At 41.9% G+C, this 144,179-nt stretch overlaps 3 protein-coding genes across 11 annotated transcripts in view; 1 reads left to right on the plus strand and 2 right to left on the minus strand.

The window, feature by feature from the left end:
* Positions 1 to 6,380: 6,380 nt before the first annotated feature.
* KNDC1 (kinase non-catalytic C-lobe domain containing 1) lies at positions 6,381 to 86,337 on the minus strand. 8 transcript variants are annotated; one of them, XM_079978397.1, is made up of 30 exons: positions 85,181 to 86,337; positions 82,715 to 82,913; positions 77,918 to 77,976; positions 56,514 to 56,660; positions 54,296 to 54,413; positions 52,697 to 53,667; positions 48,660 to 48,774; positions 47,760 to 47,831; positions 47,607 to 47,668; positions 44,727 to 44,885; positions 44,307 to 44,384; positions 42,339 to 42,420; positions 42,012 to 42,174; positions 39,270 to 40,168; positions 37,785 to 37,929; positions 36,073 to 36,158; positions 31,733 to 32,073; positions 20,442 to 20,535; positions 20,248 to 20,345; positions 19,157 to 19,380; positions 17,603 to 17,716; positions 17,062 to 17,209; positions 16,644 to 16,835; positions 15,551 to 15,760; positions 14,964 to 15,046; positions 13,817 to 13,967; positions 8,825 to 8,947; positions 8,626 to 8,685; positions 7,116 to 7,273; positions 6,381 to 6,859 (listed from the first exon to the last, which is right to left on the minus strand). In XM_079978397.1, exons 1-30 carry the CDS (start codon positions 85,271 to 85,273, stop codon positions 6,628 to 6,630), a joined length of 5,676 nt encoding a protein of 1,891 aa, XP_079834523.1. In that variant the 5' UTR covers positions 85,274 to 86,337; the 3' UTR covers positions 6,381 to 6,627. The 8 variants fall into 8 exon arrangements, 7 of the variants coding, with proteins under 7 accessions (XP_079834523.1, XP_079834522.1, XP_079834524.1 ...); XM_079978396.1 differs by having other exon boundaries at positions 31,733 to 32,091; XM_079978398.1 differs by lacking the exon at positions 7,116 to 7,273 and having other exon boundaries at positions 31,733 to 32,091.
* On the plus strand, positions 24,668 to 31,033 carry LOC307217318 (uncharacterized protein). Its single transcript, XM_079978380.1, has 2 exons — positions 24,668 to 25,874; positions 28,254 to 31,033. Exons 1-2 carry the CDS (start codon positions 25,139 to 25,141, stop codon positions 29,261 to 29,263), a joined length of 1,746 nt encoding a protein of 581 aa, XP_079834506.1. The 5' UTR covers positions 24,668 to 25,138; the 3' UTR covers positions 29,264 to 31,033.
* A 40,241-nt stretch (positions 86,338 to 126,578) lies between the features above and the next one.
* The window catches only part of ADGRA1 (adhesion G protein-coupled receptor A1), a 336,089-nt gene continuing 318,488 nt past the window's right edge, over positions 126,579 to 144,179 (minus strand). For both annotated transcript variants that reach the window (XM_079978410.1, XM_079978411.1), the window contains 2 exons: positions 133,907 to 134,008; positions 126,579 to 130,527 (listed from right to left, as the gene is read on the minus strand). In XM_079978410.1, coding sequence (XP_079834536.1) covers positions 129,306 to 130,527; positions 133,907 to 134,008 — 1,324 coding nt within the window. In that variant the 3' untranslated portion in view covers positions 126,579 to 129,305. The remainder of the gene's footprint in view (positions 130,528 to 133,906; positions 134,009 to 144,179) is intronic.

The following is a 144,179-nucleotide window of genomic DNA, read 5'->3' on the forward strand; positions in this document are numbered from 1 at the left end:
GAGATGAGCGCCGCAACCCCAGAGTCGGTCACGACTGGACCTAATGGTCAGGGGTCCTTTTACCTTTACCTTTTAGTACCTCTAGTGGGGGACATGTCATGCTCCTTCTCTGGCAGTTTGTCCACCTTTGGTTCCCACCCTGAACTCTGCTCTCACCTGTGGCCCCTAGAAGCTGTGAGCATGCGACAGCGGCCACAACTCAGGAATGGCTTTGACTGGCCAGCTAAACCAGATGAGGGTATCCAATAGGTCAGTGAGTTAGGGACTTCCCCTGCAAGTTCTGGTGGATTGAGCAGATGAGACCAAGAGTGGATCCGGTGGTGGTTTCTGCACATGCTGTAGGGGGGAGTGAGAGGCAGGTGGAGTTCGTTAACCTGGGAAGGTAGCCCATATAGGAGAAGGAAAACTGATCCTAAACCTCCACTGTCTTTCAGGATATCTTCAGGAAAAGAAAAGGGTAAGGAAGCCAGGATTTATGTTGGGCTGTGTGTGTGGCAGCTGCCGCCCCCACCTTGGCTACGCCCATGGTAAGGAGTGAACCCAACACAAATCCGGAGTGGAGTCCTTATGCTGGCTGGCCAGGTGGGGCTCACTGGCTCTGGGAGGAGGGGTGTGATTCCTCAGCTGGAGTAGGCTTGGGGCAGCTGAGGGTCACCTGCCTCATCAAGCCCAGATGCTGCAAAAGAGAAGCAGAGCTGAGGTGTCTGTTCAATAGCTCATGTTGATGGACTTTGGCTTGGATGCTCCTGGATCTCTAGGGGACGATGCTTCAGTATCCTGTATCCTGACTGCTAGACTTCAGACTTGGCTACTTGGATTGACCCTGGACTGCATTTCCTGACCTTTGGACTTTGCTTGTGTGACTTGACCCTAGGACTTTGGACTTGACATCCTGACTTGCTGCCAGGTAGGCCAGGGGTTCAGGACACCATTTATGTTTTTAAAATGAAGCAGAAACTTCAATAGGAATAACACAAAAGCAACAAAGATAATACAAACTAGTCATTTATTTTCATGTGGTATCATAAAAAGCAAAAATACTTGGCTTTAAAACCCTTGTTACTTTACATATTGGCTGTTTCATATAGAAATAAATTATAAGCAATGTAAAAAAAAAAGTGCATGTTAAATACCTGATTGGGGAAAAAACAGATTTCAGTATAAGGAACCTCAAAGGAATTTCAAATATTATATAGTCACACAAACCCAATAAAATAGGATATTATGGCTTGTTGTCTGAAAATAAGAGTATTTTAAAGCAAAGAATTTATTTTACACTGCAGTTAATTTAATGAGAACTTGAGCTTGATGAACTGCTTATGAATGAGTAGCATTTTTTAATTTTTAGCAATGATGGCATTAACTCTTTCAGATGCAATTTTCTGCTGCAAAAGATATATACAGGCAGAAAAAAGTAATTAACTTTATTGAAATGCAACAGGAAAATAGCTAATGAGAAAGTATAATGAATATTTTAAGATACTTATTTTGTCACAACTTTTCATTTTGTTTCAATACAAAAACTGTCTAAAACCATAGTGTCAGGATTACTGTATTAAAATAGAGGGAGAATATGCACACTCAAAATTAGTGCAATAAAACTGGTAACACACAAGAAATGCAAGGCGGTTTCAAAGTTATACACAAATAGCTCAGTAATCAAGGAAAAGTATTGAGAGAATATAAAGAAAGCAAGACCAACTGGAATGAAACACCACATGAAATCAGTGTTTGTTAATTGTGTGCAGGTTTTGCTCTCAACGGGTCAGGAAGGAGAAGAGGCTAAGCTCAGGATTGCCATTTCCAGAATAATATGGCTCTGGAGGGTCTTTGCAGTAGCTGCTCTTCTGAATCTGGATTTCCACAGATGCCCTTTTTAGCATAGGAAGGGAAGCCTTGCTAGGCCTTCATTGGACTAGACTAGGGATGTGGAACCCTTAGCCCTCCAGATGTTGCTGGACTACAACTCCCATCACCCTTTATCATAGGCCATGCTGGCTGGGGATGATGGGAGTTGAGAGTCTAACATCTGGATGGCAACAAATTAGCTATCCATTATTTAGACTCATAACCTAGGGAAGGTTAGGCAAGTTTAGGCCTTTGTGGGCATAATCCACTTTCAGGGCTGCCTAAGTGGGTGGACAAACCTAGACAGCATCTTAAAAAGCAGAGACATCACCTTGCCAACGAAGGTCCGTATAGTAAAAGCTATGGTTTTCCCAGTAGTGATGTATGGAAGTGAGAGCTGGACCATAAAGAAGGCTGATCGCCAAAGAATTGATGCTTTTGAATTATGGTGCTGGAGGAGACTCTTGAGAGTCCCATGGACTGCAAGAAGATCAAACCTATCCATTCTTAAGGAAATCAGCCCTGAGTGCTCACTGGAAGGACAGATCCTGGAGCTGAGGCGCCAATACTTTGGCCACCTAATGAGAAGAGAAGACTCCCTGGAAAAGACCCTGATGTTGGGAAAGATGGAGGGCACAAGGAGAAGGGGACGACAGAGGACGAAATGGTTGGATAGTGTTCTCGAAGCTACCAGCATGAGTTTGACCAAACTGAGGGAGGCAGTGGAAGACAGAAGTGCCTGGCATGCTCTGGTCCATGGTGTCACAAAGAGTCGGACATGACTAAACAACAACAACAAGTGGGTGGGTATCTTACTACCCTTGTATACATACTGGGGGTAGCTTTATTTATTTAAACTAATTACCAAAGTTTTGTCTGATTATTAGACTTGGTAAGGCTAAATCTCAGCTTCTTCACTGGGAGGCTACTGAAAGATAGAAGCTTCCCTACAGTTCTACCTTGTTAACTCTTCAGAGGAAACAGTAAACTACAACTGTTCTTACTAAGGCCCTTGAAGGAAAGAGAGAGGGGTTGATCGAAATGCAAGATTTAATGCCTGTAGACTCAATGTGGTTTTCAGCAAGCCAATCTCATTCTATACCATACAGTACCAATCAACCTTCTTTACAGCAATGAAGTGTTCTGAGCATTGTAAAGTCACTTCACAGCAAAACATGTGCTGGGCTTTAAAAGCATCACAACTGATGCCTTCTCATTCTTGCCTGATGCAATGTAGGCACTGTAGTATGTTGACTGCTAAGGACACAGGGCTATCCAGTTATCACTGGCACCCAGAACTAGGGCGAGATATGCAAGAGCTTCAAAAGAATCGAGGAGTCCAGGCACAAAGTGGGGGGTAGTTATACATGCACAGCTGGCTACTGCAGTGACAAAGTGAGAGGCAGTTGGCAGCAAAGTCCATTTCAAGGCACTTAGCTGCTCTGGCATTAAGATGGATGGGTTCATGGATACAGAGACTGGAATATAGATAGGAAAGAAGATTGCAAAATTGATTGGCTTAGCTTCTCCCAGGTCTCCTGCTATGCAGGTCTCGGGTTACACCTAGGATTGTATAGAAAAACAATGGCTGGTTCCAATTCTGAAAACAAAGTCCAGCAGTTACCAGGACCTATCTGCCTCCTTAAGCACAAAAGACAAGTTACTTATTATAAGAAACAAAGTAAAGAGAAACACAATAGTTTTCTATTAGCAAAGTTAGAGGGAAATTTTAGGTGGTGTTCAAGGTGTGTGTGTGTGTGGGGGGGACAACTGACGTTCATTTGGGTAGCATTACCTAATGGCTTGAAGGCTAAGGTCTTCCCTGTGTTTGAAGGTTGAGGATGAGCCCCACAGTGAGCACCCACAGACCTCAAAAATCTGAGAGGAAAACCATCAGACTGTCTCTTTTGGTACAGACCAAGCCAACCTTTAGGATCTTCTGATAATGCCCTGCTGGTCATTCAGTAACCAGAAATTGGGTATGCTGTTGTGGGGATGTTTTTGATGGTGTCTCTCTCAAAGTGGGCCCATTGTTTCATCTCATCTTCTAGAATATACTGGATTACGGTTGGCAATGTAATATGATTCTATGTTGGGGATTCCCCATCCTCCTTCTGAGGAGGGGAGGTGCAGGTATTTGGGGCTTATTCTTAGCTTTTAGTGTGAGAAAATAAAAGAGTATTTTTTTCTGCCACTTCTGGAGTTGGGTTGGGGAATTCAGATTTGGGAGGGTTTGGAATAAATAGGTTAGTTTTGGGAGGGTAATCATTTTGATCATGGCTATCTTGTCTGAGGGTGAAGTTGGTGCTGTTCTATTTCCTCAAGTCTCTGTTGATTTGTAGCCATAAGGGCTTATTATTGTGGAGATATAGTTTGTTGAGGTTTCTGGTTATTTTAACCCCTAGGTACCTGAATTTGGTGTGGCAGAGTTTTATCTTTGTGATGTTGAAGCATATAGCCTCAGATTTTGCAAAGTTTATTTGTAGTTTACTTGTAGGCCCAACACCTTTGCGAATGTGTTGAGTTCTTTAGTTAGGGTGGTTGCTGTGTTTATGGGGTCTGGTGTTGTGACCATCAGGTTGTCTGCAAACAGCCCTTGTTTGTAGGTTTTTCCTTTTATTTCCACACCCTTGATATCTGGGGCTAAGAGTCGGATAGCTAGGGGTTCCAGGGCCAAGATGAAAAGAAAGGGAGACAGTGGGCATCCTTGCTTTGTGCCTCTTTGGATTGCTGTGGTATTGGAGTCCATATTGTTAATTCTGCATTTTGCAGTTAAGGTTGGCATAGTCAGCCCTGTTAGGAATCTTCCAATTTCCTGTTCAGATGGGTTGCAGGAGGTGTATAGGTTGGCATAAAATTCAGCAAATTCTGAAGTTATTTCTTTGGTGGAGGATGTTATATTACCGTCTTTTTTTAGTGATTCAGTGTATTCTTGTTTTGAGTGATTTTTTTCCTGCATCTGTTTGCTAATAGTCTGGAGTTCTTCCCTCCATATTCATAAAAGCATTGTTTAGAGTATAGGATGTTAATCATTGTTTTATTGATTTCTAGAGAGTCAGTTTCTCTTCTTTTTTGTTCTATGAGTTTAAGGAGTTTTTTGGCTCCCGATTGATTGTAGTGTGATGAGATTGTAGTCGTAATGTCCTGTTCTAGTTTACTAATTTTTGAGGAGGTTTGTTTTTTAAGGCATGCCCTGTCCTTTTATGCAGGCTCCTCCGATGACTGCTTTCATTGTGTTCCCGGGGGGTTGCAATGTTGCCCACATTGTTGTCCTTAAAGTAGTTTTGGAGAGTTTTCAAGCGACTCTCTCTAGCTAGTTCATGGGTAGGCAACCTAAGGCCTGGGGGCCATATCCAGCCCAATCGCTTTCTAAATCTGGTCCGCAGATGGTCCTGGAATCAGCGTGTTTTTACACGAGTAGAATGTGCCCTTTTATTTAAAATGCATCTCTGGGTTATATGTGGGGCATAGGAATTCATTCAAAAAAATAGTCCGGCCCCCCACATGGTCTGAGGGATGGTGGACTGGCTCCCGCTGAAAAAGGTTGCTGACTCCTAAAGTTGGTTTGTGGTTAGGATGGGGCTGAAGAACCATGATGGGGTAGTTTGTGCTTCCTCTCCTACTTTTGAAGGTAGCTTCTACTGGGGAGTGGTCTGTGATTTTAATGTTACCAATGTTTGTTGTTTCTACCAGGGGGAATCAGGCCTTGTGTGAGCAGAATGCTGTCCAGTCTGGACACTGAGTTGGAGCTTTCTTGAGGTTCTGAAATCCTGGCCTGCCTTGCTCGACTATGCCCCAAGTGAAGACGTCAAAGAGGGTAAGCAAAGTCAATCAATTGCCTTCATGCCTGTTGACTAGGAAACATCCCTGTTGATGAAGTAACCAGACTAACGATCCATATTTTGCCATGTTGTGAAATTTATGTTATTGCAGTGCAGTGTAGCAAAAATAAATAGGTGTTGGTCTGGTTGGCTTGTTAACAGGGATGTGTCCCTCCCCCCAAAAAAATTCCATTCAGACCAAGGGATGGGCCTGCAAAAACATAATTTCACCCCCTTTTGTAAGGTCCTTTGAAAGGTCACCAAAGGGGAGGCTCATGTAATGGCTTGAATGAGCTTTTAGCAGGAAGGATCAAAATGCCTTTTTGGCACAGCATTCATTTCAAGTGAAATCTTGAATAAAATTACCTCTTCAATAGGCTCTGAAAGTAGAATGGGGCCAGTTCAAAGAACAGTGGTGGATAATGAGTTCATTGTTTGGAAAGGGAATAGTTGAGGAAATTACAAGCCTTACTGAAATGTAGAGATGTATACTGGCCTTCCTTTTCCACATTTAGCACCTCTTATTCTATGATAGAAATAACTCATACTGCAAGAGATCAGTTTGTTTTTCCTAAAGGAAAAGCAAAAGCAAATCTCAACCAAAAATTAATATATCTCCTGCCAAGATAATAAATACTCAAACTTGATATAAATATAGCACTCATATTCTCCAATAAACTCCACTGTTCAGACAAAATTAAAACAAAACAATAAGGACTTAATATTTAATTTCCTCACATGACACACAGCTTTGACAAATTCGTATGATGACAACTTGCTATTTGACAAGTGAACAACACAGTAGGAATCTTGCCCCTTTTGCTTAGTGTTCGGATTTTTCAAACTGAAACATTCATAAATAGAGCTCAGTCACTGCTGAGATGATACATTTATGGACCAATTACTACAAAAAGTAAATTATTTAAACCTTAAAAAATTGAGGATGAAATATAAGCAGTTATTGAAACATTGCCTTCATCCTATGCAGTGTGTCCTGGATTTTCCGAGACTGCTTTTCAGCTGGTATCTGGTAAAAGTTGACATAGTTGTCTGCTGCTAAGGCAGAGATGTCTGCATCACTAAAAGATGCTATTCTGTGTCTTAAGAAAGATTGCAGCCGGTGATCTGGAGCGAACAAGTAGTGGTTTTCTTGCAGTGCATGAACCTGGCTCACAACTTTCGCAATGTTTCTTAAAACAAAAACAAATTAAAGAAATGAGTTAGTTTCCCAGCTGATAAAGGACAAAAAAGACTAATGTGTATATAATAAATATTTTTAATTTTTTTTTGGTAGACGCACACAAGGCATTATACAATGAAATCAAACCAAGTCAACTCTTTTTACCTTTATACCTATAGAGAGAAGCCAAAATACTGAATGTATTTTTAAGGTTTCCATTGCTCTATATTGGTTTGTGAAGAATTCTGTGGCATAAGTAAGATTACCTAAGTTTAGTCCATTTATATGTCCCATTTCTCATCGTAAATCCTCCAGTTTCAAGCTGTTGAACATGCATTGCCAGAACATGGGCTGATGGAATTGTTGGTGAAGTCTTAAATCTCTCTCCTTCCATTAAACACAAGCTGTCACTTTTTAAAAACACCTGGTATAATTTGTATAGATACATATGCAGACACATTAGTACATGGCATAAAAGATCAATCTGATGGGGGCTTTAGGGCACTGTACAGAACATGCTTAGTGCAACAATAGTGTTTTAGGAAAAAGAACAGGGATTAGAGAAGGAAATAATGCAGACGAGTACGTGAAGCTTAACTTGAGTAAGAGATTGGCGTGACACAGCCTGGAAATTTATTTTAATGCTAGACCTCAGCCTGCAAAGCTTTATCTCCAGTCAGGTGAACCTGTACAGGGCAATGTAACATCTTAAACAATTGAAGTGGCCGCATATCTCTTTTACTGGAACTGAGGGTCCTCTGGAATGTATTTCAGAAACTGCAGTCAGGCCAAAAGAATTACTAGATTTTCAACGTGAAGCACTTCTGGATTTAGGAAGCCTGAGTCCAGGGAGCAAAGTTAGTGGTAAGACAACTCCTTCTGTTTACAAGTTAAAGATTATTATCAGCAAAACCCTATGCATGTCTAGTCAGAAATAATCCCAATTAGTTTCAGTAGGACATAGCTCCAGATGTGTGTATTAGATAACATACACCTGATGGACTGATTGACTTTCTCAGTTATACTGACTCTAGTAAGATAAAAGCTATTCAGAAACAAAGGTAGGGATTCCTTTCCTGAATGATTTTCCAATTCCTCCACCAATCACTATCCAGAATTTGTGAATGTTCTTTATAGCAAGGAATTTGAATATGAGTTATCTTGAGGGACAGGTAAAACCAATCAGCGGGTGCAAAGAACAAAAAGCATTGTTGTTCAGAAGATAAGAGGCTCTAGCACTGGCTAGGGAAATCTGGTTTAAATCCCCCCATAATCATGAAGGCTCACTGTTTGAGAAAGTCTCCCCTAGGATCACAAGATTGTAGAGGGGACAATAGAGGAAACCTGAGCTTCTTGGGAGTAATATTGGGACAAGTGTAAAATGTAAAATAAATAAATATTGTGCTAAACATAATGTGTTAGATCCACGTTAAGTTTGTTGGATTCAAGACCCATTAAAAACAGTATGAACAATAAATGTAGAGTAGACTAAGTTAAGTCTCACTGATTTCAATGGAACTTAATTTCAACCAACCAATTCTGGATCCAACCTATTTGGCACAAACCAAAATGAGAGGTGTGCAAGTTCCATTGCTTTAAGCTTTCTACAGATTCCTCAAATTTCCCTAGAAAAGAAAAAAAAAGTGTGTGCATTTTCTTACTAAAACTGGATTTGCTGGGAAGCAGAGAAGTGGTAGGGGAAGAAAAAAAGAATAACTTGAAGGTGGCTCCTGTACCTATCCACTATTCACATAAGAGATTATATTTTTGCAGTACCTCAACAGCCTTTAGTTCTTCCATTATTTCAGACACTTTAGAAGACAAGCATTTCCAAACCTTAGTGGAAAAAGTAAATTAAGCAAAGTGTTAGTCCTCTGAAGCTTGGACTTTGAGCTGCAATTCAACATACTGCCTGTCCAAAATATATTATAAAACTACAATATCTGGATGAATTGCAAAGTGAATGCTTACTCACCGGTAATTGTCTCACAATGAGGTTTTCCAGTCCTTTTAGGATTTGCATTGCGGTAGCAAAATTTCTTTGCTCATAGCAACATTTTGCAATGAAGAGTAATTTTGATAGCAAGTTCACCTGCATCTGGAATAAAAATAATAATACATGTTTTATAGAACGTGCTGATATTCAGTGTCAATGTGTGTGTGAGACATATGCTTGGAAACCCTCGCATTGAGGCACCAGTGAACCTATTACTGTGCATATTGTTAGGCAATGAGAGAAGGCAGGGCTGTTCTAAGCAGGAAAATGAAAACAGCTAACTGCAGAACAACCCAATGCGTGGAAATGCATTATCTACCATCTATAAGCTGGCAAAAAAGGTTGACTTTTAGAGCAGACTATATAAAATAATATAGTTATCAAATATTGCTTTACATGTTGGAAACAGGTATCATGGAACACTTATTTCATGACATCTTTATTCTGTAAAACCCTGTATTGATCACATTTCTTACTCAACAACAGGAAAAGTGGCTGTTCTCTAATTGCTTGTTTTCTGGTTGCCAGTCAACAACTATGTGCATTTCTGAAGAATGCTATAGATAGAAACATGGAAAGCTATTAAGAGAATAGCTAACAAATTTTTCTGCTGTGCATGTTGAAAAAAGAATCTAACTTATTCTTTGATTGAGGTTGGTGCTATCAAAATGATAGGAACAAGAATTCTCAAACTGACAAAATGAATCAACATATGAAATAGGAAGACAGGGTATATGGACCCCATGCCACTCTCGTGTAGTATAAAGTTAAAACAGTCCAGCAAAGCAACCTGGCACTGGTAATATATTTTAATAATAGAAATATCTGGGATTTGGATCTCTTGAATTGGCAAATTGGACTCAGCTAATGAAACTATGGCACAAACACATCTGGGCTGCATTGGCTGAAGAACTGAGACAATACATGAATGTGCTACATAGTATGTTTTCTTTCATTAGGTTTTAAGTGTTGCTTTCCATTGGTTCCTCTCATTTTCAATGTCATGCAACACAAAGCACCATACATGTGTCCTATTTACTTTTATATCAGTCCATCATCTTGAGAGGCCTCATTTAAAAAAAGAGGGGGCGGGAGTGGGGGAAATGTGTTTTTTTGTTATTTATTTATTTTTGAAAAAAGGTGGATAATGTGATAGATTAAAGCATTTCCAAATTTCTACAGAATATCAACAAGAAAGAAATTATTAAAATTATCAGCCTTCTTGAAGTTAAACCCCTGGAATATTGCAAACAAAACAAAAACCAATATTTTTCAGCAAACATGTCAACAATGCAAACTTTTTATGGTTTCCTTTTAAACCTGCTAAAAATATATAAATGAATCGAGCCTATCACAACAGCACCCAATTTATAAAAATAGCATGCATCAGTGGCATATAAATTGCATTTCTATTATTTTATATGTTAGGAAACTCATCAGTTCATCAATTATCCTACTGTATATGTTTCCTCCCTAAAGTATTGAAATTGGATAAGAAAGCTTATTATGTTCCAAGTAAATCCTGACATTAAAAAACAATGTATCATCTGTGCACATGAAGGAAAAAGGCAGTGAAGTGCATTGGTTTATACATCATACTAGGATTTCCCTTTGGGATATAAATGGGGCAGATAAATGCACAAATCAAACTCCTTCCAGTGCCCTTCCTTCTGCATGCAGCTGCTGGGAGTCTGGCGCTGCAAGACCTCTGTAGGCAATTGACAACCAGGACATTGTTTATTCACCAGTGGCTGTAGAATTATGGAGAGCAGCTGGTTTCCAGGAGATCCCTGCAACCAGCAGAGTCACAAATTACAACACTGCCAATGAAAAGGCCATGCTGATTTGCTGGAACTAAAGCCAAAGAAAGAACTGGAGCTTGCAAGACTGTGGCCATAAGAGATTTCCACATTGGCAAGAACAAAATGGGTGACTGAGTGATGAGGAGAGGATCCTCATCTTGTTAGAGCATGCACTGAACCTAGGGGCAGAGATATGGGTCTTTCTCCATAACTTTATTTATGGGACTTTTATCCAACCTTTACACTCTAGGGGCACTCAACACAGCACAAGAAAAGCATTTCCACCTCTCTCTCTCTCTCTCTCTCTGTCTCTCTCTCTCTCTCTCCCTCCCCCTCTAAATTGCAACCTAAAACAATAGTTCTGAATAATACTCTTTAAGAGTTCCATAGACTTGGTCATGTTATGCCTCATTTATTTCTGGAGTACTAAAAGATTGCACCCATTGTCAATGGACTATGTGCAGAGACGAACAAAGGAAAAGCATTCATCTCCATTTCTGCCAAATTCAACTTGCTGCCACACATGTACAAATAGATGACAGATATTTCATCACACTGCGAGAAACGGTGACGTTTTATTGGCAAATTACTTTTTAAAAGGAAAGTCAGTATGAATGGTAAAGCCAACAGATGCAATTATGGCAAATTGCAGTCTCCTATTGAACCAGAAGGGGATTGTTGAAAGGCAAGCGGCTTAGCAGTTTTATCTACTGATCTGCTCCTGGTCCCAGATATTTTTTTGAACATTAATAGAAATATATGTCAACTGTACACTTCTGCCAACACTTGCAGAACATAACATTCCAATAAAGCAAATTTAATGAAAGGTGGAATCATGCCCTGAATCATAAAAATGAGAGATGGGTTCATGCAACCATGTAGCTGTGGCTATCTTAAATACTGCAAACCTGACCAAATTAGTGTGAAATAACATTTTATAAACTTTAACTTTAGATAGAGATCTTTTCATCTCAAGCATGGGAAAAAGCCCCTTGATGGCAAGAACATATTTATAACGCAAGATTAAAGGTGAATTCTAATACCCACTTCAGAAAGTCATAGGAGCATACTTGCAACTCTAACTACTACTTCTATTTTTTTTCAGAAGTTTGTGTTTTGCTTAGCAAAATATCCTCTCTCCTCTCTGTGTGTGCAGCAGCAGCAGCTGTACTGCAAGTGGAGCTGAGTTGCTCTGCCAGCTTTCCAACACCATATATCACTGCCCTCGCCAAGAGGAAGAGGGGAAGGTGCCTGAAGCCCAGCACAGTGTGCTGGCACAAACCACACCACACTGAGGTCCCTGCGTCTTGCCCCTCCTGGTATTTGGTTGTGACTCATGAGGAAAACAGAAGAGCAATACAGCCCAAACAGCTGCTACCGCGTGTGTTTAAGAATATAAACAGGAAATCTTGGCATTCATGAAACAGAAGGCTAATTAAACAAATTTTTACTACATGCCTAGCTCATGGCAGGCCTTTGCAAGGATGCAAATGAATAAACCTAATCTCTAACAGCTATGAATTTCTAAAGCCTATATAGCTAATCCATCCCTTTAAAAAACCCCTAAAAACAAAGATGCCTATAATAAATACTACATTGTTAGATGCATTTCAGTCCTGTGCAACATTTCTCAAGGATATCTCTGAACTGTTATAGGAAGAGGTGCCGCATTCTGCCAGAACATACTGAATGTATTCATTCATTTCTTAGGCCGCATCTGCACCATACATTTAAAGCACACAGGGTGGTATTCAATGCTAGTGCTACTCAGAGCAAATCTACTGATATTAAGGACTAACTCGGGTTCATTAATGCCACTGACTCCACTCTTGTGTAGAACTTATTTGAAATGTTTTGACTTCCATCAAGGAATCTCAGGAACTGCGATGGTTAAGGGTGCTGGGCAAGCAACAGTTCCCAGGATTTTTGGGGGAAAGCCATGGGTTTTAAAGTAGTATAAATGTGTGCATTAAAATATATGTTACAGGTGTGACCTTGGTTTTCCACAAGATTGTGCACAATGCAGATCGCATCATATCAAATGAACAATATTATTAAAGATAATCAAAATGTAATATAAACAGATACAAATATCAACATAATGTCAATAAATCAATGGCAGTATACATAAATCTCAACATTGCTAAAAGCAACCACACAAAACAATGATTTAAAGGAACTGTATACTCTAACCCAGCAGTTTAACCAGGAGAAAGAATAAAGAATATATTTTGTTATGTAAACAGAAGCCTTGGGATTGTTAGGGACAGCAACAGAAATTTCACTCTCTCTCCCTGCCACAGTACGGTAAAAAAACCGAAAACCCTTCTATCAGGAGCTAATGTTTGCATTTCAAGTGAAGCCTCTTCCTTTGAATGTTAAACCTCTTGCAGCCACTATGGCTACTTCATCCTACTGGCTGAGAACCTTATTCAGATTGTAAAGGTAAAGGTAAAAGACCCCTGACAGTTGTCCAGTCATGAAAGACTCTGGGGTTGTGGCGCTCATCTCTCTTTACTGGCCGAGGGAGCCGACATTTGTCCACAGATAGTTTTTCCGGGTCATGTGGCCAGCATGACTTAAGCCGCTTCTGGCAAAACCAGAGCAGTGCACGGAAACGCCATTTACCTTCCCGCTGCAGCGGTACTTGCACTTTGACGTGCTATCGAACTGCTAGGTTGGCAGGAGCAGGGACCGAGCAAAGGGAGCTCACCCCGTCGTGGGGATTCAAACCGCCAACCTTCTGATTGCCAAGCCCAAGAGGCTCAGTGGTTTAGACCACAGCTCCACCTGCGTCCATTCAGATCATAAAGGTAAAGGTAAAGGTACCCCTGCCCGTATGGGCCAGTCGTGACCGACTCTGGGGTTGCGTGCTCATCTCGCTTAAGAGGCCGGGAGCCAGCGCTGTCCGAAGACACTTCCGGGTCACGTGGCCAGCGTGACAAAGCTGCTCTAGCGAGCCAGCACCAGCGCAGCGCACGGAAATGCCGTTACCTTCCCGCTATAAAGCGGTACCTATTTATCTACTTGCACTTTAGGGGTACTTTCGAACTGCTAGGTGGACAGGAATTCAGATCATACACAGACAAAATAACTGCATAAGAAGGGTCAACCACAAATAAATTATCAATACACACGAAAAGCAATCATGAAAAAGAGGACTGCAAACCTTAGAGCTGTAGCTTGTTACAATTTCAGCAGCAACCCAATTACTGACATTGTCTGCATATTTTAAAAGCTGCAAAAGGTAAGCATCTTGGACACAGTTTTCCGCAAAGAGGTTATAGGCTTGAGCAGGCAATTGCTCAGAGGAAGCAGCTCTGTAAAAGACAAGCATCTACAAAATTTAAATACTAGATTATATCCATGCAAAGGGGGCAAAGCAACATTATTTCCTTACAAATAGTTGAGTGTAGCTTTCAGCATTACCCAGTGGCTCAGACAAAGAGGCAGGTGTTGGTGATGGAGCTATAGAGAGACATTCCCAGTACAAGAAAGGCTCCTCCTCCTGGCTGTGAATAGTCAAACAAGATACTCTGGAGCAGCGAATGCAGTGGGTAACAAGGCTTGGCAGGAGAGAATTGAGTGAAGCAAGTACCACTTCCTCCTGGCCACCTGCTTATGCATCGGGGAGGCATTTACTGAGGGGCACTCCTGCCTTCATTCCAGCAGATGGAACCCCTGTGTGAATAGCCAAATAGGCTAAATATATTTGTTTTTTCTTTTCTGTCTGTCTCTCCCTGTGTCAGTAAAGTAACTGGCACAGGTGCCTTTTATTTACAGCCCCTTACCATTTCTGCTATGCTAATTTACTTCTGTTAATCCCAAATTATGTATAGTGGAAAAAATAATGGAGAAAATGTCTTAACTCCCAGGCTCCAGTCTTAAACTGGGCCAGCAAAATATAGAACCCACAAAACATGTCAAAGGTGTAACAAATGATAATCGTGAACTGGAAGCAAGAGGTACGTTCAAAATGTGAGAGACCTTAGAATATTTAACCAAAAAGCTTTCTCAGAAGTTGCCTTATATAAGCCTCTGGCTAACACTAGACTATTAATAAATGAAAAATATCTATTTTACAAACTAGATGTATGCTACTATTTTGTCAAAACGTTTTGCTTAAAAAAAGTATGTTCAGTGTTCAGCATCAGGCAGTATCCATGTCCTTGGATAATGTTGCCCTGTCTCGGTTGGTGTGCTTGGTTGAAGTCTCTCATCATACTCTGAAGTCTACAACAAATTTTCTCATGCTAATAAATTTTCCCCCAATACATATCAGTATGCCATTAGGCTAGGCAAAGCACCAAACTTACTTTTGGAAAGACACACTCTTATCATTGACTCCAAGGAATCTTGAATTTAGAAAGTGCACTGGGTGACATTTATGGAACATTTCCTAAAACAGACAAAAATGGCGTATGATGCATTTGATCTGGTGTACACTACTTATCCATTGACCCCCTAACTCTGACAACCTCTCTAGAAAGATACCATGGTTGATGGTATCAAAAACCACTGGAGAGGTCCAGGTGAATCAACAGAGCTACACTCACTCTGTCCTAGGGCTGCCATGCGTCCGGATTTTCCTGGACATTACCAGGATTTCAAAGGCGGAATTGATGCCCAGGGGGAATTTCAGAAAGTCAGCGCTTTGTCCTGGATCTTAGGCAAGGCAATCGAAAAAGCGTGTGACTATAAAGCTCAACAATTTTGCGGTATTCCTAAACTTTTGGGGTGTCCTGGTTTTTACTTTTTGAAATATGGCAACCCTACCCTGTCTCTTTCTTTGCAGGAGTCATTCTACAGGGCAAGAAAGGCATTTTATGTGCCAGAACCAGGCCTGAACCTCAACTAAGAAACTGACCCACAAAGACAGTTTTATCCAAAAATGCAAATTTACCTGTTCCAGCAGCGTCAGCTGATGGCAAAGTTGTTGTGCGGTATATTCTGTTAAGAGATATGGCATTCTGTCTGTTTTAGAGTAAAAGCCTGAGAATTCTTCTGTTTCATTTGAATAGCATGGATTTGCTAAAGCTGATGTAATGCTATGCTTGCCTCTCTGATAAGGTGCAACAGTTTCACTTTCCTTTGAGATATTCCAATTAAAGCTCTGTAAAAAAAGAACAAAAGGCATTTGCTTTGTCTATAACTTTACTCAGGCAAAAACGAACACATTATTACATAATGTAATATGTAAGTTAAGTTCAAAGACTAGTACCTGTACAATGAATCTATGCAGTTAAATTTTATACCATCATACCCTAATACAACAATATCCATTTGAGAGCACAGTCCACAAGTCTATTTGAACAGGACTCTATAGAATCCTATTATTACTACTTCCCCCTTGCATTAAAATAACTTCGACTTTTTAGTTCAATATTTCATGTTGGGTTTTTGTTTTTTACATCATTCTCCATTCATGCCTAATTGAAAGACTAAATATAAGCCTTAGCCAGAAAATATACTATGGCTTGGGTTTATTAACATGTAACAAGATACGCTAACAGCAAATATTTCAACTGTTACAACAAAACATCTTTGGTTAAAGAATATTTTGACAGAGTTGCCACACTATTAATCTCTGTACACTCATTTAGCTCTGGTAAAAAATATGCTCCTCATGCATATCTCCATACAGCCTCCAATCTTCTGTTCCCAATACTGGAGATCTCTCTCTCTTGAGCTGATTATTTTCCATACTAGTAATCTTTTAAGGAAGTATGATGGGGACAGATGCTGTAGGGGAGAAGAGGGGTGAAATTCCATTGTGCAAGCGGAAGTCTGCTACACTACCAGAACAGCAGCCCAGGAACGACCTATTTTCTGGCGTGTCTCAATCTAGGCTGTGAATGTAACTCTCAGACCCTGTAACAGTTGTTGATGTTTATTGTATTGCTTTGGTGAAAACTTGTAATAAGAACTAAACAGACAGACAGAAGAGCACATGCCAGGTGCTGCTGTCCGTAGAGCAAGTTAAAGAATCCTCGTACCTTTTGCAAAACATCTTTTGAGCTCTTTTTGCAATGAAAGTGTAAAGGTTTTATTTCACTGGTCTCCTCCTCCTCTTCTTCTTCTTCCCATTTTTCTGTCTGGTAGTATTCAGAAACATTGCTTTGCTTCCTGCTAGTAATGCTTCCCAGTAGTGACAGCAACCATTCGCCATAGCCATTGAGTGGACCTACCTACAAAGAGGGCATTATTAGAGTCTTCTTCAGTTTATAACGGCCTTAATATCTCCAAAATAAACCCTGCTTTACTAGAGTGATTTAGGAAACAAAACTCATGGATCCCCAAGGCATGTTATTTCCTCTCAGTTCAATTATATCGTATAACATTGATGCAATTTTGCATGTGATGACTTACTTAGATGACATCCACCTTAAATTTTCTGTAAATATAGTGAATTACCTTAGATATGATAACGCCTTTTAGTGTACTCATAAAATCAGGATTTACTGCAAAGTCTACAGCATAGCAGTCTTTAATCCAGGTCTGCAGAATGGCGAAGCTACGATGACATATTTTGCTAAGCAACGAACAAGATTCCAGGCTTGAACTAAGAACAACAGAAAGTGGGTGAATAAATTGACATTTGAATATTCCACCAATTATAATTATGTACTTGAAAGGATTATGTGTCTCAGTTTATCTCTTCCAGAACACAAATAAGAAGTGTAGCTTCCTTTTTTGTAGCTTAATAAGAAAGGAAAGCTATTGAAATAAGAATGTATTTGTTGGAGAAAACACTCAGCCAAGAAGAAGACTCTGTCTTTAATTTGCAGTTGTATCTTGTAAGAAATTTTATAAATCCCATCTAACTTAAATGAATGCTTTTAGTTTCAAAATAAAGTGATCATTCACAATTTCAAAGGAACAAGGAAAGACTACTGATACATCTATGCTAGTAAACTGGAATGTATCAAGAGTTCAGCTTTATTTCAACACTTACTTGGGTAATGTGATTCTGATTCTATCAAGAAGAAATTGAAAAAATTCTTCTTGGGAGCAAAAGTAACGAAAGGTGAAGAGGAATTGCTGTACATAGCCTTCTAAAAATGCATTTCTGCAGAGTACAAGAAAAAATCAATATTGTAAGCTCAAGCGTGCTTTCTTAGAATCAAGTACAGAGAAAGATTGAAAAGTGAAAGGAAGAGATTCAATTAATGTCACTTGAATTCCCACAATCTCTATTTTCTTTTAAAACAGATCCTTTGTTTTTAGAAATTCCATGTTCAAAAAATTAATGACATTAAAGCACAATCCTACATTTTCAGGAGCTGCAACGAGGAATAGATAATCCTGAGTGATATCCAACTAAGTAATATAGTAGTCTCACTGAAATGATTTATCAAACCCTCTTGTGTAAACAGGTCTATTGTGATTAAACCCCCTTATTTCAATGGGTCTATGACTAACATTGGAAATACCCTATTTCCAGTCCATGTGAATTTTAAATGTGTTCACTTCTTAAGTCTGTTCTGTCCCATTCCAACATTAATCTGTGATTTCAAAAAATATGCAGAAATAATTTGTACTTAAATATGTGTTTTATCCCAATGTGTTCATTTCTAAATGTTGATCTGGAATGCTCAATATAATTCAGAAAACGAGAATTTCAGACAAACCTTACGCCAAAGGATAAACGGACATAAATCCGACATCAGGAATCACAAGACAGAGAAACCAGTAGGAGAACACTTCAATCTCCCAGGACATTCTATACAAGATCTCAAAGTAGCTGTTCTATTACAAAGGAACTTCAGAAATAGACTGGAAAGAGAAGCTGCTGAATTGCAACTTATCACCAAACTTAAAACCATGGAGAGACCTGGTCTTAACAAAGACATTGGATTCTTATCTCATTATACATGACAAAGCCATTTTTCACCTTCTCACCCCTTGCTTTTTCCTGTAAGACCTATTGCAGTCGTTAAGAGTCGTCAACAGGCTCATCACAGCTATCTGCCAATCACCCATTCCCACCACCCTTCTGAGTAATACCCCTCCCCACCTTCTCACTATATAGAAGGGTCTGGTGACTTCTGTTTCAGTGTATCTGAAGAAGTGTGCATGCACACGAAAGCTCATACCTAGAACTAACTTAGTTGGTCTTTAAGGTGCTACTGGAAGGAATTTTTTTTCTTTTATTTTGTTTAGAAAAATAAGAGCTCCCTTTGCCTTTCCCAACCATGACATGATAAAATAAATTTAACTCTAAACTATAGGACCCCCCTTGCTCCATTACTTAAAATGAGAAACAGACCATCCTGCTCTCCATTGCCTAAACTTGGAAAAGAATTGTCGAAAGGAGTTGTGTTAACCTGGGAGTGATTCCTTAACTTCTTTCTCACCTAACTTTTGCGAAGCAGTGAGAGAGACACTTTCCTTTCAATCTTGCAGCATAAAATGCATGGAGATTGATAACAGAATTGCACCTTCATTTCAATAGGGAGGGGGGTGAGAACAGACATCACCTTTTGTGAGACTGCAGAACAGGCTGTACCTGGAATAGAGATATGCCATCAGCCCAAGTGGTGTTCCAGCTTGTAGATTTCTTGGCTGACTTTGATTGTCATTACACGGGGCTCTGTACTGGGTTTTATTTATATTATAGAAGAGGAGCATGCAGTCCAAGGAGCTAACGATGCCCAGAGCTTCACTGCTTGCCATGTTAACAACTGCAAGAAGGTTGCATGCCTCAACTCCCCATTTCTCTATAGACATAATCTGCAGCAGAAGGAGACAAGGCAGACAAAATGGTACAAAGTTATTCCAGTGATGGGGAGGAGAAGGGAAGGGACACAAAGGCACTACTAACAGGGCCGTCTTTAGCATATGCCCCGCCGGGATGCACAGATCTGCCCAGCGCCCCCAAATTTTAGTTTAGCCGCCCCCAAATTAACTTCTATTGAGTAGGGAAGCCAAAGTTATTGAGCTCTTCTTGGGAGGGAAAATCGCTCACCTGTAACAACAACACAGCAGGAAAAAAAACTGCTTTTGTTTTCTGACTCGGGAATATTTGTCGCTACAGAGTAACAGAGCGACGGAGGAGGGAGGCAGGGACTTTCACTCCATTGCTTTTCACTGCTGCCAATCGAGAGGGACTGGCATACAGTAGGTATACATTTGACGCCCCACAGAATTTGGCACCCGGGTGCCCCGCACCCCTTGCACCCCCAGGTAAAGACGGCCCTGACTACTAATTTGCACATCACTAGGCATGCAAAAGCTGGACATGGATATCCTCACTGCCCACCCAGGAGGTTCTTTCAACTCGAATGCTAGAGAAGGAACTGCACTAGCTCAAAGTCCACCACCCTGATTGTGACACTGGCCAGCCAGATGCCTCTAAGGAAGCTGGACATTCTTGTGTGACCAATAAACAGGTCCAAGAACTGGTGGGGAACTATGGGAGTGGTGCTGATCAAAGGGAGCCACTTCTACGCATTAAAATAGCAATGCTACTTTGGGCTCTCATACTTCATTCCTCCAGCACTGAAGTGTGGCGTGTAGGCAAAAAATCTACTTCCTGATGCACTGATTTGGAAACAGTAGATACCAATTTCTAATTCAAAAATAAAGCCAAAGAATTACCTGCAGGTACTTCTTTACCAGGTCAAGAAACTGCACCTTTGATTTCATTTCTTCCAGCTGTCCCTTCAGTTTGGGCAACACTGTTTTCACTTCACCACCTCAAGATTTAAAAAGTGCAGTAAGGGCCACTTTGTGTCAGCACAGATGCACAATTACTGTAACAAAGCTCTTAAAATTACAAACTACAGATATACCTTTGCTTCTTCTCTCCTTATGCAACAACCTCTGGTAGAATTTTATACTCTTCCTATAATTCTTTGTCTCCATCATTATCAGCTGCTCAAGTTCCTGGTGTGAAGGACGGAGGGAAGTGAAATTATAGTAAGTATAATGATGTAGTAGTTTTACTTCTGATAAGCAGAAGCTGGTTACAAATAAGCATCAACCAACAATAACACCTAGTATTGCCCCTAACAGTTAATATGCATAAAAGTTAAAGCTAAACATTATCACATTTTAACTGTCTGTTAACAATTCTAACAGCTAGCCATATGGGTCTGGTTCAGAAGTCTAAATTTTGTTCCAATTAAGCAATGGTTTATCAGACCCGGAACTGAATTGTGTTCCTATATGCCATCTCTTCTCTGCAACATCTGATTATAACTGTGGTTTAAGGGCTCACTCCAATCCAGGATATGGAGGGTCTCTTGATACGGAATGAGCCCTTAAACATTCTACATGCTTGGCTATCACAAGCATAGCTGTCAATGTTTCCCTTTTTTTAAGGGAAATTCCCTTATTCCGAATAGGATTCCTCTCAAGAAAAGGGAAAAGTTGACAGGTATGATCACAAGAAACTGTAGTTTAAATAGAGCAGGATATCCTCAACAAGGCCAGGCATACAAAGGAAGGAGGGAAAAGCAGAAAGCATGGTTTGCTCCCAATCTGCTAAACTGCGGTTAATTGGAAATGAAATTATCTCTGAACGGGGTCATAGTATTGGAATAATAGGTACTTAAACTCATTTGAGCACATAAATTGTACTTAAATGCCTTTAAAATTATTGATGAACATAATTATTTTCATTAATATTATATGCACATCATATAACCCTTTTCTTTCTTTCTTTCCAGGAATACTGACAAGTCTATAGTCTGTTTTAAATGGAATGTTCAATGCCAGCTGAAGTAGACTTCAACGAACTGCAAAAAATCAGGATGAAAGAAACAAAGTATTTATAAAAATATCTAGGGACAATCAAGACTAGTCATGTGTCCCAAAACAAGTCAATGTCATATAGGAAATAAAGACGTTGCTCTGTTTGCTTTCATTAAAAGATTTATATTCCACAATTCTATCATGAGATACCAAAGGTAGCTTTTCCCAGTTCTGCAAGGGAGATCTGTATGCTAATATGGTTGTATATCATTATGTGAATCCTTTCTTCGTGCATCTGATGTAGACCAGGGTATATTCAGGGTGGCAAACTGTTTCCGCCGAGCAAACAGTTCTTAAAGGGTGGAAAGAGTAAGTGAAAACAACAATAATTCAGATTCTTCCCTGAGTTTCAAAAACAGCTTTTCAAGTGGTAGGCAAGAATCCTATTAAAGAAGAATTACACAGAAGTCCTGGTGCATTTCCGTCTGGAGGGTGGCCTTAGCATGCGAGTGAAAACAAGCTGTATGACTGACACACCTGCAGTTATGCAATAAAGCCTGGTGTTTTAATTATTTCCATTGGAAACAATTATCAACAAAGCACAGTAGTTAATTCTAGAATGAATGACTTCTTAACTCAAATAAGTGTGGTCTGATTAGGGCTGTCTACCTTAAATAGCAGCGGCATTGCCTTATAGCATTCTAGGTGAATGTGGGTGTTTGCAAACTGAAAAGCATTTTGTGAAATAAAAGAAATGGGAATACAGCCAACAAACTCAAAGACAAACCAGTTCTCTTTCTGGTTTGGAAAAAAAAATCATTAGGTTTAACTCAACATAAGCTTTTGATCTGTTAAAGTAAGGACCATCTTCCATTGCTCTCCCTGAAGCTAAAGATGCCTGAAGGCTAAAATTTCTTTGATAAGAACACAAGGTGATGTGTGAACTAATACAGTGGCTCTTGAGAACAGCCTTTGCATTTAAGCACATATTAAAGATCAAAGGTCAACATTCTTCGATTCAAAACATGTCCTCACAAAAATGATGTCTCTGCTAAATACTTGACCTACTATGTAGGCAGAGAATTATACATCAAGAGTGTGCTAGATTTCTGTGAGCTTGATCGCTGAAATTGTAATGCTCACTGTAAGACTATACAAAACCCTTGATATTAGCTGGTAGTGAAAGCCCAGTAAACCATTTGGAGTACAGAAGAGACGGCATTAAAAAACAACAACCCCAGAGTTTTTTATGGCACCTTAAAGACGAATACATTTATTACAGCATAAGCTGCTGCAAACTCAAGCCCACTTTGTCAGATGTGTGAAGTGAAATCTTATTTGGCAGATAGAAAAAGGAGCAAACTGTAAAGTTGAATGGCAACTCAACCAATGAACCACAGCAGCAGCAGCTCTCCACAAAGCCACTTCCTAGCCTGCCCAGGAGGTGGGGTTGCGGGTATCACGCCCTCCCCACGTGAGCGGGGGCTGCTTTCAGCCCCCGCGAGAACAGGGGAATCCCATCCATCCACGCCTCCCCAGCCAGCCAATCGGCTGGCTGGGGGGGGGGCGTGGCTTGCCCTATTTAGGGCTGGAGAGGAGGGGGCTCGCCCTCTCTTCTCCGGCTAGCCCCCACGTTTTCCAGCTGATCCTGTCGTCGTTGGAGCCTTTTTTCTGCTACCACGTGGAGCTTAAGCGCAGCAGGCGCTGATCTTTCCAGGCAAAGCTGCAGCTGCTGTTCGCATTTCGAGCTGAAATCACTAAAGGAAATTTAATTCCTTCTGGAGTCCGAGCTCCACTTCAACTGCTAGCTTTCTGGGGCTAAGATCACTCGCAGCGCAGCTTCAGTTGCAAGCTTTCCCGGGCTGAAATCACTCGCACCACAGGGGTGGGCTTTATTCTCATAGGTCCTTTCATCTGAAAGAGGCTGCTTGGCATAGTTCAGCACAGCTTCTCTCCACATCGGATTAGGAGAGGTAAGGCAACGGTAGCAGCTGCATGGTTGCCAGGTGAGACGCGTCCTTGTCTAGGAGGTATTGTGCACCGGCTGCCTCTGCGCCAAGGAACACACGTGAGTAAAAAAAATCTGGGATAATCCAGGGGATCCTTTAGCAGCACGCCGGCGGTGAGAAGGGGCGGCAGGGTTGCTTAGTAACGATCTCTTCCTGATAGTCCTTTAAGGAGCCACGTGACCAGGGGGACGGCCGCCATCTTAGTAGGGGCAATTCTTGTGGGAATATTCCTTTAAATCAGTACAGGTCTTCTAATTGAAGCATTGGAAAGGGGAGTGAGGTGTATGCCTGTCGACTGGTGTGTATGGTGTAGTGTGATTTGATTTGCCGGCTCCCAAAGGGTGCTGTGTGGGGCTTTTATTCAGCGCGCCCTGGTTGAGGGTTATTGTTTCAGACACAGGGGCAGGACGCTGGCAGCCAGGGACAGGAAGTTGATAGCTGTGTTGCCTGGTAACCAGGAAGTAGCGGCCGCCATTTTGAGCTAACCACGTGGTTTGGCCCGGCGGCCATTTTAGGTGAGGCACTCTGTTGTGGGAATTGGATACTCAGTGCTCAGTGTGAGTGCTTCTGCTGTTTATTTCTCTAAAGCTAAGCACAGGAGGCTGATTTTCATAACCTTTAGGCTTTATAGGTGACAATATAGCTCAATTGGTGGATTGGAAGAGAACAAGTTATTTAAGTTAAGCGTTTTAAGAGCTCATAGAGGTTTGACTCTGAGTGGAGTCAAGTCTTCGTGTTATTATATTAAAGCGCTTTAATTAAGGCTTCAGCGCTCCAAGGATATATATGCAATCCTGAAATATAATTAATTTGATTGATTTAACAAGTGCTTGCAGCAGTCAACTTATTGCTTGATTCCAATGGTATTTAAACTTATCGAGTGTGGATTCATTTTGGTAATTTAATTCAATTGGTTGGAACTTTAAATTCATTTGGTTGACTAAGAGAAGGGGCAAATCAATTGCTGCTGGATTCTGATAGTATATCAATTTAATTTAATTGGTGATTAGATTCATTTGGTTGATTTAAGTCTTTTGGTTAGTTAATTTACCTCATTGCCTTAGTGTGTTGTTAATAAACAGTATATATTATTGCATACCAATTTAATTGCTTAATTCCGTTTAAATTAATTGGAAGTTGGTTCATTAGACCAACTCATTTTATTTGGTGGTTACTTTAAATTTATTTGGTTGATCAGGAGCAAGGGCAGTTACTGCCCCCGCCTACAGTGCCCACCCCTTCTTTTCTAAAAACAGTTGAACGCATTATATAAAAAATAATAATATTCAAAATAAGATAAAATAAAACAAAGATAAAACTTGACGTATATCAATAACAACAATAATTTTAAACGCATAGCTATTCTTTAACTGGGTTGCTCTGCTTACTGTCGGCTTCTGATTCCTACTTTTAAAACAGGGCTAATTTGAATTGAAATTGGTAAATAATTAAGTAATTTTGAAGCATAAATAAATAACTAAACAAACAAACAATTTTGAAGCATAAAGAAAGAAATAATTCGTAAATAACTTGTCTAAATTAAGTTCAGCTAATTTTCCTGTCTGCTTTGCTGGTATTTGCATCCTCTCTCTATTTAGACCAGTAAATTTTGACGCCAGTTGGAGTTTTACTGGTGTGCACAATATTGAACTGGATTGGTAGGGTGTACTAATTATCTTTCCATTTAAGTTTTGCCGGTGCAGACGATACTGAACTACGCACATTAGCTGTGCTACGAGGCTGGTGTTTCATTGATCAAGGTAAGCAAGAGTCTAGATCACATTATGTCTGGTCAAGGAAACCAAGTAAACTCCACCGCATCTGGGGGGCCTCAGGGTAATCAGGAGGAGCCCCAACCCTTTGTAATCCCAAGTAACCCTCAAGCCCTGGCAGATTTTTTCACGGCGTTTCAGGACTTCTATAGGCATAGGTCTTCAGGACAAGGGGCAGCAACACCGGCAGCACAAGCGGCAGCAGCACCAGCGGCACCAGTGCCGGCGCCAGGGGCACCATCGGCAGCAGCTCCGGTGGTGGCGGTATCTGTACCGGAGGCACCAAGAGCGTTCACACAGGATTACATTCCGGATACACAACTCAACGCGGTGCAACTTCCCGGCACTTCTGCGGCCACGGTGGCAGCGCTGAAAGCAGCCAAGGAGTCAACACCTCGGCCCAAAAGGAATACCCGGGCACAGTCAGCCGCACCGGGCAAGGCAAAAGGGGCCCCGAGGGGAGGCAGAAAGGGTAAGGCTTGCGTTCATTGTCCTGGGGCTACTAATCTGCAAAAGGATCCAGGTGTTCCGAGTCTCTTTCAGAACCCGCCACTGCAGGCGGCACCAGTCGAGGGTGCCTCAAGTTCTTCCTCCGATGAGGAAGCCCTAGGGCCGCAAGCAGTGCAGGCGATCACCGTTCCGGATCAAGCCATGCCCGAGAGCCAGTCCGGGAAGAGGAAGGAGAAGAGGAAACACACCTCAAAGAAGAGTAAGAAGAGTAGGCATTCGGATTCAGAGGATGATTCAGGTACCTCTTCTTCTTCCGATTCGGATAGCGATGCTCCTAGGGAGGAGTACTGGGGCCACGGGGAGGACTGTGTGGGTCTTCCTTTATGGGTGCATGAGAGAAGGGCCAATTCCTACAGAAAATCCTTTAACGGGACCCTTGAATGGAAGGATGGCGCATTAGTTCAGGATGTTAAAACGTCCACTAATCTGTCTACGGATTTCATCGTAGGCTCTCATTTATCTCAGAGAAAGAGGAATAAGATCCTCAATGGGGACTTTATAGATATATTCAGACTGCTACCTCCAGCAAAGCTTACGGGTAAAGGGGAGAAGAGGCGCAAGTATGGTAATCGCAGGTACAGGACACCTAGAGCCGAACGTACTTTTGACAACTGGCTGGATGGGTTCCAGGTGTTCATGGGTGTCGTCAGTGCGGCTTATCCAAAGCGGGCGATGCACTTGATTGCGTACCTGGCTCATGTCAGGAGGGCGCGAGATTTAGCGGGAGATATTGCTGCCCTAAATTATGATGAAGATTTCCGCAGAAATGCATCACTGTTGTCGTCCACGCGCTGGGATCTGAGGGACCTAAATTATTGGTCAGAGCACGTGGGTCCCTTTGTGGAAAAAAAGCCCCAGGAGTCGTCAAAATCTTGGAAGACCGCTGTGAAACAGAGGCGACTGTGTTGGGAGTACAACAAGGGGGTTTGTGCACGGGCTGTCTGTAAGTACAGCCACGAGTGCGAAAAATGCCTTGGTAACCACCCAGCCACTGCCTGCATTAAAGGGAGGCAGCCCTTTCGGGGTGGGAGAGGCGCCTACAACCAGGGACCTAGAGGTGGCCACGGAGCACCATTTGGACCCCAGGGAAGCAGGCAGTAATTTGAGTCTGGGCCTAGCCTGGTCCCCCATTAAGTTGACCCCTTTAAAAAACCTTTTAGACCATTACCCTAACAGGACGGCAGCAGAGTATTTATGGGAAGGCTTTAGTACTGGTTTCAGGATCCCAGTAGCCTTTCACCCCAATTCAGGTGATCCTCCAAACCAAAAATCTGTGAGGGAGATGCCCGAGGTTGCCCAAAAGAAAATTAGTAAGGAAATTAAAGCAGGAAGGGTAGCCGGCCCCTTCCTAGTCCCTCCAATTGAGGGCCTCCATATATCCCCATTAGGCATAGTCCCCAAAAAAGCGCCCGGTGAGTATCGCATGATTCACAACCTTTCCTACCCAAAGGGGGGGTCCGTCAATGATGCGATACCGCAGGAACTCTGCACAGTTAGATATGCCACGTTTGACCAAGCGGTACAGCTCATACGCAAGTTCGGCAGGGGGGCGCTGCTGGCAAAATGTGACATTGAGTCGGCCTTTAGACTCCTGCCAGTTCATCCGGAAGATTTCCGGTGGCTTGGCTTCAAATTTGAAGGGGCGTATTTTGTAGACAAGGCAATGCCCATGGGCTGCTCTGTGGCCTGCGCAGCCTTTGAGGCATTCAGCACCTTTCTGGACTGGGCGCTTCGCTTTAGAACCAGCACCGAGGGCGTGTCGCACTACCTGGACGACTTTATCCTCGTGGCCGATAGCAGGCTTAAGTGCTCAGAGCTCCTTGAAGCCTTCACATCATTAGCGGGGGAACTGGGGGTTCCTCTAGCCGCCGACAAAACGGAGGGTCCGGCTACGACAATGGTTTACTTAGGTATTGAGCTGGACACTGTCGCTCAGACCTCAAAACTTCCCAGGGAAAAACTCATCGCGCTTGGCGACCTTATTCGGCAGCTGCTCCCCCTAAGAAAAGTTACGCTCAGGCAAATCCAGTCACTGTTAGGTCACTTAAATTTTGCTTGCCGCGTGGTTTCCCCTGGCCGCCCATTCTGCGGCCGCCTCGCGAAGTTATCAGCAGGACTGCGTTCCCCTCATCATAGGGTCCGGCTATCCAAGGAAGTGAAGTCCGACCTGGAAGTCTGGTTGAAGTTCTTGCAGAACTACAATGGCATTTCTCTGTGGCAGGACAACTTGTCGCTGCAGGTTGACTTCCAGGTCCATTCGGATGCTTCTGGCTCTCTGGGGTTTGGCGTTTACTTTAGGGGCCAATGGTGCGCTCAGCGCTGGCCCGCTGCCTGGCAAGGGGGCCCCATTACCAGAGATTTAACCTTCCTGGAATTCTTTCCGATTGTAGTGGCGGTGCACTTGTGGCCTGAAACCTTTGCTAGCCATAGGGTATGCTTCCACACCGACAACCAGGCTGTAGTGGCAGTACTTTCCAGGCAGGTCGCACAGTCACCAAGGGTAGGCGTCCTCCTGCGTTCCTTCGTTCTCCGGTGTTTAGAGCTCAACATCCACTTCTCTGCAAAATTTGTGCCTGGTGTAAATAATGACATTGCGGACGCCCTATCTCGCTTTCAGATGGACCGCTTCCGCTCGTTAGCACCGGATGCAGAGCTGCTGCCGCAGCCGTTCCCAGAACATCTGTGGAGTCTCGGGGACTAGAGGCGTGGGGACCAGAGTCCTGGGAGCCAGAAGTGATTCAGGGAGTAATGGCCTCATTGGCACCTTCCACTTTGAGATCGTATAAGAGGGCTTGGTCGGATTTTTTAAAATTCCGCAACAAAACCCACGCCATCGGAAGCAATGCCCCTCCCGTCAAGCCAGAGGTGCTATCTTACCTAGTTTACCTGAGACGCTTGGGCCGCGCCCCTAGAACCCTCAACCTTCAAGCCGCAGCAATTTCATTCTTTTGCAAGGCAATATTTTCCACAGATCCTTGTGACGATTTTGTTATACGAAGGACGTTAGAGGGTTGGCGCAGGCTACAGCCCCCAAACTGCGATATGAGAAGGCCGATGTCACTCGACATCCTTTCCCAAATCCATAAAAAATTGCGAACAGTATGCTGGTCAAAGTATGAAGCACGCTTATTTTCAGCGGCTTACTCCATTGCCTTTTTTGGAGTTCTGCGCGTGGGTGAGGTAGTTTATGAAGCGGGTCGGCATGGTTTCTCCCGGGGCTTGCTTTTAAGCGATGTTACCCTGTCACGGGAGGACCTGGTAATACGGATACGCAGCTCTAAAACAGACCAGTACGGGAGGGGGGCTCTTGTTCAGCTTATGGCCACCGACGGTCCAGGCCCATGTCCAGTTAAAGACACAAGGCGCTTCTTATCCCTGAGGGTCAACTCGGCAGGGCCTCTATTGATCCACGCAGATGGCTTACCTTTGACGCGTCACCAGTTCACTCGGGTCATGCGCTTAGCACTGGCAGCATGCGGCATCCCCGCAGCAGATTTTGCATCACACTCTTTCAGGATAGGAGCAGCCACCACGGCAATGCACCTGGGTCTTACGACGGAAAGGATTAGGGACTTAGGTCGCTGGAAATCTGACGCGTACAAACGCTATTTGAGAAAGAATTTGTGACGGTGGCTGACCTTGGCCTGTTCTTTCAATTTCCTACAGGTGACATGGGGGTGCGCGTCTGGATTATTGGCCACAGTATTGTGCATTGGGCCAGGGTCCGCGCCATCAATTCCGGTCTCGGGCCACGCCTGGGCTTTCCACCTGACATCACCATTTCCTGGGTCTCCCGGAGGGGAATGCGCTGGGCCGAGATGCTGCCCGCATTTAAGACCAGAGCAGCAGCGGAGGGCCCCCCAGACGCTTTACTGATACAATTGGGGGAAAACGACCTAGCCTACAGGAAGGCAGTGGATTTGCAGTGGCACATTTTTAGCGACTTCGAGAAGCTGAAGGCCGCTTACCCGAATGTCACAATTATTTGGGCCTCACTGATGGAGAGGCGGGTTTGGAGAGATGGCAGGAACCCGATAGCTATGAATAGGGCTAGGAAAGCCTTGGATCGGGCGGTGGTGCGTAGAGTGGCAGCCCTGGGTGGGAGGTTCATTGGCCACCCGGGCATTCGTTTCAACCTTGAGGCCCTCTACCGGTATGATGGCGTGCATCTTTCGGATGCTGGTAACGATGTTTGGCTGATGGATATTGCAAAGGGGATAAGGGAGTGGATTCAGGCATGAGAGTATTGGCGGCGAGCGACTGCTCGGTGGCGGTAGGCATTGGTAAGAAGGGGTTAAGAGGATGTGTGTGGGGGGAGGAACGCCATCACCTCCCCCCAGTGAACGAAGGGTGGTCCGTTAAAGGACTCCGGGGGGCGTGGCCCTGTCCGAAGCCTATGGAGGTGTGGGCCAAAGGCACGCCCCAGAGCGGTGACCCGGGGGAGCTCCTAGTCGACGTGCCTCGGCGGGAGACTCCCCCGATTAGTGTTAACCCTTCCCCGTGTCTCCAGCAAATGGGCTGGAGCCGGATAGTCGATAGGACCAATGCCTAAGCCAATGCCTCTCATTCCTGAATTCAATAAAGTTGTGGCCTAATTCGCCCAATTAACCTTAATTATGGTGTCTCGTGTGTTTATTTATCTTGGTGGGGGGCGGGAACTTGCCACGCAAAGCCACTTCCTAGCCTGCCCAGGAGGTGGGGTTGCGGGTATCACGCCCTCCCCACGTGAGCGGGGGCTGCTTTCAGCCCCCGCGAGAACAGGGGAATCCCATCCATCCACACCTCCCCAGCCAGCCAATCGGCTGGCTGGGGGGGGGCGTGGCTTGCCCTATTTAGGGCTGGAGCGGAGGGGGCTCGCCCTCTCTTCTCCGGCTAGCCCCCACGTTTTTCCCACCCTCCCTCCCTTCAGTTGGGCTTTAGGTAGGTCTGACTTTGCTATGGACTTCGGTCTGTCGCCGCAAGGGGCATGGTAGGAATTTTTCCCAATTGGCAATTTACAGCCTTTTGGTTTTTCGCCTACCTCGTAGCAACTCGTCACAACTCTTCGGCATTGGCGGTAGGCATTGGTAAGAAGGGGTTAAGAGGATGTGTGTGGGGGGAGGAACGCCATCACCTCCCCCCAGTGAACGAAGGGTGGTCCGTTAAAGGACTCCGGGGGGCGTGGCCCTGTCCGAAGCCTATGGAGGTGTGGGCCAAAGGCACGCCCCAGAGCGGTGACCCGGGGGAGCTCCTAGTCGACGTGCCTCGGCGGGAGACTCCCCCGATTAGTGTTAACCCTTCCCCGTGTCTCCAGCAAATGGGCTGGAGCCGGATAGTCGATAGGACCAATGCCTAAGCCAATGCCTCTCATTCCTGAATTCAATAAAGTTGTGGCCTAATTCGCCCAATTAACCTTAATTATGGTGTCTCGTGTGTTTATTTATCTTGGTGGGGGGCGGGAACTTGCCACGCAAAAGGGCTCCCCCCTCTCCTTCCCTGGGGCCTGAGATTGGTCCCCGGTACAATCTGTAAGGGGAGGGGACGGGATTGCTCAGCCTGGCAAGCTAATATGCTTGTGTGGATGGAATGTCTGTAACAGTGTGACATTAAATTCCACTTGTAGTCTTTAAGGTCTTGCAATACTCTGCTGTTTTCTCTGCAAGGGGCTAACATGACTGGAAGTATTTCCAAAACATTTCCATTTCTCTTGCGAACAAATGTCTCAACTTTCATAATCAGGTAGAATAATTTAAGGCACAGCTTCACAATTCTTCATGACTCCCCTTCATGCTCATTAAACATGAAGCCCAAGGAAGGTCCCTACCCCAACATTGCTCATGATACTGTCCAGATTACACAAACCTGTACTGCAAATGAATACTGGAATAGTGTGGACAATAGTAACTAGAGTAACCCATCTTGCAAGGACTGGAGAAAATAGGTTTTAAAGCATATCCAATGCTTTTAAATCACCCATGTGAATGCACCTTGTAGAAAGCATAAGTAATGCACTAGTTTACCTCTGGAAGCCTGCTTTTCATGCTCTATATTACACCTTAAAACAACAAAAAAAGTGTCCCTGATTTTTCATCCATTCTTAAAAATCAGGATACCTACCGCTTTTTTCGCATCTATGTCTTGTGCGTCATTAACCTTCCGCTTTCCAAGTTTTCTTAGGTAGTGATGTACTTCCAAACTAAAACATTCCGAACCATAGAATGCAGTGCTCCAACCAGGACAAAATCCACACAGTTCAGATAAGCAGGGAGCTTTGGTGCAAACATTTTCCTCCAACTTTAACAGATCCTGCTCTTGTTCTTGGTTCTCTGCTGGCAAGTCTGCACGGAGGTAACATTCATTGGCTTGCAAATTTTCTCCACCATTCTTTTGTATTCCATCTGCAATTTCCTGTGATTCAGCTTCCTTTTCAGAATTATCTTGTGGGAGGTCATCTGCATCTATGCCGGCAATAGAAACTGCAGTTGTGTGAAAACATGTTCATCACATTTCTTTCATCACACTGGCAACGGTCACAAGCCAATTGGCATACAAAACACACACACACACATTATGTGTAGCAGCTGTGGGAATGTTCAGGGGGACAGGAGAGAATATGTTGTTTATTAATATCATTCCTAACTTGCATTAGCAAGTTTCTTTACTTAGCAGAGTGCATTCTCCTTTTCACAGCAGAAAAATAGTTGCAAAGTCATGTGAGTTTCTTAAGACAATACGCAATTCAATCTGGCTCGTCCAGATTGAAATGTGTTCTAATGTTTTCCTGGTAAGACCACTTGAATCCCTCCTAAAAGAATAAAGACAACACAGTCTTATTCATAAGCAATAAAAAGAAAGTTTACTCACAATCGGGCAGAGCACAGTGTGATCCCTGAAGGCAGGTTTAAGGCTTCAAGTCACAAACTTGAAGGTTTATCCCATAAGGAAGATGACCTGGGGGACTGCTTGGCTGGCAGCCAGCAGTTCATTCCAGGAAGTTCACAGGATGAAAAGAAGATGGAAAAGAGAGAGTGGCAGCATGCCTTGTCCTTTTATCAGGTCTGGAAAGGTCACGCAAACCCACACGCAAGGAAGGATGCTCCAGGTCAGGAGGAACAGGAAGTTTCGACTGGCTGGACCAAACATTCCTTTGCATGTCCACTATAGCAAAACAAGGAATGTTGTACTTGACTGCTCTCAGTGGATTACATCTCACAGCAGAAACCTTAAAATTTCTTCATGGCCAGGAACCCACATGCCCTCCTCACACAGAAGCACAACCACTGCAAATTTTCTGCAAGGTGGGGCTCTATTGCACATGCCTACACTGCATGCGAGGACACCATGTAGGGCCTTGACTGAACTGTACAAAGGTTAAAAAAATGATTTATCCCATTGCAGTTTAACACTGCCCTACTTTCTTAGCTTTTTGAGGAGGATGCAAAACTCCTCTCCCAGTAAGCCTATGGGCATTTACAGTAGCAGTGTGGCCTTATGTTCCTCCTGCTGTAGATGATATAGAAATATTACAATCAACGAGTATTCATGATATTTTCATTTTAACTGATTATTTTTTGTTGAAAGTCAGCTTAAGTAATGAAGGGGCAGTGCACAAATGCTTAAAAGAAAGAAATGTAAACAAAGTATGCTACTCAACCAGAATGATTACAGGATGGATATATTGTCCAGCCTTTCGAATGCAATCTTAGAGGTGAAATGCGGTTTCCAATACACATTTTTGATTGAGAATATGGATTAGTATGGCATCACAACTGCTTTGGAATAGCAGTGAGTAAAAGGGAGTAAATCTTTGCTGCATCTTCACATGTGGGTCTCCTGACCTATTTCTATATTAAAAATTTAAAAAATCAGCATGAAAATTCATCTTTCAAATAAGTATTTTTTTTTTCAAAAATCTGCATTTCTAAACAAATTTTGCTTTAAAAAAGCATTATTAGTTGTTGTTTTTTAAGCTGCATTTTGAACCAAAAGTAGAAACTATGAACATTTGGAAAATGCAAACTGAGGTGGGATCTGGGGTGGGAATCCTACTGTTATGATTCAAGGAACATTTCTGCCATGGCACTGCCCAGTGCACGAGCACTCAGCTACTATCTTCCCTGAACACAACTGGACAGTGTACCCAAAAATAGCACAGAAACAAGAATTCTGCATAGACCCCACAACCTCACGCACAGTTAGGTTTTTATATGGAGTACTTCTGTCACTGTGCCCAAATTGAGGTAATCAGCTAAGAGCATGATTTACCACACAATCTCTCCCATGCAGGGTGTGGTGTCACCCACAGCCTCAGAAACAATACTGACATCATAATTAAAGATGCTGACAAAGGAGCTGCCGTCATCACTATCAACAAATTGGGGCTATAAAAGAAGGCGAGACACAACTTTCCAATACCATTCTTCTACAGTCCCCTATTTTTAGCTCTCATTAAGAAAGTACAGTTGGTACTAATCTGGATGGTAGATTTCGGAGGAGTCATTGGGCTATCAGGTTGGTCTTAGGATATGCCTTGATGATGAAGCAGGAAAAAAAAACTCTTCCAGGAAGTGATTAGCTGCCGATCAGTTTTACAGACCCTCCAAGATCAACAGTCAATGGAGTCAACACAATAAGGGTAAGTAAAATAACAGAAAACTCGCGTCCCAGTAAGGGTGGTGTGGGGGACTTGTGAACAGTCCAACACAAACTTATAGACCATTGCAGACCCCACTAGGACGAAGTCCTAATAGGCCAGTGAACCCTCCTAAATCTACTGTTCAGGTAAGTACCAACTGTACTATTTCAGGAGGGTGTTGGTGTTACCGAATTATTGGGTTGGGATGTACCACACAGCAAACCTAATTAGGGTGGATCCCAGTTGCAATGGAGAGTAGTAAGGCAGAAGGACTTGGTGCAAGACCATACAGCCAAAAGCAGCCTCTGCTGAGGCATAAGCTCCATCTTATGACTTCCCCTTGTGAATGTAGCTAGGGACAGCCAACTGGCTGCCCAACAGATATCAATCAAAGGGGTGTTAGCAAAGAAAGCTGCCAAAGTGGCTGCCACTCTAGTAGGATGAGCTGTAATAGAAGATGGTTGGAGAAGCTTCAAAGCTCCATATTCCACCACAATACAAGCTTTAAGCCACCTAGATAAGGTGGAGGAGCTAACCATTTTGCCCAAGGAAGTGAGGTGAAAGGAAATAAATAAGGAATCCTACACGTTAGTCTACACGCTTTAGTCCTTGAAGAAGAAGAAGAGGAGGAGTTTGGATTTGATATCCTGCCTTTCACTCCCTTTAAGGAGTCTCAAAGCGGCTAACATTCTCCTTCCCTTCCTCCCCCACAACAAACACTCTGTGAGGTGAATGGGGCTGAGAGACTTCAAAGAAGTGTGACTAGCCGAAGGTCACCCAGCAGCTGCATGTGGAGGAGTGGGGACGCGAACCCGGTTCCCCAGATTACGAGACTACTGCTCTTAACCACTACACCACACTGGCTCTCCTTAGATGTGAGGTATCCTTGGGTGCACACCTCACATCTAATGCGTCCCAGGCCTTTTCCAATGGGTGAGCAGGGTTGGGACAAAACGTAGGCGAAACCAACTCTAGCTGAACATGGAATCTCAACAGAACTTTGGGTAGAAAGGAGGGGATGACCCTGTCCTTGTGGAAAACACATAAATGCTTTGCTACAGATAGGGTCCCCAACACTGACACTCTATGAGTGGAAGGGACAGTTATTAGAAAGAGTTAATTCTCCTGTGCACCTTCCAATGTGATCTGTGCCATCATCTGTCAACACTGCCTTTCTATATAAGACAAACAGGTCACATAAATCTGACATCATAGACCACAACATTAAAAAGCTGGATGGAGCAGGCAGCATTTTAACCACCATGGACACTCTGACAGTGAGCATCTTGGAACAAAACAACTTCAAAGAAGTCTGCAACATAAAACTGCTTAATTAGAATATATCAAGAGGTTCAAATGTGGTCATTTGTGAACTGAACCTAGACAAACTCTTTTTAGCATATTATATATGTTAATTGGTTCAACAATATGTGATATCAACAACTGTTTTGTGAATTATCACTGTGAATTAGGCAATTACCGCTCTGCACTTTTCTGTATATCATTTCCCTCTGACCTCACTACTTACAATTTCCCCACCCCCTGCCATCCATGTGTATATGTATACTTGTAATTCGGGGTACGTATGGATCTGATGGAGTGGAGTGTAATCCACCGAAGCTTATGCCATAATACATTTGTTAGTCTTTAACATGCCACAAGATGCTTCGTTGCTTTTTTGCTGCAAGGAGCCAACATGGCTATCCCACTGGCAATTGAATTAATATCTTCAGCAACTGAATTAATATCTTCTAACACTTTCTGGTCTCATTATCATCATCACAAGCTGTGACCATCATCACAAGCTGTGGTCTTTCCTTACCATTTGTTTCTTCACTGGAGTCCCCAAGATTCTTAGGTTTATTTTGGCTCTGAAATGTGTTGCCACAGTATTTTGTTTCATTCATGCTGTAAATATAGAGACGGGGTGGTGAGATAGTTGATTACACAGAGACATGCAGGAAAGATTTGTTAGGGAGAAAAGCTCAAATATGAGGTTCAATGTGCCTGAAACTTCAAAAACAATTTCATTCAGCTTTTCTTGTTATGCAGCACAGAACAAAAGTAAAGGAAACAAGACCTAGGAGACCTAAACTAGCACTCCACGTGAAGTGTTTTGGACCAGGCCACAGAGTCTTCTGCAATGTACCATAATGATAAAAACAAAAATTAAACAAAAGTCTGGCAGACATGTCAATGTGCAGTGTTTCCCTAAAACAGAAGGTTTGAAAACCACTCCACTAGTATACAATGGCATTGGACAAGGTACAGTAGTTGTGAAATTTCCTCTGTTGTTCTTTCTTTCGCCCAAAGAAGCATGCAATATAAATTCCAGAGACATTCCTAGCTTTCTTCTCAATAGTCAATCCACAACACATTTTCAGTTATGTCTATAAAAGATGTTCTGAACACAGTAATACCTGATAAAAATGTGAAAATACTTCTTTTAGAAACTGTATTAACACCACCCCAACACACACACATTTCTCTCTTTTATACAAAAAGCCATTTTCCGAAACATTGCCAACAGGGAATAGACACCAGTATATTATCGGTCTTCATTAAAGTCTCCTATGTATCACATTAGTCATGAGAAACATTAAGCAAAACTAGAAGCATTCATGATATAAACTGTTATGAAATGCCAACCATATGTTTTGAGTCGTCTTCTTTTTCTTTTCACACTCAACACCAAAATTAAGAAGCCAAATATCTTCATTATACTCTTAATGAAGTTTTAAAGTTAGATACATTATAACCAGGCTCTAGAGAACAAACTGCATAGTGTGAACGAGGGATTCCATCTTGATTGTACGGCAGCTTGCAGTCACAACTTCTGAGTGGTTTATAGCTTCTCATGGGTTTATTCATTTTTACATCAGCACAGTCATGTTTATGTCCAATACAGATATACCAGCCAATTCAAGCTCCTGCATAATTCTTAAATGCTAAAATCCTTTCCTTTTTAAAAATACATTTCCCACTTGGTTAAGTTTCCCTGACTTAATAATTAGATGAAACGTCATGATCCAACCCAGGAATGGGAGTTTAGGAGTCAATGTCAAAAGGCAAGGGAGTTCATAGAATCACAGAACTGTAGAGTTGAAAGGCGCTGCGAGAGTCATCTAGTTCCAACCCCCTGAAATGTAAGAATGTCAACTACATCATCCATGACAGATGGCCAGCCAACATTTGCTTAAAAACCTCCAAGAAAGAAGAGCCCACCCACCACCCCCTGAAGCAGTCTGTTCCACTGTCAGACAGAAAGTTCTTCTTGATTAATTGGAATCGCCTTTCTTGAAACTTCAGTCCATTGGTTCAAGTCCTACCCTTCAGAGCAGGAGAAACCAAGCTTGGTCCAGCCTCCTTGTGACATCTCCTCTCAGTTTCCTCTGTCCCAGGCTAAACATACTCAGTTTCCTCAACCATTAGATCAATGAAGAAGTTCTAGAGAGTTCCAGTGCCTCATTCAGAACTCACACCAGAGAACAAACGCCAACACATATTCTGACATATAGCAGAAGAGTCACTTACCTTGCAAATATAACAGTTTTACCATTTGCTGCATCATACAGTTTTGCTAGTAGTTTTTCTTCCCAGAGAAGGTCACAAAATTTTTCAGAGATTGCATTACAGAAAGTTTTATATTTGAGATCCTTTAAGCTGTAAATATATTTACCTGGTTCAAGACATTTTAAAAAATGTGAATTAAATCGGGAAGGGGAAGACAGCAAATCTCTTATGTGGTTATCAATGTTTTGTGAAGCTTTGTTGGGCGAGTTTTAACTGATTTTAGTATTGTATTTTTAAATGGTTGCAACCCACCCTAGGACTCATGGTGAAGAGAAGATAAGAAATTGAATAAATAACATGTTATTGTTCCTTTGATCAAGGGAATGTCCAGAGCACTTGAATTTTGATTTAAAATGAAATATGGGGGAACAATACCCCAACTAATTAAGGTATAGGGCTAAGTAAACAATCTGTCACTGGGAAAATATAGTTCACCCAAATTAGTATGCCTATTGCAGTGTGAAGTATCACATATGAATGGCTGCACCAATTATCGCAGCAACCGACTGGCTACATTACTGATTATGTGACCTATTCTCTCCTGCATGCCTGTAACATTTTGTGAATATATTTTAAGGAGGGAACAAGCTCAAAGACCCATCTCATGGTAAGTGACCCTGGGACCGCTTACCATGTCTCAGCCTAACCTACCTTACAAGGTTGTTGGGATGATAAAATCACGTAACACCTGTATTGAAAGACCTACATTGGCTCCCAGTATGTTTCTGAGCAAAATTCAAAGTGTTGGTGCTGACCTTTAAAGCCCTAAATGGCCTCGGCCCAGTATACCTGAAGGAGCGTCTCCACCCCCATCAGTATACCTGAAGGAGCGTCTCTACTGAGGTCCAGCTCCAAGGGCCTTCTGGCAGTTGCCTCACTGCAAGAAGCGAAGTTACAGGGAACCAGGCAGAGGGCCTTCTCGGTAGTGGCGCCCACCCTGTGGAATGCCCTCCCATCAAACAACTATCTGATGTTTAGAAGACATCTGAAGGTTTTAGTGACTGCTGTTTTAATTTATTTTTAATCTTTTGTTGGAAGCTGCCCAGAGTGGCTGGGGAAACCCAGCCAGATGGGCAGGGTATAAATATCATCATCATCATCATCATCATCATCATCATACGTTCCTTGAAGGAAGGGCAGGATACAAATGTATATAAATAAAACAAGAGCTTCAAAAACAGATATTCTTATCTAGAATAGGCTTTCCCCTTTACACAGATGAAATCAGATGAAGGAAGAAATCAGAACCACTGGAACTACTCAGGTCATGTTAAAAACAAAAACCACTTTCAATGGCACAGAACTCTTGGGATCTGCACATGCCAACTTTAATTAAAAATAACCATCAAGACCATGCCTTGCACAAAGCCACCAGAATCTCTATTTGAGCATGGTCTAGAATATATTTTTGCATTTATGATGTGATTCCAAGTATTAAATGCCTACCTATGGCCAGAGCTTCAACTGTATTCATCAGATGACTACCAGATGCAAACTCTTCTTGGATAAGATGCACCACTTTCTTCAAGAAATTTTCATTTATCCCATTATTATGGAGAGAGGTTTCCAGGTTCAGTGAACAAGGAGGACTTGATTCCCCAGAGGCAAGCGACGAGTGATTTGATAAAGGGTCATTATTCCTTGCATCTGTATTGCATTCCTCACAAAACGTTAGGGACAGATTCTTTTCAGGATACCTGGTTTGAGACTCTCTATTAACTGTAGTTGGGGGTAAACTATTAATCTTCATGTCCAGACATTCATGCCGTACGTTACTAGTCTTGCAATTCCTCAGCTGGTTCGTGGGTGAAGTGCTTTGCAACGCTTTGTCAACATCATAGTTCACTATAGAATCCGAAAGGAGGACATGTAAACTGGGACAACAACTGTAAGCTGTTTTTGAATGAAGAGGCTTATTTGGTATTTGCTCTGATATCGCAATCTGGACTGGTACGAGGGTTAACACCCTTGTGACTGGGTCCTGCTTCAAAAGGAAATTGTTTATAAAAGCCATGCTAGAAGACACAGTGCAGTTAGGATCACTTGAGGAAAGACACTTCCCTTGAGAAGGACATGAGTTTTCAGAGAATAAGGGTAATTTTGCCATGCCTGAGCTAGCACTGTTTGTTTTTGGCTCCTCCGCACCAGTCGGAAGTGATGCTTCCAATCCTTGTTTATCCTGCTCCAGAATACCAGATGTAGTAACGCAGACTGCTGGCAAATCAGAGTCCTCATCCATCTTGCTTTCAGAATCAATCTTTAAACGTATTGAATTTTTAAAATCCACAGGCACACCACTTTCCATAGTCATTCCACATTGTATCACTGAGGATGCAGCAGTACCTCTGAAAACAAGATATTTTATGCAAAACAGTTGCAGGAATTTGACACATCACATTGACCCATCCACAATCTGCTGTACTCTTACCTCCCACACCGAAGTCTTCTTAATACAGTCATACCTCATGTTATGTCCACTTCATGTTACGTGCTTTCAGTTTACGTCCCGTGGTGACCCGGAAGTACCAGAAAGGGCTACTTCTGGGTTTTGCCTCTCGCACATGCGCAGAAGTGCAAAATGATGTCATGCGCATGCGCAGAAGTGGCGAATCACAACCCGCGTGTGCGCAGACATGCCGCTGTGGGTTGCATTCTTTTCATATTGCGAACGGGCCTCCAGAACGGATCCCGTTGCAACCAGAGGTACCACTAACTGTTTCTGTGTTTCAGTGACAACTCTGAATGTATATACTCTGAATCCCCTCCCTAGTTCCTGTTTCAACTTTGTTGTTATTTGCCCTATATATGGCTAAGAAAAGACATAATAGAGGTTTGTAGAATTTTAAATTGCATGGAGCAATGTTTCTCTCCCAATATAACAATCAAGCTAATTCAATTAATTTTATTGGTAGTAGGTTTAGAACATATAAAATATTTTTTTCTCTCACAGAATGAATAATCTTACAATTAATTACCAAAATGTAATGATGGATACCAGCCTCAATGACTCTTAATAGGTGCATCAATAGCTATTAGGCATGGCAGTTAAGATGAAATGCTACTTTCCTTTTTAATACGGGTGTAACAGAAAATTGTTTCAAGGTGATATCAACAAGGTACATTACTTCTCATACATTAAGCAAAATAAAAATCAGTGTTTGAGTCTGAAGAGTTAGAAACAGCCAAAACAATGAAAGGAGGTTTTTCTTTTGTAGTAGGAATGACCCACTATAAGAGTACTGGGGGAAGGGTGGGAGAAATAATTCTACTGCAGATAATTCTTAAAATTATACCTGTGGGAGATCTTGCAGTCAAACCTAACAAGGCATGTCTATGGTAGTTAGTAAATGGAGTGGTTAAGGACCACAATACTGTAAATTGCTAGAGAAGACTCAGCTAGGTCATGCTCCCTCATCTTCAGGGAGGGAGGAATAACGGTTGTTTCCTGTTTCCACACCCCTCCTGCTTGAACCATGTAACTGACCAAAGGCATGAGGCTGGAATTCCCAAGCTCCAGAAACCTATTTTGAAAACCATATTTTGTATTTTTGTACTCAGTAAGTTTTTACTTGTGTTGTTTCTGCTGCAGCACTTACTGATGCATGAGTGACCTATGATTGCTGTAAGTAAAATAATTAAACTTACTTAAGTTTGTGGTCTTTTCACTGAGAGGGGGTAGAAGCATGGGGATCGCATTGTGAGCATTTAATACTGGGATATTTAAAGGTCTAGCACCCTAATTTTCCTGCGCTTTGCATCTGATATCAAAACTACTGGTGTGGTATTTTTCTTATAAATAAGGCACTGTTTCAATTTATGGCATTAAAATGAAAGGAAGTTCCTCTTCTGACTAAGTATAGCCTCAAACACACGTTAGCAAAATGGAAATTCCATATGACGGTACCATAGCTATTGCAAATGCCAAGGATGGACATCTGACTTGCCTCCGTGGGCAATCTGGATGATTCTTGGTCTGATCTAGAAATCCTTATGCTCTTAATATACTAGAAAGAGCAGGAAATCTACGTGGCGCCTTGCTGAAAAATGATGTTCAGAACACCAAACCAAGCCAAAATGGCTTAATCTCAGTCAAAAAGAAGGAAGAATATTAAAACAATACTAAAATCTCATTTTGCATTGCATCAAATACAGCATATTACTTTCTGGACATTATAGCAACTCACTTACTTTTTAATATCAATGTTTTGATGTAGAATAATAGGCTTGAAATGGGTTGCTGTAGAAGTGAAAGCACTTGGCAATATGGTACTTTCTCTGTTCAAAGAAGGCTGGCAGGGGACTGGTCCTTTCACTGCTATCAGTTTGCTTTCATTGCTCATAGGTAAAAATCCTGAATATGCAACAAGGTGAAGACAAAGACAAAAGTATGCATTTAGCATAAAGGCAGGATATACAATTGCTTACATAAGAAAAATATTTCCAACGTGACTGGACACATTACCTAATGGCGTCTTCCCAAAATAAAAATGCAGGAATGCCTACAGGTGTACTCACCTAAGTTTTCATCTACTGAACTTCTCTCACTTTGTAAATCAAAAGGCATGCTATCATTAAAAGAATCCGCTTCTTTGAAAGCCTAACAGCCAAAGAGTAAAAAACAAAAAACACAAATGCATTATAAATTGTCTTTTAAAGCACACAGTGATAAAGACAAACATTTATTTGCTCAAGCTTTCTTCTGCTCTTTCCTGAGGGCTCAACACACTTAATACTTCCAATTTCAAAGGAGTTAAAAGAATAAAAGCATAGAGCGAAGTCCTTGAGCCCAATGTCATTTATATTTCTAGACCAGCCATAATTGTTCCTTCCTATTGTGAAATATTGTTGAAACTTGCTCTGGATTAATAATAGCTACATTTTCTGCACATATTCCCTGGAAGGAATGTATCACCAGGTTTGAATCCCCCCCACTCCCAAAAACAAATGCACCAGAAATAAAAGGACGTGTGGAATGTGGCATTTAATTTCCCAAATGCACTGGGAGGTTGGGGAGAAGTCGAATAAGCAATTGTAGGTCACTAGTACACTTCTTGGTCATTTGAGTCAACTGGCAGACAAAATGGCCGTTGTCAAAGTCCAAGGCTACCCTAAAACCACTGAGGGTACTTATCATATAAAAGGCTAAGCATCTCTTGGTCATATTCCAGCATGCTCCAATTCTGCTGCCATAGCAACAAGCAAGAAAAGCAAAGAGGGAGGGTGCTGTCTTTCCAGGCACCTCTTTCTCACACATTCTTGCCATTTTTGTAGAACAAGTTATTTAATCAGGAGAGCCACTAGCCTGGTATACGAAACTCTCTTTCTGCTCTAAAAAATACCCTTATTTGAGCCAAGCATAGGATTATGTGGCTCCTGGGTTTTTAATTAATGGAGCTTGAACACTAGAAGCCAACGCTGACCTCATACAGTTTGACTCATACAGTTTAAACTGTCAGCTTCCAAAAAGTACAGTATAGATTCCAGCATAATACAAGGCCAGGAAAGACTAGACAGTAGAAAGAGCTTGGAAGGAATGCAGTGCAAGAGCTACTCAGAGGACATAAGCTATTCTCATCCAGGCTTGTTTTAGAAACACATCAAAACAAACACAATTCTGTATTGGTATTATTATAATATTATATTATTTTGAGTCGCGATACCAATTGCCTTGGGACATTCAGTGCATATTCTACATTCATTATATACAGAGTTGAGTTTGTTTTGATTAGATTCTATTCTTTGTATAGAAACACAACACAAAACAGAGAAAATTTTAAAATATGACAGCATTCCATGTTGATGTGGGAGCAGTGGAAATAATAGTGGAGGGACAGCCAACATAAAGATTTCAAGTCATGCCCCAACAGCACTGGTTTGAAAATTACTAGCTGATGAAACTTTTCCAGTTGGGAGGTAGGCCAGTTTGCAGAAGAGCTACTCCCAGTATATAAAGCAGGCAGGATTCTGTAACACATGTAAAGCAGCCCCAGATATTGCAGCAAAATGTAGAATGCTGACAGAAATCTTAACTTGTCTTTCATTAAGCAAGAGTTCCGTGGACAATGGAGGAGATGTGCTCCAAGATATTTGAGATATGGCACATCTTTAATGGTTTTTGAACAGCCAACGTTAGTGCTTCTATGGAGTGTTGTCACTGTAGATGTGGTTGTTAGGATTCAGGATCAGTTTACATAAACATGAGAGAAGGTTTACACATTTACATATGGAGTTAAAAAGAAATCTTAATTACATTGATCTGTTATGTTAATTTTATTTAACCAAGGCATTGGATAATTGATATTTAAAGCTAGTTGCAGAGTACAGAAATGGGAGGTGACAGAAGAGTTTCATGGAGCCAAAACTAGTTCTAAAAAGCTGTGTGGAAATTCTCATTTATTTATTTATTTATTTATTTATTTATTTATTTATTTATTTATTTATTTATTTATTTATTTCTGAACACATGAAGGTAAACACTCATACCTGAAAGGCAGATCTGGTTAAACATGCCAGAACCTTCTTGCTGCTTATTCTTTGTTCAAGAAGATAGCTCTCACATGTCTAGAAAACAGCATTTTGAAGTGTTTAGTATTAGACAGAGGATAGGCGCAAAAATTAGAAATAATTTTGCAAATAATTTTAAATTTAGGAGTATTATTTTATCACAACTAATCTGAAGTTGCTATATTTCAATATTGTTTTTAAACAACAACAAAACGCTACACCTTGGTTCTCAATGGAGCCAGTGAGGAATGAAACCGAGTACAGTTATCAACTCTTTAACTTAGAGTTGTTACCAAAAAAAAAGAAAAAAGAAATTTATCTTCAGTACCAGAATAATTTGCAGGAATAAAATACATTGTTACAATTTTTGAAAAAAAGAAATTGCTTAATTTAAATCACCTTAATTGCATCTGCCAGAGAAGGCCTGTCTTCTGACTTTCGTCTAGCCATATCCAGAAGAAAATTCTTCAGTTTCCTTGGCAACACTATTTTGTGATCAGGTGGGAAATTATATTTTGCAGCTCTCCACAAAATTGCAGCAATACAGTAAATACAGACCTGTGGGAAATGGCACCGTGAATAGGCAACCAAGTCACTGGACGACTCCCACTCAGATTGAACCCGGCTCTTAAATACATATACTTAAAGCAGCCAATTTCAGGTCTCCGGCGCAAGGATGGGTATTCACTAAAAGCACAGTCTACAAATAGCTGTGCTGACATACCTGCCGGCATCAGCACAGGCAACTGAGCCAACCCCAGGCATACCTGAGGTCAGGGCACAGCATAGCATAACTATGCACCTTCCTTCATGGTCACCGAAAGCATGCCACAAGCACACGTTGGTCACCACTGAGTTAGTACCACTGAATCGTCAGTTCTGAAAGTAACACAAAAGCAACCTGGAGGGAGAAAGCACTTTGGAGGCATCTAAAATCTGACTAGATGTGCTGTGTAGAACAGACATAGCATAGCAGAATAACACAAAGCCTCCAAAAAGAATTAAAGCTTACAAAATTAAATAGAAAGAAAAAGGTTTGTAAAATAGCATAGCTGGATATGGGGAGAGGGAAAAGAAAAGGGAAGCTTTTTCATTGCGATGTTCACACAACGATAGTGCAGACAGCAATCTGCAGCAGCAATGATTGCTCCCTGTCAATGCATCGTACATTGTTTTCAAATATACAGTGGTACCTCTGGTTACATACTTAATTCATTCCAGAGGTCCGTTCTTAACCTGAAACTGTTCTTAACCTGAAGCACCACTTTAGCTAATGGGGCCTCCCGCTGCTGCTGCACCGCCAGCGTGCAATTTCTGTTCTCATCCTGAGGTAAAGCTATTAACCCAAGGTACTACTTCCAGGTTAGTGGAGTCTGTAACCTGAAGTGTTTGTAACCCAAGGTACCACTGTATACAGTATTTCATATTTGGGTGTAGGAGATATTGTACTCAAAGCGCTAACTTGAGATGAGAAGCGTATGCGCAACAAATGCATATATATTGCACATAAAACATCTGATCAGCACAGGAAAATGTTCCATTAATGCTTAACCGCCGTTAAGATAGAAGAACAGAAGAAGCCCATTCCGCCCATTCTTTTGGGGCCAAACTAAACTTCACATTTTGTCTCATAGTTTGTGGCTGCAGAGCCTTGATTAAACAAATAGCAGGCACTGGGGGCAAGGGACCCAAATCAGAACCATAGTGTAAGGGGAGGGAAATTAACCCTTTGCCCCACTTTGGTTTCAGGCACCCTCCAGCCAGCTATTGGCAATGGAGGTCTGATTCCCATTAGAGTGACAACAAGCTCAAAGGGTTAAAAAAAACCCACCACCACCACCCATGCCATGGTCTCAGTGCAGCTCCTCTGGCTAGAACATGGGTAGGCAAACTAAGGCCCAGGGGCTGGATCCGGCCCAATCGCCTTCTCAATCCAGCCCACAGACGGTCCGGGAATCCACATGTTTTCACATGAGTAGAATTTGTCCTTTTATTTAAAATGCATCTCTGGGTTATTTGTGGGGCATAGGAATTCGTTCATTTCCCCCCCCCCCAAAAAAAAAAATTTAGTCTGGCTCCCCACAAGGTCTGAGGGACAATGGACCAGCCACCTGCTGAAAATGTTTGCTGACCCCTGCGCTAGACGCTGACTATTAACAAAAATGAATTGAGAAACACCACACTACATAACAAACATTAAGCCTAGTTTGGTCTTTATATTCTCCAAACGCAATCACTCTAAAATTAACCAGAACAACATATTGTGCTACCACTTGGCGTTTTTTGAAAACATCCACAAAATGAGGTTAATTTGAAATATTCTTAAAATGTAAAAACTTTATTTTGCACTATTGTTTACAAATCTCGAGTACAGTGCCACAGCTTTCACTTTCAGTTTTGAGTTTGCCTCAAGCTACAATAAATGAAGTCTAATGTCACAGCCAAACCTGTACTGCTTGAACTAGAAGCTAGAAAGCAGATGTGGCATTATTATAATTAATATTTTTTTTGAAAGAGTAAAACAGGAGCAGCAAGAATCCCCAATCCAAATTAGGACCATAATGGAACAAAAGGTTAAACTGCCCCTTACACACACATACACACAGAGAGAGATTCTAATCCAGATTGTAAGGCCCTTGCAGCAACTAATTACTTTTAAAAAATATTAGTAATTGTGGGAATAATGTCAAGTCTGTTTTGATACTTAAGAAAAGGGGAGGGGAAGACTCTTAAATACCTTTTTAGTTGCATTAAATATTCTAGTGACTAAAGTATTGGCTAAGCAAAAAGGTTTGCCTAATTTTTTTTTAAAGCATAAGATAATAACCTAGCAGTTCAAAAGCACCCCCGGGTGCAAGTAGATAAATAGGGACCGCTTACCAGCAGGAAGGTGAACAGCGTTCCGTGTGCTGCACTGGCTCGCCAGATGCAGCTTGTCACGCTGGCCACGTGACCCGGAAGTGTCTGCGGACAGCGCTGGCTCCCGGCCTATAGAGTGAGATGAGCGCACAACCCTAGAGTCTGTCAAGACTGGCCCATACGGGCAGGGGTACCTTTACCTTTACCTAAGCAAAAAGGTTTGCCTAATTTTTTTTTAAAGCATAAGATAGTACTCTAAGGTGCCATGGGAAACTACTGTGTAAATATAGTATAAGATGGAGCTATCTTGGCACCACAAACATGTATGTAAACCAGAAAATGTGCCCATTATTTTCTTTAAAGATGTTCTTCTATTTAACTTTTTAAGGAAACAGCCATATTTGTAACATGTCACCATACCTTTTCAGTAACATAATCTTCTTCCTCTGTCTCAGGAGCCAAATAAAACATATCATATGAGCCTAAAGTATTAAAAAAAAAAATAATAATCTATTTTAATCTTGGTGACAAAAATAAATAGAAATTCATAAAATTAGCAGCATGCTAAATTACCTTCACTTTCAGGTGGAACAAACTGAACACTTCCGTCACTGTTAATCAAGACAGAGTCTAAACACAAGTATGCTGAAAAACAGGTATTTTAAATATTAGAACTGCTGGGAAAACAACAAAGTCTTGCTTTCATAAACTCATTTGTTGGACTGTATATATTCTAAAATAAATTATACTTGAGTCATTCAGAGATTTGTGCTACAGGGATTGTTCAGACAAAAGCAAAACAAAATAAAGCAGAAATTAAGTACATCTAAACATTGTGGGCCCTGCAGTATCACAAAAGATGAAAAAGAGTCTTAATTTATAGCAAGGACTTTGTAATATCATAAGGCAGTACATAATATTCTGACATCATAATGGAAGAAAGTTTGTTAAAAACAAACAAACCTCCTTTCCCAAAAAATGAATGCTCTCCAAGACACTGACTTGCCCCATCTTCCCTTGTAGAACAAAATCTGCCTATTTTGACTTCCTCCCTAACAAAGAGACCCATGAGTAGAAACAAATTTCCACATGAAGATCTCTACTTCTCAAGTTCAGGTGGGATGGGATACCCTACATACTGGGGTGTATATCCTTACAACAGATGATGAGCCAGCTGGCTGTCTCAATAAACTCTTAAGGATGAGAAGCAGGCACCAGGGTTTTTCCAACAGCCATTGCTCCCAGTGGTATCACAACCATCAGAAGATAGCCTTCTCCTCAGCTGCCCCCACCTCTTGGCATGCCACATAGCACTGGCCATAATTTATAAACCATAGATCAATGTGTACCTCCCAAATGCCAATCCACCTTCTCCTCACCAGGGCCCAGACACCTGTTTGCAGAAAGATGTGGCCTTAATGTCAAGATAATAAAATATATTAGTCTAAAAAGAAGAGATTAAGGAAGACCTACCTGGATAAATTGTATAGGTTTCCATAGCAAGCAAGCATTCATGGCATAAAGCCCAGAGCTCATAGTCTTTCAGTGGTTTGTCATACTGTGTTAAGAGACGTTTCAGAAAAAAAGACTGAAAACAAAATATTAAGGACAGTTAAGAGACAAAAAGCATTTCTGAAGCCAAATTCACTGATTCAAGATCATAGTTTTATTCCTTTTCCACTGGCATACGAAGGGAAGTTTCCCCCACAGACAAAAATGAAATTAATAGATATATACAAAGAACCAGGAGAAACGTAAAAATGTAACTGGTTCCACTGTAGAGCTTTCCAACTATTAGAGTGTTTAGGGAAAGTAGGAGAAATGTCTGACCATTTGCACAATGACTGGGACCTCTATTGATTAGCAAATGCTAGCTAATGTATCCTGTTTAACCTCTCCAAATCTAGCAGCATGTTAAGAAGGTCTCAACTTTCGAAATAAGATTCAATTGAAATTAAACTTTGTAAAAGACAACAGAAGAGGAGAATAGGCTATTTTTGTCCTTAATAAAACTCCAGTCTATTCTTTGCAACATGTCAGAACCTCTTCAGCTATATCTGTCATCTCTAACCTGCCTGCTCTAAAACTTGATCTACCTTGGCAGCTGTGCTTTGTACATCTTACTTTAAAAGCTTCATCACTACTTAGAGCTCTCCTGTGAAACAAGCAAAAATGATATGGAAAGATAAGTATTTTGTGGCAAGCCTTTTATTCCCAGAATATAAGAAACATCGCTAGCGAAGTTAGCAGGATATTAACTTACTGCTCCAACAAAAAGATTGGTATTACGTATATATTTCATAGAAACAGGTTGATAGCACAGAGAGCCAAACTACAAAGTCAGCAATCTCACATGGTGTTTTCTGTTGCTGGATTCTTAAGATGTCAAGACTGTAAGAGCTCTAGCTTTAACTGCTGCCATATGACAAAAAAAACACCTTTATTTATAAAACCAACATGCCAAGCAGAAGGCCTTACCTTTTCCCTGACCTGCTCAATTTTTAATATTCCCTTTTCTTTTCTTTTCTTTTCTTTTCTTTTCTTTATACAAAAGGCAGCATTTGACTCTCCAGTAAGACATCAGAGAGGGGTTACTGAGAAGTTTACTGAACATGAATTACATGTTACTGCAAACTCATATTGTAGCACAGGATAAACATGTCTTTGCTGATCCACTGAGGTTAAAATTATCTGCCTTTTATGCATCCTTATAATACTAAAGCAGATGTCAAAACACTTCAGACCTACCATCCCTTTATAGGTGAGCTGCATAAAACGTAATTGTTATAAAGGGATAAATCAAAACCAAGCACTGAATTTCAGGGGTTTGTTTTTTAAATGAAACAATTCTTGTCGCTTTTGTTTAAAACACATTTGCTTTGTTCCTTTGTTTAAAAACATCAAGCACAATTTTACTGCAAGACCAAATCACAGAGTAATTTTTTCAGATACTCTTTCTATGAGTACATCTAGAATGCAGGTCATTTTAGAACATGGTCATTTTTCGGAGGGGAAACTGTAGCTCACCTATCGCAGACCTACAATCAGACCACCCTAAACAAATTTAAAATGCCAGGATTTTTTTTTTTGGGGGGGGGAAGCCATGTGTGCTCTAAAATGCCCGAATTGTATGGTGTAATGTGACCAAATTCCCAGCATTGCGTTTGTAGTGGGGGAGAAGCAAAGCAACCATGATTTCAGCAACAACATGCATCAGCACATGTCTCTAAGGTGCTACTGGAAGGAATTTTTAAATTTTGTTTCACCTCTATACCAGTTTAGCTCCACTGTAGTTTAAGGTGATGCGCAAATTTTACTTGGTTTTCACTTCTGTCACTTTAAAGGGTTTAAGGCCACTGGCACAAAGCAATAGAAAGAATGCACACACAAGCTATAGCTTCCCACACTAAACACTCTAGCAACTGCATGAAAAGAGATGAGATATAAAGGCTGGAATTATGTAGGTTAGAGGAAAAAGGAGCTCCAGTCACGCTTGAATTGATAAAAGTGTTTATTTGAGAATTGCAAAGAAAAAGCCATTTAAAAGAATTCTAAAGATACAGTTTTGAAGCCAGCAGGCAAACAGGTTTGGCAATGTTTGGCAGAGAATAAAGAAAGCAAGGTTATAGCATAAAGGAAGGCATACTAACCACTTAGGAAATGCAGAGAGGCATTATTTATGGGACAAAACAGAAGACCAAAACCAATGGACTGGACTCCAATGAGCACACCAAAGTCTGCACAGGAAGGGGGATTTCTATATTCTCTAAGGTCAAGAAAATGTCACACACACAAGCACTACATTTTAAACACCACCTCCAGCACTGAAGAGAATGGGGAAAGCTCACATGGAACTGCATGAATCGAAGTCAGCTGCAAAAGGAGCTGCGTGATCAAAGTTACAAAATGATTCTTGTGCAACTTATGAGAAATGGAATCCCCAATCTAGGAAATGCATGCCGCAATGGAAAAGATCATTGGTATTGCAAAGCCTTTGAAAAATTAGTGGTAATATGTAATTTGGTGGTGGGTGAGGGAAATCAGAAAGCAATGCCTATGTACCTTATGGCACCCAAAACTGTAGAATAAAGAGAAGCTAAACATGGATTGCAATAGATTTCAGTTAAAACAAAACAGGATAGCACTGCTTACTATTTCACCTTTCCCAATAAACCTCTATATAATTTCAAAAATATCCTCTTTCATGGTAATACGCTGCTATTGCATCTCAATATCCTTGCATCTCAACAACCTTGCATAGATATAATTTCAGTTATTCAGGATGAAAGGGTTAGTGACAAGAATCAGAGACGCCTGTATGTTACAAAAGATTGCTGATACCAAGTTCTAATATGCAAGCTTGTAGTCTCTTGCCACAATGCAGCAGTCTCTAAAATGTCTCACACCTTCATTTGGGGCCAGATAAAACAAGTTTGCAAATGCTTCTAAAGCAATACTACTAGAAATTCTAGATTTTGTTTATTTGACTCTTCCTAGCGGTGAACAATTTCTTATGCAAAATTAACCAGCAGAGAAGAAAGCTAACCATAGCACTCAACGCTCAAGTTTTCCTTTCTGAAAGAATCACACCTCTTATGTACCAAACCTTACTCAAGCTCATGCAAGTGAAACACAGGTGGGGGGGGGAGAGTGAGGGAGAGAGAGAGAGAACATATGCTGGAAAAGTAATCTTCTCCATCGCTAAGATGGGGACTTTAACCTAAATATCTTCACATTGAGTCAAACTAATTTAATTCATATATATTAGCCAAAATCAGCAAAGAATTTTGAACCTACTTAGGAATCTACTAATTTTTAATATCTCAATGTATGCTATGACAAAGAAGAGAGAGTGTATCATATGACACACATAAATTAATGACACTACAGCAAATATATGTTTAAACTGCTTTAAATTCCTCCACATTGCTGCTGTCATTATAAAGCAAGTCATTCAGATGGAGCCATTCACCACTATTGGTGCATCACTCTCATAAATGTTTCTTGGACAATTCACAGTGGTGGCAGGGAGGAGAGGGCAGATTGCTCAACTGCATGGTAAGGCACTACATAAGTAGCTTGCCAAGGCCACACGACACCAACTTAGCTGCAGAAAAGAAACCAGAGAATTTATTTCTTACAAAACTGACTCCAAATTGAGTGACTCAGGATGATTTCTATCTACTGGTAATTACCTTTAATTTATTCTGACAAAAGTATAGTGCAATTTAAATCTATAGTACTAGTTCAATTCAATTAAAGTTAACCATACAAATGTCAAAACATCAAAGGCTCACCAACCACACACCTCAGTTCAGATCCTTACTAATTAAATCCTTTGGTAATAATGGAAGTGCTCAACTAATTGCTGCTGACTATAGTGCACGCACAATGTAAGCGAGTTACGACGTTTCCAAGGAAGACAACCCTCTCCATCCCCCAAAATTAACTATGTCCCTTCAATGGCACATTTAAGACAATTTTTAAAAAGAAGTTTCTGTTTCTACTACCTGCTTGCTGTTTCTCATTTCTGACTCCCTGCCTTCATATTGTTTCTCTTCAACATAATAGTCTTTCATCTCACTGTGATTTTGTTCTGGAGAACTTAGCAGGCTTGAGCTACATCCATTTTCATTAAATGTTCTAAGCCCCGTAGTCATCCTGTTAATATGCAACAGACTGCTTTCATTTGACCTTGTGGAAGTTTCTCCACAGTATTCCCATGATTTATGGTTTTTTAGTATCTTGCAGTCAGAATTTGATTTGTCTGGTTCATAGTTGTTTGAAGTTTCAGAACCCATACAAGTGTATGGAAGAATATATGCTTTTTTATCATTGCAGGTTGGCTTGTGGATTTGATAAGATACTTCCGGGCTCTTGTAAAATTCATCTAAATTATTATTTGGTTCCTGGAAATCTGCTGCTTTTAATCCAAGTTCATTATTTCCACCACAATGACTTAAGTTTCCTTCTAAAGCAGCAGTCTCATTATTATTGACTTGAGATAATGACCTGGGCTGTAATGGATATTGTTTCCTTGTTAGTGGTCCGCTGTGACTTACAAAGGGGAAGAAAGTTCTTGGGTCTGTCTCAGATTCAGACGGTAGCTTTGGAAATCCTTTTACTTTCCTTGAGCAGTTTCTTTTTAATGCATCTTCCTCCAACTCACTTGTACATGGCTTTGTGTCTAAGACAAGATTCACACACTTGCTGTTGTTGTTATTGCTGTTCTCTTTACAGTTTGTGACCTGAGTTGAAACATGCTGACAGCAAACATTTTCATGCACTGAGTTGGTTTTAATTTCTTTTATATCATCATTTCTGTCATTCATGGTATACGTGTGAGAAGAATTTCCACCACTCACAACTTCCAAGTCTTGCACCTCTGGAGATGAATGCTCTCTTAAATTGTAATCTGTGCACTGTTCATAAGGTGAAATCCTCTCATAGACTTTTCCGCTCCACAAGTTATCACAACTGTCTGGGTACAAAGACAGATGTTCTTATTAAAAACATTTTCAGTTTTCTCCCCCTCCATCTCCTCATCCCATCCAAATTACAAGCAGCTTCCACTGATATTACATGCACACCTTACGCTGCCCTACAGTTGGAAAGAGACTGCTATCAAAAGTTGGTTGGCTTTTTAGAGAGAACCAAACCACAGATGGCTTTTAATGCAGCATCCCAAAGGCATTTCAAACCACCTTTCCCCTCCACTATGACAGAAGGTGTTTATACGATAGGCAGCAAATAGCCACACAACCCAACTGCCCCATTCACATATCTGCTAGTCTGACAATCTCAACATGCAAAATTAGTACAGTGCTAGAGGGTGTGGGACTCTACTTTTGCAGCAGTTGTGCTTAATCCTAAGTATTTGCTAGCAAAACAGGATATATGACTATCATAAAAATATCTGAAAACATGAAATAACAGGAGCATGAAAATTCACTGTAAGTTAACAGTGGAATTTTTTTTTTTTTTCTTAATACAGTAGAAAGGGACCTGGATTCCTCCCACCGTTTATAATTACTTGGGTTCTGTGTCTTTAGCAAGAAAAAATGCTCTTGATTCCATTACACAAATGGGCTACATTATCGAAAGCATACCGTGAAAGGTGCCACATGATTCAATTGAAAGCACTCTTCTTCCAATTGCAGAGAGGCATTGGCAAATATCACTCGAGGAAGAAAGCTTCAGGTTCTCTTTACTCAATGATATGACAGTCTATAATGATAATAGTAAAGTAAAGCGTTTAATACCTAGTTATCATACAGGACATGGACTTCAACATGATACAAGAGATTAGCATTCCCTAGGAAACATCAAGATTTTGCAAAGTATTGGAAGACACAAGAGCTACCCACGCTGGAGGAATGGCAGGCGAAAGTGATTGACTTTATGGGACTGGCAGAAATGACCGGCAGAATCCGCGACCAAGAGAAAGAGACTGTGGAAGAAGATTGGAAGAAATTTAAGATGTATCTTAAGAATTATTATAAAACTGAGGAGTGTTAAAATGCTGAGGGAAAAGAAGACGTAGAATTGCAGCGATAATTGGGTTTAAAATTAAGGGCGGAATAGAGAAAGAGGATAAATTTATATTTAATTGGGCAAGATAGGTTGCTGAATAATGGTACTAAATTAAGGATGCAAAAAGGGAAAGGTATGGGGAAGTCCGGGAAAAGAGGGTTATGAAAATAAGGTTATGAAAACATGAGTTTTTTGTTTGTCTGTTTCTTTTGTTGTTTTTTTGTTTCTGTTAAAAAATTGGAAATTAATAAAAATCTTTTATAAAAAAAAAAAAAAGGAAACATCAAGATTTTGCATTTGTGAAGCAAGGCCATTCAGGAGTTGTAAGGGAACATTATTTCCCAACTGTAGCCTTTCTACAAGATTTAGCAGAGATTAATTTGAACTGCAGCATTTTAAAATGTTTTATAATGGATTAATTCAATTAATAGTTCAACAAAGTATTAATTATAATTATAATAATCTTTACCAACTGTAAATATATTTAATTAAGCTGATTTGCCTATTTATGAAATTCATTGTTTTTAGTTAAAATTGTGTTCTTCAGACTTGAATTAATAATAAACTCCATAGCCATCATTCATGGAATGTTGTACATGCAGAGAGGTTCATACTCAGTAGCACAGAGCCATGTTTCAATGGTAAATGGGAAGCTACCCTCAAGCAAAGAGAGATATTTTTTCCTTACAGACATTAGAGAGCTCAAACTACAATATCACTTTGTTGAAGTGGCTATCATTGTTTCATTATTATTATTGTTTTCTGATACAAGTTGGGAAACTTCAGTTGTCATCCAAACATTATGTGTAGTTAGTCAGTCCCTAAAATTCCAAGGAGAAAAAGTCCCTTATACTTATTTCACTGATGTTCACTTACACCTCCATTCATGTTTTTAGCACATCCTGTCTAGCCCATGCTAAATTGTCACTGGTCAAAAGAAACAGCTAGTGTAAGAAAGAGTCACGAGTCCTTACCCATTCCCTTTCCTGGAAACAAATCTGCATTCTCTTGGTAATTCTGCTGAATATGAATACAGTGGTACCTCAGGTTATGAACTTAATTCGTTCCAGAAGTCCATTCTTAACCCAAAGCATTCTTGACCCGACAATCCCAACATCCTGCAGCCCCAGAAGTGGATTGTGTTCGTATCCCGGGGCAAAGTTTGCCACCCGGAACACCTACTTCCAGGTTTGAGGAGTTCGTAAACTGAAGCGTTCATAAGCAGGACTGTTCGTAACCCAAGGTACCACTTTACATATAATATTAAGCACATGAGTGCTATTAAGGGAAGCTCTCTTTCCAAAACATTTAGCCTTATTTAAAACAACCACAACCATAACCACTTATGGCTTCCAACACAGAAGGTTATCAATTACTCTTGTGCCTAGCATTACAGTATGTAGAATGGTGAGCATCTGTTGTTTTTGTATTGGTGCTGCTACTTTGTCGCTTAGCTGCCACTTTGTTTCAAGTGCGGTGTTGGGGTACTTTGCGTTGGAAATCATTCTTCCCTGTATCACCCCCCTAAACCCTGTATTTACAGTATAATTGCTTTGTCCATCAAGCAACTGCCTTCCAAAAGAGTAACTAAGATATCACTTAAGAGTGGAGAAATGTTGAATGTTAAAGGTGACACATCAGGAAAAGTCAATATGATATGAAAGTTCCCATATGATATGAAAGTTCGCGCTCTGGTCCATGGGGTCACAAAGAGTCGGACACGACTAAACGACTAAACAACAACAACAACAACAACAACAAGGCAAAAAACCAATCACACACTTCTTTTTTTACCTCAATATCTGGTCTCTCTTTAGGACTTTCTTCCTGCATTTGTTCAAGCAAAGCATGCAGATCTTGACTTAATTCTGAATCGGTTCCAGGCTCCATGATATATTCGAGGGCTGCTTTTAGTGTAGCTCCCAAGGAAAAGATATGTGCCTGCAATAATTGGGAAAGAGAAAATGAGCATATTGTACAAACTACCACGTGTTCCCACTTAAAACCGGATTAGCTCCATTAAAATGAGCAAAAAGCAGCTTAAGCCATTTGTGGACCACAGATGAAGTAATACACTTGTAGTACACTTTCCCCACCTTATGTAAATACTAGCAGCCATCAGCAATGTTGTTCACTCAAACTGTTTTGAGCCACCCTCCATTAGCCCCAGCAAGCATAGAAAATAGTCGGGGATTATGCAATTATAGTTCGAAAAATCTGGAGGACACAAAATTGGGGAAGCCTGCACTCAACCTTAATGTTATATCTTAGGCAAGGACCAGCCTTTATATTCAACCTCTAGTCATATAGTCCCTGAGGGTGAGCAAATTTTGGTAATCCAATTGTACCAAGTGTGCATACCAAGAGAAGCATTTAAGTATTCCAGATAATGATATTGATTGTCCACAGAGGGAAGCAGTTATCAGCAGCAACCATGAGTTGGAAGGAGCATCTAAATCATCTCTGAACATTGCATATAATTGCAATGCTTCTGATTTCAGGTAAAAATTGGAAAAAAAAATATGATTTGGCAGCATTCCACTAGGTGGAGCTTTCTCCAAGTCTATTAAAACCATTCACTGCAACTTTGACAGTACTGATTAATTATCCGCAATATATGTACACACAGACTTTTAAACCCTCCCTACTTTTAGTGAAGAAGGAGAAAACTCATCAAAAAGAAAACCCCTGTGTAAGCATCGTTTCACACAAGACAAAAATTTGCTACATGTGAAAAAAGCTGTGTGTCATTCATCATAATCATCATCATCATCTTCATGCATGCAGGTTAACAAAAGCTTCCAATTCAAAATTCTGTACATCAGTTCAGGAATGACTGCTAAAACAAAGTTCTGGATCTATTGAAAAAGGAAGAGAATATACACAGTGGCAGAGTATATGCTGTCTATATGGAAGGCTCCCTGGCACCTCCTGGGAAAAAGGAACTAAGCAGGGATGGGAAAGGACCACACAAAGTTCATGGAGACCTGCTGCCGATCAGTACATACAGTACAGTAGGTACAGGTGAGCAACTAGGCAGCTTAAAATATCCATATGTGAGGTTTTCACATATGCTTACACTTCCCGTGTAGGAAACGTAGCAGTGAGCAGAGGAGGAATGACTGCTGAGAGGAGTGCAGAAAGAAGACACACCATTGTACCCCTCCATCAGCACAAGTGGATGCCTTCATCTGCCCCAGCTGCAACAAAACATGTTTCTTTTGTATTGGTCTCTGCAGCATCTCCAGCTAGAGCTGGGTGGGTTCACTGCCTGAAACCCTGGAGAGCTGCTATGAGTCAACATAGACAATACTGAGCTAGATGGACCAATAATCTGATTCAGTATAAAGAAGCATCCCTAATTCAATCAGCGTTGTATTTGGAATGAGAGAAGAATCACAAACTTCCAGCTTCATGAAAACACAGCCCCTGCCCCACACAACCACTGTGTGTATAGGCACTTATAGGCACAAGAAGGAGGTACACAGTAGTTTGCAGTGAGCACACATTTCATGGAGGGCTTTGGCTTCCTTCATGCTAGGAAGTAGTGGCACAGGTGCATTGAAAACCCAGGAAAAGCTGTACAACTATGTGAGATGGAGAAACAGTATCTAAAGTGGAATCATCTACACCAGGCATGTCCAGCTGAGATCTATGATCCAATATAAAAACTGGCAGTGATCTACCACCCAGGGATGGGGCAGGGTAGCTGAGCGCCCGACGCCTGCTTCCTCCGACGCTGGCTTCTTCTTCTGGGGGGCAGGGGGCACTCCGCCTGCTTCCCCTGATGCCAGTTGCTTCCCCTGACATGGCAGGCATACACAGCAGCAAAACATCGCCTCCTGTGAGAGGAACTTGCTGGTTGCTTCCCTGACTGGGTGCACATGTGGCGTCGCAACAGCCCCTTGGGTGCATCTCCAGCAGAGGGAAGGCCGTGATCTATGAACGTTCATCCTGCGATCAACTGATCAGTCGCGATTGACACAATGGACATGCCTGATCTACACCATAAGTGCTATAATCTGTAGCTTCTGCCAAGCAGAACTCTATTCCATCAGTGACATGATGTCGAATAAGACAAGGACTGCACCAACTAGCTAGCATTTTTCATGACGCAACAGCATATATACATTTAATAATATTTAACAAGGTATGTTTCACGTGTTAGTGGCCAGAATGGGTTAAAAACCCCTCCACATCCATGAAAGAAGAGCTGTTGCAATCTATGAACAGTGTTGGCAAAAAGAATTCCATTCTAGATTAATTGCTTTATTTGAAGTAAATAAGTTGAAAAATGCTCCAGACCGGAGTCATTAGCCTCACTTGAGCCTAGAGAAGCATGTCCTATAATAAAGTTTCTAAGGGGATTCAATCTTATTAATGAGAACGCCAAAAAACAATCTCAACATGATACAGTATCCAAACAAAGAGACAAAAATGCTCTCCATAACTGGAATTGTTAATGTTGAGTAATCAGATGGTAGGAGAGGATAATCTGAACTTGTAACAAGGTATCAGCTTTCTAAATAGCAAAAACTTCTGCAATAACTAGAAGATCTTAGCAATTCAGCTGACTCATCACCACAATAAATCTTTAAGCTAAAGTTCAATTTCTATCAAACATGTGCAGAATACATAAAGATTCTGCAAGATCATCTAACAGTTTTCTTGGGGTATTCTTAACATTGCCTCTTTCCCTGAGAGCAGGCCTTGGAGGTGGCTTGCCAGTTACCACACAACAATCTATTACACTAATCAAGCTATGAACACCCTCAGCTTCAGAACTAAACAACAGTTAGTACAACTAAATCACATCAGAACTAAACAATCTGAAAGACCATCTCTTCCCCTCCACTGTCCGCTAAGAGCATTAAGATCAACAAATGGAATCTGCATCCCCCCCCCTCACAGCCCAATGGGCTTTTTCACTGGTGGCATCAGTGTTGTAGAATTGTATCCCTGCTGAAATGCCACTGGCACTGGCGCTTGTCCAGAAGCTGTAGCTAACAATAAACCTCGGCATTCCATCACATGCAGACCATTGAAGTAAGCTCTGTTTCAACCCTGCCTAGTATCCTCAAGTAAGACTTGCCACTTTGTCAATCAATAGTTTGATTATCTGCAGAAGCTTTGGTCACTCCCTGAGTTGGCAAAGCTCATCTGATAGCAATAAAACCTCAAGCCTTTTTTGTTATCAGCACAGTCTTGAGGAATACAGATGCAACAGGAGCCTTCTGTGGTGAGAGCCAGCGTGGTGTAGTGGTTAAGAGCAGTAGTCTCGTAATCTGGGGAACCAGGTTCGCATCTCCGCTCCTCCACATGCAGCTGCTAGGTGACCTTGGGCTAGTCACACTTCTCTGAAGTCTCTCAGCCTCACTCACCTCACAGAGTGTTTGTTGTGGGGGAGGAAGGGAAAGGAGAATGTTAGCCGCTTTGAGACTCCTACGGGTAGTGATAAAGTGGGATATCAAATCCAAACTCTTCTTCTTCTGTTTCAAGTTTTCACAGATCAAAGGATTGTAGAGTTGGGAGGGACCATGAGAATCATCCAGTCTATTCCAACTCCCTGCAATGCAGAAATCTCAACTAACTCAACCATGACAGATGACCATCCAACCTCTGCTTTACAAGCTCCAATGAAGGAGAGTCCACTACCTTCTAAGGGGGTCTATCAGTCTATTCTGCTATCAAACAGAAGTATTTTTTCAATACCTGCTGAAAACTGTTCTGTTCCATCAGCTTATACAGGCAATTAAGAATACAATAATAGTTGGCTGATATCTGATGAAATTTGCTAGCCATGATCTATGACCTTCACTGACAGAAGTATACTCTTCCAAGGCAGCTAACAATAAAAATACAATAATACAAAAAAAAATACACATAGATAAAATAAAAAGACAACAGCTGCATTTACTATTAATAATATCTTATTATTTCAAATTGCCATTACCATTTTTAGTAAAGGGCAATATACAAATCTCTCAATAAAACAGCCCTATCCAAAATTACCCAACGTGAACAGCAAAAGTAGACAATAACAAAAATTGCTCTTCATGGGAAAGCCAGAAAAAGACAATCTAGTAAGCAAAGAATTCCAAAATAAATGTGTTCTGATTAATAAATCTATTCATTCTGTTAAAGCAAACCAATGTGTCCCTAAATCAAGGTATCTCACCACATTTTATTTTCCTGATGTTCTCGGCCAAGCTTCTGAATAGGCCTGTGTTATCTATATAGAGGAGTGAGGTGGACAGAGATTGGTTACTTGGCAGTTAGCTCTCTCCCCTGAAGATACTTAAAGAGCCCCACTGTTCTTTTAATTCAGCAGGTGGTGACAGCTATGAGTCTGTAAGGGAATTTTAGGCTGGCTTTAGTACTGGTGCATTATGCTGGTGCAACCCAAAACCCATTTAAATGGGCTTACCTCAGTACTCCCTGGGATGCCAGTTTAAGGGGAAAAATACTCCCTAAAGGGCCCAAGGGCATGCCACAATGTCATATAATAAAGAAGCTCCTAAGAGGGCATGGCACATTTTACCTGAAGGCAGAGACACAATTTCTCTGAAATCAAAAGCTTCAAGGAAACAAAACCCCACTCAGATAAAAACCCCTTGGCAAAACAAGTCACTATCAAATACGTTTTTTCGGAAACTGCCTTATACCAGGTCAGACTATTTGTCTGAATAGACTTCTGTCTGAGGACTTATTTGCAGATAATAAGATGCAACAGCTTATATAGAGAAAGCAGAGTCTAACAGGATGTTCCAAACAGAGACAACTAACACTGATTCAAGTGCCTGAGCTATTTGCATTTTGCACCACAAAATAGGAAGTGTGGTATGGAAAGGCATCACTCATACTGGAATTTCTGGCTAGGAGAGAGAACAGTCATATTTGTTAAAAGGAGGGCCGCTCCAAGAGTGGTCCATTTGCTCCACTGCAGCACCCTATCACTGCAGGTGCCCTATCACTGGGTGGGTGTGTGAAAAAGACCTAGTGCAGTTGGCACAGATTTTCTTTTTAAGACTGTTTTGGATAATCCTGAGTTATGAAGGTATAGGAAGGGTTGTAACCAGGATATTCAGGCATATATATCCATTACTATTTTTCCCGACCGACAAAGGCACCTACATTGAATAAATAGTCAAATATCTTTGCTATGGCTTTGAAAAGCACATAAAAGCCATTCTGGAAGTCACTCTTGGCAGGAAGTCAGGGTACAAATATAATAAACCAAACAACAGTAGCTATGACAACATCATTAGAAAAGGTGAGCAAGCTGCTGGTCATTGATAGCTGTGTATTAGTTCAAGGATGAGAGGCAGCATACAGCTGATTACTAACTGCTGAGGATCATGAGCAGGAGAACGCAACTGAGCTCATGGTCTGCTCTTGGGCTTCCCGTGGCATTGCCAGCCTCTGAGAGAAATGGTGCTGGATCAGGTAGGCTTGTGGTCTGACGCAGCAGGGCTCTTATTGATGTTCTCAGCTAACCAAAAATGCAAGGTTTAAAACGCTCTTTGGACAGGCAAGTTTCTGTTTGCCACTAAGTTTATTTTGGCCTCAAAGTAGTGAACTAAAATGCAATCCATTAAATGCACCATAAAAACAATCCATGTTCATTTTGAAATACTTTGTCAGTTAACTCACCACATAAGAATAAAATGAATAAAGCTCCTCTTGAAAGAGCAAAGCATTCACTAGAATCAAAATCTCGAAAGTTACAAGAGGTAGGTTTTTGTGAGCTTTATGGTTGCACGTAAAATCTCGAAGGTAATTGTTTTATTATATTTTGACCCCTCATTTTCTCCAAAGAGCCTAGGGTGGTATGCATGCTTTTCTTCCCTCTCTCCATCTCCATCATTATATCTGTCAGGGGACTGCTATCGGAACAGGGGAGGGGGGCAGGTGAATGCAGAGAGCCTCTGATGCTGCTGAGGAGCAGCTCCTCGTCCAGCGGTGAGGGAAGCCACACCTCCAGTGGAGCAGAGGGGGAAGGGGGTAGCCAGGCGAGGGGAGGGCTTGAAGATGTGACTGAGAGCCCAAGAGCCTCACCTAGCCCAGCTGGCCAGGAAACAGACATGCCATTTCCGTCACCCAGCTTGCGCAGAGGGATGAAATGTAAGGAGGGGAGGCGGAGATTTGGGGTGTCTAAGTTTTTATGTTGGGGGAGAAACTGGAAGGGGCCACTCCCGGAATCTGCAAGTGACTAAGACGGACATGAACTCAAGGGATTCTGCACTGTAAATAGTTTTTCACCAATAAAACCTGTAAAAGACAGGTCGGAGTCCTGCCTGGTTACTCGCGAGCAACAACTTCCAAACCTGACAATATCCCAACCACCCTGAAAAGTAGGTGAGGTAAAAGAGATCACAGCTGGTTTGAAGTCACATAATAAGTGTATAGCCAAATGTGGATCCCACCTCCAACACTCCAACCATAATACCTAACTGAGTGATTGATTCAATTTATTTATTATATTCCTATGCCGCTTTTCATTCAAATGGCTCCCAAAGTGGCTTACAAACAATAAACAAAAATAACATGATAAAACAAAATAGAACATCACAAACAGAGCATAGATCATATAGCGTAATTAACAAATCATCAGTGAAACAATTACAATCTATAAAATGGTTAACAAATCTACAGCTAAAAAACAACAACTAAACATCATGAGTTTGACCAAACTGTGGGAGGCAGTGGAAGACAGGAGTGCTTGGCATGCTCTTGTCCATGGGGTCACGAGGAGTCAGACACGACTAAACAACAAACATCACAATTAAAGCAAAAGTCATATTATATGATTAACAAATCAATAAATTGATTTATAATCAATAAAAGAGTATTAACAACATTAACAAAATTGCAACCAAAAAATAAGATAAGCATTGTTTAGTTCAGACACACTTCTCCACACCCCCATAACCTTTCACTCTATTCAGATCATTAAAATGCAGACACACATAATGCCGTGGCAACAACTGCCTTCTGAAGGTTCCTTGGGCTGGAAGTGGGGCTAACCACTGTCTGATGGCAAACAGTGTCTCTCTCTCCTCATAGCTCTTCCTCTGGAAAGAGATTCCTTATGAAGGCTCCTAGGGCTTGAGGGTGGGGCAAGGCAGGTGGAAAAAGCCATTACCTGCTGGCCAACACAGAGTCTCTTTCCCTTATGGCTTAAAATGTCAATTTTAATACTCTGGGATTTTCGCTACAATATTCTGTTGTTCTAATCTCATTTATGAAGGCAGGAAGGGCCACATATATAGAAAAGTTGTGGGAAATTCAACAAGTAAGGAGCTTGAGAGCCTTTCCACTTTCTCTAGCTCTGTTTCCATGGAAAACAGCTATCTTTCTTGCACAGGAGTCTTGAAAATGCAGTCATCAAGCAGAGAGTGTCTCAGTAAGATTTTACACATCTTATACGAGTAATATATAAAGAATTGTAGTCTCTATTCAGCTTTAATAAAACACTCCATTTATCACATTCCATAAAACACACCTCAGCAAGGTCCATAGAGCAACAAAGCCATATCGGAAAAGGGAATTAGGAGTTATCCTGGCCAATTGCCCATTTCAAATTTATTTAGTAAAACATAGTAAATTTTGTGCTATAGCAGCTGCATCACTAATTCAGGACAAAGTAGTGTTGATTATAACACAGTTACAGAAACAGTAGGAACGAGAAAGAAACTAAAGAAAAGATTGCAAATTCACATTCAAATTATAAATTCCCTATCTTATACAAAAGCTAAAATACATTCATAAACTAGGTTAGATGGAATAGCAGAAAATTATATTTTACTTATTTCTTTATTGATTGATAAATCACTTCGTCATCAACACTTCTAAGCAATGTACCAAAAAAACCAAACAAACTGATATGATGAATAAGAACAATAAAATTCACAACAAAACTAAACACTACCATAAAATGCCTGCTGAAATATGGAAGTCTTGGTCACATGCCTGAAGTTCCAATCTCAGTTGGAAGAGAGTTCCATCAGTTTGGGCAGTAACACTGAATGCATGACTTCTAGTAGTTACAAACTATGTGGCTGAGCCATGGGGATCACCAGCAGAGACTCCCCTGAAATATCACAGTGACTGGACAGTGATATAGGGAATCAGCTGGTCCCTAATAAATCATGGAGCCAAGTTGCAAATTAACAAGGGCTTTGAAAATTAATACCAGAACCTTGAAGCTGGTCCAGTTACACATGAGCAGCCAGTGCAAGTTTTAAAGCACCACTGTTATATGGTAGTCTCTCCCCATTGACTGACCAGCTGGCTCTTCCAAGGATAGCTGCACACAGAGATTGTGTCCTCCCTAAAAGAGGGTGCGTGTTGCGGTGAGACCTGGAGGCTGACCTCCTGTGTTGTGGGTGGGTTGGGTTGGTTTGCCACAACACCTGATTGGTAGGTCCCTCAGTGTTGGATTCAATCTGACCAATGGGGCACAGTCCAAACAGATCGAGGGACCTATTTACACCCATGCACATGGCCCAGAGCTTCCTCTTTAGGCTCGTGCATTCGGAACACCCACCCACCTCTCCCTAATTTTAGTGATTTGTGCGATTGACCTTGCTATGCCGTCGTGTGTCATCTGTCGTTGGGACAGGGGCACAGTAGGAATTTCCCCACTTGGCCGATTGGCTGTTGCCATTTGGGTTTCGCCATAGCAAATCATCACAGCTTGTAAGGTTGCGGATAGACACTGGTTCAGGTGATAGGGATGGGAGAAAGGTCTCACCATCCTTATGTGAAGTGTATTCCGTTAAAGGAATCCAGGGACTCAACTGGTTTGGTCAACCCCTGAGAGGGGGTTGGGCCCATACCTGAGTCCAGGGGGGCAGCTGCATGGTGAACAGAGTCTGTTCCCGGCTTTTCACCTTCCCAGGTGTTCACCTTTGGCTGACCTATGCTGGTGCCCTGGGTCAGCGCTGCCTGCAAGAGTGCAGGGAGCTACTTGAACCAGAGCCTATGCAACCACTCGCTTTCTGTAATCAATAAAGTTGTGGCCTAAATTCTGCCAAAAACCAAAACTAAAATTTGAGTCATGTGTGAATTTATTTAAGGGGGAGGGCGATGGGTCTGAACACGCAACACATTGCAATAATCAAGTCTTGAGATTGCCAGTGCGTAAATTACCACAGCTATGTTATCCCTGTCCAAAAAAGGCCAAAGTTGGCACACCAGCCTTGGTCGAAAAAAGCACTCCTAGCCAGAGAAACTACTTGAGCCTCAAAAGCCACAAACAGACTGAGAAGCAGGAGCAGAGACACAGTTTCCCTGTCTTACTCTCAATATACCATAGGTCACCCATCAGGGCCATCAGGGCTGATTCAGTCTCAAAACAATGCCTGAAGACAGACTGAAACTGCTCCAGATAGTTTGTATCGTCCGGGAACTCCTGCAAATTCTCCACCATCACTCTCTTCACCACCTTGCCCAAAAAAGAGCGCTGGTGATAAGAACTGGAGGCAAAGGTTCCAAATGAATAAAAATAGAGGTGAGCTCAAGTAAAGTAGAGGTAAGTTTAGGAATAGGGGAGCAGCAATAGAGAGACAACAGATTTCAAGACCAACATTCTTCATTTGTGAATAGTCCACTGCTGTGTTTAAATGATGCTACTATAAATATCTTCAGTAATCTTCTTTCTGTATACATCCCATTGAGTCAAGAAGCACCAAAAAGGAATGGAGGTCTATCCCAAAGGTCAATTAAGCATGTGAAATTTAAAGCAGTGTAAAGCTTTAAATGGCCTCCATACAAGAACTTAACACAGAACATTTCATATGTAGAAAACAGGGGGATACATATTGGTAATCTACAATATCTGTTTGAATGGCAGCTTTGTAACATGGACAAATGCCTGTTTGAGGCTGAGCTGACACTAGCAATGCTTGTTAGCCCCAGCAGAAACCTACTGTGGCAGTGCATAAAATGAATCTATTAAATAATTCTCAAATGGGAATTTTTGTTGCAAGCCTTATTTAAAATTCACTATCATCTCTTTCCAGCATAGCGCAATACTGGAGAAAAAATGAAGATGAAATCCCACTGGGGAAATGAAAGGTTCCACATTTGGCACCTAAAGATGAACATGGGGTTTTTTGTTTCTTTGGAAAACAGCTAAACAGCTCACTATAGTGCTCAATATTAGTTTTATACTAAATCTATATTTTCTCATGAATGTGCTGAGCAAGACTAGAGCCTTCTCCACTGAAGTAAAAGGGCAATATTAAAAAGAAAGAAAGAAAGCTTAAGGCTAGATAAATAAGTAAGTCACAAATGTTGAAACAAGCTAGCAACAACAACAAAAAACCCCTGCTAAATTAAATGCAGTTTTCAGCTCTTTAATTAAACACTGCTACTAATAAACAATAGTACAGTATACTGAGAGTGTATTAAAAGCTGAACAGTTTTAAGAGAGTAACTGGGAAACTTTTCTGTGCACGTCTTATTGACGTGTGAATATTTATTTCTTCTCTGTCTCATTTTAATGTAAAGTGCAGAGCTTCATTTGAGTCATAGCTCTAGGATCTCTTAACAGCAAGACTCGCCTCTAGAATAAAGGTAGTAGTACTAGTGACTACAAAAATTTGCAGACTTAGTCCTGTCTCCCCTTCCGTGTATACCCACACAAAAAATCATAGAAACCACAACCTGCAGCTACTTGTTCTTGAGCATGTCAGTTCTTGGTGTATCTGTTGTGTTTTAAAAGGTTGTTGGTTGCTTTGAGGGCTTAAGCCAAAAAGTGATGCATAAATGTTCTAAATAAATAAATACATTTGCGGATGTAATATGCAAGGCAATCCTATGGGATCCATCTCATGCACAAATGAGGCCTTGGCATGTTCTAAATGCTTAGCATAGATTTTTTTTAAACATGCCTGTTCAAATGCCATGTCAACATTTTCCCTAAAACAGCAGGTCACCTGGCCAGCTTCCTCACATTTTGGCTACACTAGAAACCTGAATACAGCTTGAAGTGCACAATATCCAAGCACAGGATCCAGGAACGGAAAAATTGAAATACTCTACAACTCCTTTAACAGAGATATGCTAGGTATCAGTACAATGCATGAACTGTAAGTCAAGGCCAGCCTTGCGGGCATTAAAAAAAGAAGAAGCCTAAGATTGATTGAAAAACTTGCAGATTTGAAAAGATCCAGCAACACTTCAGTGACAACACTTGGAGTGCTTTTCCCAGCCACCTCATTTTAACATCTCTGTCCTCAAGGTATATATAGCAGAGATGCCAGGAGTGTCTCAGAAATGATTTGTAGCTAGAAAGTGTTGATATTTACCTTCTTGCTTGGTTAATGTTTCTTTGACGTTAATATAAACATTTGTGTATAGTGATATGCCTCTACAGAAAATTCATGAGGAACATGAATGCAAAAATCAGCAGAAACAAGGGAGGAGACAGGATGGGAAAGAAATCAGTTGGAGAGACAGATCAGTCAAAGAAAAGCGAGTAATTAAGGTACGTAAGGAGTTCAGTGTGAATGTAAAACAAGACAGGGAGCTGCGGTTTCAAAGTTTTCGATGATGGCAATATTGATGATTACAGCCGCCCTTTCCCTTGGTCTTAAAGCTTTTTGCACAATGATAGAAGTTTGGACCAGAGAATTTTCTGAGCAGAATTTAAACTGCATGGGCAGGTCTGACTGGTTAAAGCAAAGTGCAATTTACACAGAATTATGTCTATCATTTTAAAATGTCTATTTTATGACTGCTAAGATACACCTAAAAGATGGGGGTGGGGGAGGCTGGAAAATTTCAATACTGAATATTTTGCTGTTGACACACATTTCCAGTGAGAAGGGGCAGGATACGTGCCCTGCACTGCTTCTTGCCCTTCCTTCCCTATACCTAACAAACCAGAAAATAGCAGAATTTCTTTTGCATATCTGCTTGCTTTGCCTAATTTATAGTTTGCAAAATTTACTTTTGCACCCGCCAGTACCTTGCCTGTTACTAGCTAACACAATGTTCAGAACACAGGCTTCATAAACTTAAGACATCTGCTGCATCGAACCAAAGGCAAACTTGGCCCTCCAGATGTTTTGGGACTACACCTCCCATCATCCCTAGCTAACAGGACCAGGGGTCAGGGATGATAGGAATTGTAGTCTCAAAACACCTGGAGGGCTGAGTTTGCCTATGCCTGATCTAGTCTGACACCTGGCTTCCTACGGTAGCTAACCAGATGCCCCTGGGAAACTCCAAAGCATGGTGTGGGCAACAGCTATCTCTCCTGTTGTTTGTCCCTAGCAAAGTGGTTCCAAACCTGGAGGGAACATAGAGCCATCATGGCTAGTAGCCATTCAGAGCCATTCAACTGTGAATACATTTGGCTTGCCTGGACTTTCTGACCAGAACATCTTTAAGGTTTATGTGCTAAGGAAAGTGTTCTAATTTTAAGTGCCCAATATTAAATGCACCCTGATGTGATTAAAAAAAGCATAAAAGCACATTTAGATTTGCATTTGTAATGACCTAGATACATCAGAAAAGCCTAAAACACTGAAGCAGCGATCAGTGGTTTATCCAGTTTGAGAAACTGTAGCCAAGCCTTCCAATTCTAGGTTAGCTGCATTACCTACAGAAAATATTTCACCACAACAGCACAACATTCAGTGGAAATTATTTATTTATGCCCCATCCTATCCTGTTGGTTCCAGCAGACATATAAAAATTCACTGAAGTAGAAAGCCCTTTGGGGCCATGATAATCTAAGTAATGGGCATTAGATGGGTTGAGGAAACTAAGTAGGTCAAAGTGAAAACAGAAAATATTTTCTTGTCCTTATCACTCCTCTCCCAAAATACAACTATCCCATGATGTACACTTCATCATCACTTGATCAATCAATGACTTAAAGTGATGTGCATGAACCAAGCCTCAGTGTTTTAAGTAACACTGGAGAACACCAAAGCTCTCTCTGGGTTATGAGAGCTGCGATGGCTCATTCAAACATGCCAGTCACCACATGGTGAGCATACATTTGTGAAACCACTCTCTGTGTGCTTTCTCTTGCATGTGCACACATAGCTCCTTTGCAATCATTCCTAACACTATAACTTATAAATCTCACTAACAGTTTGCCTCAATGCATATTAGACAAGAGGAAGTGTTTCCTGTTAGAGTTGCCACACACCCTGCATTGAAAACATGATCAATGAAAGCAGGAACAAAACACAAAGGTTAATTTTTTTATGACTTGTCTGCATGCCCAAACTAGGTTGTGTGCTGGTTGATCTTCCACAAAATACCTCCCTACTGTATCTTAAGCACTGTATTATTGCAGCAAGTTCTGTGGTGACTTTAGGATACAGATGAGCCACACCCTGCATCCTCTTTCCAGAGAATACTTTACTACCCAGAAGTTTTAGGTTATGCCTCCTTGGACAAAGGGGAATCTACTCAGCACCAGGGCCAATATGAGATTTGAAGCTCCCCACTATTCAGCCCCCCCCCAATGAAGATAGGGGTGACAGAAGCTACTTCACATGCTACTTCTCCACTGAACATCAGACTGTGCGTCACTGCATGTCCCCAGTACTGCCTGAAGCCCACTCACCCCTTTAGCTTACTGGGCTAGGCAGAGTCTGAATTAGACAAAATGTCACCTAAAGGGCAAGTGATCCATACTGAGCAAACACAATATTAAAAAATAATAATAACCAAATCTATATACTCATATTTTTCATTGAATATCTAGGGGAGTAAGCAGAATTAGCCTTTTAAGGTCACCGCAAAGCAAGCTCACCGACAAAGACCTTGCGGGGTGAGGTAAGGTTTTGTAGATGCTTGAGCTTTTAAAAATGAAAGCAAACGTCAGTGTTTAGCAGTCGACAACATGGCATGGTTTGTATTTATATTAAAGCCTCAAAAGGCAGCACAATTAAATTTGTCAGTTCTGCTGTTAACAATAGTAACGGGGAGTTTTCATAACTAGCTCCCTGTTGAGCCATTCAAATATATAGCAGATTTACAACACCAATTATTTTAACAACATTTCTAATGTATTTCAATTGTGCGAACGCAAGCGATGTTCACGGCAATGACTACACAACAACTTCCTGCACAGGACCTCTATGTAAAATAATAGCACGGTGTTTGAAGTAGCTATGCCTGTTATATATTCCTCTTCCATTATTGCTATTCACAGCCACTGAAGCGACTATCCATTTCAGTTAATACAAAACAAAGCAACACATTGTATTGGCTAAGATGCCATTATTTGATTATTCTGTTTAAGGAGACTAGAACAGGTCTGCACATTAGTGGCGCTAGATCAATGTGCAGTAGAAGCAGAGGCAGCAGCTGTAGAATGAGTGTGCACAATGGCACCACCACTAGTCATATCAGCTCTCATTCCACTGTGATGGTGCCACAGCGATTAGAAAAAGATCTTGCCAGTGTAGGAGTGTCAGTGGCACTAATAAGTCAAGGTCTGCTGCTGAAATTTTGGCACCACATAAAACACTAGGCTAGTACACACCTATATTTCCACATTCTCAGTCGATGGCGCAGCAACTTTAAATAATTGAACCACTACTTAGGATAACTTGGAACCCTAATTTAACGAGGAATTCTTCAGTGCTTGGTGAGGCATTGGGCAGATGCAGGCATTACTCACATCTTTTGTACACAAAAGTTTCACTATTCTTCTTCCCCACCCTTTTTTTACTACTCAGAATCTGTTTATGTCGATGCATGTATACATTTCAAAAATACTACACATTATTCTGTACTTCTGTAAAGCAGAACATGAGCACACTGTTGCACATTAAATAAAGGGTTCTTAGTTTGGTGAATATGTAAAGAAAGCCTGAATAACCAGAGACAAACCATATTCCTTTTTCTACATGTATGGAAACTATATTAAAGTTCACCCATTTCAATCAAGATGACAGACTGAACCTTTCAAAACTGCACCTATTTTAATGACTGATTTCAAAACTTTGGTTTCCTATTATTCCCAAGCAATACTAGTTTAAGGCTTTTGTCTCCTTGATCAATACACTGTGGAGGGAAATATGAAATATTAATGTCCCTTTCCGTATATAAGACAACCAAATTAGATGTTACATTTAATGCATGAATGGCATCAATGGAAACTTCCTTCCCCTGGGTCTAATAAGGCCAGTGGAGGTGGGAAGCGGGGGGTGGGGGAGGAGGTACTGTGAGGTCCTTAAATCCTTCTGCCCTAAACTACTCCGGTATTATTTGGAGGTGGAAACAATTGTTTCCCTATCTGGGAGATATGCTATCTGGTGGTAGTACTCCTACATTCAGCTGTTGCTGCTGAAACAGGTATCTTCAGCAGGCAGGGGTGCTTTTTACAAAATGTTGGTATGACAGCTGCAAAAATATCATAGCCACACAGTGGCTCACACATTGGTAACTTCAAGACTGAATTACTTACTGCAATGATTTCCATTTGGAGCTACTTGTAAAATTGGCCCAGAAGCAGTAGCCAGTGCAGAACATGGCAGCACACCTCCTGATACGTACAGTTTATCATCAGCATAAAATATTTTTACTTAGTCTCTACTGGCTACTACTACTACTAATTTTATTATTTATACCCCGTCCATCCTGCCGGGTCTCCCCAGCCAATCTCTACTGGCTAGTAATATGCAAATTTAAGGTATGTAAAGCCATAAACAACATGAGCCTAGTTTACTTGCCCTATATATTCCTGCTCAACCACTACAAACAGCAGCAGTGACACTTTTGACAGTGCTTCACAATGATACTGACTCAAGGAGTACCAGGAGCTTTCAGTGTGGCAGTACTATTGTTCTGGAGCTCCTTCCCTATGAATACTATGCAAGCGCCCTCTGTATAACCTTCTGTATAAATCTCAGCAGGGATTTGAATGGGCTTTTCACAAAGACCTGAGCTTAATCTAAGAATCATTACATAACAAAGGACACAGGTAATGAGTTCTCACATGTCATCCTGAGTCATATCAGCTAGGCATCCCGCTTAAGGGCTACAGCAAAGTTACAAGGGTGTCTCTACCTGACACATCTTATTTTGAATATAGTGATCTTGTCTTGACTGAAAGGGACAAGCTTGAGTCTCCTCAGTAAATGCACAAAGGGCACTTGGTTTAATCAAGACAGGATATGCTTGCCTGGCTGGGATTTATTTACTCTCAGTAGGATTCATGGCCAGACTATAGGCATTGTTTGTGTAGGAAGTGGCAAGGAGTTCTGGGGATCAATTGGGTGTGTGCAATCTCCTGTCTGTGACGGCGTGGTTTTGCACCATAATGGCTCACTCTCTCTGTTTAGCAAATGATCCTTGCTCAGAATAAAGCTGGTAACCTAGTCCAGGGGTAGCCAACTCCCAAGAGACTGCGATCTACTCACAGAATTAAAAACTGGCAGTGATCTACCCCCTTTTGGCATTCAGGTCAAAGTTGTTGAGCTTTTTTTAGACAGCCCTGGGTTTTGGGGGGTCAAAGTTGTTGAACTTTTTTATGGAGGGGGAAAGCCCTGATTTTGGAGAGTTCACACCTAACTTCAAGGGAGATAGGGGAATAGCCACTCACTAGCAGATCGCTGGGAAAACAAACAGCCTTGCTGAGTAAACTCCATCTTCCAATCTGCAGCTGGTGCAACAATGGAGAGCAGAGTGATGGGGGGGGGCAGATTATATTTTACCTATGCTAAGGAAAGGCAGCCAGTGACTGACCGCAATCTAATCTACCAGTGGATCGCGATCAACGTGTTGGATATCCCTGCCCTAGTCTAAGGCCATGGTTCTCAAAGGCTGTGCTGCACCACACTGATGTGACAGGAGAGGATGGCAAGTGTGGTGGGAAGATTCAAGGACAAATAAACACTTAAAATATTTCAGTGCAGTATAGTATCAAAAATTGTTTTTCATATGCAGAATATGGATAGATATCTTCAAAATGAGAGCAAGAGCTTCAAGTGATACTGAGGACAGTCACGGCTGTGATCCAGAATAGCTGTTCAAACAGAGTTCTCCATGGCATATTGTTGTGAACAAGGATTGGTTTCAGGGCATGGACACAGTTACAGCTGAAAAAGAGCTACTCAGTGCAGAAAACTGGGTTCATTTACCTTCCTTAACCCTCAATAAATGCATCATTTCTATTTTAACTATGTATTTTGTTGCTGTAAACTAAAAAAAACCCCAAACCTCAGAATTCATATAACTAGCCATGTTGGTTTTGTTTGATGTCCGTGCTGCAACCATCCCTAGTGTACGACCCAAAATTCTGACTTGAGTTATGACTTACTGTATTATGTAGCAAGTGTTCTTCCTAGTGTAACCACCCTTAATTGTATCACCATAATAACACTATGAAGTAATCACAATGATACCACTTTACAGATTTGGAATGATAATAACTTGCCCAAGACTACCGTATTTTTCGCACCATAGGATGCACCGGACAATAGGACGCACCTTGTTTTAGAGGGGGGAGAACAAGAAAAAAAATTCTCCCCCTCTCTGCCCAGCGCCCCTTCAGCGAAGCGGCAGGAGGCGCTGCGCAGAGAGGGGGAGAATTTCCCCCCTCTTGTTTGCCCGCTCTAAAACAAGGTGCCGTTTAAGGTGCGTTCAGGCGGCTACCTTGGAAGCCTGGAGAGTGAGAGGGGTCGGTGTGCACCGACACCTCTCGCTCTCCAGGCTTCAGGTTCCTTTCGACCTGCTCTTTGGGGCTGGCGGGGGGAAGCCCACCACCAGCCCCAAAGAGCAGGTCAGGGAGCAGCGGAAAGGTGCAGCGGAGAGGCTGCTGCCATAGTCGCGCGTCACCTCTCCAGCTGGGAGAGGGTCGCGGGGCTATGGCTTCTTTAGCCCCTCATGCGCTCTCCCAGCTGGAGAGGTGGCGCACGGCTAAAGAGGATCCTGCCATAGCCGCGCGTCACCTCTCCAGCTGGGAGAGGGTCACGGGGCTATGGCTCCTGCAGGGCTCCCCACGCTGCGGATGTCTGCTCGGCGCGAGGGGCGCTCTGCTTCAGTGCGCACCTCGCGCCGGGCGGCAGGCTGCTATCCGCAGCATGGGGAGCCCTGCGGGGAACTCCTGCAGGGCTCCCCTCGCTGCGGATGTCTGCCCGGCGCGAGGGGCGCTCTGCTTCAGGGTGCCCTTCGCGCTGGGCGGCAGGCTGCTATCCGCAGCGTGGGGAGCCCTGCGGGGAACTCCCGCAGGGCTGCCTAGGCTGCGGGTGTGTTCCCGAAGCACCAGGCATTCTGATTTCAGCGCGCCTGGCGCTCCAGGAAGCAGTCTGCTATCCTCCATAGAGGCTCCTTCCATAGCCGCGCCACCTTTCCAGCGTCTTCACTCCATAGGATGCACACACATTTCCCCTTCATTTTTGAAGGGGAAAAAGTGCGTCCTATAGAGCGAAAAATACGGTACTTGAAAAGGGAGAGCATAACATATGAACTTAACTTTGTATCAAGTTTATCAAGAGAATATTAAAAAGAACTTTCCTGGTACTTTCCAATATTGGGAAAACCACTAGTAATGTGTTTCCTTCCCTTTTGGCATTTCATTTTTGCAGATGAAGCAACATATTGCACAATGTGCAACTTAAACTTCTTGAATTTTGGAACCTTTGATTCAGCAACCCTATAAGGCAGGAGTGGGGACCACTCGTCTTCTGTGAAGTCTTCCATCACATGAAAATGAAGCTTAAAACAGCCTCCTATGCTCTAAAAGCCTAATTGCCTTTTGATGGGAGGCTCTTCAAATATTACTGTGTGAGAGAGGGGGATATATGTATTGTGGGTGCATGTGTAGGAATGAGTGTCTATGGGCACTGCTCATGGGCGTAACCAGGGTTTTTGTTAGGAGGGGCAGGCTTTTGTTAGAAGGGATCGACTTTTGTTACAGAGGTCAGAACCTCAGATTTGTAGTGACTGGTGGGCAGCTGCCCCCTTCCACTTTGGCTACACCCATAGCACTGCTATTTTTCTAGAAAAAGAGGTGCCAGAACTCGCCTTATTCTCTTTGAATGACAATGGCGCTCATGTTCCAGAACTGAATTCTGGCTGAAAAAATCCCTATGAATGGGTACTATATATGAGAGGGAGAAGAATCCCACCCATTTTTTTTTTGCATTGGCTTGACATACTAGCAACATGGGACACCCAGAAGGTTAGACACAAGTTAATGCAGCTCTTCCCCTCTCCTATTAAAAAGTCAAATATCATGGCGAGACCATCACTCTTAAGTGGTCTACTGATTGAAAGAATACCATACTTTTCCGTGTATAAGACTAGGTTTTTTTCTTTAAAAATGATGCAAAAAAGTGGGGGTCGTCTTATCAACAGATAGTGCATAGGGTGGATGTTTGATTGGCTGCTGCCGCGGCTGTCAACAGCTATTAGGCGTGTTATTGGTTGCTGCGTCAAGGGCTGGTGTTGACTGGCTAATGCTGCAGCAATTGGGCGGGCAATTGGTAGCTTCTGCTGGTGAGGGGACAGATGAGAGGCAGATTGAGCAGCATGTGTAGGTGAGTGATTTTCGACATTTTCCCCTTAAAAAAGCTCCACAACTCTGAGCCATCTCCCCCCATTTTCTTAAATTTGAGCCCCCCAAAATAGGGGGCGTCTTATACACAGGGGCGTCTTATACATGGAAAAGTATGGTATGTCTTTTGAATGAATAGAATAACTGTACCTAAAATAAAGAGGATATAAAACAGCAGCACTATCAGCCACAACTGGCCAGGTACCTAATGCTGAAACATATCCAATAAGTTCACTTTTATTACCAATAAAAGTGTAGTGGTACATTTGACGTAGGTTCAGGTAACTGCCCTATAGATTGAAAGATCTAAAAGCATGGTTTAAAAGAAACTTAATAATGTGAAATACTGCTTTGCATCCTGCTGATATATAATATTCCAATTGCCAGGACTCATTTACACATTATTTTTAAAATGGAGAAAAATTATGAGGATTTTAATTGAGTAGCTCTATACAATGGCTCTATAAAAAATAGATGTTCACATTCACACACTGCTAATTAGACTATTTGAATATAATTCATAATAGAAACAACAAAACATCAAATATTCTGAACAGGATGTTCAACAAAAATTCACACATTGCAGTTGGTCTAAAGGGTGTCTGATCAGGGAGGCTAATGAATCAATGGAAACAATTACGCCACTAATTCAGCTCAAGAATAAAGAACATTTATGAACTACTAGGCTACATACATCAGTTGGTAAGTTCATTATACCAGAAGACTAAATTAACTATTCCATCGTGAGTTATTTTTATAGAAAATACCAAGTAAATTTTATAGTTTGCTATAAAATTCAGACACAAAATTAAAAGACGCATGCTTCTTGGGAGAAAAGCAATGAGAAACCTAGACAGCATCTTAAAAAGCAGAGACATCACCTTGTTGACAAAGGTCCATATGGTTAAAGCAATGTTTTCCCAGTAGTGATGTATGGAAGTGAGTGCTAGACCATAAAGAGGGCTGATCGCCAAAGAATTGATGCTTTTGAATTAAGGTGCTGGAGGAGACTCTTGAGAGTCCCATGGACTGCAAGAAGATCAAACCCATCCATTCTTAAGGAAATCAGCCCTGAGTGCTCACTGGAAGGACAGATCCTGAAGCTGAGGCTCCAATACTTTGGTCACCTCATGAGAAGAGAAGACTCCCTGGAAAAGACCCTGATGTTGGGAAAGATGGAGGGCACAAGGAGAAGGGGACGACAGAGCAAGAGATGGTTGGACATTGTTCTCCGAGCTACTAACATGAATTTGACGAAACTGAAGGAGGCAGTGGAAGACTGGAGTGCCTGGCGTGCTCTATTCCAACAACAACAACAACAACAAAATAAAATTCAGAATTAGCCCTTGAACAAATTAAGAAAAATCAGAATTTAAAAGAGCTAGTGCTTAGTGCAAACCACTACTTTTATCTGCCAAACAGTGTTTTGTTTTGTTTCATTTCAGTACATAATGAAGGACTAATTTCTGGGAAGTCATTGTTAGTACAACAAAAAAAATCTGTATGTGATCCATATGTGGGGGCCAAAATCAAGGGAGGGGGGAACATATAGACACTCACTTTGGGGAATAATCAGCTCATATTCAAAAATTCAAAATGTTATGAAACTCTTTGTGGTTATAGAAGGACAAGGTTGTTACATGGAAACTTCATTACTTACCTCAAATGTGTTACCAGTTTCATCAATCTCTGGTGGCACAAAGGTACCTTCTGGGTCATCTTTAAAAAGAAGCAGGGATTAAGAAGTTAAAATAGAATACATTCAAGCAGAATGTTTCAAGAACAATTTTTTTAATCCTTCCAGTATCTATAGATTCAACAGCTTTTGACTACTGAATTATATAAATGCAGCAATATGCATTGCCAAAACACACACACAAAACAGATACAATTATTTCCTAATATTTCCTCTTTAAAAATGGCATCATAAAGGTGTTATGTATAACTCACTAGTAATTCTGTTTAAGGAATTACTAATATCCCAAATAAGAGTGATAAAGACATACAGTACCTTATCATCGCATGTGCCTAATGGGAAAAAACAAACTGCAAACTATTTAATCCTTGTCATGGTTAGTCTTGAAGGTTAAAAGCCATCAATTCATTTCAAGGATGAAGAAGAAGGCTGACAGACTGATAGATTCTTACAGACTCCAGATCTTAAGATGCTGACTCTGGGCTCTTCTGGAAGATATTTCTAGCCCATTCTGTCTTACAGGGTCAGAGAGACCTTGAATAAAGACAGACACAGGATCTTCCAGTTAATTTATTAGTATCTCCATAGTGAATTATCTCCCCAGCAGGGAAGTGGCACACCTGAGGTACCACACTAGTTCATGGTCTGATCCTAGTCTCCCACCAGCACAACCTCAGAAACAAAGTATGATCCAAAGTATACAATTACTCTGTTGGGTTTGTTTGATAACACAATATGAGCAAAGCAGTATCAACGCTTAAAATTGGAGCTCTATAAACCAGAGAGGGACTCATTTAGGAAAAAGGGTCTGAACAAAATTATGGAGGCAATTTTCATGAATACTCTTAACTGCATAGGAAGATATTTCCCCCCACCCATTCATAATTTGGGGGGAATTATAGTGAAAGAGGATTCAAGTGTTCACCTAGTGACATAGCCTTAGTCTCCACTTATGCCACATAAATCTTCAATTTCCAGTGATAATAATGATGATAATGACAACAGTGGACAGAAGGAACTAAGGCTGCAAGCAGGTTTGAAAAAGAACTTAACAGTCTCAGTTGCTAAGGGTAAATACACAGCAGGTGGGTAGGTGGCAATATCATGGGAGGGGTGTTTCCAGCTACCCCCCTTTGCCCTTGGAAGCCTTATAAGCTGCTGTTGCAGGAGAGGGGCTGAGAGCAACATCATGGGAGGGGTGTTTTTAGGAGTGTGGTGAATCTGTGAAACTCCCTTGTTATTTTTACTATTGGATGTTACATGTTGCTTAAGTAATCTTTTCATATTTATAGTGCTAGAATGTGGCTGTTTGGTAAATTATTGCTTTTGCTGTTGTTTTGCTATGTTAGTATGCTATTATTTTTGTTTTGCTATGTTCCGAAATTGGTACTGATACTGCTTTTCTACATTATCATGAAATTGTTTTTGTAGTGTTTGTTTGAAATGCATGTGTTTCTTTGTTGCAAGCTGCTTTGAGCATGATTTTTGTGTGTGGAAAAGCACCATACAAACAAAATGAATGAAATATTTCTAGGTGCAAAACTGATATGGGTGAATATTGCACCTAGGAACAGTAGCAAGTGCAACACTAGAGCACTTTGTTATCAGCCGGTTAAATTTAGGGTGAAATGGACAAATCAAGACAGAGACATCTCCTTTCAAACAAAAACATCCAAGGAGCAGTGCTTGAGGATTTCAGACTTGCTCAATTCATGCTTTAACACATCACTCAATTGAGGCTACTGAATCATTGGAGAGAGGACACCATCCGTGCAATGCTATTCACAAATTCTGTTCTCAACAATTACACCAGAGTTAAATGCAATCTAGAAAGACATCATCAATGAACTTGAGAAGAGAACTGGAGATTTAGAAATTCTGACATGGTTGTTAAATAAATTAATCTTTTTTAAGAAAGAGAGAAAGCAGAGAACAAATAGGTAGTAACAAGCTTGCTGGAGATCTCAAAGGCTTCAGCACTGAGTAAATCAGTTCAATTTGTTTAGCTTCAGTTCCTACCAACAACTATCAAAAAGTCTAAGACAGTCGACCTTTCACATTACAAGAAATTTCAAAACAGAATTCTGGTTGTATGCAAACAAGGCCCCTTAGAATGTAAAGGTGCTGGACAGCTGTTTCAATGACCATATTTAGGCATGTCTAAGTTCTGACAAATCAGAAATGGCAATCTGAAATCCTTTCCACGCTAAGCTTTTCATCAAATGCAAAGTCCAAGAAAGGGCAAAGAGGAAAAATAAGACTGATGTCTTAGTTCAGGGTCTCCAGGATATTTATACAGCAGTCTTAGAATTAGTGAGGAAGTTGTACCTAGACAAATAAGAAAAACAAATGTGATAGGAGGGAAAAGCAAAAAAATGGGACACGTCCATACTACATTTCTCACAATTATCCCAGATGTGGAAACTCCAGATAAGACTAAACCAACAACCAACACCATCTCCCTGCACTATTTTATGCTATTTTATGCTGAGTATGGATGCTACCTCTTCCTCCTACCCACCCATCTCAGAGATCCTCATATATAAAATGGCACATCAGTGAGAGAGGTTATATCTCTGTCCTATAGGAGTTGGGGACCTGTGGTCCTTCCAACATTGTTGGGATTCCAACTCCTATCAGCCACAGTCAATACAGCCAATGGTTAGGGATAATGGAAGTTGGTTGCCAACAATATCAAGACAGCACAGAATAAAAAAATTCCTTCCAGTAGCACCTTAAAGACCAACTAAGTTAGTTCTTGGTATGAGCTTTCGTGTGCATGCACACTTCTTCAGTGTGTATCTGAAGAAGTGTGCATGCACACGAAAGCTCATACCAAGAACTAACTTAGTTGGTCTTTAAGGTGCTACTGGAAGGAATTTTTTTATTTTGTTTTGACTATAGCAGACCAACACGGCTACCTATCTGTAACTAAGACAGCACAGGTTCCTCACCTGCAATCCTAACCATGTCTACTCAGAAGTAAGTCCCACTGAATTCATTAGGGCTTACTCCCAAGTAACCAGTGCCAGGATTGCAGCCTTGGTTGTCAGGAGTCCCAAAAACATTTAGAGAACACCTCTGATGACAGAGTAGACATAGTTGCCCCCACTACATATTTACTACAATGAGTTTTGAGATGCTGCTAGACAGATAATAAATCCATGCTGAAGCCATTAAATCTTGTATTGCAAGCGGCTAGACCCAATTTAAAGGTGCTTGAAAAAATACAAGACATGAAAATAAAACCAATGAGCTAATATAGTACAGCTTGACGGACAGTATGAAAAATTTACCAGTACATAAGCAAAGTTATATGCCCCATTTATCTTGTGTCACATAACCTGAGAAAGCTACTTTCTTAGAAATTACTGTTACTTGCCCAAGGCAGGTAGTTAGTTTCAAGGCTGGCATAGTTACCCAGAATAAAAGGCAATATATCTTGCATCTGTGGTGGAGCCCTCAACTCTACTTCTGACTTGCCCATCTGAACAAGGCCTCAGAAGAGTAGAAGTTGGCTCTGATGTGCCTTCTCTTCCTCAGTTCCAAGCAGACAGGTTCCAGATATCCATCCTTCCTCCAGTTGCTTACAGACAGCTCCCCACGTCACATTCATTTTTAACCCCATCTCTCCATTTTGCAAAGAGTCCCCACCTCCAAAACAGAGTATACTCTCTGTTGCTGGCTGGATGAGCATTTCAGGACACAATTATATTAACAGAAGATTCCCAATTCCTCTCACATACTGGAGAACCATGCCTGCCCATCACCTCCACTTCCTCATAGGTTTCCTCTTGCCACATCGGAAGGATTAAATATTACCCAGCTTTGCATCCCGCCTTCTTGTTTACCTCCAGGCTTCTTCTTCACAATGTTTAGAAATACTGAGGCAAGGCAACATTGCTCTGATCATCTTAGCCAATAGTAGTTCAGCATACAGATTAATGGAATATGGGGATAGTTTGGAATTTAATTCTTAGCCATCATTATTTCCAACAAGTATGAGACCAATTCACTGGAGGGACAGTAAGTTGTGTAAAGCTTAATAATAATAATAATAATAAATTATTATATTAGTAGTAGTAGTACCCCACCCATCTGGCTGGGTTTCCCCAGCCACTCTGGGTGGCTTCCAACAAAGATCAAAAATACACTAAGATGTCACACATTAAAAACTTCCCTGAACAGGGCTGCCTTCAGATGTCTTCTGAATGTCAGGTACTTGTTTATCTCCTTGGCATCTGATGGGAGGGTGTTCCACAGGGCGGGCGCCACTACCGAGAAGGCCCTCTGCCTGGTTCCCTGCCTGCCTTTAACCTATTGTTTGTTATTTTTTTGCCAATGCCAGCTACATCAGGTTTTACTAGGGCATCTCCTCCTCAGTTCCTCACATCCTCTCCTAGCTGTAAGACTCTCTTTAGATTTAAAGCACATTCATGCAAGTGTATGGCAGCAATCATCATGTAGATCCTTTGGAAGATATTGATTAGCCCAATGAATCGAATCTAAAAGCTTATTAAAATTTGAATTGGAAACCTTTGTTCAACACTGTAACAACTAAATGAACATACAATATTAGTTGATATATCCTAATTTAGCTTTACGTGGGCTGACACTCATCCTTGCATTAAGAAATTACAGTTTCCAATCTAATTAAAATCCATGTACAAGTCTGATGGAGAGAATATAATGTTTCACTACATCCTCTCAGCATGAGCTTTTGCACTTTGCAACGAATTGCCTAGGAGCATAAATACTTACCACTGATCTGCTCCATGAAGCATACATTGCCATTGGTGTTAAAAGCCAAAGTGTCAGGAGTAATGCAAAGCGTCTGAAAGATTGCAGAATGGGCAATGCTCTTCAGAGACTGGCTACACTCCAAGCAAACAGCCCAGATATCTTCCTCCGTGAGACAGCTATCCCGCAGTGACAATACATCAGCAAGAGACACATTCTCCTGCCAAGACATGAATTCATAAATTACTCCACATTTTTTGACATTACTTGTAGCCAATTGTGTCAAATATAATCTATAATACACAAACCCAACATGTTTCCAGCAAGTTTAAGGCTTTCTAGGACAAAAGATCTCTTTCACACAGTGCACTTTTATGGTGACTTCCAGTTGTTCCATTCCTCTCCTGTTCTTCTTAATTCTACTGTCTGTGGTGCTCTTTTTCTCTAGTTGAAGCTGTCTACAGATTCCAAAATGTATTTCATCTGGAACAGTTGCTAAGGTGATTGTCAATGACATAGCACAGGGCTTGTGGGGCACAGCTATGAATGAGCAGCACAGGAAAAATGAAATAATTCCATCTCCCTCCCTTCCTCCAAATAGCTTGTTACTAATGAAAAATGCATGGAATTAACAATAATCCAAGATGAGAGAGGTGTGTATTTATTTACTCATCTATGATGCCAAAAGAAAATGACACATTTATTTAAAAAAGTTAAACCTTTCCTATATGTCCAAAGGTTCATGGGGGGGGGGGAGGTAAATATTGCTACCATCACCTCACCTGGGGTGAGGTCCATGGGGTCATGATGAGTCGGACATGACTAAATGACTAAACAACAACACCTACTTTATGTTAATATCCGGTATTAACTTGATTGGTGCTCACAACTGTTACAGTATTTTATTTCTCAATGTAAGCAGTTCCAAAGTAGCTGTTTGTGACATTGCATGTACTTTGTCAACAAAAAATACTTCCTTATGAGCAAGCTAACAAACAGGTTTATCACTTGATTTCCCCCCATAAAATGAATGCATGGGTTTTTTTGAAAAATAATTCTCACACTGACATTCATTTTTCAAAGTTGCCTTTTGACATTTCTGGGTAAATACTTAGCTTAATATATTGGCCTTGGATACTGCCCTAACTCTTCTCTGCTCCCCAAAATGATTTAGCTTCATTAAAGCAAAATCTTTAACTAATGAGCAAACTATAACCCAAAGAATGCCTTGATCTGAATGAAAACCCACCTACTTCCAGTACAAGTGGAAGACCACACTTACATTCCTATGTACTTTTTTTTTTTTTGCACATGTCTAGAGTTTGATGAACACATCTTGTTGCACTAAAGGCCTTTCGTGGAAAGTCATAATATTGGCACTTTATTGAAGTATCTAAAATTCAGTTTTTCAAAGCACATGCCTTTGTATTAATATAGACTGGAAACATACACAGAAGGTAATTCAGCACACTTCAAAAAATGAAATTAGGCTTAGAATCAGAGAGTTGGAAGGGACCCTGAGGATCATCTATTCCAACCCCCTGCAATGGAGGAAAACAGAGCTGTCCCATACAGGAATCAAGCCTGCAACCTTGGCATGATCAGCACCATGCTCTAACCAGCTGAGCTATCTTCCACGACTTTGGAAAGATACCAATGTTTCAAACTGACCCTAAACATGGGTACACTCCAGCAGTGTAAGACCCGCTGACTTCTGTGAGAGTTAAGTTTCTGCTTATTTCTCCCTCTAAAATCAATGAGATCAAAGGGGCAGCTGACTTTATGGGATTCAGCCCCCTTTGCTTAGAGGTCACAAGTCATCCTCTACCTTTATGTAGCAGCCAGGGATTTCAAGGAGGCTTTTTCAGAACAAGATCTGCTAAGACTGCAGCCTCTCTACTACCTACATTAAGGGATTAAACCCGCTTGATTCAATCTCTGTGTTTACTTAGCAACCATTGACTTCAATGAGGCTTAAAAAACAAACAAGCATGTTAGGACTGCAGCCTCTCTTTACCTACTTTTAAAAACTTGTTTAATAGATCTCCTTTGCAACTGACTGTAGGAAAGGTTCACTTTTTGTGCTTTTGTTTTCTAAAAGGCATGTGGGGTAGTTTTCACTTTAAAGTGGACTGGTCTCAGGCAGTCGCCTTTATGGAGCAATTTTGACCAGTTGCTGCTGCTGCTGCCTATTCCCCGAAAGGTTAATAGCGGCCAACGGTTGTCAGGCCATGGCAATGTGGTTCCTAGGTTACATTCCCACAACACGGGAGGGCAACAACCGCAGGTCAACCAGAGCCCATTATCCCCGGAGTGGCCTAGCAGGGGCGATTCCACCCTCCGCCCCGAGACAAGCGCCACACACAGAAAGCAGCCGAGCGGGGAGGGAAGCGGGAGCTGGAAGGCGCGCAGGGTGCAGGCGACCGTCCAGGGCAAGTTTGCGCGCGGCGCCCGGGCTGCTCTGTCCTCGCCTGGGGCCACGCTCACCTCGTCCTCCGAGAGCGCAGGCAAAGGCTCGAAGTCGCAGCACGCCTCGTCCTCCGCCTGCTGCTGCTGCTGCTCCTCAGCAAAGTCGCCCATGGCTGCTTGCGCGCAGACGCCTCTCCGCCCGCGGAGAGGCCAGTCTAAAGCACCAGAGCTTCGTCGCTCCGGGCGCAGCGCGCCCCGAAGTCAGGTCCGGGCCGCGAGGCTTCCATGGAGAAGGGCTGCCCTGGGGCTCTGCTCGAACTTTCTTCTGTGCGCGTCTGTGTCGCGCCCTTCCTGCCACCTTCTCAGCCACGCCGAGTTTGCAGCTCGGAGCCGCCGCCTCCCCGACGAGAGAGCCGGCGGAGGAGACGAGCGCCCAGGGCAACAGACGCTGCTTCGCGCCTCGCCTTCGCCCACCAGGCGACGCCCCGCCTCTCTCCGGCCCGAGAGAAACACACACCCGCCCGTCCTCCCTCCCTTGGGATCGATTTGGAACGAAAGGAGGAAACGAAGAACTGGACGGGGAAGGGAGTGTTTTGTTTTTAAAGGAGAGGGAACGCCACGTGGAACGCAGCCCACTTTCTAAAGCTCAGAAGGCGCTGTACTTGGGCTACAATCCTAGATACACGCGCTAGAGACGAAGGCTGCAATCCTGCTATTTGAGGCAACCTAGTTTGGAGTCCAAAATCTGTACAATACTAGGGATTAAGGTCCTATACGATCACCCTGTTATCTGAGGCAGTTTGGGCTCCAATCCTAAATATACATACTAGGAAGTGAAGCTGCAATCCTACACCTGGCTATTAAGCCCTTAGAAACACAGAAGCGCGTCCTTAAGGAGGCATGCATGGGATTGCGCTCCGTTGAACTCAAGGGGGTTTAGCTTCTGGATAAAATTGCCTACAGTTGCACTGATAAGGACTGAATTATGTCCATACAAGTCTGGTCTTGCCCTTAGGCAGAGGGAGACTGCAGCTTCAGGGAGCCAATTCTGGTTTTAGGAAAGGGTAATTGTTATTAAATTTATCTTTCCTCTTGGTTTCAATGTATCTATGCGGGGCTTATTTGTCTGGAGTTTTTTTGTGGGGGAGATCCCCCATCCTTAACCCAATAAAAGAATGAATGTCAGACTCTAGCTAATATTTTCCCAGTCATCCTTCAGGGCATTAAAATAAAGTTCCGGGCTTCTTGCAGGCCTGTTTTATTTCAGCATGAAGTCTGATGCAAATATGTACCCTAAGGTATAAGGTGTTAATAGGCAAGTTGCAACATTGTAGTGAGACCTGCTTTCTGTAAAAGATCTGGCTGCAGCCTGCAAGGGAAGCTCTGCAATGGTACCTCGAGTTACAAATGTTTCAGGTTAAGAACGGACCTCCGGAACGAATTAAGTTCGTAACTAGAGGCACCACTGCATTCTTAAATGTAAAAGCAGCACCAGCAGGGAAGCCAAGCAACATCTCAGTTTTTGCACCTACCTGTGCCCTTGGCAGAGCCAACCTCATCAATGGCTAGGGATGCCCCTGGAAACTTGCATTGCTTTTGGAGATTGGAGTGGTATGTAACCAACAACAATTTTCATTGCTCGGGAGGGACAGACCTACTTGCTAGATATGCCAAATCAGGTGCCAAAATGTCGTTTCAGCAGCAACATGCTGAGCTTTCCTAGACTTCTACCAAGCTTCCTCAGATGCACAAGAAGTAGACCCCCTTCAAAAAAGAAAAGAATAAGAACAGTAAAAAGTAAAGACATTTTTGTTGTTGTTCTGGTTTCTGCATAGTAACTAGAATAATATTATTCTGACAGTTCAGTCCAATGTGAGTCTATGCAAAAGGGAAGCGTGTGTAGGCTTCCAGTGCATGGAAGAGTAAAACACAGCCCTATGCATGTTTCTACAATGTCATTCAACGGCACTCCTAGCCTTTTGCTGCAATCTGATGCACTTACCTGGGGCTCACAGCGTGACTTACTTCTGAGCAGACAAGACCAGTTAGGATTGTCAGTAGATGAAATAGGGTAATGGCTCAGTTCTCATTTCAAGCGACACTTCCTGAGCCCCATTCTCTAATACTGGCACGCTGTTGAAGGCTCTTAATAGTGTTGTAAGCTTCGTTCATTTATGCCGCAGCAGCCTGTCCTTGGTTGATTTAAAAGCTACAAGAGAATGCTTAAAAGAACAAAGCAGAAAACAGAATACTATATGTCGTCAACAGTTCAAAAACAAGCCTCAGAGGCTGGTGGTGGAGTGGGTGTGTTGTGTGCTGACTCATTCATTCGCAGACTGCTACACGTGTGTGATGTAAAGACAAAATGCATTTCCATTCAAAGATTTAATTTGTACAAAAAAGCTGGGGTCCTGTTGCACTCCAGATGCTGTCAGACTCCAAGCCAATGTCACCAGCAGTGAAGAGAAGAAAACTGGGACTGTCCCCATCTCAGCTGGTTGGGGAACCTTGTAAGCACTGATGCACAAATTTGCTTTCTTCCTCTTCGCTCCAATAAGGAACAACCAGGAAGGTGGTGCAGGTGGGCCTCTGTTGCTGTCCTGGCCTCCCAACACAGTGGGGTGCTGGTGCTTACTGAGAGGGAAAAGGGAAGGGGCATGGCAATGGAAGCTCAGCACCATGCAAGCATAGCATGGGTGTCGCATCAAGAGCATCAGAATGCCCTTGCCCCTCTCTGTGTTTTAGATTCTAAGCTTGAGGGCAGGGACTGTCTTGCTTTATTGCTTAAGGCTCTCTGGGATCCTTTCCCCAGCCCCTTCTTCTTTGGGTTGTAAAAAAACCTTCAAATATAAATAAATTTGTCATATTATGCATTAGTTGGAAAGTGCATAACACCACATCAGGTAAGCAAGATGAAACCTTTTCGTTATAAATAGTTAAATCAACACACATCCCAGAACAAGTCAGGTTGCTGAAAAAAAATAATAACTCTGCAGTATATTGGGACAGTGTCTCCTTATTAAATATTGATCCTTGGATACTTTCCCTACCTGCAACATTCACTTCTGAAAGGATATAAGCAAAAACAAAGAACAAAAACCAGATTAGAAATGTTCAGAAAAACTAGGAACCCTATGCAGCTGTCACCAACATAGAGAACCACAGTGGTAGCTCCCCATCCTGCTGGGAGTAGCTGGGGAGCCTCTACTGTGGCAGCAGGTGGTAGAGGATTGCCTTGGTCTTAACTCTGACCTCCTCCAGCAGTGCAGCTCAAGGGGTTAGGGCCACATTGTTAGGCAGCAGTCTTATGCCCACTTACCTGTTGAAAGGTTTGAAAGAGAGATCCTGACTCTCCTGTAGCAGAGTTAGCACAATAGTGGCTGATCCAAGCACATTTAAACTTGGTGAGATTTACTGTACATCTGCCCTTATCCACCTTTAAACAAATGTTCCCCGTGCAAATACTTAAAGGTAAAGGTAGCCCTGCCTGAAGGCCAGTCGTGACCGACTCTAGGGTTGCATGCTCATCTCGCTCAAGAGGCCGGGAGCCGACGCTGTCCGAAGACACTTCTGGGTCACGTGGCCAGCGTGACGAAGCTGCATCTGGCGAGCCAGCACCAGCGCCGCACACAGAACGCCATTACCTTCCTGCTATAAAGCGATCCCTATTTATCTACTTGCACTTAGGGGTGCTTTTGAACTGCTAGGTTGGCAGAAGCCGGGACCAAACGACGGGAGCTCACCCCATCACGGGGATTCGAACCGCCGACCTTACTATCGGCAAGTCCTAGGCACTGAGGTTTTACCCACAGCGCCACCCGCATCCCATATGCAAATACTTAGACTAGAATAAATTTCAGATGCTTAGCTGTGCAAACAGGTGAATATTTTACTCACAGAGGTTCCAGAAGTTACCGAAAATAAGTCTCCATCAGTTGGCAGTAATTTGAAGGTGAAAAAGGTCCCAAACAACTTAAAAAGAAAAGAACTTTGTGTTAGCAAAGACACAGGCTATAAAATCTCATTTTTAGAGCAATTCAGTTCACTTGGTTTTTCTTGCAGTTGGGAGCCATTCCACATATAATAATAATAATAATTTATTATTTATACCCCGCCCATCTGGCTGGGTTTCCCCAGCCACTCTGGGCGGCTTCAAACTGAATATTAAAAACAGTACAGCATCAGACATTAAAAACCTCCCTAAAGAGGGCTGCCTTCAGTTGTCTTTTAAAAGTAAAATAGTTGTTTATTGCTTTGACATCTGCTGGGAGGGCGTTCCACAGGGCAGGTGCCACTACTGAGAAAGCCCTCTGTCTGGTTCCCTGTAACCTTACTTCTCGCAATGAGGGAACCGCCAGAAGGCTCTCGGCGCTGGATCTCAGTGTCCGGGCTGAACGATGGTGGTGGAGACGCTCCTTCAGGTATACAGGACCGGGGCCGTTTAGGGCTTTAAAGGTCAGCGCCAACACTTTGAATTGTGCTCGGAAACGTACTGGGAGCCAATGCAGATCTCTCAGAACCGGTGTTATGTGGTCCCGGCGGCCACTCCCAGTCACCAGTCTAGCTGCCGCATTCTGGATTAATTGCAGTTTCCGGGTCACCTTCAAAGGTAACCCCACGTAGAGTGCGTTGCAGTAGTCCAAGCAGGAGATAACTATGGCTCTTTCTTGCTTGTTCCAGGAAGCACGAAGAGACTGAGACGGGAAGAGAGCCAACAAAAGGCTGCAGAGAGCAGCCTGAGCTCAGGTTAAACCTTTCATGCATGCAAGTGTGAGTCAGTAACTGCATCTTACAACACTTACTTTTGAGTAAAGAAGTAAAGGAATGCACTGTCAGTCTGTGTTGGATTCAGACTGGATTTAGCTTCAGGATTTTGCTCCCCTGAGATCTCTCAGAATTGAAGTGTATGAATGGGTAATGGATTCATCTTGTCTCCAGGTAAATGCATGGGCCTGAATACTAAGGAGCCACACAGTGCACAGCCTGCCATTTCACACACTGCAGTTGCTGATGTATAATTTGAACAGTTATGTTTTTTAGTCTATCTTTACCAAAAGAGCCATCACTCTCTTAGTATTTAAATCAATGGAAGGCACAGGTTACTGCAGAGTTAATAAATACAGCACACCGATGTAGTATAGAGCCTTTAGCAATATGTAACAGTGCTTAAGGGAGTCAGGGGATTTAGATAGTGATCCCTGGTATGAGAAGTGGAATATTACAAAGCACATCCCAACTCCTTAATGTGGAATGTTGGAAGGTGTATTATTGAGCATTAATCTAACAAACGGCTTTACAATTCTTATCTCCCATTAATCTCTCTTGCTGCATTGTAGAAAACACATTAAATGTTGGTAGCCAAATACTTTCCCCGATAAAAATGGTATGGATTAGATGAGAACATAAACTGGAACATTAAGGTCCATTGTGCAGTCAACCAAAAATTAGACCAGCTCCTGGAAATTCTACTGATTCCATGAAGAAAATGGAAGCCAAGCCAGTCAACTATTATTAATTATATTTTTCAGCCACTTTTCTCTAACGCATAAACTGCTAGGTTACGCATGGATAAAATAAAACTAATATTGCAATAAAATTGTTAAAGAAACACAGTGCAAATTTGGGGGAAAAAAATATTCCCACACCAGATGCCTTCTTCTCAGTCTTTCAGATAATAAAGATTTGGAGGAAATCCAACCATTGTGACAGCACAACAGAGAATGCTCTGTTCCTTATGGTAGACAAACTAGCTGTCAATTGTGATTGCTCACAGAGCAGGGTTTCTTCATAAGATCTAAGGGTGCATGGAGTTTCATAGAAAAGCAAGCGTAATATAGTGGCAAAGAGACTGTTCTACAAATCAATATGTCCCTGATTTCAGTTCAACTAACATGAACTCAGGCAAATCTTTCTCTCTTGAGTAATTACAAAAATATAATGTACAAGAAGCACTTCAGCCCATTCACATGTCTGATTAAAGCATTATTAAACCATGGTTTATTGAACAAACCACCATTAAGCCAAATGATGTCCTGCAGATTATTCAATTAGCTATGGTTTGTTTCATCATAGTCTGCCTTTCTTCCATCCAGTCTAATTCCCACTCTCAGCTGTCTCTCTACTTGACACCCATTAAGTCTCTGTGGCACCCAGATACTGGCCTTGCCTAGCCATATTAGCATTTCTCTTTCCACTGGTCACCTGTGAGAGTGACGGTGTGGGAATCTTGGCAATTGTCAAACAGCCAGTTATCCCTTACTTCTGCTCTCTCAAGAAAGGAAACCCATACTGCTTTGCAGCTTGCAGTTGTTCATCCCTTTTAGTCTACTCTTCAACTCTGTAACCACACTTTTTCATTTCTCTTTCCCCCAAACGAACAATAGGCTGTTACTGTGAATTATATTTTGACTTTAATAAGCATCACTCTCACTGTGCTGGATGGCCTAACTGTCCCCTAAACCTCAGCTGATATGGAGCAGCAGTTGAAGGACTGCAATACAAATGCACACTTAAGTAGTTTCATCTGTTAGTTGTAAAGACTGTCAGGCAGGAATGGGAGATTCAGTTTGCATTTAAAGGGAAACAGACCTAATTCACACTTTCTGAAAGAATATGCAGGCAGAAATGCAGCCAAACTAGAGCCGCAATTGTTAACTGAACCAATGTGCAGACAGGGCCGAATTGAGCTGGGGGCAGGGGGGGAATGAACCTATTACTGGGCTACATTAGCAGCAACGTCAGTTTGGGGGGAAATGCCAATGGGGGGGGTTGGAATGCTGAGAGCAGCTCCATTTTCTACTGACTCTTGCCTAGTAGCTTTGTTGCTTGACAGGTGATTTGGCTGGGGCAATGAAACAAACCACACTCAAGCCATAGTTAGGGAGGTGCCTGCACTGATGTGCAGACTAGGTCAGTGTTGTTCCCCGAGCCTGAAGTGGCTAGGAACATTCTGTTCCATCACAGCAGCCCAGCCAATCTGTTTTGGAGGCTTCACTTTCATAAGCAAGATACGGCAGAGATAACGTAAGAAAAAACCTGAACGGAGGATGTTGGTATGGGGGTGCTTTTCTCATTAGTTGTGCTTTTTAGTTTAAATTACTGGGGTTTTCCCCCTCTAGTTCATTATAAGAACTTGGCAAGTCTGGTTTCTAGATTGCCTAATCATAAATGACTGTACCACATTTTATGGGGGGGGGACGGGATGACGACACTATTGTAGATGAAAGAGTACACATTTGTTACACTGTAATTAGAAGCGTACTCTATTTTGAAGAGTTTTGTTTACTGCCGGGTTGCCTGAAGGTGTTCATTTTAATTTAGTTTGGGTGAAACCACAAGAACCAGAGGGGTGCAGTAAAAATACTCAGTCCTTTCGCATGGTCGAGCCATTCAGTTTCACTTCTTTTAACTTTTATTACAATGGTTCCTCTTTTAATAGCAGTTTCATTAACACCGTCTCTCTGAAAGCCGTTATTCCTTTCTCTCTCTCTCTCTTTAATTTCTCCCTTTCTCCCGAGCAATTGCATCATTATTTAAGCAGGAGGAAAACATTCTGGCAATGTCTGACTGCAGCCCTGTGTGAAGCAGCAGTGTGAATGCAGCAGTGAAGAAAGCAAATAATGTCTTGCCGTGCTCTTAACTTCCTGCCATTAAACAAACATGTACACACAAGATCCAGGGGCGAAGAAACTGCAGTCCCCATCACCTGTGGCATGCAACCAGCTTCCACTCTTACTATTACAGCACTGGAGATTATTTTATATCCTAAACACCTAACAAGTATGTAAAGACTTCTGAGGCTGCAGTTTTTGTTGCTGTGCTTTTCTAATGGAATTCTCCTTAGAGCTCTCTAACAACAACAACAACAGAGGGCTATAAAGACGATGCCACAGGCCATTTCATGTAGATTGGTGGTTGAATAAGAGGGAGGGAGAAGAGTGTGTTTACAAATTACACACCCATCTTTGGATTTAGGCGAAACCATATTCAATATTCAGAGAACTCCCAACTCCACTTTTTTAATCGGTGCCTGTTTTCCCACTGTGTGCAAAAGTATTCTGAAAGTTGTGTTCTAACCTGGTTTTGGCAGTGGCAAAACTGGGGAACTGAACTCAAATTAGACTTGTTTTTTTAAAAAAAATTGCAAATATGGAGCCTCCCATGCCCAAACTAGTTCAGAATCAGACAGGTATTCTTTTAAAAATCATCCCACTTGCCTTTTAGTAATTTTTTCTGTTATTACTCCTTATTTGTGGAATTAATTGCCAGCTAATTTCTTTTTTAATAAGTCCTAGGACTCATAAGATAAGATTGCCTGTTTTAATTATTTTGTATTTGTTGTTGTTGTCTAAATTAGATTATATCTCCCTACCCCTCTACTCAAAAGTTCTATACAGTACAGTGTTTAGTTTTCCTTTCACTCAACAAATACTAAATACTTTTTGTTCATAGAATCAAAGGATGATAGAGATGGAAGGGACCATGAGGGTCATCTAGTCTAACCCCTGCAATGCAGGAATCACTTCCCCAACATGGGGCTCAAACCCATGAAGCTGAGATTAAGAGTCACATGTTCTATGGATCGAGATATCTCAGCTATTTATTAAGAAACCAGAAATGCAGAAAAAAAACCTTTATTAGCAAATAGAGCCACAATTGTCCTGGCATGTTCAAATCTAATTTGGAATCAATAACCCTCCTTAAATGCCCCACATCAAATGCCATCTACCCTCAATAATTTAATCAGCATTTAACAATGTGGTTGCTTGGCTATTGATCTCGGTTCATATCTCTAAAGTGAATGTCAGAGAAGAGCCCAAGAACAAAGTTAAAAGGCATGTTCAGAAGGAATGTGAGAAATACACATGCCCTTTTTTACATTTTGACTTTACAATTTGGAATATAATAGCAATGATCTCCTATTGCTTTGAAACTTGCAATAAATGGCTTCAGAGATCAATGAAATGTCTCAAGTTAGTTTTAGCAATTAATCATACTCAGCAGCCATTTGTTGCTGCATGTATTACATAACAACAGACATTGTTTTCAGAATCACAGCTTTCAGGATAATCTAAATGTAGCTTAAAGCAGCAGACTACACTTTTAAGAAATGGCAAAGCATTCACATGCCAAACACAAATATATTTCGTAATTTTATCACCTCAAATCAGCTGGGATGATACCATAGTCTCCTGACATTTTATAGCTCTCACTTTTATAGCTGCATAAGAAGTAGAAATCCAACAAATACAACTTTGCTTGACACAAATATGAAGTCAGAGGAAGGCTGCACGTGTTTTTATTATTATTATTATTATTATTATTATTATTATTATTATTTACGGTCAAAGACCAGTTCAAGAAGCACAACTGAGACTGCTTTCACAAAAATGAAATGGACATTTAAAACAGTATATAATAACAGCTTATAGATTAAAATTGAAATAGTTGCATATACACGAAAAGACCAAAAATTAGACTAACATGCGGATTGACCCTGGGACACCCAGGAGGCTGGCTATGGCAGTTTTCCAGGGGGTGTTCTGCGCATACAAATCTGTGCGCAAAATCTGGCGACCATCCAAAATCTGGCGACCGTCTTGTGATTTTTGCCTAAGAGGAGAAAATTGAGTTTTGGCTTGTCTGGAAGGTCAGCAAGCCTCACCAGATGAGGGTCAATGGTATCTCTACATGCCTCATCATAAAAAGGACATCTAAAAAATAAGTGTTCAGGACTTCCTATTTCCCCTAATGGGCAGGCACAAAGTCTCTGGGCGTTCGGGACTTTTCCAAAAGATCCTTCCAGAACTGGCGAGGGCAGAGCCGAACTTCTGGTGAGAGTAAATTCTGGATTTCTAGATACAAGGAAATGGAAGTATGCTGCCGGGACAGCAACATATCTCTCATGTTCTGCAGTTATGTAATCAGGGGACCTCAGGCAGTCCTGTTGTCTCTCTATGTCCATAATTCTTTGCCTAACCACAGATCTTGCTTGATCCAATCCCAAATTTAAGATGGCTTAAGGATCAAGGCCCAGTTTTTGCAGAGAGTTCAGAACCACTATCTGCCAGCCAGACTGGAATTGATCATACAGAATCAGTGGAGCTATACCTTAGGGGAGCAATTTCAGTGTCAACCACTTATAGATTGATGTTAAGCTAATATGAGCCTCGACTCTCATCATCCTCGTTTCCTTGTGCTTCCTGCTGAAATCAGAGGAGAATTTAGAATAGACTCCTTGAAATTAATGGACCTACCTTAATTATGTTAATCAATTTCAATGAATCTATGTTGAATAAAAACTCAGCTGAATACCACCTTTTAACATTTTATATCACAAACGTTTTTGTCTCTCTTTCGTTGCACGACTGTTCAAGAGTACCCCTGCAGACAGCGTAATTGTGATAGCACCAGGAAAGCATTTCAGAACAATTCATAAAGCAGAATAATGTGTGGATGGTCCTGTTTAAATCCATCACTATGCCAATGACATGTTGCATAACACCCCTACCAAACAAACCCTAGTTGGGATGGGACCACAGATGCCCAGCTTTAACAAAGTAGCATAAAAGAAGAGTAACATGACTTCATCATCATTATAGCTAAATCAAACTTGCCTACCATTCACATTTTTCATATTTTCTGTAATGTTATATCATAAATACAACAATGCATTTCCCCCCAAGCTGTTCTAGTCTATGTTTTGATGATTTCATTACTATTTTGTATGTTGGATACTGCCTTGCTGTATTTTTTTAAAGTGTGGTTTATAAATATGTAAACAACAACAAAAATAGTTCCACAAACTGGAACAAAATCAATATGAGAGAAACATCATATCATCTGATAGCAATATTCTGCCAGGCTAATCCTTATTTAGCAATCAGTGGGGCTCAGTCCATTTTAGTATTGTCGTGCTGTTAGTTACAGTCCATTTACCATAACCAGGCTGCAATCAGCAATGTACCTTGTATTACTTTTACTCCAGAATTATGTAGCTCTTTGGGACAACAAGCTACAGATTTGCATTATATTGATACAGAAATGCAACCACAAATAAATTGCCACTCTGAAACAGTAGATTTTTTTGAGGGAGCCTCTAAACTGGAAAAATTGAAATACGTAGTCACTTGTATAGAATATATTCTCTCTCTCAAAGAATAATAGTATATCCAGTCATTAGGAACAGTATCTAAACCCCCCCCCCCCCATTGCAGAATGGATTCTTGAATCTGATAACTAGAAGACAACCCAAGACCATTCTCTTTCTCCAATGAATGTGAAGAATTAAAACATGTGGACAGGCCACCTGTCTCCTATAAAACTTAGAAGTGCAAGTCTGGAAAATCATTGAAAGCAGAGTTGTGAGAGGAAGAGAAGGCCACAATTTCAGAATGTACATGCAGCAATGCAAGCAACAAAGCAGAACATGTGCTCCCATAGATCACCCCCTGGCTGTGTTATGGACAGAGAGATGTGTTGCTGGAGAGCAGTCTCAGCCATGCTTGGTTTACAGGAGGGCTCTGGAGTACATTGGGTCTGGGCGTTCTTGCTTGAGTTGGAGAAGGGTTGGGTGAGAGAGGCACTAGGGACCTGAAGTCTCTACCAACTTCACATAGTTGCCAAACATTGGATGATATTCAATGTAGCACCAAGGCAGATGTTCCATCAGTGGAATGTTCCACATTGGAATGTTCTCCCCCTCCCCTTGTGTGCTCCCTTAATCTGGATTCCCCCTCACCACAATACTCCAGAGCAGATTTGGAGATGGTGCAGGCAGGGGCAAATCCACTATGAAACTTATTAAGCTTAAGCTTCAGGTTCTCTAAACCTGGAGTGGCCTCAGAAGCAATGCAGGCGCATACTGCAGAATGGAGGGCAATGAGTCACTTAGTGAGTTCACAGCAAACAGTAAGTTCAAACCAGCGACTCCCTGATTCACAGGGTAATCTCTAACAGTGGAATCATAAGTATGTTTGCCCTTAATAAGCAGTGTTATGCTTCCTATATGCACTTACCAGGAAGGAAGCCCCATTGAACAGAGTGGGACTTACTTCTGAGCAAGCATGTGTAGCATTGCTACTAATGCATACCTCAGTAATATAGTATCAGAGTGACTTCAAACACAACAGTGGGTGGTATCCGACCAAGTCATACTCAGAGTAGACCTATTGTAACAAATGGACTGACGTTAGCTATAAGTTTAAGTCTGTTAATTTTAGTAGGTCTATTCTGAGTATGACTTGGTCCCATACTGCCCAATATTTGTCTTTTTCTTTCAGAAGTACTTGAACTTTTTAGAAGAAAACACTGTACCTTCTGTTTCGTATTGTGAAAGTCATAAGATGGATGAGTTGTTTTTTATTTGCAAATTGATTCCAGTAACCTCTAAGGTATTCTATGGTTATTGTTTTGGACACATTATTAATCATGTTTCTATTCTGGAGATGTAGATTTGAATCAATCCATATGCTGTGTTGCTTCACAAAGGTCTCTGATCCCATTTTTTCTATCAATTTTTACATAATTACATCAATCACTGGTGTTCAAAAGCTAGAAAAGAGAGGACACTAGCTCTGTTTTGTCTTTTTATTTTAATTTTATACCCGAAAGGGGGAGAATAAAGGAAACAAATTTACTCAATGAATAGTGAATGTAAGTGGGGAAAATGTAGAAGAATTTTCTTGCTGTGCTCCCAAAAGATTACATATTATCTATCAATAACTTTATTCACTGATGTGGAATATAAAATAAAGCATTCATTCTTTCCATGAATTTCATCAAATGTTCATTTTTTACTTTTACACAAAGAGCTAACTGCTAAATAAGGAGGCCAATTGGAATGAGTGAAAAATGTCAATCACTTCCCATGTTGAGACTTTTCTGCTAAACTGTTAGGACTAAGATAGAAAGGAGCTTTTATGTGTTACATTCTTGAACAGTTGCCTATTTGTTTCTTCTTGAAAGAGTGATAAATTTGGTTTGCAAATCCTTTTAGCATTTCCAAGGTTATATTAAATTATGATGATACCTCTCCATGCATATTTGCAGCATGCTTATAAAATGGCAGCAGCAGCCATAACAGGTGCATGTTCTCATGCTTTCCTCCAGGAAAGTATAAACTGAGGCCTTTTTGTGAAGTTATTGCACAGAAAACATTTTGATACTCATAAAATGTGATCGCACTGGATAGGTGTTAAAAAATTTAATGTGCACAAAATGTAATGTTTGTATGAACTGAAATTAAAACTTCTCTAAAGATTTGCATTTGCAAAGCAGATAAGTTTACGTTAAGTGAGAGGTTTCACTCTAGATGAAAGCAGAAGGCTGGTGTTTTTCCATTTCACAGGCTTATGATACCTGATTACTCATTGCCAGAAACCTGATCTGCTGATCTCTAACAGCAGTGGCATATGAAGCCAAGTTCCGCAATGCTGAACAAGTTTAGGATCTCTCTGGGACCAGAGAGAGAAGAGTTTACTGAACTACATAAAGGGCTTAAAGGACTGGACCACATTGCCTGCTATTTGAGAGCAATGTCTTACTTTGTAACTTTTATCTTTCCTAACATATTTAAGACTGTTCTTTGGTAAAGCTTTGAAACTCATTCTTGAGGTGGAAAGCTCATTTATTTCTACATAAGGTCCTGATCAGGAGTACTGATGAACAAGTCTAATAGTAGAGCCCATAAACATAGAGTGTTCAAAGAATTAACATCTAATTAAAAATAAATAAATCATTCCAGGACCTTGGCCAACTCAGCTGACCCTAAGAAACTTTAATATGAATATTCTGCATAACAGAAGGCTCTGTTCAAAAGAATATTCCAGGTAAATTCATTCTTGCCCTTTAGTAGAGATTTAAGTATCACCTACTACTCCTTCTCTCTGGACCAACTAATGCCTTCAAGAGGTAGGGATTATGAAAAGCCAATCTGTGTAGTAGATCTTTCCTATTGTCCATGATGATACAAACTAGTACAGGAAGAAAATTATAAATTTCAACTCTTCACGTTATCTAACTAGTTTGATATACAGATGTTTAAGGGTGATTAGGAGACAGGATGGAAATAAGTTTCCAGAAAAACCTAGCTTTTGTTGTCTAGGTGAGAAAAAGACAATACGGTTAGCAGGTAAGACAAGCTAGCGTCAGTGGCACAAAAAGGGAGTTTTGCCTTGTTAAATGGAAGTCAGAAATATCAAGTTGGCTCAACCTTAGCAATCAATTTACGTAAAGGCCAGACTGAGAACAAGAGATCTCATATCCCCTGCCTGCCATTCTTGTCTGATAACACAACAAAACATGTCTGGGTTGCTGTGTCCTTCAGTAGCTAATGCTGCTCCAGCATATAATGTGGCTTTTCACCTGCTCTTTAACTGATGTGAGAGTAGAAGCTTCAGGTATAAGGCAGCAGGTGAAGCAAATCAATGCTCAGTTTTAAAAATGTCTTGGTTCATCAACTCTCAGAACTGCTGTGGTAATCACTGCTGAAAAAGCCCTGAGTGTGTGTACCAAGCTCACTTGACTAGATGCGTGTAAGTTCTATTTTTGTCCTTTCTCTCTTCTGTCTCCGTTATTTGTACTATTACGATCAGCAGCATAATAATGAAGTGTGTTGACACAATCATCTATGGCTACTTTAGCTCAGAGACCGGTAATGAGTTTTATGTTCCAAGGTAAATGAAGAGAGCATTGCTCAGCAGAGGAACATATGCTTGCTGTGCTGAAGGCCCCAGGTCCAGTCCCCACCATTTTCAGGTAAAAGGAACAGGTAACAGTTGGGGGGGTAAAGATCTCTCTCTGCCTGATACTGTGGAGGGCTGCTGCCAGTTAGAACAGGTGGTACTGGACTAGGGCAATCTGACCTCATATACTGTACTTTAACCCTGCGGGTGCACCCTAGCTCTGAGGCGGCCCTTTTCACCTTAAGAAAGAGCAAGGGGCAAAGCCAGCAAGCTGCTAGGCCAGCCCATGACATTTTTGGCACTTGAGGCGGACCACAAAATGGCGCCTCTCCTCCAGGGAAGAAGGTGTGAGTGAAGATCTACATCAGGAACAAGACAGAAAGATCTACATCAGGATACACTGCCCCTGTAGATCCTGCCACCTGAGGGAGTCACCTCAACTGGCCTCATGTGTGGGGCAGCCCTGGAGGGAAATCTTTTCCTGTATTTACTGAGAGTAAACAGAAAAAAAACATGAGATAGTAATATCAACTTTTTAACTACCCAAAGCAAAGGGTCCTGTCTCAGTTAGTTCACTGGAAACAGAAACAGAAATAATCTGGCCTGTACAAAGAATCAAACAATGGGTTAGGGAAGAATGTAGAAGGTCTCTGGGCTGCTGGTCACAGAGTTTGCTAAGTGGTACAAGGAATGGACCAATCTGTTGTTTTGGGTTTCTATCAGTTGCCTATTTTCCCAATCTTAACATCAGTTCTCCACATCAGTTGGTGATTAGTATTATTATTTCTTTTAAAGGCATTATGAAAATACACCAGCCAATTTCTCCTGATATGCACAACTTTGTCCCATATTGTACCCATTTTGGCAAATCAATTCCCCCTAATATTACACATCATTGTGTCTTATTTTTACTAACAGATGCATTTTTGTGCACACTTTACTCTGGCACATGCATTTTTGTACACGTCGCTTGGGGGGGGGGGGAGAACTATATTGCACAGTGTGTAGGAGTGCATGTTTTGGAGGATAGCCGAGTCCACAGGTTGGTCCACATGTTGCTTTGGAAAGTGTGAATTAGGGAGACTTGCCTTTAAATGTGAAATGGATTGGATTTCTCCTGCATCTGCTTCTCTCAGGTAAGTCCCACCAATCTCCTGGCCCCCTCTTCTGTCTGAGAAGGGAGAGAAAAAGCCTTTTATCCAGGGCAGACCAGACACATCCCTTCCCCACTATCTCTCTGTTGCTTACCCCCATCTGGAATGCTGCTCTGCCATGGATTCAGTCAGGCTAGGGTGGGACAGCATCCCAAGGTGGGAATGTCTGCCTCAGTTTGGTCAGCTCTTGCAGACAAGGGCTTCCTCCAGCTCCCTGGTAAGCTCTCCCTTGGAGCACGTACATGTATAAAGTGATTTATTAATTCCACCAAGAGTGTTTACCCCTTATTCTTGTGTTCTTCAAGTTCAGGCACCGTACAGTGGTGCCCTGCAAGACGAATGCCTCGCAAGACGGAAAACTCGCTAGACGAAAGAGTTTTCCGTTTTGGAGGTGCTTCGCAAAACGAATTTCCTATGGGCTTGCTTTGCAAGACGAAAATGTCTTGCGAGTTCCTGCGGGCTTTTTTCCTCCCCCCCTTTTTCTAAGCCGCTTATCTGCTAAGCCGCTAAGCCTCTAAAAGCCGCTAAACCGCTAATAGCGCTAATCCGCTAAGCCGTCAATGGGCTTGCTTCGCAAGACGAAAAAACCGCTAGAACGGAACGGATTCTTTTCGTCTTGTGAGGCACCACTGTACTGTCAAGAGGAGAGTGTGAAAATTCAATACCATACAGCCTTGTCTCCTTCACTGCCAACCACTAAGAGATGTGCCTGTATCTTTTTCTACAAACTGAAAGTATAACAAATGGCTCCTTGTAAATTGTAAGGTTTCAAAGACAACCCTTGTGTCACTTGAACTTCCCTGCTATCAATTAGAAATGTAAGATTATTGTTGCATTTCCTCCCTGCTGGCATGCCAGCATCTTTTCCTATCTACTTCATTTATAGCATACTTTCAAAAGTCCATTTTCAACAGGAAGCATTCATTCTAACTAATCAATACCAAATTGCCTCCATAATTTCAAACGGAACAATTTCCTCCAGTGTTTCCAGACTGTGTATTTCAAAGGTTTGCCACTGCTATAGATAAGATGGAAGGGGGGAGGAGAGAGAGAAGAGTGCTATATAAATGATTTGCATTCCTAAGAATCACTCCAAGGACCAAAAACTCAATGGGGTGACTAAGATTAAAAGGAAATGTTTGATGGTTAACTTTTCAGTTGAAAATTTCACTGTGTGGTTCAGAAGAGAAGTTCAGTGAAATACGGGGAATTCGTGTTGCTGGTTTTGCATACTAGGATCGGGTTTCCAATACTGACTCACTGTCTATTGATTACTTTCTTCACTAACAGCACTTTATAACACAAAGTTGTCATCATGAGCCATAATGAAGAAGAATGGGCAGCATAGAGACTGACAATGTGCGACAGAATGCTGCAAACCAGCCAGCATGTATAGACTTATAAAGGACGACAACAAAAACTGTGCTGGATGAGAAGCAATGGAGACTACCCATTCATCAGCCTTAAACCTCAGGCCTTGGGTGCTGCATGTGGTTCCCCCAGGCTGCTCTGTCTTGCCCTCAGGACTCTTCTTAGGCCAGTGGCGTAGCGTGGGTTGTCAGCACACGGGGCAAGGCAAGTAATTTGCACCCCCTAACCCGTGGATTTGCGCCCCCTAACCCGTGGATTTGCGCCCCTAACCCCCAGATGTTGCACCCGGTGCGGCCGGCCCACCCTGCACCCCCCATGCTATGCCACTGTCTTAGCCACTCCCCATGTCCTCAGGACACACCTGCTTCTCGGGACACAACCTTTTCACTGGCTTGCTCTGCACTCTTGTGTATTTTGCCTGGCTGAAGTGGGTCCTTCCACTGAGATAATGAGCCCACGGGATTAAAAAATAAATAAAACCCCCCATTCCTGACAATAATACTTATCCTTGGAAAAGAAACACAGCCTTGTCACACTCAGATTGAGGTGTGAAAGGTGGGAATTTATAAGCCCTACAGCTAGACTCCCCCAAATTTTAGTTATGTTCCTCTGTAGCCTTCCAAAAGCAGTCAATATGGGAAGGGGACAACAAAAGAGAAGTGCAGGGCCTGTACATTTTTAGTAGCTCATTTTTATTTTACATTTTGAATTCTTTCAGGTTAGCTTGTTTTTAACTTCTGATTTTTAACAATAATGTATATATTTGTTTACAGTCTCTGTAAGCTGCTTGGATGGTCTTTTTATTTTTACAAATTGTGTTAAGTAAAAAAATTAAAATAAAATAGTGCAAAGTACAGGAAAGTTAAAACTGCAGATAAAACCACCACCAGCAGCTGCCCAAAAAAAAAGCCTTCCCAAATTAACAATTAAAAGCCTAGATAAAATATAACACAGCTGCAGTTTAAAACAGCTTGTTGGATACAGAGTCAATTATGGACTCTGTCTCTAGCTATACAGTTTTTGTGAAGGTCCTTAGAAGCTTAAATATCTAGCACTGTGGCTTATACAGACTTCTGACTGTGAATCTATTTTGCATTCCCCATGAACTATTTGAACCAATAAGACAAACCTTCAGAATGTTTGTTAGGAGGAAAGTTATTTTATTCCATGTGCATTCTGGATCTGAAAAAGGAAGCAAGTACTTCCTTCTATAGGAGTTTAGGAAATGAGTCAGGCACTGAAAAAGTAATGAATTAAATTGTTTATCTTGAAAGCATTTGAAGAGCCCTGCGTGACGGGTGTATACCATTGCTCAGCTGTCAAAAGAGGTTTCTATTTACAAGCAGGAATGGGCGGAAGTTCAGAAAGACAGCAATATTCTTGGAATCCCTGAGTCAGGTAATGTTTCTGAGAACTTCATTCTGAAATAAGATTTGCTGCTACAGAGAGTTGTGCGCTGTTCAAGGCTGGCTTAACTCCAAGGAAAACATAGGAGTCAAGATTAATGACAGGTGCAGCTAGAAGCTTAACCAAACAAGTGACTGAGAGCACACTCTTGTACCCAAGAGTGTACAAGAGTGCTTTAGGCTTTAGGATTTGGCGCAAACCCTACTACACATCTGGTAGACTTTTAGATATACAGCCATCAGAACTCCCCTGATATCTTTGTAGGGTCATTTCACCAGTAACACTATCAAAGCAATGAAAAGAGGTCAGAGATGTGGGTGGCCCATGGGCAACATTGGGGAGGAAGATGCATGTTGGATCCTGTGTCCCTTCAGCCATCACCCCTTGTCAACAATGCAACTTTACACCAGCCAAAACAAGCTCCAGAGCAGGCAATGGTGATAGCACAATCAAAAGGCACCCACAATTGCAAACTTGATCGCGCACCACATATGGTGACTGTCACCATCTTGAGAACATGACCATGACTTCCTAGGCATCACTGAGCTACATGCCTTCTCATGGTTTGAGCTTTCTAGGTGATAGTATGGACACTATGGGAAAGAGGAGACTGAGAGGAGATATGATAGTCCTCTTCAAATATCTAAAGGGCTGTCACATGGAAGATGGAATAGCACACGTTTTCTCCTGCTCTGGAAGGTAAGACCCATACCAATGGTTTCAAGTTACAAGAAAGGAAATTCCAGCTAAACACCAGGAATAACTTTCTGAACATAAGAGGTGTTAGACAGTGGAACAGACTCTATCAGGAAGTGGTGATCTCTCCTTCCTTGCAGTTTTTAAAGCAGAGGTTGGATGGCCAACTGTCATGGATGCTTTAATTGAGTTTCCTGCATTGCAAGGAGTTGAACTAGATGGTCCTAGGGGTTCGTTCCAACTCTACAATTCTATGAATCTATTATTCAGTGCATGTCCCGTAACTTCCAGCTGAAATCCTTTGGGTGGTATTCCGCTATGTTTTACTCAGAGTGCACCTATTAAAATTGATGGGTCTGGCATAAAGGGAATCCAGGATTGCTCTGCCCATGAGACTCCCATTTCTGTTAAAATGATAAATAGGGCAAATAAGCAAGTGGGGAGGAACAGGTGAAGGCATGAATGTCAGTGTGTTATAAGATTTCAGTTGATTTTTATGCAGCTGCCAGATCAGTAGCACCTGGAAAACAATGTGATTCTACTACTCCTATTGACTCACCGATCCCACTATTACTGGATCTAAATAAAACGACAAGAAAAATAATGAATTGCAGTTGCTCTGCAGCCACAGTTCTCTGCAGCCTCTGCAATGCTTTCTCATCTCACTCTTGGCAGCTCCAAGTGCCAGTTCCCAGGAGGCTTGGAGAAACATCAACATAATTACCAGCTGCTGCACTGCAGAAAAGAAATGTCTTATATGTAATACAGGCACTATATGCCTTATAGGAGATGTCAAATATAGATAGCTATAACTGCAAAGGGCAAAGAGGGAATGTGGGTCATTCCACATGCATCAGGTGAATATCAAAAATTATGGAGTCAGCCTAGTAAAAGTTCCCTAATGGTCATTGCCATCCTTTGCTAATGGAACACCATAATTGGAGGCATTTACCAGATTGTCAACATCCCTGTGTAATTGCTAGCAGTTTACGCATTTTGGACACTCTCCGTTAAAATCTCCATTTATTTATTTTTTTACCACCTGGGTATGACTGAAGAGGAAAACCTTTGAAAATAGCTTGTAAAATACCACCAGAACAAAAGTAAAAGCACAATTTATAAAATGCATTAAATCTATCTTTTGTAGAAAACGTCATATATCATTATTTCCATATTCTTTTATCTCCCCCCCCCCGCCTCCTCAAATCTTTTGATTGCTATGTATATAAACAACAGAGCTCAAGTAGCAGAACTTTCACTGCTTCCTAGCCATTGCAGGCATCTTAGAATCACAGAATCATAGAATTGGAGGGGACCTCAGGGGTCATCAAGTCCGACCCCTTGCAATGCAGGAATCTCAACGAAAGCATCCATGACAGGTGGCCATCCAACCTCTTCTTAACGACCTTCAAGGAAGGACGGTCTATGAGTGCTCATTTGTTACACTGTCTTGATCATCTTGGTCACCCTCCTCTGCGCATGTTCCAGCTTGTCAACATCCTTCTTAAATTGTGGTGCCAGAAATGGATACAGTAGCAGGTAATTCACCCAGTATGTCTCTTTTCCATGAGCATCTCTCTGCATGGGGATTGGACCCAGTGCAAAGTTCAGTGTCTTGTCCACCTTTCCACATCATCTGATGTTGCTTCCATTCTTGCACCCTGCTCTGTCATGTAGCCCTTTTACTCTGCCTGTTCATATTACACAGTAGCCTCTCTCATCTGTCTTAATCTGCACCATGCAAAATGCATTTCTTATAATTCAAACTTAGTAGTACATCAGAGATATGTGATCAAGTGCAAGTATATCAACAGTCCCTACATGCTTTAAAGTTTATCTTATGAATAAATACAATCCCCACTTGACAGGGCTGGTGCACCTTTGTAGATTTACGCTCACCATAAATATCCAAATAGCTTTCCAGCGTGACACGTAATTTCAGCCATCTAAATAGCTTCATGCTGCGGAGCTTTGAACAGAATAACCTCCAAGGAACAAAGGTTTAGTTAACCTCCAAAGGACAGAAAGGGAACGTTTACCCTCCTTGTGTCAAGGATAGAAAGGGAGCATTTACCCTCTTTGTGTCAAGGATAAGTGGACAGTGTAGGAAAAGGTGTAGTTATCGACACCGCTAACAATGATGAAATCGTCTTCTTTTGATTGCCTTGTCGGTTTGAGGCACTAATTGCACACTCCAGGTATCAGTCAATGGCAGTTTCTAGTTTTACAAATGAGATAATAACATTTCTACATTGAGCCTAGGGATAATCGCTTGGAAGTCTCATTGATTTTGAATGGAACTTATTTCCATATAAGAGCACAGAGGATCACAGCTACGCCTCGCCTTCCTTGACCAACCCCATGGGATATAATTGGAGTCGACACACACTGTTGTGTGTTTGAATACCTCTTTTCATTGCTAGGCTACAGTGTTCATGTCAACATTCAGGTGGAGAAATGATGAGAGTCCTGATTATTTTTGTCAGGCCTCCCAAAGCCTTTGCTTCAGTATGAAAGTTGCAAAAAAACAGATCATGGAACAACATACCTCCCTCCCTGTTGCTTATCAAAGTTTTTCATCAAAACAGTGAATTGGCTTGAAGGAAGATTATCCTTAACACAAGAAAAAGGGATGGCCATACAACATTTTAAAGCTCTCTTTGTGGAATTATTACTCTTCCTGCCCCCCATTTTAGGACTAAGATGATGTGAAATGTTCTGATCTGAACTCTCAGTGGTTTCTGTCTTCAAAGTTAAATGAAGAGCCCTTATTGGATCCAGTCAACAGCTTTGGGGAGAAAGGTTTCGTTTCATTTCATTTATTTTAAAGATTTATATCCTAACTTTTGGGCTGAAAGCTTCCAGGACAACAAATGTAGTGTGTGTGTGTGTGTTTCAAAAGCATCACATAGCTTGTGTAGCTTGACTCCCAGACTTTGGACTTGATATACTGATGCTGCCAGGTAGACCAGGGGTTGAGACCACTATGAAAAGCTTGGGAGAATGTGGTTGGTCTTTGTGGTGCTTGTAAGTTAATAAAATAGGCATCAACTGGGTTTCCCTGGAAAGAGGCAGGAAAGGCCAGCTATCTGATTGTCACCCAGGTAACTTCAATTGGGAGGGTACAATGGAGAAGATTCTGCCCTCAGCCAATCCACATTCACCTGCCTTGTTACTTGCAATGAATCAAGGAGTGGTTCTGCCTGTCCCTGACACTAGCTCCACCTACTACTGGTCTCCCTTCCTTTTGCCCTACCAGTACCATGAATAACTAGCCACTGCTGCTTTTAATTATCACAGCCCAGATACTGTTTAAAGCCCAACAATGTGCTTTCATTTGAGTGAGAATCAGGCCACAGAGCAAAGTTTAATTCTGTAAATTCTCTGTCGTGACTCCAATGCTGGACAGAAATTTTCAGAACTTTGTGGCTGACCTTTGGAGAGTGGTTCCTCTTCTGTCCTTACTGAATACTGTTTTGGGAGAATGGAAAAGCTTCGGGCATTTTAACAGATGTAAATGGAAGCTGTAGAGCACGATAAAGTGACAAAGACATGACTGGGAGTTTCGCAGTGAGATCCTAAAACCTTCAATAGATTAAGCCTTCTCCCTCCCATGCCAATGGACCAGTAGTCATGGGCTTCATTGTGGAGCAGATGGTAGGATTGCAGTGGTTTCAGATTCAGACCACATGTGATGATGATTCTTTGAAAGCATTTGTATTTCTTCTGAACTCTAAGGCTCTCCTTACTGAATGTCGTCACAAAGGATTAAATGGTTCTGCATTTCAGGCATACATCCATAAGCATAAGCTCTGCTTGCAAAGAAAAAAGAAAAAAGGGCAATTGATAGCCCTGCATTGGTAACAGATACAGGTATTATGTGGTATTGGAAAACAAGCATTACAAATGGGCCAAAAATGTACTGATGGTTTTGCAAGTTGATTTTGAATATATCCAAGAGTATTCCCTGTTAAGTGAAACAGAGCCCATATTTGTAACTTAACTTATAGTTATTGATATACTGACTACCAAAATGCTCTATTTGTTGGTGCTCTTCACTTCTCCAAGTGGTAAAAAGCACCACAGCAGTATCTTTGTGGAATGAAGAAGAAGAAGAAGAAGAAGAGTAGTAGTAGTAGTAGTAGTAGTAGTTTGGATTTGATATCCCGCTTTATCACTCCCCTTCAGGAGTCTCAAAGCGGCTAACATTCTCCTTTCCCTTCCTCGACCCACAACAAACACTCTGTGAGGTGAGTGGGGCTGAGAGACTTCAAAGAAGTGTGACTAGCACAAGGTCACCCACCAGCTGCATGTGGAAGAGCGGAGACGCGAACCTGGTTCCCCAGATTACGAATCTACCACTCTTAACCACTACACCACACTGGCTCCCATAAAGAAGTGCTGCACTGTTAGGGAATGTTATTATTATGATTTAGGAAATGTGAAGCTGCCTTATGCTGAGGCAGATGATTGGTCCAGTTAGCTCAGTATTGCCTACTCTGTCCAGAAGCAGCTTTGAGGCAATGATCTTTCGCAACTGGAACCTGTAGCCTTCCAGATGTTGCTGGACAATATTTGCCAACATCCCCGATGGCTGCCTGGTACTGATGCTGTCTAGCAACAGCAGGGTCAGGGGTTCCCCATCCCTGCTGTATGTAAAAGTGTGCTCTACCACACTGAGCTATGATCCCTTCCTAAGACCAACAGCAGTCGTCTTGAAGAATTCTCAGACCCTCTCAAAGGAACAGCAGGAAACTGGCAGTCTGCTTCCTAAGCATGCTTCTCCAGCCAGAATAGTTTATTTCTGGAGAAATTCAAGGTGCACAGGCTGTACATTTCAGCAGATAACTGGGGTTTCAGATCCTTTCAACAGTGGTGGTTTCTGTAAAGGCCATTTGAACCTTTTGTGATAACAAAGGCAAACATTGTTGACTCTCGGCTCACAGGGTTGTCTCATTGCTTGGCACAATAGAGTAACACTGCCCACCCTTTATTGCAGCCTGTGGGTCAAGACAAGAGTTTCCATGGTTCTAGCTCGCAGACTAGCCCATCAATATACTGTTTAGCTATGTAAACCTATAGAGATTTGGAGAACATTGGAAACACTCACAAGGAATTTGGGAATGGGGTGGATGACAGGGTGTAGCAAAGGCATCAGCTCCTCATACTCTTGCTATGTTCTAACACTCACCATTGGCTATGGTTGGAGAATTTACTATAGTGAAACCACTGTTAGCAACCAACATTTAGATCACTGTGCTTCTCTCCAAAAACCACTGTCTTTTAGTACAGAGGCATCTGCTATGCAGGAATAATTTCTGTGACACACTGAGAAGCAAGATTATTGGAGGCTGCAAATGATTGAGAGGTACTGAAATGCATGTAAACATTTTCCAAGGTACAGAGCACCAAAAATCTAATCTGCAGGTTGTACTGCAATGAGCAATAGGCTGTTAAAACACTGGGAACATACATATTTTGAATATGCAGAGATGAATGGAAATAACCAGGCAGAATCAATGTATGCAATGAATCCAGTTGCTGGCCTGGGATTCCCAGGACATGCTTTATCAATTTGCCATGCTGATGACTCCCAGCTCAAAATAACAGCCTTTCTTCCATTTTTATTAGTATATAGCCTACAGTCTCTTCCAAGCCAAAAGAGATAAATTTTCCTAATGTGGCCGTTGTGCTATAGTAAATTAGCAAAAATCATCAAAATGCTCATTCTACAGAAGGCCATTTCACATCCATCTCATTAGTGCAATTTTCAGTCCAACTACAGCCAAGTCAAGTTGAAGTGAGCAACTAATGGACTGAGACACTTAATTTCAACACCAAAGTTTGCAGTCCTCAAAATGTGTGGCTCAGACAAAAGATCAACTATAGATTGGCTTATTTTCTTCATATTAGATGGCTCAGCATTTTTGCATTCCTGATTACCTATTAATATGGAACTATGCTGACAAAATGTTTCAGGGATTAAATTCTGTCTGACACAAAGCATCGACTCTATCTCAGGTCTGCAGTTTGCACGCACAGTGAAATAGAAATGATTCATTGCATCATCTCCATCCTCCCCCACCTCCATTTAATTCACAAAGCAGCCCTTAGTCTCCAAATGTTTTGGATTACTTTAGCATTAAACAATAGGCAGCAGAGGGTAGTCATAAGCAGACAGTTTCTGCTGTGAAGGAAGCAAGCAGTGTGATTCTTCAAAGATCTGCATCTGGACTGGCGATACGCAATTAATCTAAAAATAATCTGGACTTCAGCGTGTGCAGTGAATTGGCCGAGTTTGTGATGATGTGATTCAGGATGGTGATAGCCATAGTGACCTGCAAAACAGCTCCAAAAAGATATCTCCAAAATGGGTGAATGGACAATGAATTGCAAATGATATTCAGGGCAAAGTAAAGTGGTTGCACATTGAGCCAAATAGCATAATATACCCATACTCCTGCTACTAATAGTAAGATTGTCACTGAGGCATAATAGGTTTCAGAACATATCCCATTATCACTCAAGCTGTGACAGTAGCAGGCAAAGAGGTATTTCCCATGAAATACCACCACCACTACCACCACCAACACCTCTGCATTGTATGAATAGAGATTCAGTTTATTCACTCTCATTCAATCCATTACTGTCTTCAGGAGAGTCATTCAGCCTGCCACACCTGCTAGAGTGAAAGGGAGGAGGAGGAGGAGGAGGAGGAGGAGGAGGAGGAGAAGCTGGACGCCATCAGCATACTGTTGAAATCATGTTCCAAGTTACTGAACAATCTTGCTGAGTATTTTAATGTAGATGTTTAGAAGCATGGAAAATTAAACCAAACTGCAAAATTCCACATGATCACTTTCATTTTCCTTGAGATATCCACCATGACTCCCATGATCTCTTTCTTGGCCAATTACTGCCAGTTCACGCCAAATTAGTATATTTATGAAGTTAGCAATTTATTTTGTCTCAAGGAACATCACTTTACCTTTACCACGGAAAGGTCCAGAGGAAAAATGAAAAGGAGCTCACATATGGAGCTTTAAATTGTGGATTCTGGTTGGAAAGAGTGGGGGATAGGTATGTGTATATAAGCCCTGGATCACATTTGCTATTTTAATGCCAATTCACCCCTTTTGGAGATATCCTTTTGGAGTTCATCACAATCCCCTTTTCTTTGATTTTACCACCCTGAATAATTTGGTGTCATCAGCAAATCTGGTCACCTCACTGCTTAGCCTTAACTCTATCTCATTTATATAAAACACAGGCAAAGATGTTTCTGCAGAAGCACCTTCAATCATTGCAAGTATACAGAGAGACAGAGAGAGAGGGGGGGGCATCCTGTCTGGAGACTAATAAAAAAAGGTCAAGAGACAAACATGGTATTGGCATATCGTTTGATTCAGCCCTTCTTCCTACACTCCAGCCTTCATTATAAGGGCTTGTTTTGGTTTTAACTATGCAAGTGAAGGGAAGCCTTTTTCCATTGATATGCCTATGGTGAGAAAGCTGGACCTCTCAATGGCTGAATGCATCTTCTCTCCCTTCCCCTTAGTCTGTGTTTTATGTGTTTTTTAAAATCTCTGTGTGTCTTCATCCTCTTTTTTCTAAAAAATCTGAATGTCAGCTGGCCCAAGAGGTTTGGGGCCCCCTCCATTCTGGGGTGTCAAACTGAACTAGCCTACCTCTATGCTTCAACCCCAAAAGCTGATCAGCACTGTGATAGACCCAACCAAAGGACCAGCAGTATCTTTGATTATCTGTTAGGGACAGGGAAGGAATGTCACAATTCAGAGCTCCAGCTCTTCTCACTCCAACTAACTGATCAGCAATGTGATGATAGTTGCCTCAACCACAGTACTGACAATAATGACAGGATAAGAAAAGGCAGGAAAGGGTTGCCTCCCTTCCTCAGACTCCCCACTTTTAGACTGCCAAAATTGGCAGCTGGGCCAGACATAGAAAAACTGGGCTGACCTATAAAAACAGAAGTCCAGGATTGTCACCTGGTTCTCTTGAAGCTGGACTTTGCAGGGTTCAGAGCTCAAAGCTGACTCGGGTGGGGAAAATGGCTTCTGTGTGGCGATACTCCGTGGGGGAGCTGGGGAAAAGCCATTTCCAATACATTTTGGCCAAAAGGCAAAGAGAGTCTTCACATCAATGCCACTGTTTGTGCTGGTGTGGAGAGTTTTAATTGGAAGTTGTAAGCTTTGAGCCAGTCTTGAGAAACAGAAGAAAGGTGAAGCGTTTAGCAAGATATGGGATAACTGATGCAAGGTGAATGTCCAGGAAGACCTAACCCATGGATCCAATGCAGAACCCATGAAGAGAGGTTGCTATCCAGTTGAAGCAGATCATGAGGAGATATTTCTGGATTTCCTTAAGATTGTTGACTTAAAGATGAATCTGCTTATCACTCACTCCTTTTAGTTGTGTCCACCCAGTTTGATTTCTTAAAGCCTCTCATTCTTCATCCACTGAATCTCATTGATGACTTGGACATTAACAAACAAGCATATCACAGAGTCAGTGCCCCTTGCATCTTGAAGGCAAAGAACTTCTCAACATGGAGCTGACTTTCCTAGGCATGCATTCTGCAGTGTTGTTTTAAATAAACTTGACATTTGAAATCCCCTGGTACTTTCTCTGATTTTTAACAGTGTGCTCCTTTTAGAAAACTTATAGAAAGCCTCTTTTGTCCTCATCTCCTCATATTTCTCTCTCAAGTTGAGATTCTACTCTTTGTGTAGATTTGTCAGCAGTTTGACCTTCCAGCTTGTTAGATCTTACTTAACAACACTCTTCTCAAGACGTCAATATAGGGCTAAATTCAGAGATTCCATAATTCACATACTCCCTTTTTGAGAACAAAAGATATCCTGGTGAAATGAAAATCCAGCTTCCCTAGATTCCCTCCCCACCTCCTCCGCTTTTCCAAGCCAGTGTGCATAAAGGAAGACACAGCAGGAAGAGTCTCACACCATCACAACATACAGAGCAGCTCTTCCAGGTTTGGCTGTTACAACAAGTAAGTTTCAGGCACCAGGGATGAACCAGGGCTGTTTTTCATTGGTGAAACCTGACACTTGAAAACAGTGATTCTGATAGCCATGCCTCTACTAGGACTATACAACAAAAATGAACTCTTCACCAATGCAATGATTATGGCTCTCATACAAAGTCAACATTTTTTCTCCCTCTTTCCTCCTGCTTTGCCTAACATTCAGCATGATGGAAGAGCTGTGGTAGTTGACCATGCATACTAATGTAACTTACCTCTTCCTTTGCTTAGCTTATTTGGTAAGGGTTCTCTCAGAGAAAAACTTGCTTGGCATCAAAACATCAAACACCTGGAAGATGACATCATCATCCCTGCTGTGAAAATAGCTGAAGCCCCACTATACCACTGCTCCGCAAAAGGAAATCATCCACCCAGTACAGGCATCTCTTTGGAAGGAAGTGATATTTGATAGGAACATAGGAAACAGCTTTATACCAAGGCCATCTAGCTTAGCATGGCCGGCAGCAGGGTTTCAGATGGGACATTTCCAGGTGTGCCCAGAGATTGCCAGGAATTGAACCTGGAACCTTTTGCATGCAAAGCAGATTCTCTACCACTGAGCTACATAAGAAGAGCCTGCTGCATCAGCCCAATGGCTCATTCAGTTCAGCATTCTGTTGTCACAGTGGCCACCCAGATTTCTACCACAGGACCTGAGCATGAGAGGACATCTCTTTCTGTATTTTCCAGCAACTGGTATTCAGAAGCATTACTGCCTGATTCTGGAGGCAGAACATAGGCATCATAGCTAGTAGGCATGATGGACTCCCAAGTTCCCATCTCTGTACCATTTTGAATTTCCCAATTGCAACCCAATCTTTTTTGTAGTAGTATTTTGTTTTGATTCTCCCTCTGGAGACCATGTACTCGTCTTTCCTTGTACAGTAGTTTAGCACACAGCTCCGGAAATCAATACATATTTTAAAGTGTTTCCTACTCGTGTTGATTAGGCTTCCTATTCTTGGAGCAGAACACAAGTCTTGCTGCGGGAATAGGCATGTCAGTCACTACAGAAGCTTAGCACTAGGCCAGCTGCTGGGAGGCACCTCACAATCAGTTCTGCTGAAGGCAAAAACCACCAGCAAGGAAAGAACTCTACATTATTTGAAGGAGATGATTCTACAGGAGAGCCAGTGTGGTGTAGTGGTTAAGAGCGGTAGACTCGTAATCTGGTGAACCGGGTTCGCGTCTCCGCTCCTCCACATACAGCTGCTGGGTGACTTCTTTGAAGTCTCTCAGCCCCACTCACCTCACAGAGTGTTTGTTGTGGGGGAGGAAGGGGAAGGAGACTGGTAGCCGCTTTGAGACTCCTTCGGGTAGTGATAAAGCGGGATATCAAAGCCAAACTGTCTCCTCCTCCTCCTCCTCCTCCTCCTCCTCCTCCTCCTCCTCTTCAGGAAACCTCAGCATAGCTAGAAAATCATCTCCGGAGCCCATGAGTAAGAGAAGGAAAAGGGAACGCATTGCCAATTCCTTTCGCCTGACGCCGACTCCTTCTCCCTGCCCCTACTGTTTCCCTGTTACAGTAACAAGCCTGGCTTGTGCATGTCTGCTGCCTCCCTGGCCTTTACGACTCTGCCCTAGGTCAGAAAACTGTGCCTGGGATATAAAGCTCCATTTTCTCCAAACCAGTGAGTCATACAAATAAGAGCCATATTCCTTTTATGGTCTCTGTAGTTTCAAATTAAGAATGGAAATGGAGCTCTTCAACACACATGCATGCCGAGTTAAGAGGTTTTTTTGTTTGGGGTGGGAGAGTCACATAATTGCATCATAACAAGAGGGAAATGTCTGCATTTTCAATAAGCAGACTGATTCCAAAAGAGAACTGGGGGGGGGGGCAGTGAGAGACGCCTTGTGTTGTGTTCTTTATTACATGATATAATTTTGCACTTTAAGACACGTAATCTGTCCTACTACATTAAATTGCCCCAGTCCTTTTCATAAGACAGACGTGTCTGCATATTAAATTATATTTTGTAATTCAGATGGGACAACTTAACAAAGAGCCTCTTTTGAGACTGGTGTTCTGTAGTCTCCTTTGCAACGAAATCCCCACTCCATGATAATGCCAGAGCTTTGGGCTCCAAATTAAAGTGTCATTGCTTCACAACCCTCCCCAAGTGGCATGCCAGCACATTGCAGGGCTGCTACAGTGTCAGTTGTCAGAGATGGACCCTTGAGGTTTTTTTGGGGAAAAAACATTGAACCCACTGAATCCATTTTGGGAAGAATCCAGAAAACATCACTAAGGAAGCTTCTGAAGGAAAGCAGCTTTGAACTCTTGGCTTACTGAGAGATTTCTGCTGTGCATAATATTAATCTGCAGTTGCATGCCCATAGCCTTATTTTCAGCCATTCCCAATAAAGCTTTGGCTATTGGCTTTCTGAAACAGAGCTGCTCACAAGGATGTTTTGTAAGAGGAGCACAATTCCCAAGGAAGACAACTCATCTCACCTGAGGAGAAGGTAATGAGGAATTGGACAGTCATTGAGCAAGTTGAAGCCTGTTTGTGGTGTACTCACACTAAGAGGGTTCAAAGCCATGAAAAATAGTGCAAATACATTTTGCATATCAGCAGGTGCCCATCTCTTCCAAAACTGTTGTTGGAATAGGTTTAAGCTGAAACAAATAGCTGTTAATGTGCAAAGTGTGCTAAAATTTCCAGTTTTGAATTTCAAAGTCAACTTTTTATTTTAATGTGACCCTTTGCATTTCAAGTTATTGGCTTCCCTTGGTTGCTCTGATTTTTGACAAGAATAAAGTATGAAATTTCATAAGCTGTCAGCTGCCATTTGTCAAACACTGTAGCACACCATCAAGTGCTGTCAGATACTAATATCATTGCACGTCAACTATCAAGTGCCAGCTAATATCAATAGTCAAATACCAAATCAATGAAATGTATCAGATTCAGAGCCAACATTCAGCAGGTGTGTGGATATTCAGAGAATATCTGAACCATAATCCAGAAGACAATTGTAGAACATTTGTGGAAACCAACATAACTGAGCTCTAGAAAAAAGAAAGGTGTGGTGTCTTCCAAGTCTACACGGCTTTTTAGGACAGAAGAAGGGCAAAGCATCTTGTAGTTTCACATGAAAACACTTCCCTGAAATAAAGACAGTAGCTAGATGAACCATCTTGGCTTGTTTAAATTTGCTGCCCAGCTGCTACCTTTGCCAGGAAAACTACTGATCTGCCCAGGGTTTTGGCATGATGGACGCATATAGGAGTTAGTAACCCTTCAGGAAGAAATGCTTATACTCACTATTGCCAGCTCCCCCCCCCCAGGAAAAAAATGTTTCTCATGCAAAAGCAAATATCTACTATGCAGGACCTAGATGGATTGTTAGCAAGGATATTTTTAGCTGATATCTCTCTTATGAAAATTACATTGCTCTCAGTCCCTGGTGAATTATTTGCAGATTTTGAGCTGGTAATGGACGTGTGCATTATGTCAGCTAAACAGGAAACTACTCAACTTCTGTTTTGGAAGTGCTGGTACAAGGCAGCTTTGCCAGCAAAGATCTCTTCTCCACCTCTTTCAGGTTTGTGAAGGACAAGCAAGGTCTTAAATATCCTAAGTGGCTTTGCCTGGGGGAAATATTAGCTCTAGGTTTCAGAGGGTGTCTTTTCTTCTTCTTCACATGCCAGTCGGCATATGCTCATGTGTGATGTTTATGCAACATGAACTGTTTTTGTTATTTATATTTCATCATACTTCAGTGCAACATTTATTTTCTTTCCCCAGAGCCTCGGTTGAACTGTTCTTGCTTGATTGCCTCAAAGTCTCAATCTGATTCCTGAGCGGAATGTGCTTTCGCACAGCTCAGATAAAAGGCTTTTGCTTCCGAGTCGTGACGAGAATAGGGCTGGAGATCAGGCCTCTATCAAAGCAGTGATGATGACATGTTGACTCATCTAGGGCACATCAAGCCGAGTGCTGACGTGAACACACAGAATGGAACTAACAAAATGGGGGGGGGGGTGAGGGAAAAACCACAAGTCCATCTCTAGCCACTTCCCCCCAAAACCCTCTCGTCTGGACTGAAAGTGTTACACGAGAGCCAGAGTGTGTTGCTTCACACATGATGTGACAGCTAACTTTTAGAGTGTTTCCCCAGGATTGCCCATGGCAAACACATAAGATGTGAAGGGCAAAGGTCCAAACATGTGTAAGCAAGGGATAAGTGACCAATTGCAGCTCCCCAACACACAATGCCTGTGTGCTGAAGAATGGAGAACTCCAGGCTGAAATAGATGCCTTTGGAGAAGTCACAATCATCCATCTCAAGCTGCCAAGAGAAAAGCTTGCAGAAAGGTCCACATGTGGTATGCTGAGATCTTTGGAGTAAGAGTGGGCTACAAATGGATAAAAGAAACTTGCATGCTCCCCTTAAAATAACTAGAACAGGGCATAGTTGGGGCAGGATTACATGCTAAGGCAGCCCACGAAAGTTGTTCTTATAGCAACAAAGGAAGGAATTCTTTGAGTCCTCCTTCCAGGGTTTTGAACTGTCATAGCCCCAGCCTTAAGCTCCGTTGGAGGAGCTGGCCAAGTCTGAGCTTGCCATGCCTTCAGATGAAGGGATGGACTGGACTGATAGGCAGTTGAACTTGGATGCAGGATCTTTACAAGTTCCTTACTCTGAACCTCCCATGCTACTGCACCTGCCCAACAGTGCAGGGAGCACAACAGGTGAGATGCACGAGGCCAGGTAGTTGGCCCTGTTGGAGTCTCCATGCTTTGAAGAAGGGGAGGCAGAGTTTGAGGAGGAGGGACCAAAGACCGGTGGAGGCACATAAGGTCTCAGCTCTTCTCTAGTCTCCCCTGAAGCAAACAGTTCCCTTGCAGCTGTCAGCGATGCTGCAGCCACCAACCTGCCTTAATCTGTGTTGTGGAGTCCTTGTCAGAGCTAGGACAGGTTATGAAGCCTTGAGACTCTTGATAGCAGCCTTCTCGGTGCCTGCCTGTTCCTAAATAAATCTCATGGGCTTGTTTCTTAGTGCCGTAATGAAAATGAATGAATATTGTTACAGAACTAAAGCCCCCCACCAAAACCCTAGGAATGAATAAATGCTAGGATTTTGATTAAGTGGCATATGGATTAAATCACAAACTGCAGAGCTGTGCCAGAAAGGGAATTCCTGGGCTGGCTTATGCAAACCAGCCTGGCCATGCTAGGGCCATTAAGAGAACAACAGAGGCCCATTGAGGGTCGTTGCCAATGCAAGAGAACTTCCCCCCTGCCCTCAGGTGTGAAGAGAAACAGGGGTGTGGTGATGGGGTATGTTTGAGGGGACAGGAAAAGGGAGTTTTGGAGCAAGGGGCTTCTGGGAAGAAGTAGGAAGCTGAGCAGAGATCAATCTTGGCCAGGCAGTGGGAAGGTTGCCTCCAATGTTGTTGGCCGTGTAAGATCTGGATTCCCTCTATGCAGACTGCAGGTATGAATAGGTGAATAAACCATATTTCTTAAAGCATGACAGTCTCCGCCGTGTCTTCTCCAAAGGGACACAGACCCTCTGTGTGTGCCTCTGATCCCATGGGCTCTTGCTGCCACTTGGCAGAGAGGAAGCAGGCACTGGACTTTTGTAACAATATGAACATTTAAACATTCTATGTCTATGAACCTCTTACATAGTTGTCAACAATTCTCAGTCACAATGTACTGATGAAGGAAGGCGAGTTGCAGGGACAAATATGGAATGTAAAGGTTCAGTCATCTATATATTGTATTAAGTATATTATACAATATTTGCCTGTTGATCAGGCAGACCCCAGCAGTTTTTCCTCTAATATCTAATTCATTTGTGCAGTGAATGTTTAAACATGTCTGAGATGTAGGCAAATAAATTAATAGCAGTCTATCCAGAGTGAACTTGCACTCCACGAGCCATTGCTGGACGACTCTTCTTGTCACGCATTATGCAGGTATCTAGAGTTTACCGTAAACTGGCACTATATTCCACTGTAGTTCCAGAAGCAGCTTTTACATCGTGCAAAAGCTCAAATATAATGTAGAACGTAACAGTTAAGGAAAAGTTGCAACAATGGAATAAACTGCCATTTGAATGCAGATAGACTGCATGATTACTGCATGGAGTTTGTTTCCACAGGGTGAAGTGAAGGCCACTGGCACAGTTGGTTTCAAAAGGGGGTCAACAGCTAATCTTCTGTATTAGCTAACGGAACCCTCCACGTTCAGAGGCAGTCTACCTCCGATTACTAGATGTGGGAGTCAAACAGGAATGTGCTATTGCTTTTATGCAAGCCTCTTGGGTGGGGGGCATCTGATCACTGCCGGAAACGGGATGCTGGGTCTGACTCAGCAGAGCTTTTATTATATTCTGGCGATTCAGAATAGCTGTCTTCTGAAGACTTATGATAATTGACTTGTATCAACCTGAGGGCCAGAAGCTTCTCTGAGGCCTCGGACACTGTTGATTTTGCTACGGTCTATTTTACAGTTTACTGAAAGCCGAAACGAGAAGGTGACCCTCCATCACATGCTGCAAAAGAGCTTAGGGTTGGCCTGGGGCGATCATATCAGCTGCACCTCAACTTAGTAATCTTATTGTCTCTCTGCAAAAATAGGTCACCATCAGAAAACCAATTCCCCACTGCTGCCTGCAGGGCCCTTGCTGTTGGTATGACACTCTCTCTCTCTCCCTGTCTGTATGAAAAGGAAGTAAAATAGGATCCGTTTTGAAGAAAAGATTCAGATTAACAGCATTCAAATAAATATTCCTGCTCGTGACACAGGCAACAGAGACCAACATTTGATACATGATTAGAGTATCCTTTGTGTCATGTGGGGAAAGTGAACATTTTGTCAAGAAATAGCCAGCTCTGAAATTAAAAGGACACCATATTTTTTGTTCCGCTACAAATGACAAGACTTTTTCTTAGGGATCGGTAAGCCTATGCAGATAAAGCACGCATCTAGTAGATTTGGCAAACACGTTGAACACTACAGCTGAATATTTCCAGGATTTAGTCTGGTTTGAGGGCCAAGTATAACAGCTGAAAAAGAACATTATTCCTGTGTAACGCAGGACACAGATGGCTGCAGCTCACGTAAGAAAATAAATGGCTGGCTTCTCTGTAAGGAAGGATAAAATTGCTGCAGAAAATAGACTTCTTCGTATGGTTCAGGTTAATGTAAATTTCCAAGTTCTCTTAAATGTACTGTTAATTATTTCACAGCTATCCATATGAGGAAGGTAGTAGCAGTTTCTGTGGTTACTTGTGTAGACTTTTGCATTTGGCTGTGGCTCTCAAAATAGCCTTATGATTTACAGCTTGAGTAGCCCATTTCATCACGGGAAAGGGCAATAGTTCGCATGACTCACACAGGGCCTAAAATATGCAGTATGTAATAAGGTAAAGAAAGAGACTCAATGCATGTACAATGGGAGAGGAAGGAAAGCTTGGTGTGCGCATAACAGTCAAATGAATATGGATAGGAAAGCAGATGGGACTTACACACTTAATTTACTTCTGTTAAGTAATTTCAAACTTTCTCTTTCGCCTTGCTTATTGTCCCAAGTAGTGGAGCATCTGCCTTGAATGAAGATGGTCCCAGGTTCAGTAGCCAGCATCTCCTGGTAGGGCTAGGAATGTCCTCTCTCTGAAACCCCAGAGAGCTGTCAGTCTGGGTGGATAATATTGAGCTAGCTGGACCAACGTCTGGCAACTTCCTGTTTTCCAAAAGCAGGATTATTTATGACCCTATGAAAGTGCCCATCTCCTTTTGCATTTTGCTACCTTGGGAGCAAAGATGACATTCAACGTGAGTAATATTCAGAGTTGATCCATCTAAAACTATTGAGTCAACTCTCCGTACCAACATTGGTTTCAATGGATCTGACTAATGTTGGAAATCACCCAAAGGGTCTATTAATATAAGTAATAAAGAACTTAAAATCTAGAGCAAAAATAAAAAAGAGCCTTAAATCATGAGGGACAACCACATTTAAAACCTTTCACTAACTTCTGGTTTCTGTTATTTAACTTGACAGATCTGTGCATATATGGTATTGATTCAGAAATAGCAAGGCTGTTCACCATGAGCAGAAATTCACAAGTTTTTCTTAAGAACTAGCTGACAGAGCTGCCCAGCTTGTAGCAAAAGTAGTGAAATGCCCTACAGAATCGGAGGTGGGCTCACAGGAGTTGGGATATGCTGGAATTCCAAAAAGAAAGATTCCCAGGTCTAACAATTTATTAAAGAAGGGTACAAACTTACAGCAAAGGTCCAGCAGCTCCCTCCTTGCCTCTGCTCACAGCATTCCGTGGGGACAGACTCCACAACAAGAAGATGGCTTTTTCACACCCAAGTAAAGATACACACACTCTTTATAGGCCCAGGCAGGCTATGTCACATGGGAACACAGTTGGCTGGCATTAACCATTACCTCCCTCTCTAGTTATGCCTGGGGCCTGTGGATAAAATCAAAGCTTGTGAAACACACATGAGCTCAGTGTTACAGCTGCTACCGATTAGGTAGGAGTCATCTTGACCATCAATATGTTGCAAGCAGAGCTTCCAGACCAGCTTGCATTTTCAGGTCAACACAAGTAGAAGAAAGAACAAAGCTTCTGAATAGTGACAAGGTCATGTTTGCCCATGTCAAAGTTTAAGAATCCTTTCTCTCACATTGTGGGACTTATCCACACTTAACCTTTTTGCCCCACTCTTTCCGCGCAAAACCCCACAACAAATGGCAGCTCGGGTTTTCCATTTGTTCTGAACTCCTCAAATACCAGTTTCACAGAAGGAAAAATCGGCAATGCTCAGAGCCCCACAAAATAGACAAACCGCCTACACCCTCACATCCCAATATAACACAGACCAAAAATCTGGCAAGGCTTCCCCAGAAACAGACAGCACCCCTAATCAATCAATCAGCCAAACCAGCAAACAAAGACCAGATCTTGTTTTTCTTCAAGGGAGGGAATTTGGTGGTGGGTACCAAAGATGGTGTCAGGGGACTGTGGTGTCAATGGATGCCACCTTGGGGACCCCAGAAATGAAATAAAGCAGATGGTTCTTGTGTTACTTATGGAAGTTGTCTATTTCCTCAAATAAAATAGGACATGAACCTGTGGCTCACAAAGCTGAGCTTTAGAAACATTTCTAATCTCTGACAGTCGGAGCATGACAGTACTCACAGCAATGGATGACATAGAAGTGGGGGGAAAATCATAGCCAGTGTAGCATGTGACTTGCCAGGTCCTAATATTGGTTTTGTCATTAATCAATATTATAAACACAGAACGAGAATGGCGTGAACACAGTGGTGATAAAGAATGAATAGTGAGTTAACAATCGGGAAACCTTAGCCGAGATTCTGGGGTGTCAGATGCCTCCATGATACAGATGCCTTTTAATAGAAATAAGAAAACAAGAAAACTCGGCCCTCCAGATGTTTTGGGACTACAACTCCCATCATTCCTTGAGAACAGGACCAATGGTCAGGGATGATGGGAGCTGTAGTCCCAAAACATCTGGAGGGCCGAGTTTGCCTATGCCTGTGCTAAAGTGTAAGCATAATGAGGCAACTAGCATGCATTCAGACTGAGCCTTACTGCTCTGAACCAGTTCTGAAGTACAGGCACCCTCCCTATTAACACGCATCCCACACGTGTGTGACCACATTTATGGGGGTCGGCACAAAATAAAGACTAGATTTCCCTTCCCTTGATCAGGCCTCCTGCCCAAGCGAGGGAAGGTGGCCTTTGATCAAACAGCAGTGTGGGGCGGGAGGTGCCTTTTCCCCACCTCCGCTGCCCGTCTGCACCCCCATCCTGGCATCAGCTCTGCTGGGTGCCATCCTTGGCCTTCTTCCTCTCACCACTGCACTGCCTCCCCTCCGGCAGGCAGGCAGAATTGAGACAGGCTGGGCAGTGGCCCTGAGTGATTTCCAAGATGATTCTTCCCCCACTTCCTCTCTGCCCCATGTGACCTCCCTATTACAATGGGGTGCCACCCACCTTACAAGATCTCATTATGCATGTGGGGGCCTGGAACGTAACCCCCACATAAGTGGGGGAACGGACGCCTGTACATATTTGGGCTTTCCTCTAATCTTGAAGCACAGTTTGGCAAGAGTATCTGGTCTTCAGAAGAATGTTAAGATCCTTTGCTTAGGTGGGTTCTTAGAATTACCCAGAGACAGTGTGAAGTTTCAATAGCAAGCAAACAACCCATAAAGTCAAAGTAAAAGGCTGCAAAAGTATGTCCAGCTACTCACCACAACATATTAAGAGTTTTCCAAGTCTCTGTGCGATTTTCTTCTCAGGGATTCATATGGAAAGCTCCTGAGGACTGGGAAAGGTTGTGGACCACTGGGTTGAACTTCACTGCATGTAATGCTTTGAAGGAAAATGTAATGAAAATGATATATAGATGGTACATGACCCCAGTTAAACTTGCCAAAATATACCATTTGTCTGATAACAAATGCTGGAAATGTAAAGGGAATGAAGGAACATTCTTTCACCTCTGGTGGACGTGCCCTAGAGTGAAGGGCCTTCTGGGAAATGATATATAATGAGTTGGAAAAGGTATTTAAGTATACTTTCCCCAAGAAACCAGAGGCCTTTCTCCTGGGTATTGTCGGCCAGAGGGTGATAAAGAAGGACAGAACTTTTTTCCTGTATGCAACAACAGCAGCAAGGATACTCATCACCAAGCACTGGAAAACCCGAGATCTACCCACACTGGAAGAATGGCAGATGCAACTGATAGATTATATGGAATTGGCTGAGATGACCGGCAGAATCCGAGACCTGGGAGAGGAGAGGGTTGAAGAAGACTGGAAGAAATTTAGGATTTATTTACAAAAACACTGTAATTTGGTTGAATGTTAAGAAGGATGCCAGATCATAAATAATTGAGCACCACTAAATTAGACGTAATCTGGATGATAAGTGAGATCGAGGAAAATATAAACCTTTTGGAGAATTATTAGATTAAATTAAATGAATGAGATTTAAGAATGTAAACAAGATGATAAATTGCTGGAAAAAGTTTTACAATGATGCAAGTGGGAGCGGGAGACGTGAGGGAGGCCAAAGAAGCTTTGAAAATATGTTATGATACATGTCATATTGTTTATTATTTTTGCATTTTGTATTTTAAAAATCTCAATAAATATTTATTAAAAAAAAAAAACATATGGAAAGCTCCCATCCTTTCTTCTGGGAAAGGAAGCACAGCCCTGTTTTTTCTTTGCCACAGATCACACACGACAGGTCACAAGTGAGTTCATTTTGCGTTCAGCTTCTGAGTTTCATTTCTAACTACACTAATATCTCAGAGAGGGAAACGCTAAACCAAACATCATATGAAAGCATGATGCCAGAACTCAGTAAGCAAGACTCTTGAGTGACACTAGAGAAGAGGAACATAGGCCTTAGACCAAGTGAGACCTTTTCTCCATTTTCCCCAGCATTGTCTGTGACCCTCCAGATATGGCTAGACTACAACCCACATAATCCCTGACTCTTGGCCACGCTTCCCACCTCAGTCTACATGGACTGGTAGCAACTCCTCAGGGCCTGACACAGTATCCTATCCCATCCCTGTTTAGAGATGGCAGAGTCCTGCTTTGAAAAGTCCTGTCTCCCTGAGATATGATCTCTGTGTACTTCTTACGAGCTCTCAGGAGGTGTCTGTCCCCTGCCTGAAAAAGAATGCTAGACTGCATGGATCTCGATGCGACCCAGCAAGGCAATTTTCACGTTCTTGTGCCATAATAGTTACCACATCCCACTGCCTATGGTAGACCAAATATAAATAATTTTGAATATTGGACAAAATGGGTTTGCACTTATGCATGGGATAAAGAACAGTTGGCCAATGGGGTTGGCCAATGTTGTGCTTACTTAATGGTCCTTTAAATCTGAAAATGTTTGCTTGAAACAGCAGCTAATTAGAGAAAATAAAATCCACGAATGGTACCTTGCATTACAGCACAGGATGGCAGCGCAGTATTTCACATTGTGCCTGTCAAAATGCTTCTTCCATAAAGTTACAGTTTAAGGCTCACATGGTTGGCACACTGGCTCACACTGGAAGCAAATTGTTTAAAAAATGAGTTGTTAAGTAATATGCCCACAACTAAAAGACAATCAGTACCATAGAATGCTACATGAATACCTTCATGCAGCAAAGTATATACGCAGTATATAGGATTCCACCCATGTTGCCTGGTAAAGAACTTGGAATCCCGCTGGTCAGGTGTTTGGTGGACCAAGGAATGAGTTCAGACTCCACCCCTGATCCTGGTGTTCAGTGGCATTCCAGTTTTGTTTAAACAGGTTATGGTATGCTGCCCCAGATTCTGCATTGGGTTAGATATGTTTCCTCATTCAGCTAGGGAAGATTACTGAGACAAGGGAGCATATGAAACACATAAACTATGCTTATAAGCAGAAAAAAACAAAAGAGTGAAACTAACTTTTTATATAAATATTTGTATTAAAAAAAAGAGAGAGTCAAAAGCGCAAAAATGAATGTGGGTCACATCTGATGTTACAAAACATTTTTTAATTTATTTAATATCATGTTCTCCTACTCTGCAATTATATTGTATATTTTCTTTAAAAAAAATAATGCAAACAGATTATTGCATAACATGGTTTCCAAATTAGCCCAGAAGTATTTGCTAACTTTATATTCAGACACAATACGGAAGTTGTATCATCAATACTGAATGTTAATCTTCAGGAGAGGTCTGTAACAGAAGATCATCTGTGGAAAGCAGCACCCATTGAATTATGTAGTTTCTCGTTTTGTTGGACAGAACAACACTGGCAACAGAAACACAAGCTGGAGAACCTCAATGATTTTGTTCCTGAAACGTGACTATTTCGCCTGGACCTCGGTGTGTGTGTGTGTGTGGACTATTTTGCATAATTCTAGAGACCTTCTATGACAGCTATTACAGAGTATTATAAATATCACTGAGATACAGGGATGTGGCATTTAATATAATATCTACGCTTATATAGTTGCACTGATGTTGTGGGATGATAGTAACATATACATGGAAAAAGGAAATGATGAAAAAGAAATTATATTATGCACACGTTGCAAAATACTGTATTTTAGATCTGAGACAATTCAAGCATATACAGCATATACATTATATAAGCTCAGGGTATTTTTTTTTCCTTTTTGCATCATCTAAAAGAAGCAATCATAAAAAGGCTGAATACTGTTCAAAACTCAACACCCACCTAGTGCATTCTGCTTTGTTTACCTTCGAAAGATACACACAACAGCAGCAGCAACAATGACAACAACAACAACAACACACACACAATGGATACATTATCTGCTGTAATTTACAATATATATTTTAACTTTATAAAAATACAGGAAAGAAAAAAAGGAAATTCCTTGCACTCAGATACTGAGCATTAACCCTTTGAGTACTAATCCCCACCTGCAAACACTGCAGAACACATTCATCTTGACACACATTTTTATATAACATTCCAACAATTATAATAATCATCTGTTATGTACACTGTAAGGAAATATATTTTTACATATCATAAATGGGAGGGATTCATAACATGCTGATAAGAACACATAATGAGTTGAACTCTGCAAAGATCTTGACAAAATAATCCCCTATAAAGTAATGCACATCCCCAGGGAACTGCCTAAATTAATGTAATGGATACTTGGAACGTGTGTGATATGTCTATAAATTTTCTTTTGGCGGCCATATAACATTGTGCTTGTTGCATTTGTTTTTTATTTGTGGAAATATGACACACTCTCTCTCTCTTTTTGCTGAAGACTCCTTCTGCCCTGCCCTCTGTGGCTGTATAGTGCCATTCACTTTAGGTCATCCATTTATAACTAGACTCTATTGAAATTTTTTAAATTAAAAAAAAAACTGGGTAATTATAATTCTATTTTTCGTTGTCAGTTGGAGCCTTGTGTCCAGATGTTCATGGATATCTATTTTGTTTTTGGTTTTTTTTAAAAAAACCAATCCTTTGCCTAAAGCTTCCTGAATAGAGAATGCTACTGACCCTAAAATATCCTGCAGCTGAGCAGAATAACTCAATGAAAAGTCATGCAATTGAAGGTCAAATTTGCATGGAAGTATACAGACAACCCCGAATTTGCTTTGGCAGAGGACGGAAGGGCATGGGAAGGAAAGGATTTCACCCCAAATGTGGAAGTGATAAATAAATATCTTTAAAATTATATTTCTTTATAGTGCAATCCTATGCATGCTTACTTGGAAGTAAGGCCCACTGCATTCAGTGAGGCTCACTCCCTAGAAAGGGGCTTTTTAAAAAGGAAGGAAGGAAGGAAGGAAGGAAGGAAGGAAGGAAGGAAGGAAAGAAAGAAAGAAAGAAAGAAAAGAAATGCAGTCTTAAAAATTTATAGATTCCCCTTTATTTGAGTACTCTGGACTACATTGTTATTAGTATTGCATGTACAAGTCTTTCCTTGAACACAGCTCCAAGTCAGATGAAGGGAAGGATCCAGTAAAAACTCAGTACTTTGATGTCCCATTGGTTTCAGTGGGGTAGATTTAATAAGCACATTGAGTGTTTTCCCCTTTTCTATTAAAAGCAATGGTCCTCCAAAATGCTGAACTTGGGCTGGATGGTGCCCTAAGTAATTCGTTAAGTGCATGACTGTAGTCCTCAAAGAGTTAATGATAAACTGTACTTGGTGGTGCTGTTTATAAAAAAGACAATTGTAGAACAGCTTGCAGGTTGGTTCCAGAAGGCATAATTACAAAGAAGTGAAACTCATGGAGACAGCTGCTATTACACTGCACAGTGCCACATACAATGAATAGTGCATGCTCTGTAGAGACATTAGAGTGGACCCTTATCAAAGCTATCATATAACCTTATACAAAGGATTGTGCCACTTAAAACTAGTGCAGTGGTGGGTTTCTCTCCCTTCCCATTTTTCATAGATTCAAAATGCTCTAGAGTAATACCAACATGAATAGCCATGGCCTTTTACAATAAGGTTTTTGGTTCCCCTGCCCCTGCATTTCACACATGATAACACTAGAAAACAGCAAATGGTATTATCCCGGCCTGTGTGTCATGCAAAAAATAAAAATAAAAAAGAGGAACAAAAAGAAGTAACAACCAACACAGCACCATAGATGTCAACAAGGGACGTTACCTAGAATTCCTCTCCAGCAGAAGAGAGACGTAACAGCGACTGTACACTACATGATTTTACAGGCCGTATGCTACAGGTGGTCTTCATAGGTCTAAGGAGCTGTGTTAAACCTGGTTAGAAATTCCTCCTCCTCTTTCACTATCGTAACTTCCAAAATCACCCCCCCCATAAGAATGACGAAGGAAAGGCTGATATGCATTTCAAAGTGGCTGATGCTAATGCAGAATTGTTAAAAATATATAATAAAATAAAAGGAAAGGAAAACATTACTGTGAGTGGTAACAAAGGATATTGCCTTGTATTCTACTCCTAGGTTTATTTTCCAACACCCCCCAGCCCCCACAACTATGTCCCATAATTCTTTTAAAAATAATTTCAAAACCACCACTACTTTTTAAAAGCCTCTTCTTATTAAGAAAACAATAGGTTGAGAAACCTGTACAATTTACTGATGCGCTACGCACACATGTAGAATCTTACTCAGGTTAGAAGGAAAACAAAGGTTAACGGTGCAATCCTATGCATGTCTACTCAGAAGTGAGCCTCATTGAGTCCAACGGCGCTCGTTTCCCAGGTGTGTATAGGACTGCAGCCTAAGATGGTCTGAGCTGCAAAAGGAGAAGAGCTGGGCTGCCCAACTACACAGTAGTTTCATTCTTCCAGGGCCCCGTTTTGATATTTCCTGTACTGTCTGAACTGTAGATCATGGCTTCGTGCAGGTTCCCCTTTAGAATCCCATTGTGGCTGGATGTGCTAAATGGTAAAGACTGGGTCCGCGGGTGCATCTCGAAATGAGCTGCATGGTGCGCTGTCTCGCTCTCTGGCACCGTAGCACAACTGTAGATCACAGTACTTGCATCGCTGCTTTCCGGCTGACTGATGGTGGGATATGGGTCGCTTTTCGCACAACACGCCCGCCTGTGGCCCGTCTGGCCGTCATGCGCACTGTGCGGACTGTCTGTGTGTGAGCTGTGGATGCTGCCGTCGACGCTGGAAGGAATGTGGTAAGCGTACTCTCTTTCCCCCGCAGACCGATGCCGGCTGAAGTAGCGTGGCTTAGTTCTGCTTTTCAAGCATCTGTGGATGTGCATGTTGGGCCTGAAAGTTCCCTCGCTGTGGACATGAATGTGAGCATCGTCTTCCAGCAGCTGATCACAGTGCATTTTTGCACAGCACGGCGTGACGGGTGAAAGGCAGTTGACGTGGTTTTGAACAGCTTGTAGATTTGTAAGTTTGCAGTGGCTAGCAGCTGGGTGATTAAAAACAGCAGATTTAGCAGGGCAAGGCGATTCTTGGAGACACGGGACGTGGACCTGGCTTTCCCCGTTGACGTTAACCTTTGGCCGGACATTAACTTGCACTGAATATGTGTTTCTCCGAGATGGGCAACAGGACCACCAGCAATGCCAGACATCATCTCGCTTTGCACAGTGATGGATAAGAATGAAGAGCCCCAAGGTAACGCAAAATGCTCCATAGAGGCAGCTGAATATCATATCCAAGAAATGTCCTTGGGAAACAGCGAGTGCACCAAAGGTCCAAGTGGCGGTAAACAGAAACAAAGTGAAAGCCGCAGCTCGGAGCTGAGCCTTAAATGAGTGCTCGTTTTCCAACAAGGAAGAAGACATCATTGAGCATGTCGCCTGGGAGACAGATCCAGAATCGGTGATGTGGCTGTGGCCAACCTCGGGACTTGCCAGCCTCTGCTGATCTTCCGTCCTTTCTTTCAACTCGTATTTGCGCTCTGGGTGACGCCTCAGTTGCACGTACGTGCAGAGGAAGTAAACGCAAGTCACCAGGACAATGAAGGCAATTGGTCCATAAAACGCACCGAGACTTGGCTCCCATGCCATCCAACAACTGTCAAAGGGGGGGGGGGTGAGGGGAAGAATAGATTTAAAGAAAAAGAAATCAAATTAGTAGTTTTGAACACATTAGTAGTATTGAACGTGTTCTTCTAATTGTTCCATTATTGCAAGCATTTATGCTTGATTCCCTTCCCCACATCTGTTCTGGGGGTTCTCCTGACCGGCCCCCTAACAAATCAGATTGGGTGGGTGGAGGAAGCTCCACTGAGACCAAGGAAGTGTACATGGTTTCCCCCTTCCTCATTCAATCCCCACAACAACCCTGTGAGGTAGGTTAGGCTGAGAAGCAGTGATTCGCCATGAAGTTCAAGGCTGAGTGAAGGATTTGAACCCTGGCAGTGAAGGAACTGCCAGAAGGCCCTCGGAGCTGGACCTCAGTGTCCATGCTGAACGATGAGGGTGGAGACGCTCCTTCAGGTACACAAGGCCTCTCCTCTAGCATTACCGAGGATGCTGGTGTAACCCTCTCTGATCATGCAGCACAGCTAGTTGGGCTGACCAAATATCTTTGGCTGGACTTGGAAAGAACACACCTTTGAATCTATGCTATGCTCTTAGGCACACAAAACTATCCAGGTATTTTCAAATGCTTATCAACAGTTTCATCCAATAAAAACAACACAGGAATCCACGTGTGCATCCCTTAAAAAAGAAAAAAAGAAAAGAAATCAAGATCTATGCAATTTATGCCAAGGAATATTGGAGCAATCCCCAGTGGTAGGATGCTGCTATTTTCAAGAGGAGACACTTCAAAAATCAGTTCCATAAAGAGCACACTAATGTCGGGGCATCTACGTTTTCTGTAGTAACGTTATTAAAAATGAATAAGGCACGCAACCCACTGTGCTGTTGCTTAATCTGTAGTGCACACTCTCTCTCTCCTCAGCAATTTTATCACCCCACCTGCTTCATGGTTTTCTGCTCACATTGTGATATCTGGTATTGATTGCCTGTGATTAAAGTGATTAAACTAAAGTAGTACAGCCTCTGCAACAGTGCCAAAGGGAAAGTCTCTCGCAAATTTATGAACATAAATAATGAGATCTTTTAATACCCTGTTGATTATAAGTGATTGTCTAATCACACGTGCTGAAATAAATAAGTTTTAATATGATAGAATTTGCAGAGTAGCAGCCCTCCCCAACGCCCTGGTTAGAGGAGTCTGCCGGAGCTCTTCACTCATCTAATGTCTTGTTTCTAAAAAAAGGAATTTACTAAAAGCATTTTCATAAAGTCAGATTTGCTTTCATTTCCTTACATGTTAAAAATGTGTATGCCAGGGTGTTACAAGAGCACTCTACACCAATGCTTTAGCACAGCCTTGGCCAAGCTAGTGCCCTCCAGCTGTTTTGTACAAAAACATCTCAAGGGCACCAGGTTGGCAAAGGCTGCTTGATCGTGAACTGAAATACATGACCTTCACAGCATCGTTAGCACTGAACAAAATGCTGATGAGAAGCCAGTGGTCCACTGATCGGGGACATGCACCCTGATGCAACTGAGCCTTGTACATGTTTGGAGCTCTGAATCATGTATATTTTTAGCAAATGAACTTTTAATTGGCATTCTCCTTACTCTCCTTCTCTCAAGAAGCCCAGGAGAAGCCATCTGCTGTTTGAAGGGTCGTTGAGCACGTGTGCAAACAATTCTATAAAAGAAGAAAATTGATACTTGGGGGCTAAGAAAACAACGAGGGGTATAAAGTTTAAAAAGCAATTTAGCATACATCAGGCCACACAGCCTGGAGCTTGTGCTCTTTGTATGCGATTTCCAGATTCAGAAAAGTGCCAGTGTGATGCACTGTCTAGAGTGTTGAGCTGAGCTGAAGGAAATCCAGTTTCATATCATTCCTTGGCTGTGAATCTCGCAGGGTGGCCCTCGCAGCCTCCCTTGGTTGTTGAAAAAGATACAAGGCTACTCTCAGCTACTTGAAGAGCAGCAGACAAAAGTAACCTGTCAATATTTCCCCACTCTTTTAAAGAAAAAACCTCAATCAAAGGAGGTGGCAAACCAGCCTTTAATCCAGTCAGCTCAGGCGGCACTTAATTAATATTAAGCTATCTATCACAGTTCATTAGAAATACAAATATATTGTGTATAAGTGGGGACTCCTCTAAAAAGGATTCTGCTCAGTGCTCCAGCCAGCTTGGAGAAGGAACCTTACAATGCTGTTCAGACACCATGGGGAAAGAGGACAGTTTCAGGCCCATAGTTATACTAGTGGGAGACTGTTCTGGGCAAGGTAAAATGTTCATTTATGTTCTACAGTATTACATAAATCTCCAAGGAGCACAAGGTGACAAACATGGGAGGTTAGGCTGTGACAGAGAGATGACCCAAGGGGAGCTTTGTGACTGATAAGGATTTGAACACGGCTTTTCCAAGCCCTAGGCTGAATTTTAAACCACTATACTTGCTCTCTTCCCTTCCCTTTCTCCTGAAACATCCTTGAACAACAGTGACGTGTGTGTGTATGCACACACACATTTGTGTGTGTGTTTGTTTTAACCTTATATCACAAACCTTCCTCCCTCTAACCTTAACCTTCTCCTCCAGAATATTCTCTATAAACTGTACAGGGCTGGAGCAGGCCACTTCCACCCACTCTATTCTCTTTCTCTCTCCCCCCTCCCCCCACCCCAACATTGTCTTTGTTTCCCCCTCAGGTGAATGTCTAACTCAGGCAAAGGTAAACTCGGCCCTCCAGATGTTTTGGGACTACAACTCCCATCATCCTTAGCTAACAGGACCAGTGGTCAGGGATGATGGGAATTGTAGTCTGGAGGGCCGAGTTTGCCTATGCCTGGTCTAACTACACAATACATTAACTGCAGGCCTTGCAGCTGCATCAGGGAACTAGAGATGTTTACATGTAGGTACCAATGAGTGCATTTCTTTTACTGCCAAGGGCAGTGTGAGAGGTGGCAATTTACCTCAGGAACGTCACTTGGGAAAGATTAAAACCTACCTCCTTGAAACTATATACCCTCACCTTGCCTGCCCCTGAGGTTAGTATTAAAAAAAAATGTAATGTGTAGTTAGGGCCTGACCCCTAAAGATCTAGTGGCTCAGATGTTCTCTCTATAGTTTATTGAAAAGTCTGCCCGCCCCCCCATGTATAGAGGCTCAACAGCAATCAGTATTCTGGGACTCCGCATGTACTTGTCAGGCTGTTTCTCCTCAGCCAGCCACCCCAGATTTTCTTTTACATCACAATTGAATATACTTCTGCATATCTAGACAGTCCCCTAAGTATATTTTTGGGTGGCCCCATTTCACTTTCAAACATATAACCACTCAACCGTCTAAGTTTTCTATTAGCAGGAATGATGATGGGATATGACAGCCTGAAAGCATACTGAAATACTTACAATTGCGCTTCTGCGTAGTTTTTTATCCCGTAATTATTTATGTTGATTGCCGCTGTAATTCCACATATAATAAAAGGAACTCCTCCACTAATCAGATAAAACCTGTTAACAGATAATATTTGACAGGTGAATTTTCAGTTGAATAGAATTCTTCATAAAAATGATTTTTCATGCTTGAAACGGTGAGAAAAGCTCAGGTAACTTAGGTCATTAACTTTAAATGCTCATTAAAATGAGAAATAAAAGAACATTAAAACATACAAAGTGTTTTAGGAAACAAGGTGTTCATCTTTATAATACAAGGTTGGGAGTATCTTTGTGATATGTCACTCAAAAACTGGAGTTCAACAAGCAAAATGATCAATTACATGTAAATTTTTAAAAACCCATATTAAATATGGAAGATATTTTAGAATATTAAGAAAGCATTAATGATAGTTATGGTTTTCCATTTTTATACAGAACACAAAATCATTTTATTCTGAATAGCTGTGGCCAAACTAAAATCTTGGAGCTAATCTCATTTTCTCAGGTAGCATTGCGACATTTACATAGGTAGTTATTTAACTCCGGGGAAGAAAGAGCATCAAGAAAAGAAACACAACTGAAAGGTCTATTAAACCAAAAAAATCTTCTTTTTTACAGTCGTTAACTTGGCAGCATCTTTCCAAACACCTCTAGTTGTCAGGAATTCTTTCCTTGAGAACTAATGACCTTCAGCAGAGCTATGGAGAAGGAGCCAAGTATTCCCACCAGCTGCCTAATCTAGGGGCAGAAAAATCACCAAGCATTTGACTTGAGACCCCAGACATTTACAGAACAGGGCTAGGGAACATCTCCCATTTCCCAGTTAAGCTGTTATTATGTTTAATACTGAATGAAAGCACAAGATCTAGGCTGCAGTCTTGCTTGATTATGTCATTACACATACTAGAACCTGGAATGGCGACAGTGAAACCTTCCAGCTGCCAGTTGTTAAAAAGAGTCATTCCTCAAATGGGAGAGATAGGAAGCAGAGCCACTCCATCAGTTCTGTGGAGAAACCAGCTCCCTGAGGCTCCAGCCCAACTTAGTCAAGATAAGAACTTTTGAGAATTGCTGCCCTTTTCCAGTTCCAAGTTTCCCATTCTTTTTCCTCTTCTTTTGTGTTGTGTATTTTCGGATGTAAACCTAAGGGCAGGGACTCTCATGCTTCTGGGAGCATTTTTGATTGAAGCTCTGGGGGAAAATGGTCCAAATCAATCAATTGTGGGTTTTCCTTTGTGGGTATCAAGGTACGGGAAATATTTTTCAGAAACTTGCTTATATATTAAGGTAAGGCTCTTTCTGAGACCATGTCCAAACATGTAATTCCATAACATACATAATGAAATTAAATCAGGATCAGTTTGGACAGGTGTCTCAGCAAAGTGCCCTCTGGTGGCACTCCTCTCCCCACTCTTTATGCTGATGGGTCCCAGTGGGTTTAGCGGGTTGCAATGGTGGTGGCAGCGGCAGTGGCAGTGGCAGTGGCAGAGGCAGCAGTGCTGCAATTGACATACCATCTGTCTTGGTGCCACCATTTTGCTTTTCCTTTCACCATGTGCTGGAATGGCATTGTGAGATGGAAATTAGAGCAGTATTTCAAGCCACCTGGGACATCAGCTGGGCCACTGAAGTCCAAGCAGCAGCCTGGGCAGGGTCTCTGAATGTATGCCAATGTTATAATTTTGAGAGGAAGGGGACTAATTAATAGGTGTCCATCTTTCAGGGCACTGCTCTCTAGCTCATAGCATTAAACCACTATTATTTTACAAGGACATGTTTGCCACTGAGTCTGTACTAGTAAATGACAGATTCTCAGAAAAGCTGCTGTTGTGGCAGGAAGCATAAATGGAATCCAAGGATGAATTGTAAGATAAGGTTACCAGACGTCCCCATTTCCAGGGGACAGTCCCTGGATTTACAGATCAGTCCCATACAAAATCCAATGTAGTTGAAAAGTGTCCCTGGATTCATTGAAAAAAATCTGGTAACCTTATTGTAAGAACCTGATTAATGGACTGCACAAGAATTACTGCCTGTACGTTGTTCTCCTCGTTTTGCATTGCCGCCCTTCTGCTCCACCTCCTAGTAATATTCTTTTGCAACATGCATGCAATTAAATAGTGAAGGACATGATATCGCACACTTAACTGGTTAAATACCACTTGCTTAATTCTTCGAACCAAATTCATCCAAGTGCATGGAATGTGTGTTAAATTGTCGCAATTAAGCAGCAAATAATTACCACGCTCTATCATTAAGCTAAATCAGTTTCCTAGGGAACGTATCTCATAAAAAAGACCCATCCTAATGTAACTCCCCCAAATTCAGCTTAGTACAGCCGATGAGAATTCTACATCTGAGCAGAATTCTCCCCAAAGCACTTTCCACAGAAAAAGCTGTTGTGACAGTCTTTGATGCCATGACACCAAAATACCCAGGTTACACAATGCTGTTTTATAAGCTTCAGGTTGTAAAGGGGTTTTAGTACTTTCACTCACATCCAGACCCTAGTGATGGGTCTCTATTTATTTATTTTTTAATGTATTTTTCAGTATTTCTATGCTACTTTTAAACTATACTAGTTCTCAAACCAGTTCACAATAATGAAATCAGTTTTATAGCCAGGTGATGCTTCCCCCACAGTAAGGGACCCAGATTCCTCCATTTAAAAAATATACTGTCAGTGCTGCCTCTAGGTCCCAGCTCACAGAGGACCAACGCTAGGCTGTAGTAATGTACAAAAGTCTTTATTGAAGTTCAGTTTCCATTTCAAAGCCACAGCGTGCAGCCCTACGTCTTAAACCCTAGATCAGCGAAGTCCCGTCTGAGTCTCCTCCCCTATGACACCAGTTTAAGATCCTAGCCCTGCTCCACCTTTTACGCTGCTCTCTCCTCCTCTGGGTCCTCCTGCCCGCTGGGGCATTGCCCTTTCTGGACTCTTCCGACGCTGAGTCGCTTAGCTCCTCCCCCTCCCTCCGGCAAGCTTTAGGACCCGGTTCCCAATCCTTATTCTCTGCTGTCCCGCGCTCCTGTACATTTGAACTTGCCTCTCGCGCCAGCCCAGTGACCTTTCTCCTAACCGTTACACTACTTCAGTCACTGCTTCCCTCTTCCGGGACACTGGCCGGATCTGACCTCTCCTCCGTTGTCCGACTTTCTGATGGAGGCGTGGTCAGCCCTGCCTTATCTTCTCTCCTTGGTGGGGAATGCACTGGCCCCAATCCTTGGGACTCTTCCCCCCCACTCTGCTCTGGTGGGGAAGCTGGTCCTGATTTCCAGCTACTGCTCTGGGAGTCCCTGCTGCCCCCTTGCTCCTGGGGCATTCCCCTTGGGAATCCCCTACCCCTGGCCACTGGCGCCCCCTTCTGTGAATCTTCCGATTCGCTGGAGAGGCTCATGGAATTCCTCGGTCCACTGTCCTCTTCTCCTACGCTCCCCTCGGATTCTTCCCCTTCGCTCTCCATCTCCTCTCTTCCCTGTGCCTCTGCTCCTGAGCCCCTGACATATACACTATTGGGAAAAAAATAAGGATCACAAGATAAGGGTTGTTGTTAGGATCTATGCCAGGGTCAGCAAACTTTTTCAGCAGGGGGCCGGTCCACTGTCCCTCAGACCTTGTGCAGGGCCGGACTATATTTTGATGGGAAAAAATGAACGAATTCCTATGCCCCACAAATAACCCAGAGATGCATTTTAAATAAAATGACACATTCTACTCATGTAAAAACACACTGATTCCCTGACTGTCTGCAGGCTGGATTTAGAAGGAGATTGGGCCAGATCCAGCCCCCGGGCCTTAGTTTGCCTACCCATGATCTATGTAATTTTGAGCTCCTAGGAGAGACAGTGGGATTGAAATAAAATTACTGCAGCTTAGATTGTTATGAAATTAGAACTGGCAATGGACACTACCTCTCCATATGCAAAAGTCTGAGAACACCTTTTCAAATACCACATTGCACTTCCAATTAGCTACTATCTCTATAATCCAAAATAAACACGAGGAGTTCTAAGATGTAGACATTGAAAGACTTGATGTTTGTATGATTGACTTTATATTTTCTTTCCTTCTAGAACTGCAAGGTCCAACAACTTAAGCCAGCAACGATATAGTAGCTTACAGGGAGTCCCAAACACCAAACAGCCACTCAAATGGCAGAGCTGGTCCATGAACAATGCACTAGGATCACCTGCATAGCTAAATACTAACCTATGTTTAATTCCAAACAGCATGCTAAATACATGTTTGTATTTAAGGTACATTTTTTAAAATGAAGATCGCATTATCTGGGGATGTGTGGGTTATGAGATCAGAGCAGGCATGGAGGAGCAGTTTAACCTTTTATGCCCCTGCTGTAGGCCTAAGGAAAATCCATAGTATATCTTTAGGGGCAAATTGGGTCCTCCCTTAAAGAGGGTACATGTTGCAGTGAGACCTGGCAACCAAACCCTGTCTTGTGGGTGGGTATGATTGGATAGCCACAACACCCAATTGATAGGTCCCTTGATGCAGGGTTTAACCAGGCCAATGGGACGCAGGCTAAACGGATCAAGGTATCAGGGGACCTATATATACCCATGCACGTGACCCAGAGCTGCCTCTTTCAGTGCGTGGATCGGAACACCCGCCCACCTCTCCTTACTTTTAGGGCTGTGCGCTTGACCTTGCTATGCCATCATGTGTCGTCTGTTGTTGGGACAAGGGCACGGCAGGAATTTCCCCACTTGGCTGATTGGCTGGTGCCATTTGGGTTTCGCCTGCCACGTAGCAAATCGTCACAACTTGTAAGGTTGAGGATAGGCTCTGGTTCAGGTGATACGGATGGGGGAACACTCTCACCATCTCTATGTGAAGGGTATTCTGTTAAAGGAATCTAGGGACTCAATGGTTTGGTCAACCCTGTGAGGGGGTTGTGCCCGTGCCTGAGTCCAGGGTGACATCTGGGTGGTGGACATAGCCTGTTCCCGGCTTTCCACCTATCCGGGTGTTCACCCTAGGCTGACCTATGCTGGTGCCCTGGGTCACTGCTACCTGCAACGGTGCAGGGAGCTAGTCGAAGTGAGTGGAGCTATGAAACCACTCATTTGCTGTAATCAATAAAGTTGTGGCCTAAATTCTGCCAAAAACCAAACCAAAATTTGAGTCTTGTCTGAATTTATTTAAGGGGTGGGGGGTTTAAAGGTCTGAACTCACAAATCCTCCATTTGCACTCAAGGCCTGAGACATTCATCCAAAATGAGCTTGAATGCCTTCATATTACCAAATCTGTGGGAAGAGGTGAGGTAGGAATTCAACAAGCAACTAGCCCATTCAGATGTAAAAACATTTTCCTACTTTGAGCTCTGAACATGCTAAATGAAATAATACAGTTGTACCTCAGGTTACATACACTTCAAGTTACATACGCTTCAGGTTACAGACTCCGCTAACCCAGAAATATTACCTTGGGTTAAGAACTTTGCTTCAGGATGAGAACAAAAATTGTGCAGTGGCGGTGCGGCAGCAGCAGGAGGCCCCATTAGCTAAAGTGGTGCTTCAGGTTAAGAACAGTGTCAGGTTAAGAACGTACCTCCAGAATGAATTAAGTACGTAACCAGAGGTACCACTGTACCTCATTCTGAGCTTCATATGTGCCAAATATTGATACTGCTCAGGTGTGTTAGAAAGCATGGAACAGTGAAATGTGCCATTCATTATAGCCATCTCCAGCCCTGTGGCTCTTCTGCTCCTTTGCTACACATGAGAAAACACATCCTAGAAATTGTACAGAGTGAAGTTGAATGCATTCAATGTCTCTGAGCTGCACTGCATTGATATCCAGCCCAGCACGCTGCCCGCCCTGTCTCATTGCCAAAAGAAAATTAAAATACTGTCTGGAGATGACAGGCTGTACGAATGATTCCTCACTGTACTACCACAGCTCTTAAGGGATTGAGAAAGAAAAACAACAACAACTCTGAGATATACGGAAAAGAGAAATCCCAAATGATAGAAAAATAACATACTCAAAAGCAGTAAAGGAAGAAACAAAAGATTGTGAAGTAAATAGCTTTCTTGTAGGAAAAAGATAAGAGGTAAGATAAAGGCAAGTTCTAAAGCAAATAATCTAAACCCCACATCATTCCTGTTGTGCACAACTTACTTAAATTAACAGATTCACATCAGCAAATGTGAAATTGAACTAGGATGAACTTCAGTTTCAGAAGAAAATTTGTGTGAAGAGAGAGGGAGGAAAAAACAGATTTACAGCCCAATCCTATGTACGTAAGGCCCATTGTTACAAAGGATTGCAGTCCTAAACTGAAAAATTCTGTGTGATGCCTATGGAGAAATTGAAAATAAGATATTTAAATACGAGGGAAGCAAGAAGGAGTAGAAAACTCTTAAGCAGGTGAGGTTATGGGTTGTTAACTGAATGAAAAAAGGTACTAGGATACAGTATGAAAAACCCAAAATGATTTGTATGCAGAATTGACTGCCCATTGCTCTTTGAGAGAAGCAAAACCAGTTGTTCTTCATAAAAGATTTCATAATCTATAAGGGAGTGTAAGGACAGACAAAAACCTACATTAGGGAATGTATTTAAGATGCAATTTCACTGAAAATGCAATCTCATTTTGGACAGAAACTCTGCAACAGCATACCAGAGCTACTGCACAGCTCCCATTTGTTCCTTAGCAGATTGCACCCTAAATAAGTAGTGATTGGCTAAAATGATTCAAGATCTCCAATAAGACCTATAAGAATAGGCAGTTCACCAGATGGATTTGACAGATGTTTGCACTAGAGAAAATATGTTTGCATACCACCATGAACCACTGCATTCAATTGCAAACAATTAGGCTTTCCAAAAACGTTGATGCCTTGTGTAAGAATAAAACTAGAGGTGTTTTTAATAGTATAGATCGAATCTTTCCATCCAACCCTAGAGAGGTCTCTACAACATCAGACAGCATACCATTCGACTTTTTGTCCCTGTGTCAGTGCAAAAATAATAATAAAAATGTCACTGTCCCTTCATGTCACTGAATACCATTTTTCTTTAATCATTATGAGACAGGGGAATTCCAAATCACAGACCACTTTTCTTCTGCCATCCATGTTGATAAATAGGATGTGATTCAAGTTGTTCTCATTGCATTCCAGGCTGTTAAATAAAACCAAACATCTCAAAAAGTTGAAGATGTGACTCTGTGTCACTTTTGGCTATTTACGCACAGTTGCTTCAGCCTGATATTTACTTGTTTATCTGTAAACTGCCTTTCAGGGCTATACAGCTTTCTCAAGGCATTTCACATCATAACACAAAGTAAAACAATAATATACACATTTTACAATAAGAGTAACAATTCGGTTTATTTCATCAACAGAAAAACAGAAAAGCAAAAATTAAAACAGCAATAGGGATTAAAGTATGCTTAGTGGACCAGTCTCAATAAGTAAAAAAGAAAGCCAGGTCTTCACAGTTCATTCAGCAACAATCTGCAAGGGAGATCCACAGAAGGGAGTCTGATAATGAGGGGGCCATCACTGAAAAGTCATTTCTTGTAACAGCTAACCAGCCTGCAAGTGGAGCTTCCATAGGCAATCTTAAAGGTTGGGAAGGTTCAAATGGATGCAGCTGAGTTTTAAAACAAGCTAGTTCCAAGCTGGACTGGGATTTAAAGGTACTTACCAGCACTTTCAGTTGAGTCTGGAAGTGCAATGGAAACCATTTTGTCAGAACTGAAGTCATATACTTCAGTTGCTTGGTCACCGCAAGCAACTAGGTACTGTATTGTGCACCAGCGGAAGCTTCCAGACCCTCTCAAAGGCAGTTCCTCACAGTGTGTGTTGCAGAGTAGAGTCTACTCTGGTGGTAATACGCACACTCAACATCAGATCAGTTTGCCAAATGTAAATGGTAGAGCAGGACCTTCTCAACCCTTCCCACAGCGCCTCTCCTCAAAGACAGAAGCAACATCCTCGCCAGAAAGCAGAACAAAGAAGAACCCTGGGATGTCCTCAAATAATGTCACAGCATTTAATCCTCTTTGTGGGGTAAAAGCGGTGCACAGGTCTGCCAACTGCTCCTCGGTAATGTGCACAGTCGTAACCAACACTGCTCTTTTTCCTCACATGAGCATGGCTTTATTGAGTTAACACACTCCTGGCTGCAAGTAGTCAACAGAAGAAGAAGAAGAGTTTGGATTTGATATCCCGCCTTTCACTCCCCTTCAGGAGTCTCAAAGTGGCTAACATTCTCCTTTCCCTTCCTCCCCCACAACAAACACTCTGTGAGGTGAGTGGGGCTGAGAGACTTCAGAGAAGTGTGACTGGCCCAAGGTCACCCAGCAGCTGCATGTGGAGGAACGGAGACACGAACCCGGTTCCCCAGATTAGGAGACTACTGCTCCTAACCACTACACCACACTGGCAGTGAGCAGAGGCAGCTGTGGCAGTAGAGACTCAACTGAAATTAAGAAGCCACAGCAATGTGGCAAGCAGGATTAGACAGGGTGGCAGTTGCTGGAGAACTGCCTTCCCTAAGTGTGTTGGTGATGAGAAATAGCATAGGGGGTTAGGGGTGCTTATTGGCCATTCCAACTCACTTGCCACCTGAGGCAAGAGTCTCATTCTACCTCATGAAAAGAGCTGGCCTTGAAGTCCCTAAATCCCTGATCCAGACTGTCATAACCACAGCTCTGCTGCACCCACCACCAACACCTTTCACAACATATTTCATAGTTTATTCATGTTTTCCCCTTGTTATCCTAAACAGTACAGTTCCTTATTTTTACAGCCACCCACCTTCTCCCAGTTTCTTCCCCACTACCCTCTTTAGGTGTAGCATTATCATTGCTGTCATTAAGTTATTTTTAAAAGCCTCCTCCCAAAGTCTACAAGCTCGTCTTTATTATGCATTTAAGAAAAGTAAGTTAGCCTCTGGATTTTTCCCTTTCGATACATATCCCAGTGTGGTACTGAATTCTACAGGCCAATACATTTCTAAAACGACCAAAGAAATGAAAAACAAAATGACATCAATGATCATTCTACAAAACCAAACACTTTTATTCACATGTGACATTTTAGATGGATTGCCTCTGGGTTGCTTGGACTCGGTGATAATCCTTAGATTCTCAAACCAAAACCATGTGCTTCTTCCAAGCCTCAGGTGCTGCTTCATTGTTTTAAATGGAGACAGCAAGACATTTAACACAATGTCCCCTTGTAGCACTCTGAGAGCTCACAAGGGTTTTGTTTGCCCTGTAGCAGATGGAAGCTAGAGGAAATCCAGCTGAAATGTCACATTCAAATATGAACACGGGTTCTTTCAAATATGAAAAAATAAAATAAAATTGCAGACATTATGGCATTGTTATAGTCACAAGCAACTATCTGAAGGATGATGAAGCATATTACCAGAAACTGGAAGCCTACAGGCAAAGAAGTGGATGTTTAGCTTAAATAGATATGTTGAAATCAGACTTCAACACTACTTTTCAGTCTCTGCTTCTCCATTAGAGTGGCCAGGTCACAGGGCTGCCGTAGTGATGGGAGAAGATGTGCTTGGCTGAATTCTTTCTCTCATGCAAATCTTAGAAGTGCTCACAGTAACAAAACTTCCAAAGCTCCCTTCCCCATATGGGGATCAAACCTGCAACCTTGGCATTATCAACACTATGCTCTGACCCTCGCCACTGCAGTCCTTGTCCTCACCACAACTAACCCTGCTGCCACAAATGTTCTGGTACTGATTTTGGAGGCGTGCAGGGGGATGGAAGAAAAAAGGTAAGTCCTATTGGCACAAGCTGAAGTCCAAAGTGAAAGAGGGATGCCATAACTGGATACCAGCCTAGGTCTTACTGAGAATATATGGAAAAGAGCAACAGTGAGTCCAAAGGGGGGGGGGGGAGGTGTGTGGCAGACCGTAGCAACTCACTCAGTGCTTCTTGTCTTGGAAAATCAAGCCTTTTTACAAATCAGCTTATTGAATCGCACAGCCCCTTGTGAATTCCACAATCCTTATCCTAATCCTACATAAATATATATCATGAGTACACCTGAACTAATTCTGAACTGATGAATAGGCTTGACACATATTTATTCTTCCTCACCCTGAACATATAAAATGATGAAAAGAAAAGATAATACCATCCAGCTTTACAACAGCCCAGAATGTTAAATATTTCCATTCAATAGGTTTCCAATGAAATATGCTTATGTAGACCACAGAACAACAACAGCGACAAGCCTTTCTAT

Source organism: Podarcis cretensis, assembly GCF_951804945.1.
Source record: "Podarcis cretensis genome assembly, chromosome: 5".
In the NCBI taxonomy this organism is placed as follows: Eukaryota; Metazoa; Chordata; class Lepidosauria; order Squamata; family Lacertidae; genus Podarcis; species Podarcis cretensis.

What these genes read in the sequence shown, in the direction of transcription:
- LOC307217318 (XM_079978380.1), top strand. Translation starts at nt 25,139, where the DNA reads ATGTCTGGTCAAGGAAACCAAGTAAACTCCACCGCATCTGGGGGGCCT. An exon ending in GGATTCAGAGGATGATTCAG is followed by an intron (nt 25,875 to 28,253) that starts GTACCTCTTCTT and finishes TCTCGCTTTCAG; the next exon opens with ATGGACCGCTTCCGCTCGTT.
- KNDC1 (XM_079978396.1), bottom strand. Translation starts at nt 85,273, where the DNA reads ATGGGCGACTTTGCTGAGGAGCAGCAGCAGCAGCAGGCGGAGGACGAG. An exon ending in AAATGAGAAACAGCAAGCAG is followed by an intron (nt 48,775 to 52,696) that starts GTAGTAGAAACA and finishes TTTTGTTTTCAG; the next exon opens with TCTTTTTTTCTGAAACGTCT. An exon ending in TGGTAAAGAAGTACCTGCAG is followed by an intron (nt 19,381 to 20,247) that starts GTAATTCTTTGG and finishes CTTCTGCTGCAG; the next exon opens with ATTATGTCTATAGAGAAATG.